This window comes from Prinia subflava, chromosome 1 (genome assembly GCF_021018805.1).
Source record: "Prinia subflava isolate CZ2003 ecotype Zambia chromosome 1, Cam_Psub_1.2, whole genome shotgun sequence".
NCBI classification, from domain to species: Eukaryota; Metazoa; Chordata; class Aves; order Passeriformes; family Cisticolidae; genus Prinia; species Prinia subflava.
Window position 1 is genome coordinate 24,588,952 of NC_086247.1, and position 144,179 is coordinate 24,733,130.

General features: G+C 39.3%; 1 protein-coding gene across 3 annotated transcripts in view; it reads left to right on the forward strand.

Annotated features, from left to right (window-relative positions):
• The first annotated feature begins 137,935 nt into the window (after positions 1-137,935).
• The window catches only part of RUNX1T1 (RUNX1 partner transcriptional co-repressor 1), a 121,647-nt gene continuing 115,403 nt past the window's right edge, over positions 137,936-144,179 (forward strand). Inside the window, exon 1 of one of the 3 annotated variants that reach the window (XM_063391303.1) lies at positions 137,936-138,071. In XM_063391303.1, the coding sequence (XP_063247373.1) occupies positions 138,044-138,071 (28 nt within the window). In that variant the 5' untranslated portion in view covers positions 137,936-138,043. The other 2 variants (XM_063391285.1, XM_063391320.1) reach the window with 2 other exon arrangements.

The window sequence follows — 144,179 nt, forward strand, 5'->3', positions numbered from 1 at the left end:
CTCTGACAATAGAAAATGCCAAATTTTATTATGCTTTGTAATGAGCACATGTATTCTGAAATATCAATTATAATTCAGATTAAATGAAACAATTTTTTTTTTTTGCTCCTCATCAGGTTTTTCTTAAAATGCAATCTCTACTCACTCTCTCAGTGATGAGAAAAGGTGAATTTTTAAAGCAAAGATATAGATTTCATATCAGCCTCTGACCAAAGTAGGAATATCCCTCATCAGTCTCTGAGAAATCATTGACAGGCTTTAGTCTTTTTCTTTTTACTGGTCGAATATAAAACAGTGAAAGCACATAACATCTGTAATTGCCTGGTGGAACTTAACAGTCCCATTAACCCTCAAAATGCAGCACTTGCATGAATTCCACATCTGTTTTCTGAGGCATAAGTTGTGTGGGCCTATGTTTTGCAACAAAATAATCTGTCTTGGACTATTTTTATCGTGAGCCTTTGTGTAATGAGTTTAGCCCGAAGCAGACTGACAGCATTGTTGACATTTCATTGAGTTTCCATCCTCAAGAGAGAGGAAATTTTAGCTAATTAAATAATGTCATAGTGTCTCAGAAACTACAAAGGCAATGGGAAACCACATAGCAGTCATACTGGATTTCTTAAGATCACTTGTGTATTCCTGAGGTTTTATTATGCAGAACTGATTCTTCTAACAGTCTTTCAAGCAAATCATACATTAGATAAACTTCTCATAACTCAACCTTGATAGTAATATTTGTAAACTGGTTAGTGTATATATGAAATGAAGCCAAATGGGGAAAAGAGCTATTAGAGAAATACAGAAACAATTATTACTTTTCATCATCTCAGCACAAATGGACAGAACACGTTGCCCATGTGTACTGGTGGCAGAGAGACTGCAAAGACCTTTTCTCTGTTCCTTTGTGGCTACCCTGCTCCTCTGCTCCAAGGGGATAAGGGAAAGAACAGGGAAAAGCTGGGGGCAGGCTGGCGTATTGAAAGGTTGGTAATACAATGCTGGTCCCTTTGGGATGGCAGGAAGTAATTCTGGGGAAGGGTGGGGAAGGGTGGGGCCGGAGGGTTTCTCTTGCCCCAGCAGCACGTACCCTGGTGCTGAATCCAGCAGGACACGGGAGGGGCTGCCAGTCACCTTCCAGCTCCATAAGCTGTTTCTGTGGGTGGTCAGAGAGCAGCTGCTCCATGATGGACCAAAACAAGGGGCGAGCACTATGAATTTTATTCATAAAATAATGATGGAAGTTTTGCAGGCCAAGCCAGGGTGCCTTTCCCAGCTTCTGCATCCCCTGACTCCAGCTGGCCCCAGAAGCTGGTTGCCATCCCTGATGCCCTTGGGGCTTGGGGCAGTGGCACGCTTTAGGCAGCACCTGCACCAGCTCACTGGCACACCAGGAAGCTCAGGCGTCACTGCAAGCCTGGGCCATGGCTAACTCACTGCTGGAAAACACCTTCCCCCCACAGAGAGCTCCTGATGGTCAGAGGAAGAAGAGAGACAGAACAAAACTGCTGCCATGCTCAGCTTTGGAATAGGATTTATCCAAGTCTGCTGGGACACCACAGTGAGAAAAGGGCAGGAAATTTGACCAGGTCAGCCTAACCAGGCCAGCAGGACAAATCCCTTCCCTCAGCTCTGTCCTGAGTGCAAGGCACAGCAGACAGGTGATGGGAAAGTAATCCAGTTCGCCATTCCTACAGAAAAGAAAATAAATTGATTGCACTCTTCTCCATGTGCAGGAAAACGAGTCCTTTGTTTCCAACACCTTTACTTCTGATGTAGAGGCTTCCCATCTTCACCCCCTTGTCCTGCAGCACCCTCACCATCTGCGATTACCTTGGAAGGTGCACTGAGGGTACTCAAGAAGTGTGTTTCTGTAATAACACTCTCAGGCTGCCTCCAATCAGGAAGAAAAGAATACATTTCTATGTTAAAGATTTAATTCCCTTTTTAAGATGTTAGTGTTTCCCTGATAAGCAATGATTTATATATCTTGTTTCACAACTAAGTGATTCTTAGTATTAAGGACTGAAGTACAATATGAAGGAAATACAGTTGCTGAAGAAATGACTGGGGTTTTTTGCATTTCCCCTTCAGGCACAGGGTGCTATTTGCTCGTAGTTTACACTGATGGCCACTACAAAGTGTCCTTCTAAGTTCTTAGTTCATGATAAGGACGTTCTATATTTGCATAACACCTTTCATCCTGCAAGAGCAAAACACTTAAAAAAATTAATTTAACATTGTAATCTCCCAGTGGTGGTGATTCGCCCATGGTGCTGGGGGCAAAGAAAAGTCGGAAATTGTCCCTGTGCATCAGAGGCATCAGCCAGCACTGAAATACTCTGGAACCCAGAAGGGCTGAGTTCTCTGATGGGGGAAGGTGTGTGTGCTAAGGGGGGATCTCCCCATGGCCAGTTGCCTCTGGATGGACTTTGGGCCTTTTCCTGCATATTGACAGCAAGCTGAGATTTTTGGTTGCACAGAGGCAGAGAAGAGACCTTAGGATTCCTACTGTGAGCCCCCAAAAATCTTTATTCTCCCATTAAGCCTCAGGGAGCCTGAAAGATTTTATTAGCCTTAATTACGTTTTGTCTGGGATCATGAGGTCGGTGGGCTTGGCGAGCTTTTGTTTTTAAAAACCTAACTTGCTTGCCAGGCGAGTTTCCCAAGCTCTCATTTTATTGTGGTTTCCAGCAGGGGATCTTGTTTCAAGGGATATGATCAAAGTAAAGGACATTTCTTCTGGGACTTATTTTACATAGATTAGATCTCATTATGCAACTTGCTCTTTAGTCTATATTCTTTTTATAAGCTTCTGGCTATACGAATGAATTTTACATAGTAAAGTGTGAATTTATTATAATGAATACACTTTCTGAGTGAAAGGGAGGCAAAATACAGCATAGTGTAATACATTTAAGCTTCCTTATCAAAAACAAATTTCGGCATTGCAGCAGTTTAATCTTATCTCAAACAAGGTTGCTGCACACTAATTTCAATGCAAATTTTCAACTGACTTTTATTTTATTTTTAAGTTAAAAAAAAATTTCTGGAATTGTGTCAAATTTTGCATTTTCTTCCTAAATGCATATTTCTATGCCTTCTTTCAAAGGCAGCATGATTTTTTAGGATTTCAAGATCTGTCCTTGATTAAGCCGTTACAACTTGACACCTTGAGAGTTCCACAGAGGTGGGAATTTGTGATGATGTCCAACAGCTACTTCTGAGTACAAAACGCTCTGGATTAGTTCTGTTGGACAATCTCTAACAAGACTGAAAATTGAAGAAATTAAAGGTTAACAAAGAACAGATTTTAGCATACACAGGAATTCTTGTCCAGTACTGTTAAGGTTTAGGGACTGGCAGAAGCAGCAATCTGTTTTAAAAGCTTCGTTTTAATAGCATACAAATAAGAACAGACATTTTCAGTTTTATACTTGTGTACTGTGCATCTACTTGCAGTTCTATTTAATCTGAAGTTTGGGTCAATGCATGTGTGAGCTCATCCAATGTTTATGTAAATTACTTGCTTTTATTTTCTGAATTTCCTCATGTGAATAAGAAGGAGTAGGGTTTTTTTCTCCCTTAATCTAGTTTGATTTAAAACTGAAATTATCAAGTGAACTAGAATTTAATTGCCAAATGGAAGAGTTTTGCGCATTTTTTTGTTGAAGTTTTTATATATATATATATATATATATATATATATATATATATATACACCCTCACTTTTCAAGTAATCTATTCAATGTGAGTGATGATCTTAGAAAGAGATTCAGTCATCTTGACTCTTTCCTTATTATATTATGTAAGTGGGAAAAAAAAGCTTTTTCTTTTTCTGTCAAGGGCAAAATTTAGATGCACTTGTTTCTGTCAAGTCACTAAAACTGGTCATTGAACTAGAAGTGTAAGCAGTCTTAGGATCTGTTCTTGTAACCATGAAAGTTGTCCCAGCTAAAAGACTTTCTTCATTTTAGGCTCAGGGCAAATTAGAATACCTAGAGGACTTGCATTCCCTCTGATGCTGTAGTCAACACATTTCATGAACGGGGAATGGGATTTTCATATAATTCAGCAACTACCTCCCTCTGGACCTACAGAATTTAGTGCACCATGAGCGTCTCTGAAAAACCCAGTTATTTTCACAGGGACTACTGCCCTATAGCAAATATCCACATCTGAGGTCTACTAGACATGTACAGCTTGTACTTACTACTTCTTCCCCAATCTGGTTCAGTCTCAAATGAAACCCATGTAAAACCTTGTGTACAAAGGGGTTAAATTCATACCAATGTGTTGAATTGCAATCTTATTTACAGCCTTTAAGCAGCTATTATATGTATTTCCCAGGTTATGATTCAGGGTTTACACATCTTTAGTTTATCACAACATAAAGCAGTGTCTCAGGAAAGGAATGTTTTTCAGTTAAATGGTTAATTAAGACTTGGAGAATTTTTTTTTTTTTCTGATCAATGCAAGTCAAATTCTCGGTGCAAGTGGTTGAATCATCTTCAGAACTCTGATCATAATTAAACCACAAGGAGCCTGTTATGATTAAATGTGGGAAGCTGAAAATACATGAACCATAACAAAGGATCTGAATTCACTTCAAGCTTTGCATAAAATGCCGTTTCAGATTTTTTTATCTTAGTCTAAAAAACCCTTTCATCTTGTACTTTTTCTTTTCTTTTTTTGTAGAATTTTCTCCAATTCCAACTTAATAATAAATCTTGGACATGTAACTGCTGAGTTCCCTAATTTGTAAAATTCCCTATGTCCTCTGTCCAAACAATAGACTTCTCTTTATTTTTTATTAAAAATACACAATTCTAAAGGATACTCTTAAACAGTTACACTTAATATATTGTTAAATAAATATTTCTCCAAATTGCTTGCTCACAGCTGTATAATCCATACACGGTGTTGGTACTCTACAATAAATTTCTAAAATCTATATTCTTTATTGTGCTCTAATCCTTTATTGCCATAATGATTTTTGTTTCTGTCTTTCTAATTAGACTATATAGCTTTTACAGAATAGCTTTTACACCAGATATTTGTTTTTCTGTTAGTATAATTTAATCTTGAATGCTTGTAATCACAGCACGTGCATATCTAAAAGGGACCAAATTCTGTTGTCTCGCCTTAGTAAAATTCTCATTTTAAAACAATGAGTAGGAAATACGAGAATTTGTGAAGGAATATCAGAAGGAATATCTACTGCTAAATAAACAATAATTCAACACCGTCCCCTGGAAGAAAAAAAAAAAAAAAAGGAGCCAAAAAAGATGGTCAGTATTTAAATTCTCATAGTTAGATCAACCTTTCCAACTTTGTGAAATTCATTATTGGAGACTTGAGTGAGATGAAGGTGTACAAAGTCTAAACAGGGACTACAGCATCTACAAAGCAGGAGTGAATGAACCTGCACAGGATTTTTGGTGTTTGTGTCTCCCTCCACTAACAGCAACACCAAAGAAAGCAGGCTGGAAGATGTCTCCTCTGTGTGCACAGCCAGAGGAGAAAAAATCCTCTTCCATCCCCATTGCCTATCTGGGCTGGAGGGGAATGGGTGTTCATCATCTCTGCTGTGGTAGAGTGTAGCAACCAGTAAAGTCCAGAACCAGGCACTCAGGTACTGGCTAAAGGTCACCAGGCAGCAGCTTCCAGCTGGAGCGGTAGATCCACCAGAAGTAGACAGAGGGGAAGGAATATTTAAAAAAAAAAATGCTTCAGAGAGGGACATCTAAAACACTGTTTACTTTTTTGAGTCATTTCATGCTTTGTTTCAGTCCTTTTTTACATATCTAGTTAAGACCCCCATTAAAGACCTAAAATCCCCTCCAGAAAAACAGTGTCTAGGTCACTCTTTCAAGGCAGGCTGTGGCACAGTTGTGTGCAAATGTTGGCTAAAGGAGGACTGCAAAGGGAGAGCCTGATGCTCAGTATGCCAGCTTGAGGAGCTAGGTGACCGAGGTTTGAGGTCCTATTAGTTGAAGCTAAACTGCTCAATAGAAAGGAAGGAAAATTTCCTCGACTCAAGAATTAGAGAAGAAAATCCATGACTGTAAGAGCATTTACCTGCATTACAGCAGGTGCCCTACTAGCCTGGGAGTTGGGAAACTGTGATGTCTTGCTCATATACTTCCTAAGTTTCATCTTGACACTGCTTTGATGCCTGAATTCTTCCCTCTGATTTGTTTTTTTGTACTTTTATCAGTTATGGTCAAGCCTCTCAATCCCAATTTGCTGAATCCAAGCCCTCTACTTCTCACTTAGTAAAAACCAATACTAATATTAACTGGACTTTTGTCTTTGTGATCCTACGTGTGAAGGGATGGGAGACTCTGTGCCATGAAATCTCCTGAAACAGCATCTCCCATCCACCACCACCACCTCCTTACAGCTGAGGGATGTGCTACTGCAGCACAGCTGGCTTTCCTCACTTCAGGTTCAGGAAGCGACTCTCTACAAGCCAAACTACTGGGTCTTGTTCATTGTATTTTATAGCATAATGGACAACATATCAAGGGGAAAATAATCGTATTTACATTTTTTCTGCTAAGTGGAAGGAAAAGGAAATGGCATTCCAGAGAGTGATAAAATGAGAATGAATTCATTACAGGAATAGAGTGGCTAGGAGAATTTTTTAAACTTTTTAATGAATAAATGACATTTTCATCCACTAAAAATACACAGTACTTATGCATTTACAGTACTTATGTACTGTAGTATTTACCTACAGACTATAGCATAGCAAGAAATTCTTCCTTTGTAAGAATCTTGGCAGAATGATATCCATTTTTCAGGAAATCTTTCATTATGTTCAGGACCGCTTACCTTTAGTAATGAAAGCCAGATCTTTTTCCAGTTAAGCCGGTTGAAAACCTTCTGGTTTTTTCAGCCATCATAAAAATTGTCTAATCCATATCACAAACATGCATCCTCATTTAGCTGGCTCTGGATGCAAAACTGGTTACTGTCACACTGAGTGCTCATGGTCAAGGTTCAAGAAATGGCTAATGCTCTAAGTGAGGCTACACATAAGTGCCTCACTTTAGTTCAAAATGCATTGTCCTAGTTGGTGAACACAAAACAGCTCCCCAGCCATTTAATTATCTGAGATTATAATGATCCTAACTTTGAATAAGATTTTTTGCCACACCTTCTGGTTTCTGACAAGCAGTGCCTTGAAGCAAAACCAGGTTTGTTCTCTTTGATTTTTTTTGGTGTATTTTTTAATATTTCTAATTCAATTCAATTTTTTTACATGTTTATTTTGGTGGTTTACGTCTTATGTGTCTTCACAATGCTAGTTTATAGTTAGTTTCCCTTTTGGAAGCATTAAACATATGAAAATAGGGTGCACACACATGAGGGGATACTTACTCATGCAAATAATCCAATTGAACTCGGTGAACTTCCTGAAGACAGCATTACTCATGCAAGTAAGTGATTACAGGACTGTGTCACACAATGAACGGTGTGGGCCTGATTATCTTCTCACCTACCCTGGTTTTACATCATCACAGTTGCACTGGCTCTAATGGAATTACTCCTCATTTTTCCTAATGCAAGAAAATTGAGATTCGCACACCCACTCAAAAAACTTGATGATAATAATAATAATAATGGCCACGAATGAGTGATGACTCATTTAGGTACAATGCAACAGAAGTAGATCTATAAGTGCATTTCTGTGAAGATCTTGCTATTAGCCAAACTCATTGAGGAGCCTTATCTCTATCTGACGAGGGTTGCAGACAGCTTAGAATTTGACATGCAGTGCTCATTATCAATTCTTTCTGACTCTGGAGAACAAATTTACTTAAAGTCCCAAGAGAAGGTGAGGAAAATATTACTGCATTCGCCTTATACATAGCATAAGACAAGCATAAAGGGGATTAACTTAAAATATTTTCAGATGCTATAAAATACATGTTCTACAAACACAGGTGGTCAAAACCAAAGATCCTTGAGAAACTTTTCAACTCATAGAAAATGTGCAGAAGTAGCACACAAGCCCCCCTTTAGACAATAAAAGTATCCAGAAAAGCAGCAGTGAAGTGTTACAACTCAGAAGAGATCTTACTAGCATCAGTTTTCCTCAGTGGGCATCTCCATGGAAAGACTTTGAACTCCTTCTTCCAGGCAGTTTTGTACACCGACGAGAATGAGCATTTCTTAAAACTCATGTAGGAATGATTCTGATTCTGTATTCAATTCTCAGAATTATCAATTTTGATAACTTAAAAATTCAACTTCATGTATTTGCCAAATTAAAAACTCCCTGGGTCTCCAGCATGATTGCTTTGATGAATTCAATCCTTCTAGTCCATTTAACATGAAATAACAGACTTGTGTTGATGGTGCTTTTGTTCTTGATAGTAGGAGAACTTGTTACTGAAAAATTAGCTACTCACCCTTAAGTAATCACTAACATTCTAGCTCGTAAATATAAAAATGAAGAAAGAACAGATGGAAACAAACAAAAATTGTATTAATAATACATAACAAAGTGATGCCTACAAGTGATATTTCAGCAGGGCAAAAAAATAGGAAAACTACGGTTTTCATTGGGCCTTAATGTATGTGTCCCTCTCTAATGCTTCCATCTTCAAGCAGTTCTGTTTTATTGACACAACAACACAAATTGCAGAAGTAAATTGAATCACAGGCTCAGAATGTAAAAATCAATGAGAAATAATTTTGTAGCACTAAAGTGAACAGTGTAATGCTAGGTATTCATTTAATTAACCATGAGCCTTTCCACATAATGCACAATCATTGCCAGCTTTTCAGCTCACGGTTATTCCAGGAATAATGGGTTTGGGATTCATCTTTAGAAAACCTGCATTAATATTTGAAAGCATTTAAATCCATTAGTGGGTCATCTGAACACTGCAGGTCACTTTTACATTGCTAATTGAAACAATAGTAATGGGTTATAATCTACTATCTAATAATGCCCGGAGTGTTTTACCGCTTTTATATCTGCAGATTCCAGGAAATATGTAAATTTGTTGCTGAAGTGTTATAAAATATGGAAATTTAAATGGCAAACATGAAACTATTTCTTTTTATAAATTTAAAAAGAAAGCCACTCACAGCATTAATAAACTGAAGAGTTACACTATATTTTGATGTCAGGATAAATTCCTTTCTATAGACTTTACAGTGTTCATCTCTTCTGTGCTGTAGGCTTAACATCTGGCATTCACATTTTCAACATTGCCATTAGGAGAAAGTGAATATCATTAAACCAGTGAGTAAACAATCATGTCATTGTTTCCATATGCAAGCTATACATTGACTCAGTCTGTTGTGTTCTGACAGCAATGTGTTTTGTTTTGGTTAGGTTTTTTCCCTCCATGATTTGATGCAAACTTTTCTTTTTTCATAGGATTTTCTGTTTCTCCTGCATGTAGAAGTAGCCATACCATATGGAAGTCTGAATTTAGGGTGGTTTACTTTCAGTTTTGTGCTGCTTTTCTTTTTTTTACTTTTTTTTCCTTTTTTCTTTTTTTTTTTTTTTTAATTAAAAGGTACTGAAAGGTAAAGTTGCTTTACAAATCTTTCAGGTAATTGAATAGAACACAAATTGATACTTAAACCCTCATTTTCGTTTTTAATTAAACAGGCATCTTGCACATTTACCTGCATCTTCATAGGCTTAATTACAGTCTGATTGGGCAAAAAGATCCTGAGAAGAGCATCTCATTACATCTAGGTAGGCTGTACTGGCAGGAATGTGTGGCATGTGTATAAGGGGAGGCATGTGTGTTAGTGAACGTGTTTAAATAATTTACTTGGTTAATAAAATATGGATGGCATGTTTGAGGGAAAATTGTGGATCATTGTATCACCTTTGCACTCACCAATGGGGAAAAAATCAGTCTGTAATGTGGTTGATGGGAGAAAATAAAAAAATATATATTGTGAGTAACATTTTAACACAAACTCATTTAACTAGGAGCAATTCTATATTCAGCAAGGTAAACAAACTTCTTGCTTCCTAGTGACATGTATATTGCCCTAACATGTGCCATCCTGTTTGGAAAATAATGGCTTTTGTGGGTGAATAAACCCCACAGCTTTTATGGCTTTCCAGAGTGGTGTGATATTTGGTCCTCTATGAATACAAAGCACCCAAAGCTCCCTCCTTGCTTTGTTTTACAAGGGGAAAAGGGGCTGCAGACGAGATTTTATTCTGTAGGTTCTTGTTTGAGGAGACAGCATGGTTACAAGAAAGCTACAATTTCATTAGTGTATTTTTTAAACAACAAGTATTGATCAGGGCTGTCAGATGCTGTCAGAGGCAGAATCCTTCCTATGCAGTATCTCTTGGCACGTGAGGAAGAGGAGGAGGAGAGTATATAGTGTTTCTCCCCAGCTGACTGGTATGCTGCTCCCCAGGAGCTGCTCTGGGATGGAGTCTGCAGGTGGGGCTAGCAGAGGCAAGATGGTCTCAGGAGACAGAAAACCTCCTTCTACCCCAGCAAGAAATAATGCATGAGTAGGCATGCCAGCACTGGGGAGTGAGAGCCCTTCTGCTCCCTGGGAGGGCTGCTCTGCCACGGTGACATGGCTACAGTGAGGGGGGCCTAGTTCATCAAGATAAAAAGAATATCACCTCTGGTTTTCATTGCTTTGCAGGGGATGAATTAAAATAATCTCCACCGGGATATGATAAAGATATTTAAAAGGCAGTTTTTAGTTGAATTTCAAAAATATGCAAAGCCAGGAGTAGCAGGAGATGCTCACTGGTAGATAGTCTCAGCTCCAACTGGCCATACTCTAGAGTGGCAAGAGAAGCACCTACTCTGAGCCAAGAGGAATGTTATCCACAGAGATAGATTGCTCTATAAATTACTTAGAGCTATAGAACATGCAAACTTCCCAAGACACAACCTGTCACTCTAACCTTTCTTTAGCATAGGCCAAACCTCTGTAAATCCATGCAGGCCCATGGGGAATTATGGAATCTGTACTCTCTCACTGCCTAGCACATATCTTCCCTAGAACCACCCTTTATCAGCCAAAACCTCCAAACCTGGGATACAGTGATTGTAAATAACATAGGTAGATGCTTTGGCTAGAAACAAGTACATTTCCCCTCCATTTTCAATATATCATGTAAACCAAACTATGCATCTTGCATTCAGGTGGGAAGTGAATGCTGGTGATGCTGATAGAGGCCTTCCAGGTTGCACAGTAAACTATCCTTGAGCTCCAGCCCTGTGTGCTGGAGAATAAACTGCCAGTGAGAGCAGTGTTTTCAGCCCATTCTCACATTTGTGCTTGGTTGAGGTTTTGTTTAATGTTGGAAACCCTGAACAGATGACGGTTCTGGATAATATGGTTTGCGCTGTTGGCGAGCTTGCAAAAGAGCACTTATTAAACAAACAGTTTTTATTGTTTTTAAAAGCTTTAAGAAAGCCTTTCCCCCTTCTTTTCTTGGAAAGGAGAAAGATCTGTAATTCCATGGCATGGAAATATTGCTGCACTTTAACAAGGGCTTTTTCTATTAAAAATAAATACTCTGCATTGAATGGATAACCAGAACCTTCCATATCTTACTTATCACAGGTTCAAACACAGATGCAGCCATGCACCACCATGTCTGAACACCTGGCCTTGAGAAAAAGAAGGGATTTCTCCTCTGGAGAGATGTCTGTATCATAAGGACAGTCAGTGTTGGCAATCTCAGCAAAGGGGCAACAGGCAAAATGCAGAGACAAATCCTGTATTTTAATCCCAGAATACTTTTCCATATGCTGCCATGGCTATATTCAGATAAACAGTGAGTTCAAACACTGTGGTCCTTTCTCCAGCAAATTTCCCCTCTGAACTAAGTTTTGCTTGAGTGATGACAGTGTTTGTCGCATAATAAGGTCTTTAATTTGCTGCAATGTCAATAAGGCACCTTGTCAAGGATATTACACTTAATTAAACAATAAATAAACCAGACCCACCCTGTTCCAATCAGAAAAAACTTGCCTGGCTGCCCAGCTTTGGAGGCTGACAGGGTTCAGGGACTGTTTAGGTGAGTCTGAAACGAGGCAGGGAAGTCAAGGCTTGCCGGGCAGTAACCCCAAGAGGGCGCGGGTGACAGTCTGGGTGAGATGTGTGCCCTGCCTTTGGAGACAGGAGAAACAGATAGCTGAGTCTAAACAGAACTGCACAAGCAGCAGACAGAGTCTCAGGGGAAGTGGGTCCCTGTTGAGACATTTTCCCTTGGTAAAATTAGCAAGTTCAGCTTCAGCTGTGCAATATGTTGGCCAAAATCTCAAGAAACCCTGGAACCAATTTATTCCATCTGGAAATTAGTTTCAGCTTTTATTGCCTTCAATTTTTGTTCCAGAGCAGATTCTGTTTCCAAAGAGAGGTGTCTGGTCCTTTGTCCATCAGGATTTTTTTTCCAAAGCATATTAATTAGAAAGTTTTGGAAAAAAAAAAAAAAAAAAAAAAAAAAAAAGGATGATGAAAAAAAGGAACAGGTTGATTTTTTTTATGGCATTAATTTTCTGTACAATAAGATGTTTCAATGGAAGCTCCTTTGCAGGCACATCTGAAATATCAACATCTGACATGAGATCTTCTTGGAAATATAAATCATTTCTTCTATCAAGCAGTTATTTTTACCTGTTCTTTATATTTGTCATTTAATGAAACTGCAGCTGAGCCTTTTATTTAATCATTTGTCATTAACAGGCAAAAGGAAAAGGGGACAGGCGTGGAGAGGTACCCAGTGTCTGTTAAAAACAATCTGTGTGTATTCATTGCCAAAGTAGTTAAATATTCCTAAGTCATATCTGAACATCTGCTTCTGGTTTAGTGCTTTGATTGAAATTATTTTAAATGTGCTTCTACCTGAAAATGATTTCTTTTAAAAGGTGAAGGCTGGTGGTGATTTTCTCACTAAGAATGACAGCACTTCATCAGTAGAGCATCCCTGGCTCTCAGGAAATCTACCATCTGCTTACTTCTCCACTTTTTTAAGGAATAGAAAATCTGAAAACTAAACAGTAACAGGGAGGGGATAAAAAAAAAAAGCAAAACCTGCAAGTGAACAATCCTAATGGATTTCACATGCAATGTGTTTCTCTGCATAGTTCACCAATTTTCACAGCAACTCGTTCTTCTAAACTGGTAACCCTGGGTTATCTGCTAAAAGTTTTTCACCCAGAGCTGAAACCTGTTCTGACAAATGAAGTAAAAAATTATGAATGAAATCTGCCACCCTGGGCTAACTTGTTCATAACTCAGAAGTAGTGATTAATAAAGATTTTGAATGGAGACAAGATGAAGGGAACATGGACACAGCTCCCAAATCTACATTTGTTCACAAGGATAAGATTGAAAGACATTTCTAAGACTGTGAAATCCAAACTTTTCCTACAGGCAATGATGCAATTACTTGTGTAAGTGATATAAATGTATCAATGTCTGTCTGAAAGCAAACTATGATTTTACTCTTACTACTTTTTGTTCCAGCTCCTCATTCCTTTGCATGCTTTTAACCTCTAATCTTCTTTTAATTTCCAAATCTATTCATTTGTGGACTTTCTATTCAGCATTCAACAGCATCTTCCAGCTGAAAACATTTTTTCTACCTGACTGTCCTTCTCTCACTTCCAGGAGTGCAGAAAACAGTCCTGTTCCCCTGAGGTTTTTGTTTTTTAAATTATAAGGAGAAGCAACTTTTTTTCATCCATACAACAGGCTTTCTGCTTTCACTTATCCTACTAATGCCCTGTCTCTGCACCTGTCCAGTTTGAATTCAAGTCCACTGCACACTGGTGATCACAGGGAGCCAAGGGTCTTGCTGATATCTCATGTGGAGGTAGTTGCTCTTTCCTTATCTTTCCTTAACACAACAGGTCTACGTTCTTCCTATTCACCTTGGCCAAGGTCAGTGATGTCCCTGGGATGACTCACCTCATAGGTTTGTACATTTAAGTGAGGATGGGCCACGAATCTGCATGCGAAAACTCGCATACTCACCCCACCCCAGTGGTTCCAGAACAGGTGAGCTCCAGTTTCTATTTCTGATTCTGCAGGAACACAACCTATGTCTTTTATGCTTCTCTTCACACTGGTTGGGGCTATCCTGCTGTGAAGTAGGTTGCACATCTTTCACCTGCCAAAGTCTGTGACTTCACACTTGCTGTGATAAAAAGAAAATTAATCCTAAATGTTCGCAGAAATCCTCTGCCACAGAAGATGTACCTGAAACTTCTGAATAAGAGGAAGATGTCACTGCACATCTCCTCTATAAACAGCTCCTTCTAATTCCCAGTCAAACCAAATTGGATAAAGTATGTTAAAAATAAGGACATGAAATAGAGAGAAGAAAGAAAATCAAGCTGTTATTCAGCTGAAATCCTCTAATCTGTAATAAACTGGGTATTATAGCAAAATTAAAAAGGAAACATATGATGGCAATATTAAGACCAAAAGCCATTAGTAAAGAGTGTCACTGCCAAAGCTCATATTCAGTGATATCTCTGTGCTAATGGACATAACATTCATTAGCACACCCAGGCTCATTCTGCCTCCTCTTAGCACTACACTGTTTGCTTTATGCCTCTGCAAGTTGTCTTTCCTTTCCTGTTTTCTCCATCACTAAACTGAAAGCTCTTTGACAGTTTCTGGCATCTCTATTAAATTGTGGGAAATGTGGAAATTATTAACTTTTGAACCACAAAACAAAAAACACCCTTGCACATTCTGAAGCTGAAACAGGTCATGACTGAGGTAGCTTTTTCTGATAGGGCTCACAGGGGCAGCAGGAGGGCATGGGGAGAGAGGGAGGCTGACTCAATTGGCTGAAATTTGGGGTTTGCTGTTGTCATTAGAGATCAAAAGACTGTGATCACCTTTCTGATTGCTCCTTCTCTAGTAAACAACCTCGAAGTGAGTTCATTAAACATTAAAAGGCCCTGATATCTATTAATGTTATCGGACACATGAAATATGCCTGATGGATTTATTCTGCTGTAAAGGAACCATATCCCAGTGTCCCTCCTGGGACCATGCTCCAGCTGTTTAAACTATAATTCCATCACTAGGAGGAACGGTTGAGGCTGACCTCCATGAAATGTACTCATTGTTGCTCAGCCTGTGAATTGTAAATGAAACCTTTTGTAATAATGTTAAAATATGCATGCAGAGGAATTAAAGCATTGGAGGTCAGCAGTAGAGCCTCGCAGTGGGGTCGCTGTTGGCTCAGAGCAGCTGGTGGCTGCACTCCAACAAAAATGATACCCAGAGGTTGTTTAGGGGGCTGGCTGTGTGCATGACTGAGCTTGACAGATCTATTGCTGCATCTCAGCGAATCTCAGTCTGGTTTTGATTGTCTTCTGCTTCAGTGTTGGTTGTTTTGAGCACCTTGCTCTTTTGGAGGAGCCAAGTTTCTGGTTACCTTGTCCCCGGTTCAGTGCCAGAGCTCTTTATGGCTCTGTGTTGGATCATTAAGACCTTACACCACATTTTAAACCTCAGCTTTCCACATATTGATGTTGCGCCTGCTTTCTAGTTATTTATGACATGAACACAATCTACATGTCGATGAGAGAAGGAGCATATGCATAAATTCCAACTAATAAAAACAATGGAGCCTGGGACAGCCCTTCAGTCTAGAGTCTGAGGAAGGAAAAACCAGCCAATGCCAAGATGAACCTTTCAGATTTCTGAAGGGGTTAAAAAGCACGTTTGCTGAACCTGGGGCAATGACCAGGAGGTCCCTATGCTCTGGTTTCACACCTTTGGGAAGATACATGTAATTCTGTGCAGTGAGACCCTTGCACTATTCCTGATATTCTGCTTTTGTGACAGATTTTTTTTTCTATGCTTTACATGCTGTGAGTCCTCAAATGCCTGAAGTGTTTTAAAAGCTTTACAAAAATTAAGTGCTCCAAAAAAATCTCTGATAAGGTTTTAATACAGAAAGATAAGTGGCAGCTTCTCTGCTGGGCTTACCAGCAGTCAGTCAATGCCATGTCTTCAGTGTCAGCAGGCAATTGAATTGCATATCCTTAAAGTGGGACAAAGGCTTGGTATTGCCTGTGCAAGGGTTTCACCACTTTAGCTCCCTTGTTGTCATGTTCCTCAAAATCCTCATGTCACCTCAGATATCCAAGTGAAATAACCAGGTCTGCAAGTTTTGAGAAATGATTATCTACACTCAGGGCTAAGGACTGTGTATGGGAGAGAGGCCTTGAAAGATTAGCCCCTGATCTTTTCTTTTTGGAGATCTAAATTTAAATTATGAAAATGAATTTTCCAGTCTCATCTGAGTCATAATTTTCCAGAAAAAAATCTTTATAGTATCTGGCTCAACATGATGTTTCCACTAAGATAAACTGGAGACATTGCTGTCCCAGACCAGTTACTGTTGAAGGATTAGGAGAAGCAGTTTAGGATAACACCAGCTGGTTTCTATTTTAACTCCACACCTGTCCATATACCATAGGAAGAAAAGAAAAAAAAGGAAAGGGAAGGGAAAGGAAAAAAAGAAAAAATAAAAAGGAAGAAGGAAGAAGGAAGAAGGAAGAAGGAAGAAGGAAGAAGGAAGAAGGAAGAAGGAAGAAGGAAGAAGGAAAAGAAAGAAAAAGAAAAAGAAAAAGAAAAAGAAAAAGAAAAAGAAAAAGAAAAAGAAAAAGAAAAAGAAAAAGAAAAAGAAAAAGAAAAAGAAAAAGAAAAAGAAAAAGAAAAAGAAAAAGAAAAAGAAAAAGAAAAAGAAAAAGAAAAAAAGAAAAACTCCACTGTCTGAATAGAATTTACAGATTTCTTTAAATTACTCAAAACTTTCATTGGCTCTAGCTAATCGACTCTTCTGATAGAAATAGAGGAGGGGTTTGTGGTATTATTCATATAAGAAAAATCTGAGAATTTTGTCAGGTCTTAAGCAGGCATTGACCAAAACAGGTATAGAAGAAAAAGTAACCAACCAGCTTATCTTGAAAGCACGGGCTTTGTTCTTCATAAAGATAATACTACTGTACAATATTCCTGTCACAGTTTTAAGATTGGCTTCCAAAGGTCGTGCATTAAAAATGTTGAGAAGACACATGCAGATTATTCACAGCAATGGAGAGGAGCCTGTTCAGACAGAGCACGTTAAGATTTCTTTTGATTTTGGTTACACTGGCTCAGCTCTGAAGCTCTTTGTACTGAAGACAGCGTGTCTGTGCCCATTGTGCAGTTTGCAGCACCCACGGCCTCTGAGCAGCGCCATGAGCACAAGACAAAGGTGTGGGCAACACTGGGACAACACCAGCTGACAGCACACTAATACCTCCTGGGTCTGTCACTGATTTGGCCAGAAAGGAAGAGAGATGAAACACGGCAGAACTCTGCATCTTTGCAGGCTTTAGACTAAAAGAAACAATAGGGGGAGGTGGGGGGGAGAAATGGATTTTCTTTTTGATTTTTGTTTAAGCAAAACATCTGAAAAGGGAAGCTTTAGAAAAGAGAAAGGGATTCTTGATAGCTATTAGCCCTCTGCCTAGCTTTGCCCTTTCCCAGATGTTTTTTTCCCTGGGGAATCCTAGCAGACAGACCACGGATCATCACAGCTGGCATCTGAGCAGCGCTGTGCAGTTAATAATGATTCACAACCACTGCTCCCAATCTAGCCGGCATTTGCCTCCGCCAGGACAGAGCACAAATGTGCTTGCAATTAGAAAGGAAGGAAGAATGTAACAGAAATGCTGTTTCTTTTTAAACAAGTAAGTGTAATTTTTCCTGTAGACTTGGGACTGTGCCCACAAGTAATTTGCTTGTGTCAAGTGGAACATGAAAACCACGCACCCAGTCCTGCAAATGATTACTCACAAGCACAGCCTCTGCTCCCACAAATGCTGGCACCGGAGTCAAGAGCAGCCTGGTGTGGGTAAGGATTACTCGTATGAGGAAGGGCTTTCAGGATTGGTCCCAAGAGAGGTATGTGAATACTCCTTCATGGGACATAAGCTTCAGGGAACTCAAAATAGGTTAATTCCATGCCTGATTCATTCCATGGACCATTTAACGAGAGCCTCTGGAATTGTGCAGTCAGTAATGAACTGCCAAGAACCAAAAGTAATCACTGCTGCAATTATTAAAATTTACACTTGGATTCTGTTACCTTTGCAGCAAGTATGGGTCTTGAATTAAGTGGTCCAGAAATCCAAGGACTTCCCACAAAGAGCAGTCCTTTCAAAGTCCTTTCCCACAATTCTTTTACTTGCTTATTGCCCAAATTGTTGCACAAAAGATGCTGTTATGCTACTTTGTTTTCTTTCGGTTTTTTACGGGGTCTTTGCACACTGGAGATGCATGAAAAGGCTGCTATATCAGTAGTAATTATGGGCTAATAGGTCATGTAGAAGCTTCTTTTTTGTTTTAAGCATAGTGGGTCTGGGCATTCCTCTTGATCCGAAAAGAACTTCACGTTTTCCTTTAGGGAAATACAATGCATTGCTCTATATCCTTTGTGTTCTTACACTGTGCCTGAGCCATGCAAGGTGTGGGTACATCCTTTTTGGGTATTTCTATTGCCAGTCATGAAAACTTAAAGCAGCTTCGGCCTGCAAAGTGCTGAGCTTTCTGGCCCTGATCCAGGAAAGCACTTGAGTACAGGCTTAACTTTGCACATGCATCTCATTGGAGTTGATGAGACTACTCATTAGACGCTTTCAGATAAGCTGAGTCTGATGGGCTTCACACTAGGATACTTAAAAATCTAGAAGAAAAAAACATAAGCTCTGCTTGTAGCTTTAGAAGCAGGGATATTGTCAAAATAGCAGCAAATGGGGGTAGCTGCTGCCTGTTGTTATGTGTAAACCATCATCTCAACTTCAGTTCTCACAAAACACTCTATTCATATTACAAAATGATTTGTTTTGCAGACTACAGAAAAAACAGAAGTACAGGAAAGTGTCGGTGTGGCTTTGTCAGGAACACCTGATTTGCAGTATTTCTGCAGGAAATGCTCTGGGACTGGCACTGGCTTACAAACCATGGGAGTCAACGATGTTCAACTACTGCAGAAAAAGCAAATATATCTTTCTGAGTTTTGCAAATAAGAGTATATGTATGGGGAGACAGCTGAAGTGGTCTGTCCATTCCCCTTGCTAGAGCAGTGTAGCTGATTTTAGGCATCTTGGTGTAGGAGTTAGAAGAAAATTATAAAATTTTAGGAAAAAAATTACTTGGGAGGAAAAGGTGAAAGGATTTGTGTTATTTTTGGTGGGGGTAGTTTGAGGGAAATTCTGGTACTCACATGTGGGACAGAGACTGTTGGGACAAGAGTTGGAATAGTGACACTGGAGGTTCAGATTAGACATCATGAAGAATTTCCTAGTGCTAGAACTAGCAGAGGAGTCTGAGGAGAGCGTGGTGCAGTTTTTTGGGGTGGGTTATGTAAAACACCTGCCAGGGATGCTCTTGGTAGAGCTGCTCCTGCCTTGGGACTTCGTGGGTGACAGAACAAATTCTGAGGTCGGTCCTTTCCAGCCACGTTTGCTTTGGAACTGTGGATTTCTGGCTCTGTGCACTGGCACAACAAAGTGTCTCACCTGCTGTGTCTGTATCATTCTTTGGGTGTCACACGTGCAGCCTTTCACAGGACTGAGGCCCCAGACCAACCAAGTGCTCAAATATAAATCCTATAGAAAAATATCTCCTTTTTGAGTCAAGTATGTGTTGAGGCTTTGCTATAGTGGAGGTTTAGGGGCAAGTTATTAAGAGTTCAAATGTATAAAGATGGTACTACTACACATGCACTTTGAATTGAACATATTTCAATTTCTCTTCAGAGCAGGGGCAAGAATATAGATATGTGCAGCTATATCTGCTTTGAAATACGCTCTCTTTAGCCTGCTTGGCTGCTGGGAGACTCATTCATACACACATTTTGAAGGGGGTGAGCTGGCTGCAGAAAGTGAACATACCAGTGGAATCATGAAGCAGCAAAGAATGGCAGAAAACACCAGGCTGAAGGCTGTTTCAGAACTTCAGGATTTGGGGCTCAACCTGCAATCTCCCCAGTTTCTATGGCAAAGATAGAGGAAAGTGTGGATAAAACATCAGAGAATTCCTTGCCTCTCTTAGGTGCTCTAAGATATGATTGATCCTCTGTGAGGAATTCAAAATTACAAATTTTCCCACAGGTATTTGTTCAGGTGGCAATAGCAACTTTGTTATCCAGCCACAGCTCAATGGATAAAGTACACCATGTATGTACAGTTGAATATTAATTAATAAATGATTTTTGTTTAAAACTGCTATAATTGCACACTTTAAATAGTAAAGATTTGTAATGAGATGTTTAGAAAAAGAGAGAGTTGACTTTTTTGTGTGTTGTTTCATTTACACATTAGACAAAAGATGACCATACTAACAAGTAAGGAAAGTTGATAATGTTGAAAATATTCACCAATACAAAAATCTAATGGTTTTAATATTTCTAGCCCCATGAGCATGTTGTTGATAACATTCTGTTTAAAACAACTTGCATGAAGTATATATATTCTCAAAGTAGATATTACCATGAGATATTCAGCTTTGATTTTCAAACATTCTGATTGAAAGGTATACTTTTAGAAAATAAAGTTCGCTTCATACAATAGTGCACTTCTGGTTCAGTAGTAAGGTTCAGTTCAGAAAAATGAGCAGCTACTGCTACCTGAGCCCCTGTCTGCCTGCTAAGGAACTCCTAGGGCTCTGACCACCACTTCTGCTCTGGCTACAGATGAGAATAACATAAAGCAGAACATGTAGCCAGTGCATTATTCCATTGCCTCTGAAAATTAAGCTGGTGTGTTGTTTTTGTTTTCCCAGGTTTCCAGACTGTGTATCCTTAGGAAAGGAGTACTGGTCTGTTTCCCCAGGTGGTTTTCTTAAGGTTTACTGACTGCATTGGATTTTTGTAGAAGAGGCATACTTTTGCTCAGAATAGATGAAAAACTTAGCACAACTTTGTAAATAGATGCAATAAGAGACTGATAATTTGATGTGAACCAAGCTGTAGAGGGTTGTGGATCTGAACCCGTGTTTCTTCACAGGCCCATTTAGTATTGTTCCCAGGGTAATAAGTTGCTGCATGGATCAAAATGGTTTTCCCCAGGTAGGTGGAAATATGGACAAGTAGACCTGAGTTAATTTAATAATTTTGTTCATTTACAACTGCCTTGTATTAAACCACACAGTGCTGATAACCTGTTGTTTCCTAGCTCTTTCTTCTCCCTTCAGGCTGTCCTCAGCTTTGTGAGAGCTCCCATCTCCCCACACAACCCCACTGTAAAATCTTCCTCTTTGCTCATCTAGGGTACTTCCCTCAGGATCATTAGTGATCCCCCACCACTGAATTGTGAAGAAGTCTTGAAAGCCAAAAAGTCCCTTTGGCATGGATCTGTGCTGGGCTTCTGCCATCAGCTGAGCTGCAACAGTTTGGCATAACCTCCTTCTTTACATAGCTGGGTCCTAGGCTAGCTTTGATCAAGGAAAAAAAAAAGTTGGAAAATCTTTCCCATTCTTTAAAGAAAATATGTTAAAGACTCCAGTATCCACAGCTTTATAAAACTTGAGCTGATTTGTTTGGTGAGCTGGAATTGTTATTTTTGGGGATGGAGGTGTTCCATGCATGTGTCATGTCACTCTGCCCTTGTGCACAGCTATCGCTTCCCTTTGGACCCTGGCTGAAGGAGAGCTCTCTTTGGAAGGGAGACAGTGTTTGTTTTGTTAGTGTCTGGGTTTCCTTCTGGGGAGAGTAAACTTTCAGAACGTTAAGAGAAAACAAGACCTTTTGATATCTCTGAGCACGTGGGCCTTAGATAAAAAGATAGCAAATGATTCACGGGAACGCTGGACCACATTCCATGTGAGGAGCATAAGAGCTTCCCCCTTGGCAAAGGTAGGAAGAGATGAATAATTGTCAGGTGCTTTAGTTAATGCCATATACCTAGCCAGATGATTTTTGTTGTCTTTTTTTTTTTTTTTTTCATTTGTATCCATACCTACTCTATTTTGTACATTCAGTGTGTCTATTGACTGCAGATACAGAACAATTCCCTTATTGCTGTCACAAATCCTTATTTACTGGCTGGGCTTTGTCATGAGAGTGCCCTGCAGTACCTTGCCTGTGAAAACAAATTGTTGGGGGAGTTATGAAAAACTGTTTTGTTCCTAGTTTTCTGCTGCAATACAGGATCAAAACACATTGTGACTTTCTCTTGACTGACATAGTAAATGCAAAATATTTATTACACAGTTTTAATGGAAAAAATTGTTCTTTTCCCTGTTAGAACCTGGGTTCCTGCTTGCTTATTTAGATCAACATATTCTTTTTATAAAAGATTTATTGTGGAGACTGCATTCTGTATGTACATAGGTTGCAAGAGGTATGCATCTTTAGAACATATTTCAGGCAGTGCTTTATTGTTAATATTATAAGAAGCCTATATGTTAGACAGAAATTGCTTCTATTTTGTATTATTAACATGCAGCAGAAAACACAGGGGCATTATGCCTCCATTTACTGTTTACCTACTGAAGCTACCTCCTAACACCTCTATAAACTATTACAACCAAATATTGGATATGAGGCTGCACTTGACACACTGAGAGCATTTTTGTCAATGAGGTTTGTTGTATGCAAGTGAGATGAGCTAGGGGCCAAGTCCAGCTGGGCTGTTGCTGTGCAGGATACAGGCTGGTCTTTATGTGGTTAATCTGCTAACTCAGGGCCCAGGGATGTTTGATTTGGATTTCTGGTGTAGTATTACCTGGTACAAGTGTCACTAAAGAACTAATCATTAAGTTACACGACATGAAATTTCCTATTATGAATATGAAGAACCTGAAGCGTTATTTTTGACTGGGCAAAAAGTGGTTTTTTCACATTGACTCCAAGAAAGATTTTACACATAAAATTCAGTTCAGTGCCTTTTTGTGGAGAAGGTATGTTGACAGTGAAACATATTTTAATTCTTGACATTATGTGTAACAGGGAATTATTTTAATTGTTTCTTCCTTAGAAAATATTCTCAGAAATACATGTCTTTCTCTGAAATAGATTTGATGTTATTGTAGCCCTACAGCTTCCACTTTGTACAAACATTCAGAAGCTTTACTAGCCATGACATGAACTTGGGAAGATGAAATTATACACCACAACTTGTTATTGCTTCAGACAAATTAATTTCTGGATCTTAACACTGAAATATTTGAAATTGGATCTGCCAATTTCAAGAGGAATCAATCAATAAAGAAAGAAAAATAATTGTGAAAGTTAAAAATGAAATCTAAATCTCAAATTAAAATTACTGGATGTTCTCAGATTTTCTAACAGTTTATAAGGAAAAATATTTTATAAAGTAATTTATAAACAATATGAGTAATTAATCCATTTGAGATTTTGTTGATTGACAAATATTTAATAATCACAAGTGGTAGTGCTGTGAAAAATGTATTTTTCTTATATCTCTCATAGATTTCTTATATGTCTATACAATTTAGTTGCCCTACAAGCTGTCCCTTCCTCTTGCCCCTCCCTGCTGGTTTTCATGAATCTGAATTCTGCATTGGTATGATGTTGTTGTTTGAGTTTTGCCCTTGACAGCAAGGTTGTCACTGATCAGCAGGTGAAAATCTGGTCATTAACAAACCAACCTGTGAGATTTATAATTATAGCAAAGATATCATCTTAAACATGTATAAAATAACTTGGGAGATGTTGCCCTCTTAAAAATTCTTCTAAGAAAGCTGGTAATATTTGTATCACTGTAATATTTGGGTCTCTACATGAAACTCCTGAGAGTTAATATTTCCAGTCATTCTTAAAACATCACTCGAAGTTGCTGTCTGTGCATTCATTCCTAAATTAATTAATCTCAAAATTACAGCAAATGTCTGATTTCACATTAACCATCTCCTACTACTGCCTAGGTCAACACCGAATCAGACTCCCTTAGCTCATTGTCAGGCCCTTAATGACTTGCCCTGGGTCCAATTTTGAGCTAAAATAAAAAAAACAAAAAAATGAGCCCAAAACTCGGATCTTCTGGGTGCTGCTGATTCTGATGGAAAAAACAGATAACAAGTCAAATCCTTAGAAGGGTATCAGAGGAGAAGATGAAGACCCCAAGAAGCGAAGAGCTGCAGACACCAGCAGTGTATTTTACCATCAGAGGAGCTGTTGCGAGCGATGTCAGACAAGTGACAAAGGGAGCCTTTGCCCGTGAGGGTACACGATCAGACAAAGGACGGGGACGGATAAGGGATTTTGTTTACAGACTGACTTTTTAGGCAGAATTGGCCATAACATACACACGTAATGTGGTTGGGAATACTCCCTAGCGTTTCCCCCAGAACACAGAGGCTGCCGAGGAGCGGCTGTGCCTCCGGGCGGGCTGCGGCCCCGCCGCTGCGGAGGGGGCGCGCAGGGACCCCCGGTGCGCCCCGCCGGAGCTGCCCGGGGCTGCCAGCGCCGAGCGGGTCCGCCCCTCGCCCTCACCCCGGCCCGGGCAGGCCAGGGGAAAGTCATCCCTTTTCTCCCCGGGTGACAAATGCGCTCGTCTTCCTGGGCAACACGTGACAAGACAGTAGTAACTGTGCCTCAGACCAGGCGAAGGCACCACCATTCATGAGTTTCCATTTTTTGTCACATTAATTTGGGGGGGGGGGGGGGGGAGGGGAAGTAGGGCAGAGAAAAGGCTTTGAATCCAGACAGACATGTGTGTTTTAAATTATGTTTTGTGAATTGAAGCAAGGCAGATGCTTCCAACAAGCACACATTTTGCTACTGTTTGCAAAGCAGACGCACACTGGCACATGGTTGTAGGACATGAATTATACTTCTGTGCTTCTGATTTGTAACCACACCTGTATACCCTTAGAAATGCTAATAGAAAAAATACGAATTTAGGCACAAAGGAGAATCTAATAAGAGGAACATTTGAATGGGTAAGGAAATGTCTATTCCTCCCCATACCCACCCCCTGCCCCCCCCAGTCATTAGGACTGGAGGAACATGCTTCTGATAATTAGGTAAGATTGATTTAGAGGCTGAACACCACCCACAATTTGTGTAGTCTGGGGTCAGGCAGGCAGCTGCAGAAACCGCTCAGCTAATTATGAGAATTCACTGTTCGTTAATAGAATCTCTCTCCACAAACAGCAGCTGTGTGTTTGCTCACGCAGATTATTAATTCTGGCCTTGCCTCAGCTGCAAGTTTCTGCTGCGTCGAAAGGAATCCTCTGATAGAAGTGTCAGTTATCACCCAAGCGATGCCAGGGGAGAAAGGAAAAGCAGAGAGAAAGGAGAATATCTTCTAATCACAGGTGGATAAAGATTTTTTTGCAGATACCTTCTTTTTCTGCCTCTTACTCCCAAACAATTAAATGCCAGTTTTGGAACTCATTAATCTGTAGGCAACCTGGCGAGATCTAATTTATACCTGTCAGGAGCAATGGGCAGCAGCTAATAAGAAAATAATTGCAATGTAAGTCTTTCTCACTTGATAGTATGCTTGTTTTTAATGACAAATCTTTGATATGATGCATCAGAACATTATAAAAGATATTGTCTACATCTGTTCTACAGCTATGTTTATCCTCCTAGTTGTGCCATTTTTTTAAAAAAGGTGTATATTTGTATCTTTTGCAACAATTGAACAGAGACAACCTTAAGATTTGGCACATTATCATGTACAGATATAAATTCTCCCTCATACCAAATGAGAAAATAACATCAGCTTTTTATGTAAGATACCATATCTTGCTACAGAGCTAGATGTAAAATATGCATATAAATTATTTGCTGAAAAATCAAGACTCAAATAAATCTTGGCTCAGTCAAAGTAAAAGCTGAGACTCATACTCATGTCAATAAGCAGCAATGATTCCTAAGTTCCTGCATTTGATAACCATATAGAATATTAGAGCTTTAGGGAGAGCTGAGTTTCTTCTCCGTATTGTATCACTGTCACAGGACATACTATCTGATAATCAGGTAAGATCCCATCCTGCAAAATTCAGAAATATTCTCAGGAATGTTGACACATCTGTGAACAGAAGGCTCCTGTTGTGAAAGATAAAACATCCATATTGTGCTTTTGGATGGAGATGTGTGGGAGGCATGCAGAACATCCCCATCTGCAAAGTAAAGGGGAGCAAAGCCCCACCTTTACATCACATTGCTTTGTGAAATGCAATTTGAGGCATTTGTCAAGCTTGTTTAGACCACTGTCTCAGGCCAAGAGATGAAGATCTTTGCAATGCTGCAGAGCTCAGTTTAATGGTAAGTGAGCATCAGTGTGGGGAAACACAAGTGATGCAGTGATTTAGTAAGAGCTGTATTCTTGTAATAAATGTAGAATACTGTTGACTGCTGGAAAATTAAACTGTTGGGTTTCTAGCAGGCAAACCAGACCCAGCTAATCCCCCAGTGTACCTCTGTTTATTTCAACACTGCTGCAAAGTTGCCCCAAATACAAACGTGGTCCAGAGTGTTTTCCTGCTTTAAATGTTAGCAGAGAACAGCACGGGTCAGTGGACAGTGGTGTGTGATATAAACCCTCCTAATAAATGCTTTTGGAAAAAAAAGATTTTTTTCCTACAAAAATGAAATGGAAAAAATCCTCTGTGTAAACAGAGTGAGGTTTGATTTGGGGATTTTTTTTGGTTTGGGTTTTTTTCACTAAAATAAATATTTTGATATTTGATTTAAGGCTTTTCAAGAATCCCTTACAGTTTTCGTGAAAGCAAACAAAAATGTTCACATTCACTCATCTTTTTTCATGAAGGAAAACATAATTTTGTGGCCAGCCCTTTCTCCCAGAGTCCTAAATCTGTAATTTTTCAAATACAAACACAACCTAAATTGCCAATTAAATTATTCCAAGTTCCACTGAAATCCCTACTATAACAGTTTCATGATAGATCTTGCAGCTACATGCAGGCAATTGCACAAGGAAATGCCAACTCTTTCTAGATACCTTCAACATCTGTATAAATCTGGTCCTTATTAGCAAAGACCTATTAACAGAGAAGGTTACAATAACTTTTTCACTAGAAATTACCTTGTTGTATTATTCAACTTTCACTAGTTTGCACATTTAAACCATTCTTTCTCACCTTCTAAAGTACAAGGTACTGATACCTTACTAATAGGAAAGAGGCATCAATCCTATGAAAGACAAGCTGTAATTAATTTCTGCAGTGCTTATGCACATCACTGTGATTACTGTTGGTAAGTATTCAGGGATCAGTAATGACCACTGTGGACTTGTGAAAGTAATTTGTATGAGGAAAGGAATAGATCTGATAAAGCTACAATAGATTTGAATTTTTCTATTACTGAATACTTGTCATTCATGTTATACTATGAACACTTCCTTAGGAGATTTGCAAGAGTATGAAATGTCTAAATTAATTCTGACTGTGAATTTAAAGTGTGTCAGAACACCTATGCTCTGGGATAAACCATGGGTTTGGACTAACAAACTCATTTAGTTACATTAAGATAGGAAAAGGGAATGTGGGATTTGAACAAGTATGAGCCAACAGAAAAAAAACAGCATTTTTTCTGATTTTTTTCCTTGCATTGAGAAAAAAACCCAAAATTTAATTGTATTTTTGTAATGATTTGCAATTTGATTCTTTTAAAGCAGCAGTTAAGGTGGGGTCCACATGGCATCTAGTTTTGCATACCTAAAGGACTTGGAAAGTGGCATAGTTTAATCCTTACCATGAACTTGCAGACAGAAGAGCATTTAGAAGGACATTTAGAGCTCTTTCTTCCAGGGCTTGTTCTTGCAGTGGTTTGTACTCTACTTTCCCTCCCCAACCTTTTTTCTTTCTCCTTGCATGTCTTTCCAAGCAACTCTCCATAATTCCCTATTAGAATCCAACTTGCTGATGAATTAAACACCTTCCTGTCCTACATTTAGCCAAACTTCTCAATGCATAGCACATATAGCAGTTTTTAAATGATTTCTAAGCAAGAGTTTACAGTTGCTCTGAGATGGAGTCGGAGCTGCTTGAGTTGTTTGGCAGAGGGAGCAGGTAACCAAGGGCTCCTCTTCAACTCACTTCTGTGTGACTTTGCAGTAGGAAGTTTAGAGGCTTCTTCTTTCTACAGCCTTGAAACCTTCCAACAAGGTGTCACTGAGTTTTGTCGTCGTCACTCCCATGTAGATGGTCAGGGACTTGAACTGGCTGCTGTTACGTGGTTTGCAGTTTTTGTGCCAGCTCCTAAGCACTGAAATATCTCTTTGTGCAGTGGTTACTGTATGTCACAAATACAGAGCTTGAAATGTACCTGAGCTGTTTTCCCCAATAGGAACTTATGTAAATAAGTTTATGGGCATATCATACTTTCAGCTGTAGTAAAAAGGAAATAAATCCTGCTGAATTATGATGCTCTGGTTTTCCTGTTATATTAAGATTTTTATCAATTTCTCAAGGCTGAAAAGTTCTCAGAAAACCTAATCCTTTAGGTCATTAACATGTTATGCAATTTCAGCATAATTCATTCCTACTGGAAAAATGTAGAGAAATGCAAACTCTGTCTACCACTTCACCATGAAACCCTTCCCTAATTCTATTGCAGTTCTGTTGCAACTTTGTCAAAGCTACTCCTCCCCTTAGTTTCATTTACTCTTACAGCCACTTTTACTTAGTGTGAGTTTCCTAAAACCAACATTTGTTGTTTGTGCGTTAGGTTGCCAAGCCGTTTATATAATGGGAATAATTTCAAGATTATAATGATATCCCCAATAAATTATTTAATATATTTATTGAAAAAGGGAGTAAAGGAACTCTTCTGGGTAATTGGTGTGCAGTAAGCCACAGTACCAGTTGTATATTCATTTTTCTCCAATGTATGCAATTACCCACTCAGCCTGTATCCATTAATATTATTTTTCTTCCTAAGATGGAAGTATATAAAGCCATTAGAAAATAATCCTAAGAATTCTATTTGCTGAATAAATTTTAATTTGCATGGCACCAGGAATTTTTTATTAATGGGAAATAAATTATTGCAATCTTATGGAAGGCGACAAGTTAATAGCTTTGTGAAAAGTAATGGAGAGAAAATGATCTTGAAAAGGTCAGGTCTCCTGTCACAATGTCTTTATGCACAATTAAAACAAGTCAAGAAAGTGGCTATATAATCAGGACCATGAATATGCATTATATCCTAATGAGAGTATGAAGATAGAGATGGGTTAGTGCTAAAGTCATGGTGAGGTGGTGACATAAAAATGGTAATTTGTGATGTAGTATTTAACTACGTGCTTCTGTTTCCTTTGGGAGAATTAACTCGTTGCTACCTGGCTATTCATTATTTTACCTTCACCAGTATACTAAGTGAAAAGAGATCTCTCTGCAGGAGCACACAGACACATAGAATGTGTTTTAGTCTGCTGTAAAGATGCTCCCCATAGTTATGTAAATCACAGAATACCTCTCCTCTATCACTGCAGGAAGACCTCACAAATATTTGTTACTATTACATTTTTAATTACAGAAGTTGAAAGGCAAATTTCATATGTCATGACTCAACCTCTCTAAAAGTATTTTATTTCTTGAGGTGCTCTTGTGCCAGGGAAGCATCCACTTCAAGGTGGGAGGTGCTGTAATCCTCTGTGCCTCTGGTATCATTCATTCACAGAGGAAGAAGTTCTGCCCTTCCATGTGCATGTTTTGTGCTGCTCCCCTTTACCCCTTCTCAAACAGAAGAGATGGGACTTTTTGAAAGTAGAAGAGGAGGGTCACACACTTGTATGTGAAAATGTTAGTTACTGCTTGGAAAACATTTTTGGCTAGAAATAATCATCTACAGGAAGAAATTAACTTAGCTTCTTAAGCACTGAATTTCGTCCTGGTAACGGAGGTTTCAGTGATCCCAGTACTGCTAATGGGTGCTGTTGAGTCTTGGAAATTATTCTACATTGTAATAGAAAATCAGAAAGTAATAACTTCTGATTCAGTGGTCATTTAATAAAATATAATGGTCACTGAACAATGATTTTGATTAGCTAATGGCAATTTAAAGGTTTACAACACCTCTCGCAGCATTGCTTATTTGGGTATGCTATTACAAGTTACTCCCTAAGAGCTTGGTTTATGCTCAAAAATAGGAATAACTAGGAGAGGAAGCAGATGCAGCTGGCATCCTGCAATGCTCTGTTTGGGTGGCAGAGTCGTATTCAGTCCATGCTGATTAGGTTTCCATAGATGGGCATTCAGCCCATAACTCTTTCCATGTATTGGCTCATTTAGTCTATACTTTTCGTGTTTGCTGCTTGTTTCTTTGCCCATTATACCATAGGTTTCTTAAATGTATTATCATTAGATTTTGTACACAAGAATGCAATTAGGTGCTTTTGTAATGAGATCCTTGTCAGGATTTATTCATGTTTTTGATGTTAAGAGATTAAGCTTGAAAACTTACTCAATGAACAGAAAATAGGCTACATACAAAATTTACACTTTCATGTCTTATCTGGTTACCAGGGGTCTGTGAATCAAGGAGGCCTGAGCAGGCTTTGCCATCTTCCTGTTGCCAGCTGTCCTGTTGGCAAGAAACCAGTCAGGATGTTCCTTATCAGGAACCAACCACATTCAGCCTATTTGTTCCCAGAGAATATGTAATACAGTAGCCACAGTTACCTTCCACCACAACTATGAGAGAGTTACCTCCCTGGGATCAGACCTGGCAGCATTTGTGGATATGTAAAAAGCTGAAGCAGAAGGGGCAAGGGTTGTTAACAAAGTCCCTGTAGTGCTGGTGGTGTCACTATGGGCCCTCAGGCCTTTTGCTGACAACATAGCTGTGTATTTCTGCTCTGTGGTTGGTCATGGTGACTGTGACCTCAGTCCTCAGTCCATGACGTCAGACCCATGTGCAGCATCCAGGCTTTTAGTTCTCCAAGCAGGTACCTGGAGCATGAGCTGCCATTTTACTGTGTGCTTTGAAGACGCAGAGCAGTGCTCCTAATGAAGGAAACAATGAGTCAAGGTAACTGGTAACAGTGAAGTGCACAGACCTGCAGAGTGAACTCTGTTTGCCTGGCTCAGTGCTCTTCTAGAGCTTTGTGCAATTATCCGAGGCTGATCTCCAGCCTCAGAAGGGCTTTCCATAGAGTGCATCCTCATGGTACAAATTAGCTGCAGAGGTCCAAGTCAATTTTCAGGTTATGGATTCTGATCTTTTACCCAGGTCTGTAAACAAGGCTTTCCCAGTCAGAGAAGCAGGTTTCTTTAAGCTGGGGTGGGAGGCAGGTGAAGGGTGTCCTGCAGGTTCTGCCCGGCTGCTGTGGATGCAGGCACACGGTGCGCTCTGCGTGCCTCGGTACCCCGGCCCTGCCAGCACTCTGCTCACAGACTGTCTCGGGCAGCAGGGCAGAAGTGCCTCCCTTCTCTCTGTCTTCAACACTCCTTGTCTGTGACTCAGATTACAGACATGCTCCTGGAGGTGGAGAGGATGGAATGGCAACTCATCCTGCCTGCCCCCTCCTCCTTTGAGCAGAGCAGGACAGAGCACAGCCTGGGTCACTGTCCCAGCTGGAAAACCAAGGTGGAGCACTAAGATATGATGACAGAGTTTCTGAACATCAACCATTCACTTCAGCAGTGAACCCAAACTTGCTTGGCGATGTCTCTATTTGAAATGGTATATAAATATGCTGATGAAGCTCAGCTGCATTTCTCATTTTCTAATGGCCCTCTACTTTTGGTTTATGTGCTGTTGAAATACTTGGATGGTATTTCCAGGTACCTCAGTTTTACTGCAGGGAAACAGAATTCTCATCAAGTGATGCTGATGGGAAGAAATCATCTACCTCGTTCACAATGCTGGTTTTGAAATTAACTGTGGTGATTCAGAAGGGGCAAAAAGTTTAAATGAACAGTTCAAGGAAAACTTTCTGATTTATTACAGTTATAGTAGAAAAAAAATGAGGAGAATGTGCATATAGAATGCCACAAAATAGGGGTTTTTTTCTTTGCAGTTATGATAGCTTACCCTCGTATTAAATCTCATTTTGAACTTTTGCCATTCTAAGTGGAAGAAGTGATAGAAAGAATCCAGAACTCGGTGAATATCACTAGGAGGGTGGAGAGTCTTCTGCAAATACCAGGTTTGTTGTTGCTGCTGTGAGTGGTAGAAACAGCAGATGCAAGGCTTGAACAGCATTGCACACACACTCAGGTCTGAGGAGACGTACAAAAAGGGTTATGAGCTACGTACAGAAAATGAGCAGATTAAAAAAGACAAGTAAAATGCTCTGAGGAGTGAATTAAAAAGTGAAATATAAATTAAAATACTATTGTAACAAAAATTAGGAAAGAGCTAAAAAAGTTGTAGAGAAAAAGCATTTTGTCTAAACCAAAAAGAAATGATTTATGCAATATATGTGTTGACCTTGTGCAACTTGTTGCCTCAGGATATTGTTTATTTTAAGAGTTTAAGAGAGTTTTTAAAAATGAAGATTCAACCTCTATATAGGTAAAAGGGAATGTGTGTCCTATACATGGGTAAAAGAGACTCATAAAAGAGCTTTCCCTTAGAGAATCTTCCACAAAATCTTGGAGTATCTTCCATAAAATGATGCCAGCAACTGATGCCAGAAGGAACAAAACTGTGTCCTATTTCACGACATCAGCACCTATATTTCTGTACAAAAGAGCTTTCCTCATTCCCTGCTCTCTCTTTTCATTTGCCAACTGTCCCTCCTCAGTTTTGCTAATACCTAATCCTCTGCATTTTTTGAATGTGCATGAGGGGTATGAGGTGACCTGATAATACAGAGGGGCTGGAAACCAGAACAAGGCTGATGGCCAGTTATGTTGATAAAACAGCTTGCCCGATCTCTATTTCAGTTAACATTGAAATTCTTCTTTTTTTCTCTCCATGTGCTAGAATAGAACAACTGTCCTTAAGTCATGCTTTTTCCCTTTAGATGAATGCCTTTCCTGTTGTTTCTAAAACTCCTCACTCTCAAGGTGAATGTGTGACAGTTAGGCAGAGTCAGAGTTAACACCACTATAGAGAAATTCTTTTCAGGGATTTCAGCTGTCAAGAATGACTACAACCCTCTGTCACACACAAACATGGAATTCTTCTTTGTTTAAAACAAAGTGCAGATTTATCCAGACTAATCAATATTTCAAACTTTTAGAGATTGCTAAAATTTTCATAATATGCTTAACTATGTTCCTGTATTGAAGTAATGAGAAATTCCAACAAAATGCACTTTACAAAAATAGTATGCACAAGATAAGAAGGAAAGTGTGTGTGTATATCATGTATATATACATGTATGTATATATATACTCATGTATGTATATATGTATATGTTTGAGAGTAAGAGAGTGTATCTGAATATATATAAAAATTTTCAGTTCCTGGTTCTTTGTGAGGAACTAATTTGGTCTAATAGATGAAGTGTTTGAAATCTGAAAACAATGTTTTGATGGTCAGAGCAGCAAAAGGGGAAGGTGTTAAATATGGCTTATTAGCATTTTATGGAGAAAAAGAAATTCAGAATCCTCATGAGACCAATAGAGAGAGGGGAAAAATACAGTACACATGTAAATTAACAGCCAGCAATCCTCGTACCTAAGGAAATATCCGCAGGACATCTTAAATCATCTAGAATTTGGGTATACTCATTAACCCATGGGAGTTAACCATCTGGCAAGTAGAATACAATGCCCTAACTAGTGTTGTTGTGTTGTTGTTTTATAAATCAGGCTGGATCCAAGTGTAGTGCTTGCCTAATGGAAAGTATATTGTCATTAACATCATGTCCATTGCCAGATAACAATGCATAAAAATTATATATAGCACAAACAAAGAAGTCATCCTAAAAGCAGTATTAGTGTCCATAGCTTTGATTGAAGATGTGATACAATAACTCTGTTTAAGTACACTCCTGTAAAGATATCCCCTTTTAAAAAGTAATGACAGTGTTTACCAGCACATATACACAGATCTATATCTGATGTCAAATACTCCAAATATAAAATAAATGCAAATGAGAGCCATACAATGTCTTCTTTCTGTAGATTGTTTTTCTGACTGAAAATAAATCATATTGTAAACACACTTAAATCAACTCATTGAAGTATTATACTGATATTGACACAGAAATATGTGTTTATTAAACTTTATTGTCATTAGAATCAATGGCATTATTTAGACTTTGATAGACAAACAACAAAGATTTTGCGTTTATGTACATGAGACATAGAGGCATGCTTTTGAACAAGCTTTACTGGCACTTTTGAGCAGCTGAAAATCAAGCTGGGGGTGCCCACTCTCCTTCTCCATGAGCCATTACAGACTTGGAGGAAGCCAATATCGTAGCATGTCTGACACCTACTTCAAGCAAGCAAGCAAGCAAGAAATAACTTAAATCGTGTTCGATTGTTTCCAAATACTTTTTCAAAGAATTCAGAGGATTGAGGTGTAATTTGAGTTTGTGTGTGCATGCACACATGGATGTGTTCAAAGACACAGCAGAGTGAGACAACCCTAAAGAGGGGGAAAGGCCCCCACGCCTCACTGTCCCCTTCTCTCCTGCTTCAGCAGTAGGGACTGGAAGGCTGTGAGGGTTTTTCAGCAGGAGGTGGAACAAGCCCATGGAGCAGAGTCTGCCCTAAGCACCGATGAGCATTGCTGTGGCTTTGCTTGTCGTGCCTCTCTTGTACACATGTGTTTCCTTGGTGCCACACAAGCACAGGACTCAGTGAGCTCCCTGGGCCCCTGGCCCAGGCTCTAAGAGGGGATGCAAATCAATCCAGATGGATAGACAAAAGAATGCATGAAAATAATGGGAAAGAATTTACCTGAATCGTGCACTGTAAGCATAATACAGCAACTGCTAGAAACAAAGGGGAAAGCTGAATACGGAAAGTGCTACTGTGAAAAATTAACTTCAGCTCAGGGTGAGTGCATGCAGTAACTGCTTGACCAGAATTTCATTTCTGACACTGTCTGTAGTCTTGATTGGATTAAATTTATTTTTAAAGATTTATCCAATATCCCTTTTCCCCATTTCCTTTCTCTTGTGATGTTCCCTCTCTATTAATAACCTCCCTAGTGGGATCCTAGGGCAAGACGTGAAGAAAAGTATTGAGCCAGATCCTCATTGGTATAAATTAATATAATTCCAACTGACTTCAAGTTATTCCACTGGAGTATCCCAGTATATCTAATTATAAAGACAGGTTAACTTTAACTAAGAAACAAATATATTACCCAAATTGGAATTTATCTAGGATGTGGTTTTGGATAGTTAAGTCATTACTAAATCTACATGATATCTTCTGTTAAAATTTATTTTTTAAAATAAGAATTTTATCAACAAAGTAGCCCATTCAGTAGGATATTTGTTAGAGCACAATGCAAGGACACATGTTTACTCTTAACTGAGGTAATAGATGCACATTGGAAAATCCTGAAAACTTTCTGTTCAAGCATTGTTGTAGCATTTCCTAATTTACACAGTTAATGCAGAGATTGCAGGCTCCTCACAAACTGATTAAAAGCAAACAAGTGAAAACTCTGATTTAGTGAAGTGTGACTTTTCATACCATACAACTTAGTTGTTATAAAGCTATGGGCTTGCTAATAGGATCATCACTCCTAACAGCACTTACCAGAAATCTCACTTTACATATGTCAAAGCTGCAGTGCCTTTATCTCACAAAGAACTCACTTACATACTTGTTTTGTAAATGTAGTTTTATGGACTCTCTTTAGTATCTGACACTAAGATCTCCCAACTCTGAAACACTCAAGATGAAGTACATTAGAGTTCATTTTTCAGAAGTATTTATCATAAGCTATTAGGAGGAGAATTAAAATTGCTAGTAGAGTTGACTGAGCTTTTAAGATTTGTCCCTAATCTATTTGTGTAAAGAGGGATCTTTTAATATTCCCTGCCTGCATGAATATCAGTCTCCTGTTCTTATTTTAATCTGTAAAACATATGATTGAGAAGACAAATAGAAGCTGTAAAATGTGAAATCACTTTTCCAGTGAGTCTGTAAAATTAAAATCATTACAACATAAAACTGTTCTTAGGAAAATAGATCCTAGGATTTAAATATTATAAAATATCAAGTGCATTTTTGCTTGCACAAAATGAAAGATCTAAGGTTTCTCTCAGACTTTGGACATACCAAAGTCCTCATCCAATTCCCAAAGTACTACAAACTGCATCGTTTTTGGTGGCATCATTCTTCTTACACTACTGCATAATTGTTTGTAGTTGAACTGACATACCTCTCTTTGAAGAGAAGATAATACACCTACTCATCTCAGCCCTGAGAAGGCAATGTTCCTACCAGCTGTGGTTCCAACAGCAAACATCGAGCTCAGAATCACAAAATCACAGAATCCATTTGGTTGGAAAAGACCTCTGAGATCGTCGAGTCTGACCTCTGACTGATGTCCACTTTGTCAACTAAACCACAGTGCTAAGAGCCCCTTCCAGTCATTTCTTGAACCCCTCCAGGAATGGTGACTCCACCACCTCCCTGGACAATCCATTCCAATGTTTCACAACCCATTTCATTAAGAAATTCCTCCTAATGCCCAATCTGAATCTCCCCCTGAGCAGCTTGAGTCCTGTAATCTTCTCTCTTGTTGCCTGGAAGAAGAGGCAGAACTTCACTTTGCTGCATCCTCCTTTCAGGTAGCTGTAGAGGGTGATGCAGTTTTCCCCAAGCCTCCTTTTCTCCAGCTCAAACCACTGCTGGCTCTGATAGATGCAATAGGGCATCCACCAGCTGGGAATGCAGTGCTCAGCACAGCTAATTGTGAAAATCAACTCTCGCTCAAGATCATGACTTCTTAGCTGATGTGGTATCGACCAAGCTTGAACTTCTTTACAGGTTTGTTATGGTCATGGATGAATAAAATCAGTTTACAGGAGATGTAATTTCTGTAATCTGCACAATTAAGTGTGTGCACTAGGAGTGGCAGAAGTGAATGCACCTGAATCCCTCAAGGAAAAGATCATGTCAAGTCAATGTATGAGGAAGGCTATGAAAAGGGTTTTATATAAATCTTATTTAAACCCACCAGGGCCAAGAACCTTCCCTTGGGGTAGATTTTAAATTAGTTCATCTTTTCTCTTTTTCTTTCATAACTTCAGGGAGATTCAAGAAACCTTTTGTCTCCCATGCAGATCACAGAGAGGAGTTGAAAGAATAGAGAAATATCTGTTCATCTGTGCATGATGCCAGGCTCTAATTTTTCATATAACTGCTCACAGCATTTCTGAAATATGAAGTTTAGTAAGGTCTCGTGGGTCTGTATATGTGTGAATGTTTTACCCCACAGAGCTCCTCTAACTGCTCTTAGGGCTGTGCACTTATAGCGAGAAATCAGCAACCAACTCGTAATCTCATTTTATCCCAGCTATTGGTACAGAAACTACCTAGTAAAAGTGATGGATATCTGCATTTTATAGATTATGAGTGAGTTTGCAATGGTCTGTAAAGTGACTGCTTGAGGCAAAGTGGCTTCTTGAGGCAAAGAGAGGGGTTAGCTAAGTCTGTTGCCTGTTTTCTTAATATTCCAACTTTGCTCTCAAGATCAATCCGTTGTATTAGCTCTCATTCCTCCTAAGAATGATAAAAAGATAGAGCCCCAAATCTTTTCAGAAGATTGTCAAAAGCTGAGACAAGAGAAGAGAGAAAATTCTTGGAACGTGCTAGTTTCCACATATAATGTATGTGAAATTCAATGTACTAAACAGATACTTGATCTTCAGTTTCTAACTTTTACTGTTAAAATTTAGTTGTAAAGGTTATAAAAAGACAAGATCTACAAAGTCCTGTGAATTGACTTAACAAAATATAATACAAATACTACTAAATTTAGTAAGAATTATGGCAGAGCTGTCTGGTAATTTTTTGTATGAATGCTTTTCCAGCATAAAATAAAATATTCAAAGGACTGTTTCCTAAAAAAAGAAAAGAGTTCTAACAAAACATTTCAGATTTTAAATTTAGAAAAAGCAAACTGTTTCACTGTAGATTGAATCAACTTATATCAAAACACCTGCTTCTGAGCACAACCAGACAGTTCATGTGAGACTAGTTCAAAATTAATTTTCAGCCTTTCTTTCTCTCCTGTTAAGGCAGCAGGCTGCTGCTGCTTTCCTTTTAAGCCCAATATTTGTCTGATTATAGGAAGTACAAACTCTATTCTATGAGAGAAAATGTGTATAATTCCAAATAAAATAAATGTCTACTAATTGTCTTGCATGTTTGTTGATTACAACACTGAAGATTAGTCTGTTCAGTCACATCAAGACAGAACTGGAAAAGATGCCAGGGGGCAAACCTCCAGTAGGAAAATACCTGTTTTTTTCCAGATAGCCTTGAGAAAAAGAGTGGTCTTAAGTCTCTGATGAGAAAGTACCTATACTCTTTTTGAGGGTTCAAAAGATAATGTGATGGAAGTTTAATTCAAGCTAGGAGTTCATACCAGTGATTTCTCAGCTTTGGTTGCACCTGAACATGGGAAATATTAATGTCTGTTATGTCATTGCTGCAATCCTCATGTCCAGCTGAATCCATCTGTATGTTCTGCTCCAGCCACTTTCAGAATTCCCACTAACATTAACCTCTGCTTTGCTTTCCAACATAATGTAATTCCAGCCAAATCTCCAAAGTTCCTTATTCCTCTTTTTTTTTTTTTTTTTGGCTCCGTCTTGTTTGTGTATTCATTTAGACGCATACCTAGACCATTCCTACTCTGAAACATGTCGTTTTCTTATTAGTTTGCACAGCATGAAGAACAACATAACCCTGTTCCTTTAATACTCCTCTGGGAGTTATGTAAAAGAAGTATAAATATGCCCATTTCACAGGTTTGAAAATTTATCAAAATACTCCCAGATCTTTGTACATTGTAAAAAGTGTGTTTGCATAAAGTATGAGAAAACTACTTTTCATCAGCCCCATAATTTCACATATGAAATCCATATTAGAGAGTAATCTCTAACTGTCTCTAATGCCAAAATATTTTGAAGTATCATTTCCCACTTTTTTCCTCTCTGTTCAAGAAGGTTTCCTATTTTTTAGTCATCAGATCCACCTACACACTTGCCAATCAAGCATTAGATCTCTTAATTTCATTTACTGAAGAAATTAAAACTCTCCTTCCCATTGCATTAACTGTTCAACATCTGAACTGCATCTGATTTCAGAGAAAATTTGAGCTCATTTATGCATTTCAGTGATGGGAGCATTTATGCTTATCTTCATGGTTTATGAACTGTGACTTTAATAACAACCCGTGCACTAACTGCCTCGCAGGACAGGCTCCACTGAAAAGCAAAAGCAAATCAAGACTTCCTTGTGACTGAAACTCCACTCTACTTAAGGGCTTTTAGTCAATTTACTGAAAAAAATGCATAAAATATAGCAGTCCACAATGTTCATTCAGGCTTCAATAAAAAAGATCCACCATGGATTCTATTTTCTTACAGATATCTGTTTGAACTCATTTTAACATGATTTATGACTTATTTTTCTGTTAATCCTATCAATTTTTTACTCCACCAACAAAAATACCAGCTGAGAGAGAGCATCTATGTATATCTTAGTTGCAGTTTGAAATATATTTTATTGATTCACTTCTTCCCTGTAGCTAAAAAATGCATTACCAGTTTCCCTAAGCGGTTTGATCACATCCAGCGAGATTTACTTCCACTATCATGTGAGTGGAAATGAATATTCCTTCAATACCTGTTTTCAGGTGTGGAGCCACAAGCATTCTTATAAATGAGGCTTACTTCACTGTTTTCAAAGGCGTCAGTTGTTTTTGAAAGACTCAAATGCAAAATGCTTTGAATGAATTGTTACCCCAGGTAACAATTCATTCGTGTGTATTCAACACGCTGTATTCGTGTTTTAATTACAATCAACCCTGAATGAAGCACATAGTTTCAAATACTTAAGATGTCGTAAAATGTAGTCCAGATTTCACTCCTACAAGAGATTTCTGTTTAGAGAAGGAAACCAAAACTGTCTGAATTGAGTTCTTACTTTCTTTCCCAACCTGTAAAGTACACTATTCAAAAACCTTGTTGGAATCACGACTTGAGCCCAAGCTTCTTGGGCAATTAATTCTTTGTATAATTTTATTAACTTCATTTCAAGATACTTGAAACTGACACTTTGCACAGAGTATAAACTGTAACGTCCCATACCCAGAGCGAATTAGTGACACTGCAGCCTGGGTACTGTTCTCATTTTCCAGTATCACAACAGCTAACTAACCAAACAGAAGTCAAGAGACGTACAAGTAAAAAAGCATAATAAAGTTAAATCAGCATGTTTTTGGAAAGTCAGGTGTTCGAGATGCATTATTTCTTAAAAAACCAAAACAACAAAATAAATTAAATGAAAGTGTTAATATATCCATCAAACCTGCCACCCTAGTGATTGCTGAATCATTCTCTATCTCCATTCTAATCCACAGACACGGGGGAAGAAGAAAAAGAACAACCCCCCACTCATTCCTCTTACAAAGGCAAATTAGCCAGATTGAAGTCAGCCACTGAAGGAGAGGGAATATGCTTTTGCCACGTCTTCCTTGCTCCTAGGTATGGGTCCTGGCAAAGATCACACCAACAAGATCGGTCCTCCTGGGGCGCTGGGTTTTTGAGTGGCAACACAGAGGAGCTGGTATAAGGAGGGCAGTGGTCACATATGCCTAGCTAGCTAGCAGGAGGAAGCATATGGCTACCATTTGTTCCACCAACAGTGGTGCGCACACACCGCAAGCCCACAGAAGGAATGCGACTCCGCTCAGCCAGACTTCCTCGCGGCTCCTCCAACACACCCGCTCCTGCACGCTTCCCGGGAAAACAGGCACAAGTTGGCCAAAACACTCCTCAGAAGAAAGGTTTCTTAACAGTTCTAAAGCCATTCTCTCTTGTCCTTTACTAAGTCAAGTAAGCGCTTTGTGCTACATTGCACAGATGGCTCGATGCTGCATGTGCACAAGTACAGCTGTTAGGTTTGGGGTGGGTTACATGGAGCTGGCAACTCTGCCTTCAGTTGATATCTATGAAATTAACCAGCAGGCAGATTTTTAGGGAAAGGACGGGAATTGCTCTGCAATATTTAAAAAATAAGATATACACTCACATCTTTGGCACTGGATGCAAAACAATAATCTGCCCCTCTAACAGTGCTTGAGGCAAAGACCCTATTTTTTCTCTTTGGTTTATTTTCCTGACTCTGTCACTCACACACTGCAACTGGGTGTCAGATTGTTTAGTCTAGTATTGAGACAGCACAAGTGCTCTCATGTAGAGGCTTTATTTCTGGTTGGCTGTAGATCAAATGGTCTTTTTAGGAGTTGTGTGAATGAGATTGGGCTGCAAAGCGCACAAAGGTCAGCAGAAAGTGGGCTGTGCTGGCTGGTGTGTGCCAATTAACCCAGAGAGGTATTTGCATCCTGCCCCCAATCCTCTTGTCTGCACACCTGGGTTTGCCACCTCAGCTTAGCACTGATTTCATTTCAGGCAATACAGGCACCTGGAGCTGTAAGTGAGATTGTCTTGAGTGAATGAACTGTGAATATTAGGGAGAATATATACACTAAGCCACTAGTCCTCACTGCCATCTCCACAGAACGGCTTCATGACAAGGATGAAGTTCTCCCCACCTTACTGAGAAAGAACCAGAAAACTGTTTTACACATCTGAGCCCTCAAATTTTAAGGCCTTCAGATGTTTTAATGTGCCAGTTCTCTGTCTGTCAGATACTGAATTTGCACTGCTCTCAGGTGGCCTTGAGTAACCCCAGGAGTCAATATTCACATTAACTCTGTAGTGAAAGAATATAACTGTTAGAACATTTTATCCCACTGATATTTAAACACTAGGTTTCACTACAGCAACTTTGTAACTGATCACAATAGCTTTTTCTAAGTATTGATGTTTTAAATTATCTTTATCATTGTGTTTGAAAAAATCTGTTTTCCCTTTGTACCTGTACACTGATTGAATTGAAATTAGATACTTTTTACTATATTTTTGGTTACCTATTCACTTGATGCAGTTAACACATTCTTTATAGTTTCTCTTGCATTCATGATCCTCACCCTGATCATTCAAGTAAGGGCATTTTCTGCTTTGAGTAACTGGCAAGATGTTACTTGGGTAAAATTACTTCACACAAGTCTACTCTCAGAAAAAGCAGCACTGAAACAGTTAATTCAAACATAAATATGGCCAAGGTTACAATAATGCTTCTGAACTTCAGAATATGGCTCCCAAATCTCAGTAAAAAGAAAAATCTGAAGGAGCATACCCGCAGGGCTGAATATCAGTAAGCAGACATAGAGAGAAGATTGGCATCTACAGAATACAAAACAAGACTTAGTACATAAGGTGAAAGAGGTATCTAAAGTTCTCAGGGGACAGACTATTTCAGTCTTTTGAAATAGGTGGTTTAAGTCTTCAGCTCAGCTCCCTTTGAAATATAAAGACTATGTGTCCTCTTTGAGTTAGACCATGCAGTATTACAATTCAAGTACATCTATTTCATATGGCTTTGCCACTGTACACGAATGTAGTTATATTTTTATATTTCTTGTATGTTTTTATTCTTAGAACAAAAATATTTCAAACTGTGCATATTTTAATGGTGTAATTGAAATTACATAATCATGGGGAAATCAATAGACAAATAAAAACTAAAGGAATATAATTAAAATTATAATTGAAATAAATTCTTTAATTTGGCAGACAGCAATGAAGTCACAGATATTGCTTACAGATATTGTACCTTGACTATGCATCATCATACAAAGCTGTATGGCCCTGCCTTTCTGGCTTGACTTTGCAGAGGCAAAGGTGCAAAGTGACTGTTCCCCACTAACACTGAAAAACATAAAGTCATTGGTTTTGTCTGGCATTGGTCCATACCTTTGGTGTCACAGTTCCAATGGTGACTCAGCCAAAATCACTATGTAGAGGGCACAGAATATGTGATTAGGTGGATTCATGACTACTATATTTTAGGTTTTAAGCAACTTAACACCTCATGCAGGGGCTGGAAGTTTTAGATTTGATGTATAAGTGAAAATTTTAGATTTTCTTGTATCTAAAAAGGGAAAAAATAATAAAATGGACAATGAAATCTGCAAGAACTATACCTTTTACCAGATTATTTAAGAAGGCCAGAAAAAAACACTGTTTCTCTGCTCTTGAAGAAGGAAAGGAAAATATATCTGAATTTCTACAGTAGTCATGTTGGTGTGCTGAAAGTCAAGCATTATACACTGCCTTAGAAACCCAGCCACCACAAGGATCAAACATGGTCCTGAATCAATAAAGATGACAGGACTGTTCAGAGAATGAGTGAGTTCAGGATGACACCCTTCCAGCAGAGACTGAAGAGGAGACATTTGTTTTAGCTGACAGGAAGCCCCAATTAAAAAAGCTTCTGTCTTCCTAACAGTTGGCTGTGGGAAGTCATTAGTCATCCCCAACTTTAAATCTGACAGCCAGATAGCACCAGCTTTATCCAGGAGCAGGTAACATAGGGTGAACTAATAAATACAGTGGAAGTACCTGTACTATTGGCATCCACACAAAACCCAGCACGGATACAAAAATAACAGCAATTTTCAGTGGCACCAAGATCAAAAGAAATACATTCTGTTGGTGAAATCTCTGTTATCCCCAGACATGAACATAAAGGACACTGATGGATGGCTGTTTACCACTACATGTTAACCTTTCTGGGGGCAGGTTGCTTTCAGATCTTGTGTAGGTTACTCACAGTAACCGATGCGAAGGGTAGCTCTTGACACAAATTGTCAAACCACCATAGTTTCCAGCAAAATGGATCATGATGAATTACATCTATCACAAATTCAAAGGTGTGACAATGTTTTTGATAACGTGTGTCAAAGCTCTCTCAGTTTTGCTGAATTGTCCCATCCATCTGAACCCCTCTGGATGTGTGGTAGCCAGCTCAGAGACATCAACACCATGTCTGAAGTCTTTGTTTTGCATTGGAGATTCTTCAGGTGCTGAGGAAGAAGAAGACTGTCAGTCCTCAAGCAGGCTTCTGGGATGTGGAAAAAATGGGACTGGGCTTTGGTTTTGTTTACAAACTGAGGAAAAGAGCATTGCTGAGGGAATCCTTGATACTTTTCCAGAAATTTTAATCTAAACATGTAAAAAGGGATATTTTGCTGCAAGGTCTGTGGCACACAGAAATTGAAAGCAGAATGATCTGCTGTGATCCAAGCAAGTGACATCACAGTTTGTATCTGTTACACAGAAGGAAGGCTACCCTACTAAATTTTGAGTCTGAGGGTCATTCTACAACAATAAAGAGAAAAGAAGAAACTGGCTTTCTTCTCTGCATAGTAGCAATTCATTTCTGCTGTCTATCTTGAATTTAGACAGCAGTTTGTGTCTCAAAAGTACCTCAGAGACACTCCTTAGCTAGGCATTCTTATTTTCAGTATGTTTCCTCCTTCATTTCTTCCATTTGTTGCAAAAATGTTCTTGTATAGCCAGTCTGTTTCTGTGGGGATTTAGCTACAACTATAGAAATTATTTACCTGGTGCTGTAGTTTTAGTCTACAAAGTGTATATATGATTTATAAACTTAGGATATTTAAAAATAAAATGTTGAGAGTTTATTTTATTATAGACTTTTTCAAATACTCCCTTTCTCATGACAGCACAACCTTTTATGGAAATAAATGTGACAACACAACTGTATTTTGTAATAACTGGAAATCACGCAAAACGAGCTGACTGATTCTGAAGATTTTGAGACATTATTTTCACAGCATTAACCAAGAAAGAATTTGGACTAAAGCAGAAGTAAAATCATAAAATATTTAAATGGTATCTAAATCAAATATTGTCTCTCCCACTTTATCCCTTAGTGATGGTGGTTTTTCAGGGTCAGTACATCCCTTCATAGGTCAACTTGCCTACATGCAGGTATCTGGTAAAGGTTCACCAAGATGTGTCCCATTCCTTTATCCAGGCCTGAAAGTCACCAAAGAGATTTTTTTCATAGCAGAAAAAAACCAAAACTCCCACAAGAAAACTCTGTCTGTGACTCTCTGGGGGAGTATGGTAAAGTCAAATGGGCATTGAGTTTGATGTCTTTAGCTGGCTTTTTTGCTCAAGACAGAGGCTGAACTCCTTTCTGATATATTACTTTCTTCTCTAACACATATCTATTTATTTCAAAGACTTTTGTGAGGGTTCAGTGGCATTTTTGCTTCTACTTATGCAGCAGCATGTCAGATGTGTTAAGAATGGAGAAGAAGGCATAAGCAGTGCAAAATACCCCAAACTAATTAATTCCAAGTATCAATGAACAGAAATAGCATTCAGATTGCATAAATTGTTGTGATTAGTTATTAAGTTCCAATTAATGTTGAGATCCTCTTGACAGTGCTTAAAAGTCACAAAAGGCACGCTTCTTTTGTCTTTAATTTTTAGAAGATTACAACAAATAAAACAACAACTAACTGCCTTGGACACACAAAGAGCTACTGCATCTTCATGATTTAGCAAGTTTTACAAGGTACCTGACTCCACTGGTAGCTCCCAGCCTATGTGACACCACGCCTGGAGTGTGAGCACCATGGCATGGGCCAGCACATGTATGGGATCTTGGGAGCACCTTCCAGCCTTGGCAACTCATTTCTGAATCGTAATTACACAGCTGCTATTTTAAGCACTGTGACATGGTGAAGTTTTGAAAGGAAAAAATAAAAAAAAAAAAATGCAGATATAGTGTTCTATGAGTGAGTTGGACAAGGGACAATGAAATTCAGTTTCAGAGGGAGAAGGTGACAGACTGACAGACTAAGCCGGCAGGAGAAGTGAAAAACTGAATATTAAGGTGTACATGATGAAAGAGAAAAATGGCAGGTAGGAAGTCCTGGAGCTGGTGAGGCCTTAAAGGCTGGATAGATTTTCCCTGACATCCATTCAATATGAAAGCCAAATAATGGTTTGTTTTCAGTCTCACTCAGGCAAGAATTGCACAGTCACATATCTGTATCATGTATTTTACACATATTTTACATGGACTAAATGCCTGCGGGTCAGCAGTGTTTGACATCTGTGGCCATTCAAGTTACTTTTCTTTTACAAACTCACTACTTGAAGGGTAAGTTTTACCTCAGACATGCATAAAGTCAAGCCTGTGTTTAAGTTTTTATGGGATTAGGTCTTTCTGAAATCTTTATTATTTAAAAAGCAGAAGTCTCACAGCCAAGTAAATTCACTTTGCATTCTCCACATATTTTAATGCAGAAATATTGTAGAATTGAAGCTTCAAAAATACTCTCAGATTTGGAGGAAATATTTTCTATCTAGATCAATGTTGACCTAACAGTTTTATTAATTTATCAAGAGAAGAGCTATAACTCTATTGCAACTTGCCTGACAATAAATACTATGGTAATTTCCAAGGACAATTTTTTTTTTGTTGATCATGAAATACTAAATTTTTAGTCACTTCTCCCTCTGGATTAAATAAATATTATTAGTTTTTTCAGTTGTGTACAGTAAATATGGATTTCAAGGCTTGTTTTTCTGCATTTCTTAAAACATTTATGAACTTTGAACAGATGAATTTGTTTTAAGCATATTTTTTCATTTGAACACTTTTCCCTCTGGTTTTTAATATGGAATACCGTTCATCACATATTGAATAAAGCAACTTTTACTTTATTTAATGCCTTGACCCAAATCATATTGTCTCCATAAATATTTTACAGTCTGTGTGCAACAAAAGCATGATTACTAAACTCAGGTCTGCACTTGTAGGTAACATACTCTAAAAAAGACCCCAAGAATTTTCTCCTGTTTTGAGAGAATTGATGTTACTAAATGTCCAACTGATTAGAAGAGATTTCATGTGCATATATATATGTATACACATATATATATATATACACATATATGGCAGTCTATGTATCTCAGTATGTATAAATGTATGCCTGTGAGTGTATACACATATATTTTAACACTTAGTCTACAGGGATAGGCTGTTGGAAATGTGTAGCAGGTTCTTTTGCCAAGTTTCTGTCTATATTAAATCCATACATACACAAAACAGAAAATATTACTCATTGTATGTCTCTCCAGTAGATTTTTAGTGAGTCTGGAAATGAATTTCCAGACTTGAATCACGGCTGCAAGTACAGCTGCATGTCTGGCAGAGGCAGAGCCTTTGCTGGTGGTTGAATTGAATGGGCAGATGTAGCTTAACAGCTACTTTAGAATTTGAAGAAATTATCTTCCTTTTTTAATTTGTCCTGAATTTTGCTAAGCAAGCACAATAATGCCAGATGGAGGTTCAGAAAGAAGTAAACTGAACAACAAGGAGCAAAATGGGAGAAGTGGTGAATCTCAGCCTGTTATCTCAGGGATGACAAGAGGTGGAGAGTTTTACTGGCACACGTCTCAGGTCATCGCTCGCATGCATTCAAGCTCCCACTTTGCAGAGATATGACTGACTGAATTAAGTGAAATAACAGACTTTTTCTCATTCTGAATACAAGGAATAAGATTAGAACAAAGCTGGACTGCATACATGCAAATCCAAATTTGATTTCCTTTACTAAGCATTTCATTTTGGATTATAAAGGCACAAAAGGAGGCAGTTCAAAAAAACAAGCTGAAAAAGGGATCATTTCAGCTTAATCCTGCTGCCAGTCATGAGAGGTGGAGCATCATGGTTCAGGGTGCAGCCTTCCACCACAAGTCCTGCCTTCACACCTCAGTCCTCTCTGGTATTTCTTAATTTAAAAAAATATTTACTGTAAGCCATTGATGTCAATGACAGACTTTTTTTTTTTTTACACATGGAAAGTACATCAAACAATCAATTTTACATCTGATTGCTTAGTATTTCTGGCTTTCTTCTAACAGCCTATCTTTGGGAAATTGGCTTCACCAATTCAAAGTGATTAACACTCCCTGCAAGCCCATGTGGATATGGCAGCTTGGTGTAAAGCCATTTTGATATAAAACGATGTATTGGCATTTTAGTCTAGCTATAACCCTGGCTTGGTAAGACATTCTCTGAAGCCAATAGAAGTTTTTAATTGACTTATTTGAGGTAAAATCAGGATGGAGCTGAACCTATACAGTTTGTTAAGGACTCCTATTTTGACTTCAAATCTTCCTGCTATTTGCCACCAAAACCACATAGGTACTTGCCCAAATGTGGCCTTAGTGCAGCCTGGAAGTGTTCCTATTGGGAGCTACTTCTCTGAAACCACTGTGGCTGTCTCCTTTAGTGCTACACAGGTAACTGCTTGAGTCTATAAGGAACTATGCAGTCCATTTACCATGGCTGAGACTGCTGTGAGTGTTATCACACAGGCATCTGTGTCCTCTATAGCGAGTTTGGCATTTGAGGAAATTTTTTGTCCTTTCTTTTCTTTAACAATAAATTATTAATAAAAATTAGTTTCACTACTAAGTGTTTTGTACCTAACTAAAACCAAAACAACAACAAAAAGAGGGAAAGGGGGGGGGAAGGGGGAAAAAATCCCTAAACTACATTAATTCCATTATACACAGTAGCACTAATGTTAATGTTTTCTTATGAATCCAGACTTCTCTCCACTCTTCTTGCTGTGTTCCAGATCACAACAACAGGCAGCCTTCATCTGCTTCTAATAAAATGTAAAAGGCTTTCTTCTCTCACCAGACAGCACTGCAAGGTCCACCAGCAGTTTTTCTGCAGGGGAAGACATGTAATCTCTCCTTCTTCACTTCCCTGCCTCAGCCACTTCTAGTAACATGGCAAGCCAAATCTCTTTTCATAACCTAAGTCTCACAGGAAAACATCACAAGGGAAAGCACAGCTTGAGCCTCTGGAACACACAAAAGCAAATCCCATCAGCAATTGCCTGGTTTAGGTTCATCCCAGTTCAGATACAAACCATGCAGAGAAAATATTACAAAAAGTATTCAGCTACCTCAGATAAATAAAACTCTGCTCCTGTGATGGATGTGAGCTGAATAATCAGGCTGCTTACAGCAATGCATCTTACAGTCATCTCTGTCAATAAAACCAAAGTGAATGTGAATAGCAAACTGCAGATCAGCTGCAGTAAGCACTTCCCAAACAGTGAGTAAAAGCACTTAATTCCCTTGCAAAACTTGAAAACCTTCCTTTGAGTTAACTTCTATAGTCATTGAAATAAAAAAAATTGAATTTAACCTAATTAGATAAACATGGCTTAAAATTCTTAGATATCCCAAAATGAGGATAATTTTGTAATGTAGTACAGAGTATAATGATATTTATTACACTGGACACTGCACAATAAATAATTACACCATATGTACTATAGTTTAAATACAAGAAGACTGGTGTGTCTGTATGTTATTCCTGAGATTTCAGCAATTTGTAGTCATACCAGTTGCGCTTTAAAACATGATTAAAACTTTAAAACATGATTAGAATTTTGCATTGGATTTGGGTGAAAAGTACTGGTAATTCTTAGCTACTTCTCTACAAAGCTCTGCCATATAAAAGACAACTTTTATTAGTTGAGGTGGTGTGATTAAGGAAACTGGGGGGAGGAAGGAGTCCCTACAAACGGGTCTCATGTTGTTGTATGGTTTGTCTATCTTCTCTCACCTCCACTTTGAGCTGTGGGTTTGGAGTGGGGGCTGGCAGCTGGCAGCTCATCATTGCAGGCACACACTGTCCCATCTGCACCGCTTATGGTGGCGAGGTCGCATGGGGTTTTACCCAAACAGGCTCTCAGGGGTACAATAACATACCTCTTGATTTGGCTGTGAAGTTATACTTATTATTAATAGACAAGATAAGAGGCTGGGGCTCTACTCATCCACTTTAGTGCTAATTATTCAGTTTGATCTGAGCCGATTATGATAGTGATAGATAACCACACCACATTTACAGCTATAGCAAGCACTGGCCAAGAACTTTGGCTCATGCTGCTGTTTGGTTTATCTGATAGGAAGGGAGGAGAAAAAAAAAGAAGCTGCTCTGCTTGATTAGCAATGTGTTGCATGGGACCATTTATAATGAAGCATATAATTTAAATTTTCCTTTACAAATGAGTCCAACTCTCTTTGCAGGCTGCAGGCTCTGTTAATTGTCACAAACATTGCTTCCTTTTTTTTTTTAAACATTATTAGCTCTTTGGCAGGATCTTCATTGTTGACTAAAAACTTGGCATGATCAGGGCTTGCTGAATAATTTAGGTTGTTGGCAGCTGGAGTAGAACACACACACATCCAGGCAGGCAGACGTGCTGCTTGAGCTCTTTATATAATAGCATTGTATACAAAGCAGAGTACAGTCAGAAATGACTTCTGGGTCTGTTTATAGGTAAACACTGATGTTAGTTTTACAGAAAAAAATTGAGGGATACTTCAAACTGTATATTATATGTGAGACAGATGCACTGCTGATTGTTCAGATGACTCCCCTAATCTCTGACTTTCACAGAATGTGATTACTGCAGATTCGGAGGAGTAGCACTTCAAGTATGTTTCTGTGCACTTTGGCACTTTGAGTCTTACGTATAAACACCACTGAACATAATAATGAATCTGTGAGCTTAGCCAGAAAGAGAACTCCTCACACTTTCCTTTGTGCAGTAAATGTGTCCCAATTGTACTGTCAGTCACAGAGAAAATGTGCAGCTTGAGAGGTGCCCATTTTGGAATTACATTTGTGTGCTGCGTGAACTCCCACTTTTAGCACAGTGTCTAGAAGAGAAGTAAAACACATAAAACCTGCTGCCTGCACCTCGGTGCAGGGCACCCAAAGCATTAATGATGAGCACTGGGTAGGTTCTTCAAAAACAGTCATGTCCCACAGAAGTTCCTCCTATAAATTTTATGTAAGGGACGTGTCAACATGCACTTCTTGTCTCTCTCTCATACCTTTATGCTGTACTCAGCCGCCACTATCGCGACACCTTATGAAAAGATGTTTTGTTCATGTCAAAGTTTCAGCAGTATTGAACAATCAGGAGAGGAATCCAAGAAAAATAAAGCATGAGGGCCCAATTCTGAGTGTTTATTATCCTTTTGTTTCATAAGCCAAATTATGCACTGCCTCTCTATTTTTCCAAGTTGCCGCTCTCTTCCCAGGAAAGTCTTTTCCCTTCCATGCTCCTCACTCCTTAATTCCACTTTAAATCCTTTGAGGGCCTCTGCTTCCCAGGCCTTTTTCTTTCTGCCCTCAAGCCTTGGTCCCTGGAGAGGGAGGACTCCACTAGAAAAGGTCTCATGGATTTCTGTGACAGCCACTTGACAGATATGATAGAATATAATGAGAAATGAATAAAACACTCTCACAGCAGTCTCAACAGAGGGAGCGTAACTGAGTTAGGCTGGGGATGAACAGGCTCTCCTCCCTCACACACATCTTAGTCCTGTAATCAGTGCTGGGACACAAGGTGGGAAGGTGGCTGCAAGGACACAGTGTGCTCTCTTGACAATTTTCATGGTTATTAGCTAAGAAAGACTGAGCATTGTTAAATCTGGAATGTCTCCCAATTACGCTGTGACACTTTTACACTAAACACGAAGGGGTATCAGGGTGAATATTACCTAAGCACTATAACACAGACTCCATTTGGAGATGCACAGACCTACCTGTTTCCCAGAAGAAGCATCAGATAACTGTCAGAGTGGTCTTCCTGCAACATGACAACCTTTGCAATCATGTGGGAAGCATTTCTGAATTATACCTAGTGAATGGCATTCCAGTTATTATTTACTGTATAGGTTTTGCTACCTAATAATAGCCAGCACAAATCCATTTATAAATGTCCTATGCAGCTTGGAAGACTGCTGATGAGCCCATCCATCATTATAAAGAATCTATCTTGTGAGACTCTGTCACAATTACATACTTAAAACATTATAAATAATTGAGCACAACAACAACTTTCCTTTTTTTCCTAGAAAACTGCATAAACATCCACATCATTTGTTAAGAGATTTCTAGGAATTTATTCTATTCCAATTAATTTTGGGTTTGTGCAGGAACTGAGTGCTTATGTGTACTGAGAGCACTGGCATATTAAGGCATATATCAGCAATACCTATGCGTGGGTATGAAGGAAAATGTGTGAAAGGCTCGATCCACGTTGACACTAACATGTGAACTTCAGGTACATGGAAAGTCTCCGTGACTTTAATCTGAGTACTCACCCTGCCAAAGCTGAGCACATGCCAAAGCAGTTTGCTGTATTGAGACCATATTTAGCAGCTGGTTTTAGTTAGCTGTGTTGCAGCTTAGGAAGTCAGTGGGCTCAGCAGCTGATAGACTGTTAGCAACTGATAGCAACTGATAGACTCCCTGCACAAACAGATTAAGGGTCTCCCTTCATGAGAACAAACTGAGGAAAATTTTCTTACAGAAGTTCAGAATTTTTACAGGGAAAAAACTGTGTGCCCACTGTTTGATTTTTTCAGCACATGAAATTTGAATTTGCAGTTAAAAATGTTTGAGTTTCATTCCTCAATTTTTTTGGAAGTACTGAGGTACACAAGATTTGGACTGGAAGCTGAAAGATCAGGGAATCAGAGAGTGTTAAAAATGTGCACCACTATGTTTTATAAAAAACATAGCCGTAATATTTTCAAAACCAAATGAATGATAAGTACCAAATTCAAAAACTTTAGTGGTAAAATTATAGATATGGTTTTGTGCAAACTAATCTCCAGGGAAGATAAGAGAAAGAAAATCATGGAAGGCCAATGACTGATGCACTTTCCCTGCTTGCTTTGTCACAGTGAAAAGCATATTTCTTCTAACAGAACAGTGGCAGCTCTTATCTGTACGAGCACGAGAGCCTCTAGAGCATGAGAACCTTTTAATAAAGAAGTCTATTCTTTTGTTATAAATCATTCATTGGGCAAGAAGAGACTCTTACATTAGCAGTGTTACTTAGTTTGATGAATCTCATAATGTTAGAGTTTTAACAACAGACCCATAAAAAGGTTGCTGCTCGTACTTCAGCCCAAAGCACAGCAGTTACATAGAGGCACACGGCTACAAAATGTCCAGGATAAAGAATTAAAAGGCTGGGATTGATTAGCATTTACAAGAAACTTAACAACCAATGGCTCTGTAATCTGTACTGGAGTAACACAATGTTGAGCTGATTTTCTATTTTTTAATGAGTACTCAGCTATGATCCTAGTGTCACTGTGACAGAGATGCTTGATGTTGGGGTGGAATAAACTGAAAGCATCATTGACTGTGTCTGATCTTTCATGTGTGTCTGCCACAGGAATGGTAAATAGAATTCCTGAAAATGAACTCTGAGGTGAGTGCTGGGCAATAGAGGATCACTCCCCAGATGAATTTCACTGGGGTACAAATGAAAGACTTGTCTACATTACTGTGAAAATTTTATTGCCAAAAATTATAAACGGGTTGCACAAATAAATCTGTTTGGTTTGTATTGGTCACTGTTGGGGATTTTTTGCCTAATGACTATGTATATTTAGCCACTCCAGCATAAATATCCACATTTGACATTCACTCAAGGTGGCTATAGATACATGTTAGTGGACCAGACCTGGTAAAAGAAGTATAATCTTGCAGAATCTTTGACTTGACACCAAAAATGTGAGGACAGATGCTTTCAATACACTATTTTATACAAAGACAAAAATAAAATTTCCTATTAGCAAAAAAGTGTAACCACAAATGGCTTGAACATGTACTTCAGATCCATTCTGAGCCAAGCAGCACAGGTACAAAATATGTAATCCTTTTTTTTTTTTTTTTTTTTTTTTTTTTTTTTTTTTTTTTAATAAGTGTCAGACTGCAAGTGTTGCTATAAGTTTCACTGCTAATATTTTAATTAATGGACTAGAGAAAGACATTTGCTTGTCCATAACAGACTCCAGGTTATGAAGGTGAGTAATAAAGATAGAGGTCACTGGAGAATAAGGTTAAATTCTCTCTCATCTACCAATCTCTAAGGGTCTAAAGTCCCATTAAACTCCACAGGTATCTAGTCAGCATCACCAAGGAGACCTAGAGAGCTGTTCAGGTAACCAGCCAGAAACTCAGCTGAGGTGAAATACCACTCCAGATTCTACTGACTGCACAGGAGGGATCTCCACTGACTGTGATGGGAGACTGGACACCCTGTGGGAGCTCAGGGCCTATGTATCTAAGCCAGACATCCTTAATGTCAGGGGCTGAACACTATCTCCAGATTTAGCTGTTTAAGAATTGCCTGAGATGAATCACTCTTTGCAATCTTTTACCCAGTATTTAAGATGGGTACTGAAGCCACTGAAGTGCAGAGTCTTAAAGACTTCTCTGCTTCAAGCAAGAAATAGGAACATGAATGGCCACCTCAAATGCACCAAGGCTAATTATACACCTGGATTATAAAATGGTAGAACGACTGCACAGCATATAAATATATAATTATACAATTTGGGGGCATAAGAAAGGGAATAACTTTGTATCCTACCCAGAGGTGGATCTCCTCAGGGGTAAGAGGATATGATGAAAACTGCCATTCTGCAAAGTAGCTCAGAGTCTCTTCAGGCTTTTATGGTCTTGTCTTGCCATCACACTCCTTAATAGCACTTTGGAAATGGTGAAGACAAAAAATGTCAGCATGACCAAACTTTTTCAACAGAAACCATTTGATAAGTTAGCGAATAATTCTGGTACTGCATTTGTAGTGAACAGAACTTTCTCCGTCTTCAAAGGCAGCTGTCTTCATGGTTGTTTCTCTTCCTACTTTGCCTTCTACTTCTCCCCTCTCATGGTGGCTTCTTACTTGACCTTCTTACATGTCAGATTTTACTGTTTAATTTCAGAGTTTAATGCAAGGCTAGTTCAACCTCAGTGCCAGACTATGTAAGAAAATTCTTACTCTTCTAAAACTGTTGGTTCTTCTTGAGACAAATTTCAAAGTCTGCAAATTTTTGCTACAACATAGCACCATCATTTTACTCTCTTTAGCTTATCTAAGTTGAACAGTTTATGTAGTGAAACCTTTCATACACAGGCCACAGTAGCACTTCAGGAAACAACTGCAGATCTGGCCAGCAAGTGGAGTTCCCCACTCACAGGAATAGATTAGAGGCTGGTCCTGTTTGTGTAGGAAGCTAAGGGCAGGACAGGGGGTAACTACTATTTTATTGTGGTCTGGATTGGACAGAAACTTGAATATTTTGAATTTTTTAATGAACAGGAAATCACAGAGGTGTGAAGAATATGACGTGTATCATGTGCAGTAGTGCTTTCCAGAAGTGGTAATTAGGTCTAGAGCCAGAGCTAGAAGCATGTAATAAAATCAAGTCTAATAAAAGACACTAGTAATTGCAACCAAACAGAAAAACCAAATAAAACAAAACAAAAAGACAGAAATAATCTCCCTGTTTTCATTATGCTGGATAGAGTCCAGTATTGCAAATCAGCAGGCTGATCTGGGAGGCTGGTATGCAGCAGGAAAGCTGCAAACTGTGCTCTTCATGCCTTCCTAAGGGAAAGAAAATAAATAAGGTATTTCTAGCAGTTTTAAAGGCTACTTTTTGTTTGTTTGGGTTTTTTTTGCCTTTTACTTCCCTTCATGAAGGACCTCAACACACTTAACTCAGGCTGAAATTAATGTAAGGGTGAGGATTCTGGGCAGCTCACAAGTTCAAGAACTAGCTAAACAGATCACGGTTTTGATATTCTTCCTCTGTCCCTTGAATAATCCTTCTTAAATAGACAATCTGTCATGACACAAAAGTAACCAATAACAAAGTCACACTACACCAGCACATACCACACAGTTAATACAGTTATTTAACTCTCCCTACTCTAGAAACTGTAGCTCTAGAAACTTTGGTTCAAAGTGAAGGTAGAAAACACACTTCCAAGAAACCAGCCTTCCTCACACCTACCTGTTTTCCAGTAATAAAGAGCAGCTACAAAGGCTGAGATAAGAATAGATTTTGTGCAGAAGCAGTATGCCTGCTAAACATTGCTAAAATCTTGGCAAAAATATGACAACTCTCCAGCTGAAGCTGGCAATCAAGCATTTAGCTCATGTTAATCTCAGCTGCCACATCACTGAATTCTCTCTTGTCCCCATATTATTAAAATGTAGTGTCTTTGTTGGGCTGAAGTGTTTGGGAGCTGAAAATAGGTTCTACCAGCAACCTTAGGCCTGTATTTATCTGCATACCAACTTTACCTAATGTAGACAATTGTAACTCAGATTTCCAGTTTTCTTGGGCATAAAATAGGGGATGATTCCCTGTATGTCAAAGCATCAGTCAAAATATGAACAATGCATTATTTTGGTGCTGTGGGTGTGAGCTGAAGATTGTATCAAGTATCTGAAAAATAACCTGTGTTTTTGTCAAATAAACATGCCATTTTTAAGAAGGCAATTCATATATTAATAAGAAGAATGGTCACACTGAACACCCAGAGAAGAAAGTCTCCTGGCACGTTAGTTTCTGCGTCTTCTCTTCCTTTTATTCACTAGCTCCTTTTTGCCATCTCTGGCCATGACAGTTTTGCCAGGTATGTAGCAGGCAGACCTTTCTTTAAACAAAAGGCTGCAATGACTCCAAATGAGCGTGCTGGTTAGATTAATTAGGAAAGGAACAAAACTCATCCACTCCAGGTCCTGTGCTCCATTTTGTCCTGTCTTTGAAATGAAGATTGTCTTTCCTCTCTGTTATTCTCCACCAGATACCAGACAGAGGAAGGGAGAATAAAGAAGTGAGTGGGGATCGGGGGAGGACAGCCCCTTCCCCTCACGTTCTGTGTGCAATGTTATTATCTCGCCACTTTGAAAGCTCTCTCCCCTGTGTGCCTACATGCTTTAGTCTCCCCTCTCTTTACTCAGAACTAAACCAGTAGGCTACCTACAGCATATGCTGATGATGGGTAGTCTTTCAGCTGGTCCCGGGCACTGGTTTCAGAGCAGAGCAAACTGCTGGCAGCAAAATGCTTGAACTCCTGGGTTTTGAAGTTTCAGGTTCCCTATCAAAGTAACAGATATTAATCATCTGCTACGAGACTTTCAGCAGAAGGCATACAGTTTTCCCAGTGGTATCTTCCTTTTAAAGGGAGTGTAAGAAAAACAAAAATCCATTTCAAAAGACTTAGGATAGAAGAAAATAGCTGGATCCCAGTGGATAAAGAAAACTAGAAAAGTAAAAAGTTTTTCAAAGGATTAAAAGAAAGCTATTCTTTAAGTCTTGCAAGATTCTTGCTTTATTTTATTAAAAGGGGTAAGTAGCCAGAGACCTAGAGCTCCACACACTTGGCATTTGTAGATATTTCTCCCATAGTTATCATGTTTTATAAATCTTGATCCTTTCTTTTTTTCACTGCTGATCATATCTTCACCTGGATAAAGTGGGTTTCAAGATATGAGATTAAAAAAGCTAAGGTGGGCATAATTAAAAAAATGTTAGGTGGATGCTATGAACAGCAGAGAGATTCTAAAATTATTATTGAGCAAAATTTGATTTGATGGAGATATTGCTACTGTTATGGCAATTGGCATCTCCTTTGGCAATTCTCATCATGATCTGTCCTATTCACATATATCCTTTAACTAAATAGAGGATGCTGTATAATCCTTTAAACACCTTTCAGCTGATACAAGCACCACTTTATGTACAATTCAAAATACTGTCTTCAGGGGGGCAGTGATACGTATTCACTGAACAAAAACTTAATGAAATGTAGAAACTTCCTTCACAGCAGAACACAATACTGGATAAAGTTAAAAACATGAATCTGACTTATTGTCTTCCTCTATTCTATAATAAATCAGAAGTAACTTTGAAAGTCCTTGGACTATTACTAATTCAAATATTTATAATGGTAATCAGTTCTGGATCAATTAATTTTTTCGGAATTTAAACTATAGACTACTTCTCTGCAAGAGTCAGAAAAAGATATCTCTGCTCTACAACATCTCTAGCAGAACTAATTAGAGACAGATTTTTACTTGTTTGTCACAAATCTATTATTTGCTACCAATCTGCAAAAATTACTACAGTACATGAAAAATAGTGAGCCTTGTCTCTAGTTTGGCTCAAAAAGGTTGGAAAAATCTCTCCTGTGTAATTGTTCAGTTTTATCTTGAAACACCAGAAGGTATCAGGCTAATATCCCTGGTTTTATCACAGAAAAAATGCTGTATTGTGAGCTTATCAGTATGCTTTTTGAAGAACCCAGGTGTTATGGTGTTTTGCCCAATTAACCCACAATAACACCACAGTCAATTCAAAATTCTGGCTTTTTTCTTGTGTTATTAACTAAAGTCTTGAGTGTTTGTGTCTTTGGAAAGTTTTTGTTGCCCTTTTATACATTTCTATGAATAATAATGGAGTCCTTTCACAACACTTAAAACGACAAACCAAGTTTAGTTTCTTACCATCTTTATTGCAAGACACCTCAGGAGAACTCCTATCAATTAGTAGATCATCAGCTAAATGCCTGAATCCAGACCTTTATTACTTTAAAGGAAAATATGGAAAACTTGGCTGAAGTGCCAAGTGTGTAAATGGTCCTACACTGTCACTGCTCCAGTTTTAGTTTCTGGCTTTCAAGTGAAGCAGGAAGTCAAAAGTTCATGGAACAATTTGCCATGTTCACAGAAAACCAGCATAGGGTGAAACCCAGCAAGTCACAGCAGTAAACATGTCCACTAAAGGAAAATAAACTGTAAAAAGTTATTTAAAATCAGCATTTAAACCTTTCTAAATTCAATATGCGTTGAGCGAGCAAAGCAAGTGCACCAGGCCATAGAGTACTAATAAAGTTCTGATTCCCCTGCCTAAGCCTGAGTCACTCTGGCCTTTTGCATTTGAATGCATCATGTTGATGATGCTGCTGTAAACCTTGGACCTCAATTACTACATGATAACAGGTTTTTATTGCATTACCCTTTCCAGACCTGAGAGCTTGGATTTCCCTGCACTTAGGCACTGAGACACAGCTGGGAGATGGTCTGCATAACCAATTAGCAGATTACTTCTGAAAATATATATTCTGCACCACAGAGGCCTAAAAATGATCCATCAGCTCTAGATACCTGCTGCTGCCACTTGAGAGGAGGGAAAGAGGGAGAGAAAAAAGATTTGGCTACATCTCTATAATTGCATAAACAATGCATCATTCACTTGACAAACTATATTAATAGCACCCTAGAGGACATGCCCTGAACATGCAAAATGCTGCAAAGCACTTGTATTTTATGGCAAATCTTTTTAATTTTTCAGTTAAAATGATAATAAATATTGATTTTCCATGTACCATTACTGTATCTAGAACACTTCCTGGCAGTGTCTGTGAAATTTATTTAAGCCATTTGGTTTGAGTTTTTAGGCATCAACTGTATCACATCAAAACAGAGAGGTTGCTTTCCCAGAATCCTCTCTTGTGTGTTGTATCCAGAATTTCTAAGAAAATGCTTTATGTTTCCCTCTGATGTTCCTTGCATTTACAAAGAAGCTCTGATTTTAGGGTTAGCTGTGGAAGAGACACTGCCAGGGATCTGTCAGCAGAGATTTCCTACACAAAAGGATAAAGGGCCCTCCCTCAGAAAAATGGTTTTGGAGCAGAGGAAGCACGAGAAACAGTAAGAGTGTGGTCAAATATATGGCACTTTGGATGGTATTATGGAGGCTTTGTCCAGCTATGTGATACCTGTGAAAGAATTACATCTGAACTACTCCTCTTCCCCAAAGTCTGAATTGTGGATAAAGCCTACCTCACTTGTAAGGCCATTGGAGACCAGGGATCATAAACACTAAAGCCAAGAGCCCATATTTCTTGTAGGTATTTAATGCTCAGTTGGTTTCAATATCACCTAAAATCCTTCTGGCACCAAGACCTAGGAGTTATTACTAATAATGATTATCATATGAGACACACCAATTCTGAGAGGAATCAAGGGATTCCAGATATCAGTCAACACCATGCCTCTCCCCAGGTTTGAAGGGCTGTGGCAGAAGTCTCTGAGCTCTTGCCTTCCCACAACAAATTAATTTTGTCCATTCCAAGAGTATCAAAAAGAGACAGGATTCCCCAATTACCTGTCTTCCCAGGCAGAAAGGGGTGGGAGATATGAGTAAAGGGCAGAGCACTGAGAAGCCCAGAAATTTACTGAATGGAAGAAAGTAGGTTGTTTGTGCAATAGCCTGCTTTGTTTGGGATGGGCAGCTCTGCATATGTTCATGAAATCAGCCCTGTGGCTGGGACACAGCAGCACCAGTGCACATTCACTGCCCAGCAGACTCACTGTGGCTCCAGCCTTCTCAGACAGGCTGGAATTCCCATTCTCCTCAAGACCACCTGTGTAGCACACACTCTGCAGTGCTCCTGGGATCTGTGCAAAAGCCTCCACATGTGCTGGAGGCATCATCTGCATGTGGGCAGAGACACGTTAAAAATTTCCCATCCTGTTTCAAATGGATTGCCAGATGTCCAGAAATCCCTGACAATTGTCCAAAATTTCTGAACTCCACCCAGACAGGATTGCCAGGTGGAAAAAGTAGATGTAGCCAAGAAAACTCAGATGGTAGCCTAGGAAAAAAAAAAAGAACCATCTGGCAGCAAAGCAGGGAAGAAGAAAATGAGAAATATGGAGATGAGAAGGGAATGGGTGGAATGAGAAATACAAAGTTTTAGAAAAGAATGAATGTAGTTTGGATAAGTCAAATACTTTGGCTCTAACTCAAACCTTAAATTTAAACATAAAGAACTCATACCGGTAGCATGAAGACACAAATAAAACAGCTCAGAAAGTAATGAAAACAGCAAGATAAGAAAGCAGTCAATATCTATGTGGGGTTTAGAACCAGATTAATGTACAAAAGTTTCAGATGGTCAATATTATATCACCACAGTCAAAGCAATATTCCTTCCTTCCTTCCTTCCTTCCTTCCTTCCTTCCTTCCTTCCTTCCTTCCTTCCTTCCTTCCTTCCTTCCTTCCTTCCTTCCTTCCTTCCTTCCTTCCTTCCTTCCTTCCTTCCTTCCTTCCTTCCTTCCTTCCTTCCTTCCTTCCTTCCTTCCTTCCTTCCTTCCTTCCTTCTGCGCCTTCCTGCCTTCCGCGCCTTCCTTCCTTCCAACCAGAGCTTCACCTCTCACGTCTTAACATGTAAACTTTACTACCAGAGGTGCTGGCTGAACAAGCAGAATCCAAGGATTTCCACAAATAATTAAAGCATTAAAAATAAATAATAAATGATAGCTGCCAGAGAATATTCTCTCTACTGCAGATATGGAAGGAAGGTACACAGGAGACATAAGATAATCAAACATGCTCTTTTTTTTCAAGTCACAGACTCATTTTGCTTTCTCCATTCCCACTACCATATATTCATCATATGTTTGACTGATTCTATAACTACACAGAACTGGACCCCAGGAGGGTCCAACTCTGCCCTCCTTTTGCTAAGCAACGCTTATTTGAGCAATCACAGTGTCTACAGTGGGATGATTCTCATGTGTAAATTACCAGCCAGTGTCAGAAAACACTGCAGAATCCTGTGACATGTGCATTGTTTCTGTTGAAAAAAAATAAGGCACACAAATACTAATCTAGGAAGAACTTGAAATTGTCACATTTTTATTATTACGGGAATGTGCAAGTAAGGCAGAATAATCTCTCAGTTACTCCTTTCTATTATTTTGTTGTGTTTGGTTTTTTTAAGTTCAGTACAAATCTACAAGGTGAAAAAGACCAAGAGAGAAGTCACTTACAGACCTTTATAAATATTTAGAAGGGAAAAAAATCAATCTCCAGGACTGAATTTTCCTTAGGAAAAATACTGGGAGACTTCCTTCTTTTTATAGTGTATTTTCAATTCTTGATTTAAAGCATGCCTGCACTTGAATGTGATACAGTCCTACATGATATGTTCTTAGTGTAATTCTTTTTCTGCTGAATCCTTGCCTTATTCAGCACTCCTGATAGACAATGTGCTGGAGAGATATAAGCTGTGATGTTCATTATTTTTAATAGTTTCCCTGACTCATCAGGAGCAAAAATAAGATGATTAGCGAATAACCAGAAGGCTTCAAAAGGATGGCTTGAAGTTTATGTGCAACTTTCATTTTTTTAGATCGATTTGAATACATGTTTTGTAATTGCTGAGGTTTGTAACAAAGCACATTGAAAGTTACAGCTCCCATTTCTGACATGCTGCCTACCATCCTCTGCTCTGCTGCATTCCAGGACTGGGAATATCTCCAAGCTCTAGACCAAGGGAGTGGCTTACAGTCACAACAGGTCTCTCAGAAACAGTGCTGCTGGGTGGGTACCCTTGGCCAGGGGGTTTCACTGATACTGGTGGCAGAAAAATAGTGAGAGTCAGAACTCTTGTCTTCTGTTTGGGGCTTTGGAAAGGTGTCTGCTCAAAAATACAGAGACCCTATACCAACATTCCCAAGTACCCTTTATTCTCCAGACTCCTTCACACCCAGCCAAAACCTCCAGTTTATCCCTGGCTCCACTTAGCTCCTTTACCCCCTCCTGGCTCTTTTTCCACTTCCACTTTCATCACTTGTTTCCCAGGTTCTCTCTGCAGACATTTGAGTCAAATGTGTCTCCCTGTGAGCTCTAGTTTTACCCATCAGATCTTTCTCATGTCAGCTCCTTATATTCCCATAATCCACTCAGCCAATTGAATTTTCATTGGATTTTCGTTCTACTTAGCACCTTTCTTTAGCTGGGTTTCAGGTGCTCTTTCTGCTCCAAAACCTTAGCCTCAATAACTCTCAGCCCCCATATGCCTTCTTTTTTTTCTGCAACTAGACTCAGCTTTCCTCTCCTACCCCATTCCATGTTCTCCACTTGCCTGCTAGGTGTATTTCTTCTCAGCCTGCTCTTTGCTGCCCCAGCCCACTCTCCATTTCAGTTTCTTTAAATACACTCCTCATCTTCAGATCTTGCTGCCCCACTTCAACATCACCCATCATGTCCTAATCTGCATCTCTTCACACATCAAGACAAGATGTAGTTTGTCTTTTTCAATTTGTGTGAGGCAGTAATACTGCTCTCCAGTTGGCACCAGAAAGGAGGACCACAACGAAAGGGCAATCTGCTTGTCATTGTTACCTCTGCAGGGTCAAACTCAACATGACACAGCCCAGAGCTGAGATGCAGAAAAGGGTGTTTTCACCCTGGCACAGGAGCAATTAGACCGACATTTCAGCTGTTGGAATATCAGCTGTGAAATATCTGCTGATAATGAGGAAACCTGCCTCTTTTCAAAAGTTTGTGCAGTCGGAGGGGCCTCGGCAAATATTAATTAGGAACAATGAGAGGTATTGTCAAAAGTGCATTTCCTTGCCCAGTTGCTAAGTTCTTAGTATGAGCATCCTAGTACATGTTAAAGAAAAGGCTGAAACAATTATTCGACATTTTCAACATTTTCAACATTTCAGCATTTTCAACAAATGTTACATCTATTTAGCTTCCAGTTTTAAGGGCTGGATTATTCCACAATAGTTATAGGAGAACAGTTATTTAGAGCTACCTAGGATACCAGCCAACCCCATTTTTTAACCAGGCCTCTCCAGAAGTGTCTATGTAGAAATCATATACTCACAGAATCATTAAGGCTGGAAAAGTTTTCTACAACTATCAAGTTCAACAATTAACCTAACACTGCCACATACACTACTACATTAGATGTTCCCCTAGCTCCACACCTACATGGTTTTTGAACACTTTCAGTGATGGTGAGTCTCCCACTTCTCTGGGCAGCCTGTTCCAGTGCCTGACCACCCTTTCAAGGAAGATTTTTTTTCCTAATATCCAATCTAAACCTTTCCTGGCATAACTTCAGGCTATTTCCTTTTGTCCTATCACTTGTTACCTTGGAAGAAAGACTGACCTCCTCCTGGCTTACAACCTCCTTTCAGAATGTTGTAGAGAGCAATAACATCCCCATTCAGACTCCTTTTCTCCAGGCTAAACACCCCCAGCTCCCTCAGCTGCTCCTCACAGGACTTGTTCTCCAGACCCTTCAGCAGCTCCATTGCCCTTCTCTGGACACGCTCCAGCCCCTCAATGTCCTTCCTGAACTGAGGGGCCAGAACTGGACACAGCACTCGAGGTGTGGCCTCAGCAGTGCCCAGCACAGGGGGACAGTCCCTGCCCTGCTCCTGCTGTCCACACTACTGCTGATCCAGGCCAGGATGCCATTGGCCTTCTTGGGCACCTGGGCACACACTGACTCTTGTTCAGACACTGTTGACCAGCACACCCAGGTCCTTTTGTGCTGGGCCACTTTCCAGCCACTCTTCTCCCAGCCTGCAGTGCTGCCTGGGGTTGTTATGACCCAAGTACAGGACTCAGCACTTTGTCCTCTTGAACTTCGCACAGCTGGCTTTGGTCTTGGCCCATTGATGCCTCAATGGCATCACTGTGTAAGACAGTGATCTATATTTTATCTACAGTTCAAGGGATAGAGAGGTGGGGATTGCTCCAGGAGCAATTTATCCTTTTTGAAGATAGGCGCCCAAGGGCCACTACAATTGCTGGGACTGTCACTGCTAGCAGACATTTGCATTGATGTTGCTTTGGGTGATCATGAAACTGAAATAAAAGCACCAGGAAAGCAGTGGGGTGACAAAGGGCTAGATGGGAAACGTGGACAGAGCCAGACTTTTGACAGATGAAGCTCACCTAGCACCACATTACAGAAAGTGGTCAGAAGTCTAAACATACCTCCTTACCCCCTGCCTCATACCTGGACACCTTGAAAAATGAGGTATTGAGGCACAAATCCAAGAGCCCATGAAATCATTGTTAAAAACTCCTCTAGCTTTAAATGGACTCTGGTCTTCCATCCTCAAAGGAAACATTTTTACCAGGGGTAAAAAACCTGTATCTTTTATATCAGAATTTTTCCTGGTTTTTTTTTTTTTTTCATAGTTCCATAGTCCCCGATGTTTAATTAATGGGAGGGGAAGGAAAAAAAAGGGGAAAAAAATAGTCTTCATAACTTTTTCTCTCCTTTCTTCCAGGAGGCACAGTTTAAAGTACAGTTTAAAGACTGTAGAAATTAAAAAAACTTAATTAAAATTTGTCTCAAACTGGCTCAACTATTAGCTGCTTGTTGTGAGTGAAGTGCTTTTGTTTTCCTACCTTTTGTGAGCTGCTTGGTCTACCTGAACTATTCAAGCAGCGATTAAATTACCTGGGTGCTTCAGCGATCACCTCCTTACTGAAAGTCCATCCTGAAATCCCTTCCTCATTTCCATTCCAAGGAAGTCTGAGTCAGTTGACCTTCAGGGCACATTGTAAAGCTTAGTAAGTAGAGGAACTTCAGATGGCCTCTGGAGAAAGCAGTTTTGCAGTGATGGGTTATGCCAGTCTGAGATGGCCCAAGGCACTAGCAGGAAAGAATTGCAGACTAAATTGCCAGCCCGGAGGGCTGTGGAGGGCTTGTGGCCAGGGGAGTGACACTGTCTGTCTCTATCAGCACAGACCCTGTGCAGTCCTGGACACAGGTACTGCCTGGCTCCTACAGGATTTCTGTATAAGCCCTGGGATTCTACTAATTATTTTGCATGTTACATTGATCCCAAGGCAAAGACTCTGGTCTTCCCACTTGCACTTGACCCTCATTTGCAATGCTGAACAAACATTTATACTTAGAGAGGAAATTCTCCATTTTGTCCACCTACCTGTTAATCAGCATCTTGTCCTTTGCTAGCTATGCTCTGTCTGGCTTTTTACATATGACTACTAAGACTACTCCCTTCTTAGGTATTCATCTTTACTAGGGCTATTTAAGAGAAGTTGAAGTGCACAGTAAAGTCTCAGCTTTATAATTCAATCTCCCTGTTTAGGCAACTGGTTACTTATTTCACCCAGAGGCATCTGCAGAAGTTTAGAAATTACTCACCAGAGAAACACTCACCCATCCAGTTTCTCAGTAGTTCAATGCCTTAAAGTACCCCCTTATGACAGAAATTTACTGTACAGAAGGAATTCCCAGGAGGTGCCAAACTTGTGAACCTCCTTTCTGGTGCTTATATTCAGGGTATTTCTAGTTCTTGTGTTCACATGGCATTTATTATGACACACAAAACAGTATAAGATTCTCCCCAGTTTTACAAAATCCCCATGTAAATTCTTTGATGTTGTGTACAGGTGGGTTCACTATCCAAGTTTTCCCCTAGCAGTGATGCTGATATGCCCTTTTTCTTCAATCTGATTACTTATGGAAGTTTATATTTGAATTATATACATACATAAAAATTTTAATGAAACTTGTAAATTCTTACTGTACTTGAGACCTCTAGCCATTTATCAAATTTGTCTGAAATTGAGTCAGTGGAGCCAGCAGTTAGAAAGGCAGACACGCACAGAGTATGACTCCATAAATGACATTTGTTAGGAAATCCATCTGAGAATGGATTAACGGCAATGTCTGGCATGATACCAAATGCCTCTTCTCTAGTGCTGTCTCTTTCTTCCTCCACTGGGATGAACACATACCCTATAAAGGAAAATCTTTCCCCCTCTTCCATAAATCTGCATGTTATACTGAGGCCATCTTTACTGGGAACTCCAAATCCTATAATGTCCCAGTTTGTTTCAGTGGGATGCTTCTTAAGAACCACAGTCTTGTTCACGTCTGTTTTTCCTAGAGTTTAATGTCCACACACATTAGATAGAAGTAACGAGCACTGATGATACTGTTCTAATACCACATGAAAGAAAATACCTTTATAGTCTTCCTTTTACTGTGGGCAGTGTTCTAGTTTCATCATATGATATGCCACACTCATAAAAAAGTAAGCAAAATTACTCTCAGACTTTTTTTTCTTACAGAAAACATAAAAAGTCACAGAATGGCTTTTTTTTTTACACTTCTGCTGATGTTTGTGTGGCAAGCTAACAATGGGTGGACTCTCTAACCCAAATACTGAAAGCCTTTATGGGTCTCTCATCTTCCTTCCAGGTTCTGAATTTACCTTCTGATCAGGATGTGAATGGTAGGCTGCCATGGGCAAAACAGGCAAAGGAAGCGGGTGCTCTCATCTTTCCCACAGTTGAGCCTCTTTCCTTATGCTGTCTTCAGTGTGCAGAGAATGGAGATTCATTCAGCTGAGATGTAATTTTTTCCCACCCTAGGTAGTCTTTATTTGGATGAGCTCCTTGATCCCTGTACCTGAGTGCACACAGGAGGGGAGACCCAGAGGCCCTAGCAAAGGGTGTGGGTGAGGTCCCAGGTAAGGCTGCAAAGACAACAGGCAATTAAGAACTGTTAACGCTCTGAACACCTGAGAGTAGCATTTACATTTTTGTTTAAATCACAAGTTTAACCGGTGCTGTTTTTCCTGTGCAGTATCATTAGTTAATTATGGCATATGTAATGCTGCCTCTGTCATCCTCAGTAGGAAGATATGGGAGTCATGGTCACTGGAGGGGCATGGAGTCAGGTCCCCATCTTTGCGGAGGGCCAGGTGGACACGTGTCGTGAGACCCTTCAGTAAAATGACATGACATCAGGGGTCTGATCTGGAAAAGCCTGCCAGGAAGGATGACTTTCTGCCACAAGCACAAAGGTGACCACCTGGAGGTTGTGAGTGAATAGCCGGGGTTTTTTTTCTCTTTCAAAGAAACAGGTGTAGTAATGATTGTCAGGACAAGAGCTGACAAGCATCAGAAAAGTCTCTGCATGCATTAAACAGGAGACAACACAACATGTTTACTGATGGTGTGGTGAGCAAGTATCACTCCAGTCACTGGATTCAGACATTCCCCCTGTAAGGCACAGAAACTTGCTGGAGCGGCATACTCAGGCAAAGTGACCTTTTTTATATATTATTTTTTACTGCATAGCTTGCACTTTGTTGACTTAGCTGGGCACCTGCTGTATACTGCAAATATGTTCCTGTCATCCTGGCTGAAAATAAAAACATCGAATTGTGTAGTTCTTTGGTGGGCTGGTGCTAGCAAAGAGCAAAAGTACCTGTGCAAAATGCTGAGGTAAATCTTCCTGTCCTATAACCTTTCCCAGCTTTGACCGTGGGCGGTGAGCAATTTCCAGTCGTCTAGATGGGGCTAATGTTGTTTTTTCTTTTGAACACCAATTGTTCCCAAATACACAGAGCAGATTTCTCCGTCAGCTGATCCCTCAGCATTTTGCCCTGTGTGGTACCAAATTCACGTGCTCTTTGAGGAGCCAGAGTAACTGTGCATAGGCTCATTTATACTCTATGCTTCACTTTCTGTGTTTGTGACATTCTCTAAAACCATTAACCATAATTTAAAAGTGTTGCCACAGTGTTTTCAGTGCAATTGTATACTCTGTGTCAGCCACTGCAGCTACAGCTGGTTGTCTTTACAGTAAATTCTTTGTCTTTTTACCCCTAAGTAATGGAATAAAATAGCTTTCTTGTCTGTCAGTTAAATGTTTATCTCCTCTGGTAGATATGTAAGTAAGGCTGAAATACCTTTTGCTATTGCCTACATAGTTTAGCAGAGGTAGAACCCCCCATACAACATAATTATATCTTTGGGTTTGCATTACTTATCTCTGGAGTAATTTTTGAAGGAAAAATAATGACCTTTGTTCCTGACACTGGTGTCTTCCATCTTTCAGTAAAGTACGTGCTGGGAATATACTTAACCTGAAGGGGAAAAACTCTGCTTTAGCAGAATTATTGTAAGAGGACCCTTACAAACTGAGAGCACAGTTCTCTGCTGCTGGTGTTTTTTGTATTCTGGAATCAGAATTTGAGGCTGGCTTTGTATTTACAGGGGAGAAAGTCTGTACTTCAAACAAGTTCCTCATATCATGGTGCCACTGAGATGCTTCAGTGCTCAGGATACCTCAAAATTTCCACTGTAGCTCTCTTATAGAGCACATGTACATTCAGCTTCAGGATTCAAGGACTACAGAAAATCAATTCAAGATACTGAAAATTTAAGAATTTACTAAAAGTATAAAGAATTAAACACATCTGAATTTCTCAAAGAAATGGAGACAATAAATCCATTTTGATAACATTCTTCAGTGCTTTCAAAAATGTGTAGCTAGTGTTTTTAAAAATTAATCCCAGTTTTCAGAAGGAAGGCATTGGCATTTTGGATCTTGAGTGAAACCACACATGCAATTCACATCTCAGTTCAAGGAAGGCACCTCCATTGCAGAAAGCATCTCTTAGTAAGCCATGTAAATTCTTAAAACCAGATGATGTTCTTAACTGGGTATTGTCCCAAATCAGATCCCTACTTCATAAACAGTGATTAAATTTAGTATGTTTTAAGTTCAAACTGGCTAAAGACGTCTGACTTACTTTAATACTGATAAATGTTCAAAATTCAACTCTGTATTGGCATTTTATTATTATCTTCAAAAATTATCAGGCTCTCATTTGGGTTCTACAAGGTGTTTTCTGTGATTCCAGAAGTCCCAACAACAGATCAGAGCACTGCCTTGTGGCACACAGCAAAATCTCATAAAAAAGGTTTGATTTCTGCCCATTCCAGCTTACATTCCATTCAAAAAATACTATCTAGTTCACTAATTTGATGAGAAAATTTAATGAGTCCTTGCTCATTCATTGCCCTTGCATAGATCAGCAGTGAGACAACACAAAATTTTGACAGAAAAAGCTCAACTGGACTATGCCTAGAAATGGTCTCTCCAAAATTTAGCAACATTTGGGTCAGTATCATCTCAAGATGACTTTGTAGACAGCGCTGCACCAGGGGTATGTGTCGGAAGTACGAAATCATGTAATTTCACAAAGAAGCAAGAAGTTAAAAATAAACAGATGAAAGGGTTCATTTTTAATTTCAGTATAAGGTTATGCAATCCCAGACTGATTAGTTTTCCTGCTACAATCCTGAGTTCATCAGTTGAAACAAACAGGGATGAATAAGATGAACTCCCTTTCTGAGCCAGAAAGATGCTACAGTTAGGGGAAAAGGCAAATGAGATCCTATATGTGTCAGGTGAAGTATTTCCACTGGCAACAGGAAAGTATTTGTGCCCTTGAGCAAGGCACCAGCAAGACCTCATCTGAAACACAGCACACCCATAGTGGCCATCCGTGTACAAGATTGATGTGTTCTGGCTGGAACTGCTTCAGAAAACTGTTACAGGGGGAGTGGGGAGAAAGAAAAGCCTATCTCAAAGAAGATAAATTAAAATATTTTGTTTGTCATCTTATCAAAGCACAGCCTGAAAGGATATGTAAGTGCTATTTACTATGGAATAAATATCAGGGAGTGATAAGAACTATTTAAAGAAAGGACAGTATTAGGCCAAGGATAAATTTAGACTGCAAATTGGAAAAATTCAAACCGTAAAACCAGAGAGCTTCTGGAACGGTTTTTCATGGGAAATAAGATCAGAAAAATACAGATAAATTTAAGATGCAGTTGTTCAGTTTATGCAAGTTTGGCAGAACTGTCTATTCTCACAAACTAGGAGGAGAGCTCTACTGAAATCTTGGCCTGAAATTTAAATCCTAATCTTGTTGGTAGTGTGGAACCTGTTAGCAGGAAGATCATGTTTGCATCACACTGTCTTTACAGTAAACTCTCCAAAGGGAGGGCAGAGAATAGCCCAAGCAAAAAACAATGCTAAAAGGCACTGAACAGGTTGAAAGGTACTGAACAGGTTAAAAGGAAGAACAAAAATAGCACTAGGGGATTCTTTATTAAATCTCTCCCAGTCTTGAGAAAAAGCCAGAGAAGCTGAAAGCTGAAGAAAGATATCTGGCAGGAGTTTCAACAAGCATTAAAGATTGACTTCCATGTTCCCCAGCAGAGGTCAAGCATAAACCACTCACCATCTCTTGACTCTGCACACTCATACTTCACTTAACTGGGGAAAATCACAGCCCTGCTCTGTGTTTGGGGTTATCTGCCTCTGCCAAGGTACAATTTCTCCATGGTACCATCCACAGACGTGACATTAGCAGTCCTTTGGCCACCAAGACCTTTGGGTGACCTGCTGGAGGCTCCTTTAGTCTCAATAGTCTTTCTCAGAGATCCAGCCATGGGTGCCTGGTGAGCCAAACTCAGGTGAGGAGCTCAGTCCGGTCATTGCAGCCCGATGGCTCCCTGGACACTGCTGACAGCCCAGCTGTGCTGGACCTCCTCCCCCTGGGGCTCTGACACTCCTTACTGGAGGCTGGTGACCAGCCGACGTGGTGTCCCAGGAGACCCCAACATCGCCAAGGTCTAGCAGCTCCACCGCTCACTTGAAATTTCACTCCAGTAGCAATGCAACTCTCAGGGCACAGGGAAGCCCCTGTTTAAGAAGGGAAGACAACCTGAAGATATCCACAGCACTGCAGTGTGAAAAAATGGCTGTAAACTGCACAGAGTAAGGGTCTAACTGGTCACAGGGACCTTCAAAACTACAAGAAGACAGGAAATGAATGAGGCAAACTGAAGGTCTCTATTTCAGGCCTTTCTTTGCTTTAAGAGTGGGGCTGACTGCTTGGCAGGTTTCTCAGAGTTCTCACACAGCTATATTTAGGACTGGAGAGAAGCCAATTCTCCATTGTTCAAGTTCACATTTCATCTGACTTGATGGAAATTCATACTTTATGAACAAGGTTGTTCTATCAACTGAACCTTGCCAAGGGACTTAGGCAAAAAAGGCTGTAAAGCAGAGTGTTTAGAAACAAGAAAGTACTTACAGCAAACAAACATTTAATCAAATAGATTCATTTATTTAGTCAAATAGATTCAAGTTGTTTTTAAGAGTCTTTGGTTTGAAATTTTCTATTTTTATGGATAAATGATAAATCTCAATTTGCTATGTGCTTCTACTGCTGCTTCTCACTGAGGAATACAGGCTGCAAGGATGCTCATCAATAAAAAATAATGTCTACAAAATAAAATAACTGTATTCAAGGTTTTTTAAGTCTCTGGAAAGGATCTGTAGGAACAAAGGGACTTTCTCACAAAGCATATGATCCAGCCTTCAGGCACATACATGGCTCTGAGCAGTTTTGTCTGGGTTTACATTGGTTTATGCAGCACCAGAAGCAGGGAAGGGGAGAGAAGACAGTGGTCAGGAGAGCAAGAAGATGTATTTTATTCCAAGCAGGAGCAGTGATGGCTCCTCCTACAAGCAACTTCCTCCAGGTCCAGCTCAACGAACAACCAGCTGCAATCACAAAACAAGGAGGGAAGATGGGATTTCTCAGCACTTTTCCCCCCTCCCAAGCATCTTAGCCAAAGGATCAAACAAATGAGGCCCATGTGTAATATGAAACCCCAGAAATTTCCAATATTTGGATCTGAGTTCATTTCAAACGATTATTCTCATACTGGTTCACTAATTTATTATTGTTTTGCGCATTTATTCCAAGCTGCATGAGGCCTTTTATGGAGGTATTGGATATGTTCTCCCAAGCCCCTATTAACACTAATGGGCATTATGCAGGTGCTTTAGCACTGCCTTCACCTTACAGGGTTTTTGTTACCTTAACTATTGGAAAGTGCATTGCTGTGTACACTGGGTGCCAATTGTGTTTGCAAGAGGTAGGAAATTACCAAGTACAGAATTAGCCCCCACCTGAGCTGCATGTATGAGTTATTTGGAAAATATTTGTTTAGTTGCCTTGGAAATAAATAGCTCAAACTTCAGAAAGGATTTTTAAGAGAATTCGATAACATGCTCCTAGATGTCTCCTGTGGAAGCCTAGTAAGAGCAAAATGTTTTTCCCCCGATCCGCTCTCTGATATGATTTGAAGTGAATGTGTAAAACTTCCCAGCACATCATTTTGTGGAGAATATTTTTGCTAAAGCTCATTAGATTTTTAAATATATTTTCTTGCTCTAATTTTCCTGTAGCAAGCTGAACTATGAGTCAGTCCAAATGAGATTTAAAATAGGTCTCAATTTTCTATGCATGTAACTGCTCTTAATTGCACAGAACAAGTTTAGACTGGCTCTGTCCAATTAAGACAAAAGGAGAAAAGGATAATTAAAAATAAATCATAACAATCAAAAGTTGCATTTGCAATTTTGCTTTAGATGCTCCCTACGCCCACATTTTTGAAGTAATGCTCAAAAGAAATGGCACAATATCTTAAAAATGCATTGTCCTAGTTCTGGCAAAGCAAATGTACCCATCTTTGTCAGGCTAAAGGTACCTATTTCCCTGTTCAGATCAAACTTCATTGTGTGTAGAATTTAAATAGTTCTTAATTATAACTTTGTTCTCAATTTCTTTTTCGTATGACCTTGCATTTGCTTTTGTTATTTAAAAATGTTTTACAGAGACTGTCTTCAGGAGTACCTCACAGATACCTGCTTGGTATTTTTAAGTTTGGGGGGGCACAAAGGAGCAATTTCTGAAATAGTTATGGTTTGCTTTCAAAAGGCAATGTTTTGCATTATTATTTCTTCAGGAGAATTATTCCTGTGATCTCACCACGGTGATAAGAAGTATTTTGGAATAATGTGTAAGTATATGTGTGAATACTGTGTCCAAACCACTCATAGAACAAATCAAAAGCTATTGACCAATGTGCAAGGTACTGAGCTGATTTTAAAAGAGCAATTTACAATTCAGAACTATTCTGTCCTAGTGAGATTTGTTACGAAATATTCATCAGGTTGAAGTACAACAGTACAGACTTAGGAATGAATTTTACAGAGGGAAACCACTTGTTCTTCATTATCAATGTGTCATTGATATTGAGAGAGCCAGAATAAATCAGTTTGATTTCTTTCTGACTATAATATTTGGTATACTTGAGAGACGTGAAAGCAGGTGGCATCAAATACATGGAGTTAAGAACTGTTCCATTTTGTTTCCAGGAGAAGGCTCCATCTTGCCTGAGAATAATCACCAGGAAATGACATATCTGTTTTAATTTCATTGACTTCTCTGTCTGAAAGGAGAGAGAGGTCTCGTTCTGGAGGCAGTATCTAAAATAAGTGATAAAGTGATAATAACTGATAAAGCAATAGATCACTGAGGTTAGATAAATCCTGCTTTTTGACTTCATAAACCAGAAAATGCTTAAAGTGTGATTTCTGCAAACAAATGCTAGGATGTCTGAAATGAGTCAATTTATCTTTTATGCTTCCTTCCAACTTCTGCTAAAACTTTGAATGCAAGGAAGACCCATCAGAGAACGCAGTCCTGATAATTAATCATGTGTAGGTTAGAAAGGGACTTATAAGATCTCTATTTGTAGCATTTGTTTTCTTATAACTATCATTCTAGCTCCCAAATTTTGCTGCTCATCTCAGTCCACTTCCTGTAGAAGTACTAATGCAATAAATATTTGGAAGAAAACAAAATTTGTTTTGAAGATTAATATTTGCAGTACAGATGTATCTTGTATCAGTCCTGCAGAAAACCATGAGAAAACATGATGTTCTTACTTCACTGAGAAAGCACAACTTGCATGAGGTCTATATTTTTGTCTATTTATTCCTGTGGGATGCATTTTCTCCTGTTTTGTTTATTGTTTTCCTTTCTTCTTGCTGTTCTCAGAGAAATGCACAGCTCTATCCCTTGCCTGGGCAGCATTATCCAATGCTGAAGATAACAGCATCACCTCTGTGACAGTCCCAAGCTCTGTTGGCCCAAGCTTGCTCCTGAGCTCGGGTCTACCATGTGGTGGGGTGTTACACTATGATACCAGCTGAGCCATTGAGCCAGAATAAACAGAATGCATTTTAACATAAAGGGATATAGTACAAGAAATATATTCTCAAGTCTTGGAACTGTAACCATGTGTTACCATATTGTCTTCCTTCTGCTCCTTCTGTTTCTTATTTTCACACATTGCTCCATTCTTTTGCAAATCTTTCCTCACAGAATGTTAAGAAACTGAGATCTACCTTAACTAAAAGCTGTTCTGCTTTACATGATATTCATGTTGTTGGACTGGCTGCTACCTTTCATCTTGCACTTTTCTCATGGCTCTCGACATTTTAAATCTATCTCAGCTTAGCTTCATTTACTATTCCTTATACGTTCTTTTTGCCTGCTGTGACAGTTTCCTAATTATTTCTTTGTGCTTGACCATATATTCTGACTTAGACTGGCATTGCAATTGATAGAGCTATCATATATCTCTGCAATTTTGAGACAGAAAAAGATCAGGCTAGATTCCATTTCCTTGCCAATATATTATTTCCTTGACTTTGTTTCTTACAGTGTTTTCCACACTTCATTTTAGACAGGTTCAGTGAGTGGTTCTCAAAGCATGGTCCACAAATAACTGCTTGACAGCAATGCCTTGGTATGTGGTCAATGAGCCTTTAACAGTGTTTTCAGTTAATATTTTGATGATATACATGCACAGAGGTACTTGGGAAATTCAAAGATGACCAGTCTGGAGCACAGAACTTTACTGAGCTGCCAGGTTGAGCAGTATGAGCCCATTGTCTACCGCAGATTGATTTCAGCCTAGCATATTCTGCTGGTGGAGTATATACTGATGTGGGTGGCATTTTAAAATTGGAACAGAGACTACCTCCTCTGCCACTACAGATGTGCACACTGGAAGTTCATTTTGCATCTGGGAGACATAAGGAGAGATTCCTGGTGGTGTGATCACATCAGCTCACTCAAAAGCCATTATAAACCCGATTCTTTGTGTTGAAGTCTGACCCGTGCTCCCAGAGAAACAAACGTATTACATGCACTTCTGTAAAATCCTACCATATTCAAAGAATTTCTTTGTCTTTCCAAAGACATTATAATTTCTTGGCTAAGGAGCTGTCATTAGTTCCTATTTCCTTTTCATTCTTTAGGGCAACACAGCAGGAATGAGGCTCCAGGTGATGGGATGGGGTAGATGCCACGTGGTTGTTCCCCAGCCATCCCCACAGGGACGTGCAGCTCCCCAGGCAAGGTCCTGTTGTAGGACAGAGAGCAGCCTCAGGCCAGAGCACACCCCTGGGTATCCTCACTGCCTCTGCAGCCTCCAAACCCTTCCAGAACAAGGAAGAAACACACAATTCCATGGGACTGTGAAACATAGATACGCCTTTTGTCAAGCTGTTGGGAATGAAAAATAGCTCAAGAATAAGAGCCCAGAATCTCCCAAGAGCATCCTTGCTGGCTTAATTTATCTAAGAGAAAGCTAAAATGGCTTCTGATTACCTTCTCCCCACCTCCCCTTTTTTCATAAAGGAAAGGTCTGCTTATAAAAAGAAAAAAAAAAAAGAAAAAAAAAAAGATCAGCACATCAGCACCAGGCAACTTGGAATCTGATTTCATGTGGAAAAAGTTATCAGTATCCCTAAAAACTGTTGTGAAATTTCTGTGAGTGTTCAGGAAGGGCATAGGAGGAGGCTGCAGTGTTTCAGTGTAATTCATACTTCAAAGAAACATTGTTCACTAAGTGCTCTTTACAAAATTAAGGTGAAATAAGAAAAAAACTTGAGAGGGGAATTCTAAATATTTTTTTCTTTCTCTTCATATCTATTGTTGATATTGATTTTTTCCCATGGTCATAAATTATATGCTGTATTTCTAAGCTGTTTTCGTTCTTGTCCTGACTTATGTTAATCAATGTTTTTGTTACTACACATCTTGAATATTGCATTTCTCTGGTGGCTGGCTTATCATCATCTATAATTATTCCAACTTCCAATTAGGTCTGAACTCTTCTGTAGCATTATTTACTTGCTTCTAGCAATGAGGCAACATGCTATATCTTTTTTTTTTCTTTAATTTTTTTATTTATGGTTTTTATGGTGCTCAGAAAAAAATTCATTTAAAATTCTCCTGTTGCTAGTAGAGTCATTGTCCAGGTCATTGTACCTGAAGCTTTCTTGACCTTTTATTCTCCATTATATCTTTTATATCGATATCAATTATACAGTTATCTCTATACCCAATTCAAAGTTATCTAATACTTGAAATAACCCCTGTGCATACAGTGAGTGCCCTATTTGACACAATAGCCCCACAAATAATGTCATATAACTGCATAGCCCATCAAATCATGGGTTTAGAAACCTTCCAGGAGATTTCTTTTGTGAATGTTTTTTTGAATCATATTGCCTGAAATCCTGATTACCCAGGAGTATACTTGCACTTTCTAACATCCCAATACCAAATATGGAAGTAATGTAGAAAAATCTAACAGAATAGAAGCTAGAGAGAGACACAAATGGTTGAAAATGATTAAACAAGCCCTGTTGGTGGCCTGCGGATGTTTATGATTAATGTAGATTTAATCATCAGCATGTAATAAAAATTCATCTCTTCTAATTGGCTTTTTTTATTGATGCTTCTGTTGCTGAGAAAAAACCTCATGTATTTCTTTGTATTAAAGTTCAGAATTCTGAAAATACAGTACAGCTAGGATGCATGCAAGGTAACACATGCAATCACTGGTTTAAAATGCTGCTCTGACAAAAACAGTCATCATTTTGTGGTCAAAAGATCTAAGGCAACGAAAGAACCTGCAACACCTTTCTTGTCTCTCTAATTATTTTGTACTGCATTGATTTTAAATGAATCTGAATACAGGCTACAAATCCCGGCTTTGGGGACTGTTGAGGAAATGAAAGCCTTCACTGATCTGAATGAGAACAAACGTGATAAAGGCATGAGGCAGGCTGATAAAAGACAGCACTACTCAGAAAGAAGCAAGCCTTTTAAGAAATGTCAGGTGATTATTTATTATTTCAATTGCAGTATCCTAAGCACTCCAGTCATGGTGCCATCTCACCAAGTATTGTAAAAGTAATTAACAGAGTAGAAAAACCTTACTGAGAATTCAAAAATAACAGTATAGTTTCTGAATGCTCCTGCTTTCTGGGTTTGAGGGGTTTTTTTGTTTTTTCTTGTCACAGAAAAGCTTCAAAGATTTGAAGTTTCAGACTTACTCTCCTCTATATAAGCTCTGTGCTCTTTTCTCTGCAAATGTATGTGAGCTGCTTTTGTGACTCCATAACACATCATGTTTTTCCTTCTACTCTAAAAGATAATTTGCAATAATACTAAAAAGTAAGAAAGGAACAATAAATGTATAACGACTCTAATCAGTAAACATTATATAATATGCAACAATCAGTGCAATATATGATTGATGTACAAATCGATGTGTACATCTCCTTTCAATTACCAATTGATTCTGTAAGGCTTTCCACCCTAACTGAGCTTATTTGTTAATAGAGTGAAATGTGAGCAAGTGTTTGAAAATCTCTCTGTGGGTAGTGAAACATAAAAGATCTCAGAATGGTTAGAGACAACGGTGCAGGCTTAGGGGCCTCTTTTTTCCTACTGCATAAGCTTGTTTTTAAGGACAGAAACAAGAGCAAATTGTTTCCAAGCAAAGATCTCTGCTAAAGGACAGGATTTGAAAGCAGGTATTCAGTATCACCAGGTTCCTCAGCATCTGACGGGTTTTGGCACATGTACGTTTTTATAAGTGTCACTGCCGGTTTATTTTATTTTATTTTCCTCCCCAGCCCGGGTGTCCCCGGGGCAGCCAGCCCAGCGTGGCTCGCTGTGGCCGGGCTGGGCTGGCCGTGCCGGCGCTGCTCGCTCGGTGCCCTGCGGAACCCCCGGGCGGATGGAGGGCGGGATGGCTGTGACACACACTGAGCACTGCAGCAGCAGCACTCCCTCCGAGTTAAGGAATAGCTTTGGCATATGGTATGCGCTTGGGGAAGGGGGGGCACGAACGCTTTTTTAATTTTACAGATTGCTTTACGTTTCAAAATGCTGGCGTTTTCTTTTCCTTGGCTTTATTTAGAAAATATCAACAACAGGCATCTGAAGGGAAAAATTAACAAATATTGTTACAGCTAAATGAATTCAAAGCAACATATATCACAGCTGTTAGGATTCGCCATACAATCGCAAATTAGCCATGGTTGTTATTGCGGGAAATGCAGCATTTCACCTCCTAAACTTTCAGCTAAATGTTCCCTATTGGTAAAGTACAATTGGAGCCAAATTTCCACTTGAACCTGGAACTACTCTTAAAAACTAAGGTCTGTGGGTCTGTGTGGCCTAATTCAGGGGATTTTTTGCACGGAAATGCCACTTACACTGTGTTACATGCCTGGTCCTTACTCACAAAAAGAGCTTCTGATCCAGGTGGGGGTAGATGGGCACCTGTTGGTACAGGAAAACACAACCATACAACTGCCTAAACCTTTTTTTTTTTTTTTTTTAATTCCACCATGCCTAGATGCACAGGATGAGATTTTGCCCAAATTAACCCTTCACATGAACTATTACAATTAAAAAAAGGCTTGATTAATAGCCATCATCTCCTTCAGAAACAATGTTGAATATAGTGAGTTATCAGTCTCACTGCACTGCTGTATATTTTAGATCACTTTTGGTTAGGAAGAGAAACACCAACAGGCCTCTTTCTTTCTCTTTTTTAATACCTAGAGATTAACTGTTCTGTGCTGAGTACAGATATGACCCTCTTCTATCTCTACTCAGATCAAAATATGCATAGACCTGAAATAGAAAGGAAAGAGGCTTGTATTTTTGTGGTTTATATACCACTGTATGAAATAATATATTTTAAGGCAAATTTTTGCTCACCCCTTATCATGTAATAGTAAATGAATATTCTGGAGGTCCTTTATTGAGACTTCCTTTGAGATGCAATATAAGCGAGATAACTCAAAAACACTTTCACCTTCCAATAAAAGGATATTTTCTAAACATAAAAATGTTCAAAAATCTAATTTCAATAAGACAAGATAATATATAAAGGAATAAAAATAGAGTAGTAGTGTCACAGTCTGGGAGGAGTAAAATAAAATGAAGGAAAAGTATATCTGAAAGACATGGGGGTTTTTTGCCTTTTTGTTTCTCATGTGATTGTTTTACTCTTCTCAGCCTCTTTGGATAAAGTTTTATACCATCATTTTGCAAGCACTCTGAAATTTATTCCTTGAGAAAAGTAGCATGTTAAAAAATTCATGTGAGGTTGCATGTTTTTAAGTCCATTTCCAGCCTGCTTTTTTTTCATTCACAGACAGTGTTGTGAAACAGTTAAAAGTAGAAATAAAGCAATTTCTATTGTAGATCATTAACTTTTATTAAATTAGACTTGAATTATTTATGATCTGAACTGTTTGATCTATACTATATCTGTCACGGATGAAAAAATCTGGATGGCTGAAACGTTATCACTGCTTTAAAAAAATCAGAACTCTCTCCAAAACGTAACAAGCCCTCATGCTGTTTGAGTGTTAAGACTTCTGTGCTAAATACCGAGACGAGTCTGTGTTGTTTCTCAGATCTGGGTTCTGTGTTTGGATTGCCGAATTAGGTGCAAAATATTTGGCATGAAATAAAATTGAGTGTACATCTGAAGAGCCTCCTGCTCACATTTTATAAGATTGGTTAGAATATCTGGAAAAATACATGAAACTAGGGGGGTTTTTGCATGTCTGGTAAATACTATTTCATGGAAAAAAAGAAAAAAACACCTTCTTGTGATTCATAAAATCAGCTATGTAATTGTACACCTGTGATAGGTCAAGTGCAGGCCAGAATATACACTTAATAAAATTCAAATATCATTACATCAAAGTTAATTATATACATTAGAAATTAGTCTAATTTTACTATGCAATTTCAAGATGTGGTGAAAGAAAATAATATAGTCAAAATCACTTATACAATGGTATAAAAACTTGAGCAAGTCCATGTATCATTAAATACAATGTGAAATAAATATGATTACCCATGAGATATGATCTGTACATTTTATTACTTTGAGATTAAAAAAAATAATAAATGGTGTGACAAATTAAAGAGCTTAAATTTCTTGTTTTCATTCTATAACGCCGTCCTGGGCAGATCTCACGTTCACCCCCCCTGATGGTGCTCGGGGTGAACTCTGCTCTCAGGGATCCCTGTCTGCTCTGGAGCTCATCTCCGCTGTCCCCCAAAGCCCCAGCGCCGCAGCCTGCGCCCATCCACGGCCCTCAGATCACAGCCACTCCAAGGACAGCTTTCAAAGCCCAGTGCCACCCCCAGCACACGGGGAAAGTTCAGAACCCTGATGTAAGCCCGCGGAAAATAGCTCCAGTTTGCAGAGGAGCCGGGTGTGCAGCCCCAAAGCTCCTTCTGCACCCGACAGCGCCGAGCCCGCAGCGCACCCGGCTCTGCCAGGGCCCAAAAGCTGTGACATGGCAATACTGAGACACCGAGAGAGACCGTGGGAGGCCAGCGGCTGTAAAGCCGCAAATCTTCTGCGGAAAAACCTCTTCTTGGGGGAAACTGCCTCTCCCACAGATTATCCCATACTTAGAAGAAAGGAATATTAAAGTGTATTAATTGCAAAACAGTCTTTTGGGGGTGGCGTGAAGTGTGTTCTAATTTAGCGAAGGTTCGAGTTAAAAGTCACATCAGATTGTTGAAAGTTAATTCCCCTTTATCTGGCTCACTAGATTTTTTTTTTTTTGTTCCAGTTACCTATTTAATAACGCATCTATGCATATATCACCTCTGTTATTAATAGTAAATGTGCATTTCAACATGTCAAGTTTTTCTAGCCCCACTTTTGCAAAATTTTTTTCCAGTATAAAAAAGCAAAGGCATTTCCTAGGGCACATGCTGCCAGACACCCAGCATTTATCTTATCTTAGTTGATGACTTTCCTTTTATCCTGAAATGATTTGACAATGACTCTATGATTTCCTGTACAAATTACCCTTTGAAAGTGGCAGTGGCGCTTGGCAGCGATCTTCACTTAATTACTGAGTGGATTATTAGCATACGGCTTTTTTTCACCCCTTCATTTCTTTATATCTTCTAGATTGCGCTGACAGTTCCCTTTCATTGCGTGCTTTAACTCGCTGAATACTAAACATTATGCAGATTGCAGCTGAGAAGTACCCTGTCTACTCCAGCCCTCTTCCCCCACTGTCTGTGCTCCACATCAGCCCTCCTTGAAGGAGAGTAATTTGTAGGTCAGAAATCAATAGTGTGTCTGGGAAGCGCATTTGTGGGTTCTCTGCTTTGAACGGAGCAGAAATTAATGCTTTAAATAAGTGCTTATCCTATACGGTAGCAAGCTGCATTCGTTCTTTTTGTTTAATATCTCTCGAAATTGTCTTCCTTAGTAGGTGCTTTTTAAATTTTGTTTCTTATGTAAATCATCATGCTAACTGTCCATCAGGTAGCAGTGATTCTACAGCTAAAATCACAGTCATTTTTCCTCCCAGCCAACAAGTCCGCAGAAGGTTGCTGTTAAACTGAACTCCTTTGTCAGACATACATGGTTATTTATTATTTGTCAGTACAAGATAAATGTGAATGATAAATCACAAAGATTTCCCCCTCACTTTCTCCCTGCAAAGATTCTTTGGAGGCACGAACACTAGGTAAGCACACAAGTGCATACATGTGCAGACACGCCGAGATTTCTGCAGCCACCTCTGCTTTGTGCTGCTCATCTGCTGGCTGTAGGGTAGTCCATGCCATACTCCTTTGCTGGAAAAGGTCCTGGATGCCTTCCTCGGTCTTAGTTATGTACCAATGAAGATAAATCACTTTTTCTGGTTTTTCTGGTACCTTGGATGTGAGGGCAGGTGCAGCTGAAGGCACACAGGTCAGCATTCAGGTGATCTATTACGACAAATCTGCCTTTATTTCACTTTTGTGAAAAGTCTTGGGAATTGGAAAAATTGGTCATCCTGAAATAAGATGAAAAGCTAGTTTCCTCTCAAATGGAAATTCCATCTATTAAACATTTAAATTCAATATAGTAGAATACTAATTCATCTGAAAGCTATGAGACTGACAACTCTGTACTCCCTAAGAACCTCCACAAATCGAGCTGGCAAAACCCCAGGGAAGCCATGGAAGCAAGTAGCCAATAAAACCCCCAAATTAAGAAATCACATAGAATGTTTTGTTTATAATTTTTCTTCACTCCATGGAAAGCTTTGTGAAAACAGGAATATACCTATTTCCATTTCAGTAAATTTATATTTTCAAAGGCAAAGACTGCTACTGGAAATGCTCTTTTAAGTCTGATCTTCACACTCATTGTCTTGAAAGCCGTGTCCAGTCAGTAGGTCAGACTCTGCAGCTAGCCAGGCCTGTCTCTCTGCTTGTCCTCACTACACAGCTCACATGTGCCACTTGTCCTGTCCTTGATCTCTGCACCACTGTCTGTGTTTGCTTACTCCAGCAGTCTGGCTTGGTACGACACCTTCTAAATGATGTTGTACCCACCAGACTTAGAAATACAGACATGGTGGCTGCTCCCTGCTGGCCCACATGATTGGGTTTGCCCTCACCTGGACCAATGCTTCTGGGGCTTCCCAACTCCTTTGTAGGTCTCTACTCCTATGTAGGGATGGGGAAGCAAAAATACAAATATGGTGGGCAGAACCTTTTCATCAGTCTCTTTCTAATGCTACAGGTACCCTGATGAGTAGAAATAACCAAGCTACTCGGTCCAGTCACAGGCATGGCTACATTTCGGTCACTTGGAATATTTTCTTGCTTCAGAAGATACATCCATGCATCTGGAGAATGAGACTGACTTTGGCCACATGTGAGCACTCACCCAGGCCTTGCTCCAAGTCCTGCCTGCCTGGAGAGCCCTCAGGGCGGGTGCGGTGGTGCTGTACCTTGTGTAACACAGCAGAGCTTCGTGCAGGAGCCAGGGGCTCCGGCTGCTTCCAGCTGCATTCAAACCCAGAGTGAAGAGCTCCTTAGCCACGAACAAAGGAACCCATCCACTGCAAGGGGGGTGCAAGGCAAGTGCTACAGTTCACAAGCACTGGGATTGTGCAGCGAGAGCTGAGGGGTGGGTGCTGGTGCCCTCATTTTGGGCGCTGGCCAGGCAGAGCTGCAGCCCCGGACCCTGCGGGGAAGTAGGGCCAGCACCGCGGCTAAACCCAAACCATGGCACATTCTCCACCGTGCCCCAGCGCTAACCAGCCTGGAGGCTCATCTCTAGAGCTTCGTCTCAGAGGTGCCTCTGTGGGTTCTCAGGAACGGGAATGGTTTTGGCCTCTCTGTCTCCGGGAGGAGGAAAGGTGCCGATGGCGGCACGGCGGGGCACGGGCTGCTCGGCACAGCCGCTGCCCTGCTGCGTGCGGGCCCAGGGAGGAGCTTGGAAACGCCACTGCAGTGAACTCCGCAGTAAAATCACACCTTTGCAACAGGGACTGGCAAACCGTTTGGACCCTTAGAGTTTCCTAATGGCCGGCACGTTCTTCAAACATCATTTGGCGGGTTTATCTTCCACCTTTTAGTTGAATATGCTGTGAGGGCAACGTGAAAACTACAATGTGAAACCATGCAGCACTTTACCATCATCTGATGGGTGACCAACATTTTGGGAGCCACTACCTTAGTGTGTATTTCACAGTGATTTTAAACTCCGGTTAAAAGCCAGACCTTGGAGGTCTCTTAGCTCAATTCTCATTATAAAGTATCAGAGTTGCCAACATACTGTGCAAAAACCACCAGGAAAAATCACAAGATATTAGAAAGCAGTTCGTGTATGATTATCTTTTAATTCTGTTTTTGTGAGTCTTTTGTGAATATTTTTCAAGCTTTCTCTTTTTTTTTGCTTTTTGCTTTTTGCCTTTTCTTGTTTTTTTCCTTTTTTTTTTTTTTTTTTTGTATGTATGTATGAAGACTAGAATTTTTTTAAAAGAAAGCTGATATTCTAGTGTATGGAACTGAGCACTTTAAGAAAAGCACGTTTTTTTCTTGAGATTTACACTATAATTATGACACTTGGCAGGACTGAGTGCTAGTGGACTGTAGTCTGCCAAAAGGCTGGAACCAGTAAGACCGTGTCAAAGGTTATGAGCCTTCTGTATTCCTGCCAAACATTTTATCTTTCTTTGCTCACACCTGATCTCTATATCCAGAGGCTGTTTGTTTTTGGTTTTGTTTTTTTTTTCCTACAGGCTACCACACATGGGTGTAAACAAAGCAATATCTCAGGCAAAGGTTCTCATTTCTAGCATTTGCTGAAACAGTTGTACCTTCAAAACACCATGCATTTCCAGCACTGGAATAGTCATCAAGAGATGCTGTCGTTAAAAACACTCCTGCTCTTTAAACCAAAGATACAAAGAGTTTGCTCTAAGCAGCTTAAACTAGCCTTTGGAGGACATGCTAAAATAAACTGGCTCCCAAACCACCCTTTACCTCTCTGGTAAAGGTTCTTTTCTCTTACAAGGCAAACCCATTTCAGTCTTTCCCATCTTAAAACAAAACCAAACTGACACACACATCCCTAGCCTTATATATTTCTTCAGTTGTGCACCCAGATTCTTTTCTGTTCAGCATTTGAGTTTGCCATGCCCCTGATCCAGGACCTCTGACACCTCCCACCTCCTTCACCCAGTGCTTCCATGTGCCAGTTCCTCCTGTTCCCCTGAAAGTTTGAGATAATGATAATGGCATCCCTTAAATCCACTTTTCTTCTCAGTTGTCCTCACGTGCAGTCAGTGGAGGCTTTATGTCAGTGGAGATTTTTTTCTTCTGAAAGCACAGGAGATTTCCCTCTGGATGACCATGAAGACATCAAGATCTAGACTCAGTTCTCTTTTCTTTTCTTCTTTACTCCACACGGCTTCAGTAATTTCACGTCAAGCTCACACTGAACCCTTGCTTTATGGAGATCACTGACAAATCTTCTGCTCCAGACCCTGACACATGGATAGAGTCATCTTTCTACCTTAGGCCTATCCCAAATCAAAACCTTGGCCTGTTTCTTAGAAACCTTTTCACAAATCTCTGGCTATCACTTCCAGCCTAGGCTATTTAAACCAGAGATTTCCATACATTTACCAAGCCCACCTTGCCTGTAACTCAGGTCTTCAGTTCAGCTTGTATTATTTTCTGGACCCTACAGCTTGGGCTAGGCATATATTTCACTCACAGTATCTGAAGGATATTCCCCAAACCATGGCTTCTCTAATCTCTCAGTGAGAGAGAAATCCTTTTGGTCTCATAATTTTACATCCCCATTTCTTTTTTTTCTTATTTTTTCCCCTGTGGTAAATGAAACACAGTCCCAAGAGGAGTCAGTTGCTCAGAAAATTTTCCCAATTCATGATATGGATTTCATCAACTCTCCTAGAAATCTCTCCAATGCCATCCTATTCTCACCACAAAATCACCACAGCTCAGCTCTGCCTATAATTTCTCATGGTGTGATTGTGACGATGTCAGCTTCCACCCACATTCAGCTCATTTTTATTTCTGTCACTTCTCCACTTGCATGTAAACAAGCATTGTCATCCATTTTCCCATATTGTCACTCACATCAAAAAGGGCACTGTACATATCTAGCCAGTGCCTTCCTTCAGATCCTTGCCTTGTAACAGTCTTTTGTCATACTCACAACACCCAGTAATGGTCAAATACTGCTATGCAGCTCATGTTGCCACTATTGTCTCATTTTCTTCTCAAGGAGGACGAGAAACAGTCATCCTTCCACTCCACTTCTCAATTTCCTTCTCAGTCCACTCACCCTATTTCACTCTGAAACGTGAGTACTTAAAGAATGAGGGTTTGGATTGCCCTTACACAGGGGTTTTCCTCTGAGGAATTCTGGTGAGGCAGCCTCTGTGGCTCTCTGTGCCCATTCATGTGCCTCTCTTGCTCTGTGTGTGTCTGCCTGCATTACAAGTGCTCTACAATGAACCAGAGCTACTGTATAGGCAAACCCACTTCAGAAGCAGCAAAAAGTGCCGAGCCTGGCTGGTTTACCCTGCTGGGTGTCACTCAGAGTTAGTGCTAGGATCCCTGTGCAACGCTGGTCTATGCAGAGCAAGCATGCCTTTAAACATCACTTTCCTGTAGGTTTTTGCTCAGCTTAAGTCCTGAAGAATCTCATTCATTTTCTTCGTGGAAGAAGAACTCTTCTTTTGATGAATTTGAAAAATAGTATCTTCTGGTGGCTGGCACACATCTGCCAGTTCCCTGATACCTGATTGCTGCTTATTTTCAGAGTAGAAGTCAAATTGTTAGAATATCTATTAAAATGACCTATTAAAAGGCAACTGCAATTATCCCTATTTCTTTAGCAGACATAAATTAGGAATACTTTCAGTGTCACATCCTATTGTGTAAATTAACAAGTGAGCTTGGATTTCACCATTCTCCATTAAAATCTCACTGTGGTTCATAATGTGGTGAAGCACTCCTTCCCCCAGGTCTTTCTGTGGGCTAATCAGAGAATCACGCAGAGCTGAGTGCTTGCTGAGTGCTTGTGATTTTTCCTTTCTCTTCCTTATGCAACAGACAAACAAGTCAACCTGTGACAGTGTGTTGTGTTACAGAGAGAGCAAACTGCTGAACGGAGTCTTTTCTGTGAAACACCAGGCATGCAACTTCATCAGAATGGAAAAGACATGTTATGCTTCTTTGTCTCCAGTTCAGCTGAAAGAAGTGCTGCTGTAACATAAAACCAGAGGGGTTCTTGAGAGGTTAAAGGTGTGAAGTGCAGATTTCATCTCCAACAGATTTACCCCAAAAATCAGGTGCAGTTCTATCAGGAGTTTTAAACAATTTCCTTTTAATGCCACAGAGTCAGGTTTTAAACAGCCTAGCAGGTACCATATGCATCAATTACAGTTTTATTGAGTGTTGCTTGCTAGCACTGCTGAATTTGGATTGGCTACCATCTGTTTGGAAGCCTGGAAAAAATGGCTATTGCCTGAGATACCATTGCAGGATAGCAGTTTCTGTGATATTCTTCAAAACCTGCCTTAAAATATCCTGGAAATGATGGCTGAAATAGCAGTACTGTACCTGAAAATGTATTCTTAACATGAAAGGATCTTATTGCAGGGCTGAAGAAATAATGTAATCTGGGATAAATATTGTAGATATAAACATATTTATTATTATAATTATTATTTCTATTATTATTAGCACAAAATATACAACATGATAGTGGAAGTTTATTGTGTCTTTAGGAAAATGTCAGTATAAGATATCAAACACAAATTCCAAGCTAAAAGGGAAAGGATTCCAACGTGGGGAGGAGGAAGGATGAAGCTGACTGCCAGGACAAGGAGTAGGTAAATGAATATGAATAAGAAGAGACCTTTCAGAAGAGTGCATATGGTTCATAAACCAAAATTTCAGCAGAAAAGAGCTGCTGAAATGAAGAACTTTTTGGGTTCCCCATTCTCCTCTGTGGATCTTATGACTCTTTTCTGCTTCCTAGTCGTTTGGCATACACAAAGTTGTTTGGGGTATTATATTATCTCTATGGCTGCAAACAGAAGACATGACAATATATGTTAAAGCACAAATTAATTAGTGAGACAGAACATTTTACTCATGAAATCAGATTGTGATGTTGAGCAAATGGTTCTGAAGCAGCCAGTGATGCAGTGTACCATCCTTCCTTTTAGACTTACATGTGAAAGGACTGAAACTATCTTCACTTGATTGAAGCAATAAACTATTTATTACTTTTTTTTGAAGCATTATCTTCTATTATCTGAAAGAACTGCAAATCCTTGCCTACTTTGCATACACTAAATCTGAGGTATGCTGACCTAGATAAGTTCCCTGCAATTTTGATTTTCTTGTCTATATGACAAATGCAGAGGGTTCCTAGAATTTGCCATGAATGGTGATATAGTTTCCTTTTTTGAGGTAGACACACCTTTCCCAAAAATCACTTTCAGTAAAAATCTGGGCAAAGTGAGGGATTCAAATGTGATCCTCCCTTGGCAGTTTGGGCAGCTGAATGAAGGATTCCCATGACAATGTTATCCATCTCATGTATTTTATTCCAACAAAGAATTTCGGCAAGCTCTGAGTTCTCCATCCCAGATAAACTCTTCCAAAGGTATCATCAAATTTCCTGCTGTGCAATTTTCCAGCTCTGGCATCGCAGAAGCCAGATGGATTGAAGTGCTTGCCCTGACCTGCATTCAAAGCCCACAGCCAAGTATTTCTTGGGCTGGTTTTGTCCTTTCTCTGCCTATGTAGTGACACGTGGTGGGAGGGAACACTGTCAGCTGGTGGTTCCAGAGGTGTGATATCCTACTACAAGAATTCCAGTGTAAATATTTGCATATACAAAGATCAAAATCACAGGTCTTCAGTATTTACATAAGTAAATGTTGACAGTCACTCATGTAAAGCACACATGTAAAGGTGTAAGCATAACCAAAGCAAATTTATTTGTAAATGCAATTGAATTTACATGTGCATTCTGGGGAAGGAGAGGGAGGGTGTTTGTTTTTCCTTTTCTGACTGTTTGCTTTGGCAGAACTTGTGTCCTCTCCAGCCTTTCTTCATATTATTTTGCCTGCTCTTATTAGTGTTTCCCTGGGGTATTTTAGGAATGGCTAAGATTATTTTAAGGCCTTTGTGGTAGCAGCCTTCTTTGAAATAATCTGTTTTGTTTTCTGGGAAAAAAACCCTCAAAAATCAACAGAACAATAAAACAACAAACAGCTAAACATTTTGTTATGTAAAACATTACTAGAAAAAAGATAAATAGAAAGAAAGGGATAATAAAAGAGAAAGTGCTTCTATGTCCTTCAGAGCTACACCCTCTTCATAATAATATTCCCACATAGTGCCAAACTGGTGAAATAAATAGACCTTAAATAGACCTTGAAAAGGTAAAATTGTTACAAAGCCCTAACTCAGAATGACTGGGGTTTGAACAGTTTGATCTCTGGAATTTAGCAGACAGCAACTTCAAATATTTGAGGCTTTACTCTTCTGCACATGCAGAAAAATCAACCTTGTTTCAATTGGCACATCATGGTTTTACAGAAATGGAGGCATACCACATCCCCAAAATACTTGTGAACCGTTTTGGACAACTAATGGCTGTGCTTACTGTTGCAGATAGATGGTCCCCATCAATTTGGGATGACAGCAGTGGCAGTGTTGCACCGTTATAATAGCAATATTCTATCCCAAGTGTGTCCTATATTTTATAGATTGTCATTTATTCTTTCAGTACCTCCAGATCTTGAAGTTATTACACACTGTTCAAACTGAGATAACAAGAATCAGTTATGTGGTTTAATATGTTTATGAAATATGTTTGGTACTCTGTGAGGTTTGTTTTCTTCTGGAAGACGCTAGACTTTCAATGAGAAGAAATTTAACTAAAGATTTCTCTCTTCTTCCCTCCACGTTGTACCAGCAGCACCGCAATAGAAATAGGATTAGGCATATTAAAAAAAAGAACCCAACTCTCTCAAACATTTAAATAGGAACAAACAGGCTGAATTCACCATGAACAAAGAAGAAATATTAATATAAATAATATAAATAAGAAATGAGTGTCATAAAAAGGTTGTGGTGTTAGACCTTCTGCTGAGTACAGCCAAAACTCCTCAACTAGAGCACAGTATTGCCAGATAGGAAACACAAAGCAAAGGAATTGCAGGCAGAATCTCCACAGTTCTGCACACGCCTGACTCCAAGCACCCATGGCCACCCGGCAGGATTTTTCTCGTTGTGCAAGAAGGTTTGGAAAGCACCTCTCAGCCTTGGACTTGACCAGTGTCTTGGTGTAAAGCTGAAGATTTCCCTCTAACTGTGTTATCTCATATTTTCTCCAGGTCAGCTCCTGTGAAAGGGGAGTAGTTTTCCACTTGGTGCCGAGAAATCAGGAACTGTTTTTCTGAGGTCAGTGTTAGCAGCAGGATTCAGCACAAGGCAGCATCGTTAGCACAGCCCTGCACACCTTGGTGGGTGCTGATGTGTGAGGAAGGTAGGCACATCCCCCACACCAGCTCCTAAATGCTGACAAATAAGAGGTGGGGATTGCACAGAGGGAAGGAAGCACATTTGTTATGCAGTTATGCATTTCCACAGCCTTAGGCAAGGTCAGCTGTAGTTTAAAGCAGCTCCTACAATGGTTTAAATTGATGGAGAGTGGGGCAGTCACAGGTAGTAGTTTCAAGAACTACACTTTGGCCAGTAAGTTAATCACTATAAAATTTAATTCTATAACTGTGGCACTGAGGTTGCTGAAAATGCAATAATTTCATGTGGTTGCAAACTTCTGAGACCAGTTAAGCTGTTGTCTTCTTTATACTAAAGTGTGAGTATTAATTGATAGGGGCAAAGAGCTGGGCATCAGACCCGAGGAGAAGACCCCTGCCCACTACAGCCCCTTGGCTCAACTCCTGTGCAGAAATTTCCCCCCTGACTCTGTTAAGCAAAGCACCTGGTCATTGGGCTTCAGGTTTCATCTACATGTTAGATGGGTATCATCACTGTCCAATTCACAAAGAAGCTTTGCAATTGAATAGTTTGATTCTGCGTTGGTATCACCAGATGACAGTCCATACCAGTGACAGGAAATTGTTCAGAGGGGAGGGTGACACGAGAAAATGTTCAGAATCTGCTTTAATAAGGCACTAACACTAATTATAAGCACAGGGGGGATATACAATTAAATCCTGAATGAAATATCAGCTGAAAGTGCAACTACAAATGAACCACTGATTCCTCAGACAGTGCTTCAGATCTCCTAAATGCTCTGCCTGGTATTAGATTTTAGGGTACTTTATTACTAGATTTGGTTCAGTTTTTTTCCTTGAATCTTTTGTGGAGCTGGCTTGCTTTAATGCTCTTTTGTGCCCTATCCCCAGCTTATTCAGAAGTCCCAGGTTACACAAAGCAGACAAACCAAATCCATTAAGCCATTACTAACATTATAATGATTAAAAAAATGGAATGTAAGACAAAAATATTTATAAAGCAAATCAAAATGAGATAATGACCTTTAAAAAAGGGTCAAAATTAAAAGATTTTTTTTAATTATCTCATGGAAATCAGCATAACGAGAAATTGCAGAGGTCAAGATCTACAAGCAGCAGCCAAGACTGCACAAAATTCTTTTTACAGTGCTAGGCTTTTCAATCCAAGCGTCAGCACCAAAGACTCTTTGCTGCTTTTCCCCGGTGCTCATCATTCAGGGACTCCTGCTGAGATAAACCCTGCAGGCACCAGCTGAGCAGTCCCTCCTGGCTCTCCAGTCACACCTACACTGTGGAGCTGTGGGACCACTGGCATCACACACGAGTTCAGGGCCTCTCAAGGGCTTTTGTTACACAGTCTGTCAATTCTGGAATTTATTACACTTTTATTGTTCTCACTCTTTCGTATAATGCATTGGCCCAAGTGGACAAAATTGATTTTACCAGACCAACTTTGAACTGCTCATGTTCCTCACTCCAGCCAAATATGTTATCAGGAGGCCAGAACAAAATAAATTCTAAGAGTAGAGAGGACAAGCTTCCTGAAGGGTATACCTACTTCACTGTTGTATCCTGCTGCCTACATTTTTAAGAAACTTTACTAAAGTCAAAGTAAAAGCATGTTCAGTTTTTCTTCAAAAGATTATAGTAAGAATGAGTAAAAGCTGTATTTTAATTGACATTAACACTGACATAAAACTATCATTTACTTATAGATAGGTTAAGAGTGAAGATGATTTAGAATCTGAGCATGTACAGTTAATAATGCACACACCAGACTATATATTTTATTGTAGAAAGACAGAAGTTTGATATACAGCATAAATCTTCCTCACCACTGTTAGCTGCCACTTCCTTGGCCAGTCAAACAAAACCATTCTGTCTGCATCAGTGAGAGGGAATTGGGGAGAATTAAGGTGAGCAAAATGGGGGCTGTTTACTTCTATTCTCAAGGGGGAAGACTTAAGTCTTCCTCATCCAAAAAAAAAAAAAAAAAAGACCAAGAGATGGGAGTAGTAGGAGCTTTTCTTTCAGCTTTCACAGAGGATTCAAAGAAATGAGCCCATTTAGGGTGTGTTGACAACACTCATGCTGTCCTATAACCAGCTGGGAAAAGGAAATGGAATCAGCAAAAATGACATTTTTAAAGAAGATAAAATGACACAGAAGAAGTGAGGAGGAATGCTCATCCCTTGGATGTGTGGAAAAGAGAGGAAGAGTAGGAGAGAACCAGCTAGGAAGAACTGACAGGTATTAAAAAACATATATGTCTTTTGGGACAGCATTTTCCTCCTGTGAGTATTCTGGATTTCATAAACAAAACTTTTCCTCTGCACTTAAGAGGTGCACACACAATCCTCTCCTACTGGGAGATAGCAACAGCTCTAGAACATTCCCTGTGATTTTGACCATAGTTTTATCAGAGCAACAAGCCACTCATTGTAAAGTGAGCAGTGTTTTAGAGCAGTGTTTGCCAAAGATTTTCTGCCTAATGTTTGCAATAAATGTAGTATAGATGACACAGCAACTGCATATCATGGACACTTTATTGAATGGTACTGATGAATTTCAGAGTAACAAAGAAAGTGTTCTGTGTTGAAGAAAACAGGGAAATAATGCCAACAGCTGTTTGAATTGTTTATGTTCTTTGAAATGAATTAGGTTTGTATGTGTTTTTCTTAATCTTGTATAAATAGATATATAAAATATAAGTATATATGTAGATATACACCTATACATACTGTCTTGGATTGGAAAATGTAACCAAAATATGTATTCTATTTTAATCTGTTGAAACCTGTTGGGAGATATTGTTCTTTTCTCTTCCTCCACCCATCCTCCTCCGAGGGACATCACCTGTGAATGGGCCATTTAAGGCCTCTCACATGACTGATAACATCACCTCATTCCACTGTGAGATGCTCCACCCAGCGGGAGCAGCCAAAGCCTTTCCACCGGGATAAAACCTGCAATCCCAAACACCAATTTAGCTGGTTTTCCACTGAATCCTTGGGGGGAGACTGGATCTATCTTGCCAGCACTGAACCCTTTGTTCTAAAGGATCATCTCTACTCCACAGAACAATATCTGTCACTCCAGGAAGACTTATTTGGACTGCTTCCAACACCCTGAAAACAGGGTGTCAGGTCGTATCTCTGTCAGGGTTTTCTAGGACTTTTGTTTGTTTGCTTGTTTGTTTTTTTGTACTACTGCATTTGTATTCTTTTTTTAATATTTCTAGTAAAGAACTGTTATTCCTATTCCCATATTTTTGCCTGAAAGCTCCCAATTGCAAAATTGTAATAATTTGGAGGGAGGGTTTTTTTACATTCTCCATTCCAAGGGAAGCTTCAGTTTTCCCTGACAGATACCTGTCTTTCCAACCCAAGACAACATATACATGCATGCATAATGTAGTACACATGTATCTATAAACACTTTTTTGTTTATTAAAGATAGGAGTTTTATAGCAAGATCTCAGGATGATGATTTGACTAAATGAGAGTTCCACCTAGCAACATGTTCCTTGTATTAAGCAAATTTCTGATAAATAAATCCATTTGAGTTTTGAATCTTAGAAACTAAGGCAAAAAAATAAAATTAGATTCTAACCACAGATATAAGAACACAAAATTTTAGTGTTAGGTCTGTATTTGTTATAAAAAGACAAAAACACATTTTATATTTTAAAGATCAATCATAAAATATCTGTTTTGACACTTTCATTTTGCATCTGTGCTCCTAACCATTCTTTAATAACGAACTTCCTAAATAAAACAGAAAATATTTTATTGTAGAAATAGAAAAATTCAACCCAAGGAAAACTTGCTCAGATTTATCTTTGGTCTGAGTGACTTCACAAATAAAACAGCTTTGTTTTTCTTCAACAATTATATGGATATGAGTTTTTATGACCTCTTTCACTACCCATAAAGGTCAATTAATATCTGCCAGTGGTTCTAGTGCATTTGAGCTTGACAAATGTGCAAGTAAAAGGCAAACCAAAGTTATTATTTATTTTACATTGTGGGTGCCAAAGAGTCACTCCAAACCTATTTCTTCTCAGTCCTAAATACAAGACATAGATAGCAAATATCTGTGGATTAAATGGTCTTTTATGCAAGAAACTGTGACAACCAAGGCAGTCTATGTTCCTAAACATAGTAAATATCTAATAATTCACTGCAATTTTTTCTTACTAGGGAGTTTTACTGGGAGGAGTTAACAAGTCTGGTAATTCTAACAGTAGATCACGGCTATAGCCATAACAACATCTTGTTGTCCTGGTAAGACTAATGTTGGGGTGATGGCTACTAGAAACAAATGGCTGTAAAGTCTGCCTCTACTTAGAGTAGGGTTAGGGGCTCAATTAGAACAGTTTTCTCCAGTTAAAAACCAAACATGATATGCACTGAATATTTACACTGGAAGGTACTCAGTGGTAGGGACCACCAGTTTCTCACTCCCTCATCTGGGTAAAACCTGAGGAGAGGAGGAAGATGCCCTGGTGGTGCTGGGGAGGGCTGCAGTGGGCAGCAGATACCAAAGGCACCTCACTCTTGAGGATTTCCAGCCAGCCTCAAAGAGGCATGCTTCCATTCACAAGCCTCTTTGTGAACTGAGCTCTGCAGGGTTCAGACAGCCTTGTAATGTACTCCAAGGTATGAGCTGGAGAGTAGCCAAGGCCGTAATCAAAGGCAATATTATTATCCCACTGCCAGGTATGGAAAAGGCTAGAAAAGTATCCCAGAAAGGAGCTGTGGCCCTTGAGCAAAACCACAAAAGCCAGGCAGTCAATGAAAAGTTGGCAAAGTGGTGATTCAACACGGTCACTAAGCCCAAGTTTATTGCAGAGAGAGCATTGCAAATCCTCAGCAGGCTCCTGGCCCTGGGGCTGGCAGGTTTCCCTGCCGAGGATGCTGGCTGCCACAGCAAAGCCTTCATATCAGGCCAGGCAACACGACCCTGGATCAGCTGGGACAGGCACTTCTCTGCCAGCCAGGGTGGGGCAGCTCTGCCAGCGAGACACACCAGAGAAATACCCAGCTGTATGTAAAGGAGTCAAAGTTTGGCTATTGAAAGCTTCGGAAGCTTTGGAAAACACCTACATGTTCACAATTGCTTGTCTTTATGATTGTGTACATACCTTACTCCAGGAGTAGGAGTAAAACTATTACTTGAGGCACAGATTTTAAACCCTCTTAGTTGACAAAAACACAGGAAACACTCAGGCTCGATTCTAAAGGAAGTGATCCATGTTTTTATCTAGGAAGGGATTTCTCTACTTTCCCTGAAAATGCAACAGTTATCAAGAGGCCTAACCACAAACATTCAATCTTTTCTTTGTAGACTCCTGCTCTTCTGAAAGACAACTGAGTTGATAGTCAGAGGCTGAGGTTGGTCTCTCAGGTAACAAGCAATAGAACAAGAGGAAATGCCCTCATGTTGTGCCAAGGGAGGTTAGATTGGCTAATGGGATTTTTTTTTTTTTCACTGAAAGGGTGGTCAAATATTGGAACAGGCTGCCCAGGGAAGTGGTGGAATCACAATCCCTGGAAATGTTAAAAAAACATGTGGTTATGGCACGTGGGGATATGGTGTAGTGGTGGACTTGGTGGTTCTGGTTGATGGTTGGATTCAATGATCACAGAGGTCTTCATGATCCTATGACCCTATACTCACACACAGAGCACACAGTGCTATCACTGGTCCCTCGTTGCTTTTGACAAAACAGCAGGGCCTATGGGGTTTCTGCAGAACTGTGTTCTTCACAAAATGCTCTAAAAAGCCTTAGAAAGCTCCGAAGATAAATAGAACAAAATACTCTTTAAAAAAAGGATTGTGGAAAATAAACATTTTCAATGGGTAGCTGTGTTTCTTTGACACTTCTCAGGTTTTACTGGAAAAGCTAAAGCAAATCAGTCCCTTTTTCAATAGCTGAGCACCAAAAAATCTACTTCTTAACAAAAATGTTCATTATTTCTTCAAACACCCAGAAAAACAGTTTCTCCAAATGGTCTGCTAAAAACTGAATATCCTCGTGATCAGTGTTGCTTCTGTCTTGCTTTATCACCCATCAGCTGGGTAATAGCTCCAGCCATTACCTTTGCATTGTGTTTGTTTTCCTAAATCAAGCTATTTCTTCTTCCCACCAGCTGATTGACTGGTTCAGGGCTGCTATTACTCTTATCTCTTCCTTCTCTGCAAGAGAAATTTTAAAAGGGAGGTAATCATTACTTGCTTACTTACATACTCAGGTCCACTACAAAACCATTGCAATTTAGAATGAACACCTCTAAGACTGCTTCTTACTTCTTTGTATGTTTTATTCAACAGCATGAAAAAAATCACCCCATGCTACAACCCTAATCTTAATTCGAGTCTGTTCATTTGTTATTAAAATTGTCACTATGAAAACGTACATATGAGTTTTAGATGTGAGGTTTTAAAATTAAATAGAAATTAGGCTCAGGGTTTTTTAATTTAAATTCTTAATTAATTGTTTCTCCTTTGTCTATTTGAGTTGTGATAATATATACATGTTCAGGTTGTAATTCATAGATAAGAATGGAGCGACCGGTTTGCAAATAGCATTGCAAAGTTAGAACAAAGTTTTTGCAGAGAGACCTGATTCCCAGTTCTTGGAAATGAGCAAATATTGAATCTTATATGGGTAAAATTACCCTATAGCTATGTTGACAAAGTGAAGTTTCAAAAAACTAGAAAACTACACTTTGGGAACCAGGTGCAGCTATCATCTTAGTTTATTAGATTTTTTTGTTTTATATTTATTTCCATTCTTCTGAGTGGTACACTTAGGCTTTTTGAGCTTCAAGAAATCTTCAGGGTGGACACAGCAAAGGTAAAATGAAAAAGTTACATTCTAAACAAGTGCTAAAACAGTTGATAAATACCCCACTTTGACTGGAAATGTATTATGTATTATACTAGAATTTCTCTACCTTTGCTACTTGCCCTGAAACAGAATGGACTGTTCCCAAGAACAATAAAGAACACTGAAGACTACAGGAAGTTAAGGTCCAAAATCAAAACTAGAAAATAGCACTTTATGCAAACATTATTTTGATGCTTTCTAACCCAAAGAAATATTTTATATAAGGGTTAGAAAAGCAGTAGAAGTACTTGAAAAGGTTTCAAAATTTAAGATAAATTATACTAAATCAGTTGCATAGAAATATAGCTATCAACCTGCCATAGGAAGAACAAAAGCAATTACCACTTCTCTATATATCAGATCATGCTCATTATTCATTCAAACAACCAATCCAGACTAGTTGCCTGAGTTAATTATTCTCACATAAAAGCAATTTTTAAAAGGTGGAGCAATGTTAGCATCTCTTGGATATGAAGAGTTCATATTAGTGAGGAAGTGAAGAAGAGTTTATAGTTGTGAGGAAGTGTTGTTTGAGACTCAAGATGCAAATCTTCTATTTCAAAGTCTGTCCTGAACTCTGAAAATACTGATTTTGGTATTACAATTATAAAATCATGAACAAGTGCCCATTATTTTGTACTATATGCAGATGGCTATAACTCTTGGAAAAGTTAATTCGGGTTTTAAGTTCATTCGGGTTTAAATCTAAAGACACCTGAACCAGATTTTTACACTGCCCAGGTATTTATCTTTGTATATGTAGGTCTTAAACGTTTGCTAAGCACTCTAGTCACAAAGACACTCAATTGCCTAAATTTAATATATCTTTTAAATACTAAGTAAAAGCCAGTAACGGTGTGTATATTGTGTGTGTAGGTATGTTTGGGGCAATATATATTTGCATACACAAATTTATTTCTTATTATACATGAAGCAAAATCTCATTTTGGCAGCAGAGGGAGAAGATAAACTGGTATCACAGGTCAAGAGGAACAGAGGCTAAGTCTGCAGCAGACTAAGCAGAAATCCTGCAAATAGATAGCCATTTTCTCCCTGATGAGCCATATCTACCCAACAACCCAACTTCCATCTCCATTATCAGTTATCGAACAGATGGCTGTTCACAGGCCTGGGTGAATAATGCAAACCAGTGTTTGCGAACATTGGTTCAAAGTCTGAACGGCTGCTTGATTCACGCTTGTTCACCCACTTGTTATTCAGTGTTCACAAACATTCATGCTGAATGGGTTTCCCTTCACATGGATGTTTGGCGAATGGGTCTTTTTCATACAAACCCCCATATTCATGTGCAAACAAGGGCATTTGTGTGTGAACAAGAATGTTCCTTATTCACTATTAGTTATTTGTGCTTTTCTACCATTATTCTCCTTATTGAAGTGTTTGTTGGCCACTCAAGGTGCATGACCTAGGTGATCAAATACAAATCAAAAATAAGAGTAACAAGCAGTCAGATTAGGCAGTTCATCACGGTCTAAAAATAGTTAACCATCTATTAAATGTAACCTTTTCACAGTAAAGACAACTTGTAGATAGCCGAGGGGGGGAAAAGGACAATGCATGAATGAGTATTTCCCCAAATCTATCTGCAATCAGGGAGCAGCGCATTTAGTGCCACTAAAAAGGAGGAATCCCGAGTCCAGTGTAAGGTCAGGGGTCAGAAACAGCAGAGCCATGGCCTGCCTCCTTCTGCTGGGGACGAGCTGCAGAATGAGCTGCCTGAGCCTGCCTGCCCGACGTGAGCACTCATCCAGTCAGGCCAGCTCAGATCCAGCTGGGATCCAGCTGGGATCCAGCTGGGATCCAGCTGTGACCCCAGACCAGGTGGCTCCGTGGCCAGAGCCCCTGGCAGGCAGGTCCCTGCTCGGCTGGCTCAGCTCGGCGCCCACCATGCACTTGGATGATAACTTCTGACAGACTGGGCTCATAAGGAGTTTTCTGATTCTCGCTATTTTAATCCCTAAAATAAAGGGGATGTCTAGAATATCTAGATTAATGTGTTTATCTAGAAGTGAATACAGGATTGGCTTCTTCCAGTAACACAATTCTAGAGGTGCAAGACTTCAGTCAAAGAAAACAACATAAGCAAAATCATCGCTACCTAAAACCAATAAATTAAGTAATTAATTTGGCTATTCTTACCTTTTGGAGTTTTATCTATATTAATATTCTGAAATTAAGATTCCTTCTGTTAGTGAACTCGTTTGTAGAATATAGATGAAGCTGTGTGTTACTGTACCTTTTTATTTTTCGCCCCCCCAGTGTTTGAGACACAAATGTTTTCTTGGGATGAGTTCTTTGACCCTTATCTGAGAAAATATGCTAGTTGTGAAAAGCCTGCTCTCACACCCTGTTACTACAAGACCACTAAGCTGCTGCCCTTATTATGTGGCTGTCAGTTAAATGAGATAATTATGAATTGTTAAACTGTAGAACTAAAGCTTCAGCAGGTAGCAGTGGGCTATGAAATCCCTTCTGTGACCAGGACTTGGTAACTGTTTGTTGTGTCTACTGCATGAAAACTTTGTGGGCGTCTGTCAGAAATTTAGTATTGCCCTGAACTATGACCTTTGCACGGTGCCATCCATAACCAAGTGACCTGCTGCAGCTCATTAAAGTTAATGTAATGGATCATTTGTTTCTAATTATATTCATCAGCAAATTAGACTCACTTTTCAGCTGTTATCAGAGAGAAGAATACAGTTAAGTAGATGGAGTGAATAAAATATGTTCCTCTGTTCAAACTCATATCTTACATGAGCAGAACTAGGATGAGATGACTATTATAGGAGAAAGTTGGGGTTTTTTTTACACATGTGGGTTGAAGAAGTTTAACACTTGACAATTCTTCTTTCTAAAGCAAATGCAAGAAAAATGTTGTTTAGCTTGTATTGCCTGAATTGGTTCCCAGGAAATACCTATATATCCCCAAACACTGTTCTGCTGTGAGAAATTAGTCTCAAACAAGTCACATTTATTGTTAGAGTACATGCTGCACAGTATTAATAGTACTTGCCTCCTAAAATTACTTTATCATCTAAAAATAAGTATGTAGTAGTTATTGTTTTCCAACATATATCAAGATGATAGAAAGTAGCATGTGTTACTTAAAAAATACATTTCAGAGAAGAAAACATTCTCCTGATCCAAGCAGCCTACATAGCTCTAAAATCTTGGTGGGGGTAACAAGGAACAATACTTTTGGTGGGAAACCCACATCCTCTTTATTCAGGGTTTGGCTTTTTTTCAAACCCTTGTATTAAATATAATGTCTTGAAATTATGTGTAGTCAGAATCGTTCTCCATGCTACCTTTTGGAAAAGGGGAAATATTTATGTATGCATTTTTAATATTTATGATTAGTATTTATTTTTACAAAATTAGTCACTTTATCAGCTTTTGATCTTACTGCTGACATACCTATTCTCTCCTCTGTATTCTCTCAACACGGTTTCAACTTCTGGGGCACAGCATCCAATATCATGGGACCTGTTTTTGTAATAACAGCCACCAAAAATCATGTAATAAGAGGTTATCCTTGATCTTAATGCCTCACTGGCCCCAGTAATTTGTGTTGGTATTAAATTACTGATGGACTCAGGAGGCCATCTCAATGTACCCAACTTCAAAAATAAGTTTTAACATCACCGATTAACTAAGTTACAATATAAAGTGTTTAGCAAGTAGTTTAAAGAGGAAATTGTAAAATCCACTCTTTGTATATATATATTCTTTTTCTCCCACTTTCACACATTGTTTTAGCCTGCTTCCTTTTATCTGGCTCTCAATAGTGCTGAGATTCATGTGCAGATCCAAACACCAGAAAGGAATATTTCTTTCTGGGCATACGGCATGAGCAGGTTTGGCTGTTGTTTATGCAGACCTGTGTCTGTGGGCTGAGTCCTGAGAGGCTGTAGAAGAAAAAGGAATTAAAAGAGAGCTGAAATGCTGCAAACTGGCCGTGGTTCTCACACCATCCTGCCATCCTTGATGGACATCATCCAACATAGCAGAGTACTGGGTGGGGCTGCCCCAGGTAAGCGCCCCACAGTGGGTTCTCCCCTGAAAAACAAAACTGAAGCCGATAAGAGATAACATTGTAGAGGTGGTCTCTGGCAGAAAGATACTCTAGAGCAATGTTGGTTAAAATAGGTTATTCCACTTTTCTAACCACTAAGTGGTTAAAATAGGGCATTTCCTTTTCCATACCTCTGTTGGAAGGGAGGAATCGAGTCCCAGGAATTTACAGAGGTATGTGCTTCGGTATTAACATGCTCCGAAAGTGAATCCTAGATGCAAAGATTCCAAGCCAAGGCTTCTCAGGTTCAAAAATTTTAATTTATAAATGTGTTATATATAAACTGACATATTTATCAAGTTAAAATTTGGAGTTACAGCAAGGGTCAAAATGGATGATCAAACAGGGACTCAGCTGAATATTTTCTTAATTACTGAGGAGTGTGACTTATCAATAAGTGAAGTACACTTATTAAATGTTAATACTATTTAGCATTTCTTGCCAAAAGCTGAGAAAATCAAGAAGCTAATCTCAGGTATTTCTGACTAGCCAACACTAAATTTTAGCAGAGACCCGATAAAAACCTATCCTGAGGAGATTTGCTATCCCGATTTTGATAAAAGTCAGAATGTTTATCCCAACAGAATCTTGAGTGCTGATAAAACTGCTTCTGTCCACCAGCAGAGCAGCCCACACAAGCAGGCAGAGCAGGAACCAGGCACCCTATCCCTCACAGGACACCTATGACATTGTCTGATATTCTTATTTTGTTGACTCTTTCACTCTTCCTGCAGTATGCCTGCCTAAGGGTGGAGTCCTCCCTTAGCAAGCACTGATACAAATCTTTTAAAGATCAAAATCTGCTCTCTTTTTCCCACTACACCAGATTCAGTGGTGGGATCCAGAACTTGGATCTGTATTATCTGAGAGAAGTGAGCAGACAATAGAGAGTGCAATGTTTTTGTGAGGTATATCAGACCCTATTTGCAAGGTGTTAGATGGCAAGTTAAGGCTAATATCCCTTTCTTGTAGTAGCTGAAGAGTGGGATGACTGGAGAATTTTCCATTAAGTGTTTTGCCTTTCTGTTAAAACGTTTGTCTTGTATTGAATGCTTCAATACTGGAAGTTAAGCATCTGCTCCAGTAGTTTCCTGTATCAGGGCCTGTATTTCCAGCTCCTGGAGTTACTTGGTTTGTGGTCAAGTCACTTAACACCCTTACGTTTCACTTTCTCCATCTGTGAAATACAGAAAATTAAACTTAACTGTCTTATGTAGAGTAACTAAAAAATGTTTGTCAAGCACTTTGAGATTAAAATAAGTACTATTGTACATAAATGTAATATTGAGCAGATTGATTCTATCGCATTACAGAATACGGTGTTATCAGAGAGATCCTTGCGTGTCTGTGACCAGGTACACCTCCTCTCAGAAACGGGCTGCTGCATGAGATACACAGAAATGGGGAAGCTTGCATGCAGCTGGAAGACCAGCAAGAAAGTTTCGCCTGATTTCCCTTCTTATCAAAGACACTGAGGTCTGATTTCCCTCCTTACCAAAGATCCTTACCTAATGAAGGGAGATGAAGGCCAGCAGCATTCTGTGTGCGGTGTGACTGCAGCAGGCCGCGGCAGTGGAGGAAGCGCTGCCGTGGGTGGGCACAGCAGGAGCTGCCCCGGCGCTGGGTGAGAGGCACCAGCTTTGGGCAGGCGGGCAGGGTGAGCCCTGGCACCCCCAGCTGCTTAGCAGCCCCTTGAGCTCAGTAACCTCCATCCTCCTTCAAAAGTCCACCATCCTTCTGTTTCTATTACAGGTCGAGAATACCCAGAATAACCACCCAGAATAACAGAGTGATTACTGACTTCCTATTATGTAGCAAATACTGAATATTGTATTGAATTCCCCCTTTTCTAAGAAACATAAATAAAACCTATTTTCATTAACATTTAAGAATCTGAGGTACCTGATGCAGTAGTTTCGTTTCGCGCTTCTTTTTTTTTTTCTTTTCTTTTCTTTTTTTTTTTTTTTTCTTCTCTTAGTCAAGAGTTCATTGTCATTCTGAGTGAAGAATCTGAGTCTCCAAGGTTGTTTTAGAATAAATTTATGATGCTTTGCTGAGATATGCTTGGAGAACTGAACAGTCTACAGCAAGCTCCTTACTTGAATCTTTGCCTGGATCTCTGCTTCATCCTTGGGAAACTAAAAACCTACATCTATCTGGGGAAAAGAATTGGTTATTTAATGAAAATGAAAAATAAATGTTTACACTTCCTGCAAGAAAACGATTTCTTATTTTTCCATTGGCTGTTCATGTGAAAGCAATTTCCTCAACAAACAACCACAATTTCTAGGAAGACTTGGTGACTGTTTTGTTTGTTGGTGTTTTTTTTTAATTATCAGTTTATCAAATTATTTTAAACTTTAAATACCCTATTATCAATTAAATCTGTTTTGCTGCAAGACTTCCAGTGAACTCTGCCACATCAACATCCTACCTATATGAAAGGAAAAATTATTTTTCCTTTTTTTTATTAGAAAGGATTAACATTTATTGAGCAAATAAAGATTACTTTTAATTTATATATCTAAGAGTATTGGTATATACACTGGACTAAAAGATATATTGTCACTAATACAACCACTTAACCTATTGTACAATAGTTTGTAACTATAAATAATAATTACTTAATTAAGAAACCACACTTGTCACTAATGTTGTATCTAACATAATTCAAGGTGGTATGAAATTATGACTTAGTAAAATCATTTGAGAAAGAAAAAAACCATCACAGATATCAGCCTTCAACTTGTGAATAAATTATTTTTCTTTCCCATGCCCTTTTTTTTCTTAATATTCTTTTCTTTTTGTGTCTTCTGGTTCAGTGGGATAAAATCTTCAAAACAAAACACCAGGGCATAAAAATGCCATTAACATGAATAAAAATAGCACGGGTAACTCCTTAGTGACAACTGACTTCACAGTGTCAAAATCACACGATTTTATTGACCTAGTTGAATTTCTTCCCCTCAGAATCAGAAACTTACCCAATTTCCTGCAGGAATGTCTGTACAGTTTTAGTTTAGTTTACTCATTAATGTTTCAAGCCTTTCTACCACAAAGGAGCAGACACATGAAAGTGAAAATGTACCTTTTTTTCACAGCAGGGAGCCTTCATAATGAAAACTTGGCATGCACACCTGAGGAGAACAGTAAAGCTTATAGAATTTACATATGAGGATTGTAATGTGCTTTTTTTTTTTTTTTTTTTTTTTTTTCAACTGCAAAAGAAAGGAGAATAAAAAGAGAATGTGACATTCTGGCACCAAGGTTATCAGCAAGACATGAATTTCATTTCTGTGTTAAAGATGCAGAGAAGACATGTAAATATGTAATTTTAAGTATTCAGGGTGTCTTCTACAAATTTTTCTGTACATCCATGACAACTGGTATTATTATTATTGGATTTTATTATTATATTTTCTCCATGGTGCTCTATAGAAAGAACTCAGTTGAGCTTCAGGATTCAGGAGAAAAAAATAATTTATTTCAGTGGGAGGTGGTTGAAGATTTGAAAGATGTGAGAAATGGATTTGAAAACCTGGGATGTCTTGTGTTTAGAGACATCTAGTTACAAGCTTGTATGTTTTTCCTGTTTTGTCTGCTTCTTAAATTTGGATTTTCATTTCAATACCTGACAGTTTTGGGGGGTGGGGTTTTTTTTATTTATCAACAACAAATTAAAATAAAGAAGACTGAAATTAAATTAATTCAGCTATTTGCTCCTAAATAAATGTAACACCATACTTAGGTAATTAAGGCATCTAAAGATGCCCATACATTAAATTAAAAAAACTAAGATGATGCTCTTTTAAATACTTGTACAAATTTAGACGGAAAATAACCCTCTATCACCATCTACCACTTTCTGTTATCTCTGTCTTATTTTCTGATTTGTACTTTCTTCACAAATCATCTGTACACCTGTGTGTATTATTTAATAGCTCTATTAAAAGTGAAGGAGAAAAACACCAAAACCAAAACTTTCTTACAGCTTAAAACCAAACCTACATTCTGACCATCACTTAATTCTCACAGGGATATAAAATCACTTCATCTGTCTCAGCTTCTCCATTTTTATGCTGGGAATAAAGTCATGATTCCTCTTATAAAATAACCTTGTTATTGTTTGAAGTTCCTAATTATTATTCTATAGATAGATAAAAGCAGTTGTCAATAGAAACAGATTTAAAGGTATATTGCCAGTATAAAACCTTCTGTTTCATCACTAAAATATCATGAATCATTTGTGCTAATGAGTCATGGAGCATTTTTTTTCATTAATTCATTCTCAGGTTTGTGCTGAACTTTTCTGCTGTCTCTGTTGGAAGGAAGGAAGGATTTTTTTTATGTCTGCAGATATCTGACTAGTTCTCAAAATTTATGTTATTTCCTATGATCCTTTCATGAGTTTTAACCTTTTTAATGCTGTATCTCTATATACAATTTTTGCATGTTTTCTAAGCTTTCCTCATATCTGAGATTAGTCCCCTACTACCAGTCTTGCAAAAAACACATTGAAATTAAAAAAAGAAGCAGAATTTATCCAAGAGAAAATGAGGATAGAGTATATACATATAAAAAATTAAGGTAAGACAAAAGAAGGTGTATTATAAACAAATGACAATCTTTAAACTTGCCTTTCAGCAAACACCTTACAGCTTATTCTATTTAACTCAAACATATATTATTGTATCTGTGATGCTTTTAAGTGTTTGCAGCTGGTAATGAATTTTTGACAAAACAGTGTCCTCTTCCCACAAAAGAACTTATTTCACACTGCAATTAATTCCCATGAGGAGATGAAACCTTTTAAGAAGTGAAGTGGGAATGTCTCCTTTGGCTACGTCTGGAAAAAAACTAACAAACAAACAACCCCCCCCCAACCCCCCAAAACACAAACAAAAAAACCACATCCCAAACCTTAAACTTCTAATTAGTTTAATTCACATAATTGTAACAAAGCCTAAAATGAAATTACAAAAAGAAAAGGGAACAATTCAACACAAAAACTGATTCAAGTGCATGTGTCTTAATAGCTGATAAGAACTGAGAGAAATAAATCTTCACACACAAGCAGGTCTTTCACTGGCAACGATTTTCAGGAAGGAAAAGGCACAGTCAAGGGAAGAATTTTGCATAAGCAATTGTTTTTGAGAGAAAATATATATATACACTGATAATACACATCTTGCATCCTGTCCTTGACCATATGTATCCTCCAGAGGGGTGGGTTCCCTTATTTCCATCCTGAAATAACCAACAGCAGAACTGACACCTCAAGCAGGTTGATGAGTTGCTGTTCCATGGATGGAGCAGCACTGGATCCTGAAGACCAAGGGGCACTCAGTGCTTCCAAAGACATTTGTCCTTGGACCATTAGGGGAAGGACGTGGTTTCCCTATTGTTGTAATTTGAGGCGCATGGAGAGGGACCTGCCTTGGAGCAGGGGAGCCCAATTCAGCCCACAGCTTGCTGCAGGGTGTGCCAATCCCTTCACCAAGAGGTTGTCCTCCAAAATGCTGTTTCTGGTCCTGCACACCCCACAGAGCCGTGGTGCAGCTGCGAGATCAGGCTGTGAGGAGGAGGAGGAGTGCATAGGCATCTGCTCTGAGGAGAAGAAATGCCCCAGGAGGTGTGCACCAGAATGGGATCAACTGATAGACACTTTGCAAAGAAAGTTGTGAGGCAGTGGAACAGGTTACCCAGAGAAGCTGTGGAAGTCCCATCCCTGGAAGTGTTCAAGACCAAGTTGGATGAGGCTCTGAGCAACCTGATGGATAGTGACCCTGCCTATGGCAGGGGGGTTGAAACTAGATGATCTTTAAAGTCCCTTCCTACCCATCCTATGATTCTATTATTCTACAGTTCTGTGAAAGAAATCATGTTGTTGTGATGCCCCCAGGGAGGCTGGTGAATATTCTGCTTGGGCAGAAAACCAGATTGCTTTCTGGAAGTTACCTTTACATATTAAAGCCATTTACTGTACCTGGTAACATTGCAGCAGAGAAACTACCCCAGAGTGATTCTCCCGGGAGGGATTTGCCCAAGATCAAAGCCAAGGTACCTGATGTCAGAGAAAAGAGTTGCAGTACTGCTCCAGAGACACTAAAAGACAGACCCTCAGAGCCATTTAGGCACCTAACTCCTTTGAAATCAGGAAGATCTGAGCATTTCAGCAGCTGGGGGAATTTGAACAACGGGATTGGCTTTCAGTAAGCATCATCATATTTTGAATTTATAGTACTTCCTCTCTATCTTGTCAGACTGTTGTCTTGATGAGAAAAACTAATAGGATCTGTGGTCAGTTTGTAGAAATACACTTTTTTTTTTTTTTTTTTTTTTTTTTTTTAAGAAGCTTCCTGGTTTAAAAAGTCCTTTGAAAAAGAAAGTAGAAAAAGGCTGTATTTCCAAATATCTGCTCTTTCTTCTGCATTAGAAAACAAAAGGCAAATTACAATATTGCCAAGTATCCCTTCAAAACCGTGTAGGAAAATGAAGATGTGTCAACATATGCAAGAACCTATATTCTCTGTATTACATCATGGATGGCCTTAAATTCGTCTGGCTCAAGGTTGTCCTTTGATTGGTATTCAAGTGGAGTGGTAAGTGTGTGCTCTCTAATCCCTGCAACACATGGTAATTTTTTCATTCTCTCTCCGTCTCCACCTGTTCCATGGTCCAGTGGAGGGCTGCAAATCCTATCAGGGGAGTACAGCACTGCTAAGCCTGCTTCCCTGGCTCCAGTCCATCACATGTGCACTCAGGCTGCAGAGCACCGAGCCAGCTGCAGCCCAGCGATCATGTTATCAGATGACGGATGGCTTCATATCAGGTGTTTAAACTGACGAGCTGCCCCATCTGGTAAATGATTTGGGAAGTCTGGCCTTGCTTGATGAATGGGGAAAGTGACAATGCCAATCAGTGTGACCCCTGCAGCTTCCCTGCTGCCGGCCCAACAGCCACAATCAAGTCTATCCCACTGGTTTACTTTTTCAATCCTATTGTCACTCTACTGAGACCTACTGCCACTAAATTGCCACTAAATTATATCATTAATCCAAATATTTTCCTTGTAAAAAGCTTCACAAAATGCATACCACACCTTCTGCAGTGTTAGAAACCAGATTAAGTTGACAGAAGATGATGCAGTTATAGATGCTGGGCAGGTCTGTTACAGATGACTCTGGTGAGCAGGCCAGTGACACAATTATTGAGGCACTTTTTCTTTCTCCCTTGAAATTCAAAAATCATGAGGCTGAGCACCAGACTTCAGGGGGAGATATAATGTCTAGATTCTCTCCTGGCTCTCATTCAGAAAATCACATACACTTAAAGCATGTGACAAATTCCCTCTAACTTCAGCAAAGCTGTATTAATTGCCATCAGCTTGAAACCCAAACCTCAGTATTTTATTAAAATACTCATTACAGAATATATGATTGAAAACTAACACTGTTTAAAATTACTACTGAAGTACCATTTCATAATGTGGTATTTAATGTCTATTCAAAAAAATACATCCTGTCTTTGTTTCAAATATTATTATTTTATTACTTAAGTATGTGAAATATAAATTACATAAACACAGCAGCTTGTACTTTAATTCACTGTTAATTTTTCATCCAGGTACTATATGTGTTTGCCTTAGTTGCACAGTGCATTGAAAACTGGCTACTTATCATAATAGAGATCAAATAATTGAGACAGGGCAGAATACACAGGGAGGACAAAAACAACATGTAAGTATTTTAACAACAAGGCAAACATCAGCAGCTACCTGAAGTATTTATCAGCCTGTGCATATTTAAATTTACTGTGGATCACTCCTGGTCATTCCTTTGTGTGCCATAGTATGCTTTTGTGAATTTGAATGCTCCTGGATGTATAGAGAGACTGTACAGCATGAATTATGTTTTGCTAAGTTATGCAACACAGTATTATCACTGGATTCAGTGGCTAGCATTTCAGTTTTATTGGTTATCTTTGTATACATCTGCCCCAGGTAAAGTTCTGTCATACTCATGACATAAGGAATGTATTTGGGTTTTATTCAGTTGTTAACCACACAACTTAGGAGGCAGAAGGAGATAACTTTCATTTGTCACAGAACAGTGACATGCACTGTTCCTGTTGGCATACACACATATTATGGGGTTTATTGTACTTACCTTAACCATGTAATATGTCATAATCCTATGAGAAGACAGACTTTGCATTAAGAATATCACTAGGATTTAGAATTTTCTACTAAATGAGACAGATGGCAAAGTTCACTTGTTATGCAGCAATCAGGTATGGTTCTTGCACCTCTCCTGAGACCAAAGCAGAAGTTTTGGTGCTCTTTGATGTCTTTTCTTATTGTAGTGTGTCTGTCCTTTTCTTCCCTGTAGCGACATTGCAGTGCATAATGACAAGCCTAACACTTGCCTCTCCCCAAAGACGGCACAGAGTGAGGACTTACATGAATTAACAATGGGAATCTCTATTTACTGGGAAACACTCAACATATTTTCAGAAAGAAGTTCAAAGCTAAATGAGAAGGAAAAGAGAATGCTCTTTTACCTCATTCCCCTCTCACCCTCCTTCCCTTTTACAACTTCATCAGACTTTATGAGATTTTAACAGCCATAGGATCTGGTCTAGGATTGCTGGGTCCTGAAAAAAGGTAGCAATTTCATTTTGAGTTTTGGCTACAAAAGGAACACAGAAGCCTCTGTGAAATCATATTTTGTAAACAAATGCTACGTAAGAGTAAAAAAAGTATATATGGTTGTTTTAAAACTGATTTGTATGCACAACACAAAAGTATAAATGACTTCAGCAAGATTTATTGATTCGTGTCAAGGCATCATTACTTTTCAAAGTGTGAAAAATGATCATATATTTATGACCTGCCGACTGAAGCTGTTTTGTGAATTAGCAAAAGCTCTGGAGAGGAGCAGCCTAATTGCATTATCATAGAATCAGAGATGGTTGTCAATTTTCCCCCATTTAGCTTTTCTCCTTTAGTTTGTTAAAATGAAGGTGCCATACGTTGGTTGAATTCACTAATACCCTGATGAATGAGGTATTTTCCCAATAGGCTCACTACGAGTATAAACAGTGAATTAGGGATGATAGGTCATCAATCATATCTCCTTCAAACAGATCTTTGCCCTGAGATTATTTGTTATATATTAAGAGCACTTACAAAGTTATCATAGAAAACACTCTGATGAAAAGACACTAAGTTGACCTTAATTCCCACTTATGGGGTTTGTAAGGCTGTTTGTTTGTTCAGATTGATATCCCTCTGTGATGGCATACTAATATCTAGTTTTGATTTTCTCAGTTAACAGTCTTTGTTTTTTTATCTTTTCAAATATGTATCATTTTCATAGTATTCCCTTTTAATGTTATCTATACTCCATGGCTGAAATTCAATATCTGCCCTGAATATAAAGTGAATATTTTCATGAATTTGAGAGTGTTTCTGGATTTCAAGAGCTATGCTGGTTACCATTTTTATAGGAAACTGTCATTTATACAGGAAACTGCTGCTCTTTGGAAAGGTGTTTAATCGTCATCGGGGTGATGTCTACGCACACACCGTACTGTAAGCAAGCTCTTCATCTCCATTGATGAGCACCAGCCCCTGGTGGAAGTGAAGCATATGTTTAGGCACTGTCCTGGCTGGAGGCACTTTCCTGGATGATATCCTTAATTTAAACCAAAAAAAGGTCAAAGGCAATCTATAATTCAGAGCACCTTTCACCTCCTGCAATGTGACTATGGCTAGCTCCAGCTGTGCTGCTGAGTCAGTGGGGGAGGCAGGGCAGGAATTCATCTGTAATTGCGTCCTGCACTGGGGCTGCCTCACGTAACAAGCTGTGCTAATAATGTGCTAACAGATGCGGGAGGGCTTCCACTCCTACTCCCAGCAAATCTATGACTTATCTTGCTTATTAAGCTGGAGGTAAATGTGCCCTTCAAAAATGCGCATCCAACACCTCCTGAAATCAGCGGGAGCACGGTGCAGCAGGGCTGGTGCCGGCTCAGCCCGCTCCTTTCCCCGGCTGATTGTGAAGCTCCCCTGCCATGTCCCTTTGGTTTCCAGCCAGGAGGGTGGTACGCTGGGCAAGCGTGGTGGAGCAGAGTGTCAAGGGATGCCTCCTTCCCCACGCACCAGGTGCTCCCACAAAGGGCTGCTGCTGGGAGATGCCGGGCCAAAAGCTGTGCTACATGTCCTGCAGCCCTCGAGGACCAGCTTTCCTAACATTTGTTTGGATCCTCATCCACTAAAATGCAATGTATCAGGCACAGCAGCATGACAGTGAGGGCACAGCGGGTAGACTAGAGCAATTGTAACAATCTGAGTGCTGGATTTGTGGGGTATTTACATCCAAAGGTTGGGAACCTTGCACAGTCATTGTCTTTGCCGTGGAGCAATGCAGCCAATACCTCCAACAGCGAGCTGCCTGTACTCTGGAAACTGGGCCAGAAGGAAAAGGATCCTTCATTTACTTCCTTGATGTGCAGTAACTTTTCTATCACATTGATAGAAAAGTTTAAAGCCCTGACACTTATTTAAGAGCTGAAATTGTATTTCAAATTATTTTTTTCCATCACAGGCTTTCAAACATGGCTGTCGCCTGCACACCAACAGTTATTCCAGTCTTATCTGGAATTGTATGGCCCAATTATATTGCCCTATTTAATTTCCTGTGCACAGACTCTGGCTGGAATATTTTAAGAACTTAAGTACAAGAGAGTCACTTATAAGTTAGTTACATTTAAGTGTATTTATGAAAATCTTTTAACTTGAATTTAGGAACACAGCTTCCACTACTCCTCCTAATTGCAACACTATGGGCATCTCTCTGAGAAGTCCCAAGGATGTTGTGAAGACCATCAAATTACAAACATGCATTTGGAATCCTATTAATATTTGTATAATAAAAACTTTCATTCACACACATTTTAAGGAAACCCAAAGGAATGCTAACGGTGTGTGCAAGTTCTGACTCATCTCGATGCTTATGGTTAATTTTCCCCACTAGACAACAGCTAACACCTTCAACACATGAACCTGTGTTCTACCTACCAAAATCATAAAAGTTGGAGAGAGAAAAAGAAATTATTCCTGGACTGAAGCAAAAACCCCAAGGAAACCAAAATGTTTGTGAAATTTTAAAGGAAAATTTGTCTAAAGAAGGGTGGACTCTTGCATAAATGAGATTTTCTGTAGACAAATTTTATCACAGAACACATGTGTGTAACTCCCTGATCATGGGGGTTCTTTTTGGAAACAAATTCTTAAGAGACTTTGCTGTATTCGTATCTCCACCACCGGTCCCACAGGTGTTCCAGGGCTGGGACTGTGAACGGGGTTGAGATTTGCTGTTCAGCAGCTGGAATTCATTGTTCTTATTTCAGCAGGCTAAAGGATGAGTCAAGGAGATATGATAAGGTCTAGAAGATTAGAGTAAATACTCAAGCTGGGGGAGGAGATGGCACAGTGCTGGCTGCCCCTTTCCACGCTGTACCTTTTGTCGGCTCTTAAGAGCCTTCAACATTCACGGTGAAACTTTAAAGACAGAGAACAGCCTTAAGAAAGGGAAGAATTGTAGGTCTTTCACGAGGTTAGCATTTCCTTCGAGAAAAAGCAAGGAGATTGAGAATAATGGGGAAGGGGTTATTGTAATAGCAACATAAACTACAGTGGGCGATTTCTAATTGAACAACGGGTGGTCCTGTTTTTATCAGTTTATGGTACCGCCTGTTTTTGTCTCCATGAGCACTCTTCTTTTCTCATTCAGCTATATAATCACCACCTTTTGTAAGATAATCACAGGTAATTAACTTTGTAACTGTTCTTGTCCTGTAGACTAGTAATTGCCAGTCTCTGAATCACAGATCTAGGAGGCTTCCCAGATAAAGGAAGATATGATCTAGCTGTAATTTCAAGTTTTTGACAGCTGATTGAGGGCCAATTGTTTTATACATGGTGATGTCTTTATGGCAATTCTCGCTTTGATAGTGGGTCTGAAAGGTTAGACTGCAAATGAACCACCTTTCTAAAAATGAATTGCTCAGAGTATTGAGATCTGTGCAAGTTTACCAGGCAGAACATTTACATTCTTCTACTTTTTTGTTCTTCATAACTTTGATTTACTCTTCGATGTACTGCACTGTGGGTCAAGTGGAACAATTCAGGTCTGAATAAGAAAATAACAATTGCTTTTCCAGTTCAGAACAAAACTACATCTTACCCAACCATCTCCTGAGAGTAAGCTAAGCACCAGCAGTTGCTTGAAGAAGTGAAAAAATCTCCATGGCAAATGCAGTGATATCTTCTTTAGATGTGTTCCTGGCCTCCAAATAGCTGTATCTCAAGGGCATTTTGAGATGCAGGTAAAGTACTTTAATTAAATACTTTATGATCAGTTTCAATGCATCAGACATGGACGAATGTGATGTTTTCACATGTGATCTGGAATTCTACAATTAGGATATAGACTGTATGCAAGACCATGTTAATTTGTTTGCTTTTAACTTGCTGATTAATGTGATGCCTCAATTACTGTTCCTCACAATATAACCTATCTGAATCAGGGCATATTTGAAACCAGTGTCTAGGAGTTAGGGAAAATAAAACAATAACAGGCTATTTATAGTGCTTGTAAACTGCCACAGCACTTATCAAGATATAAAGCTCTTTGTTCACAAATAAAAAAAAATGTTAGCAACATGGCAGAAGAAACATGGCATATTAAAGCACTTTATATTCAATAACTGTGGTTTAGTATAGGTAAATAAAGGTTTCTCTAAGGATCAGTCATTTGTATTCAAACTTTTTATTATTATAGACAGAGGTAATTTTTGTTAGAGTCCATAATGCTGAAAGTAATAATCAGGAATACCTATATATCATGTTAGAAATTATCACTTTGCTTGAGTTCAACTTCACTTGATTTTAATGGAATATTGGCAGAAATTGCTCAGGTATGTGGCAAGTCTTCACCACATGGAACCTGGTCTGCAGGTCTTAAAAGAAATAATATAGTCTGGCCCAAAATCAAGTTACTGAACTGTATATGCAGCAATTATTTTGTGAAGTTCTGGTATGTGCGTCATGCAAGAAACTAGATTTGATTATCATGATGGCCTTTTCTGGCCTTAAAATAAATGGGATCTATAATATAAAACTGTCTTCATTCTGGTTAAACATCATCAGCTGAATTTTGCCATTCTGCAAGTGGTGAGAGTCATGTGTTTCAGGGGAATTGTTCACCATTCTGTGCACTGGGAAAGATTCAGACCCATGTTGATGAATGTAGTGCAAAAGGGGTTAGAATAATGAGAGAACACACTATTTGAAACAACTTGATGACTTACTTATACATAGTATATCAAATATATGAAGTACCAAGGTAAAAAAGACTTTTCTACCCTCTTTGGCCAGTATCCATAAAGCTCAAAACACTCTTGTGAGGAGAGCAGCAGGTCCAGGAGGGCAGGAATGGAAAATGTCTGCCCCCTCCCCAGCACATATCCTTGCCCACAGCATCCTTCCCCATCCTCCTCAGGGACGGCACAGTGGCAACCAGTGGAAGAATTAAAATCACACCCACATTGCTTCTGTGCCTCCAAATCCCTGTGCTCTTCAGGCTGTGATTAAATGTCCCAAGACAGAATTCAACACCTGGCTGAAAAGTTTTGCACCTGGCTTCAGTGCTCTATTCTCATATGAAGAGGAGCTGAGGGAACACAGCTTGGACTTGTTCCAGCACTGCCTTTCAGTGTGTGCAAACAGAAACAAGAGGTCAGCAACTGAAGAAAGCATCATTGCCACAACAGACACTGCCAGGTGGGGTGATGCTGCCTGCATCTGTCAGTGGGGCTGTCACTTCATCACTGCTGACTTTGGAGGCAATGCTAATGGCTGGAGGCTTTTGTGTCCCTGCTGGACCCATTTCCCCATGCCACAGAGGGCTACACTGGCTGTTGTGCTAAGACAGTATTTTGGGAAGAAGGCAGACCTAGAAATTTGCAACAGGAAATTATTTTTCTTAAAACACCCCATATTTAGGATGGAGGCACTTTTTAATACAGATAGATGCACTGATCACCAACTGACTGCCTAGAAAGGAGTGTACATCGCAGCTGGAGAGAGATCACACGGCTGCAATGGGAGGGGTGGAGGGAAACCTTTCAAGCTTGTCCCCGAAGAAACATCTCTGAATCTGTGGTTCTGCCACACTTCAGGATAAACAAGTCCTCTGTGTAGCACAACATTGTCACAGGATCAGAATTTCCTATTTCAAAAGTAACCATCAGCTTAGCCCCACATTTATTTTAAGTACCTCTGCTTTGCCCTGGTGTTCATGTAGCAGCAGCAGCAGTTAATTTTCTTGTGACAATGTTCTATTCTGCTGACATTATCTCTTAAATATAAGACTATTCTATTAAGGTGGATGAATTGAATTTCATTTCCTCTCACTTCAAATAATGGCATTCTATTCACATCACTTTCAGTACATCATTGCAGAGTATGGACTTTTGTTAGAGGCTGGTACCTGCTAATGCTGTTACAGTGAGGGTAGAGATTTCCATTACAAATCCTCTTTTACGGTGTTTTAAATCAACTAGAAAAGTTCCCTCCAGGATGAAACCTGGCACCAAGAAAAAAAAAAAATGAAGTTAAGAATGATTTGGCTTGGTTGTTTTAAATATCTTTCAATTCTATAAACAAATGGAAAGTTTATCAGTTCAAGACATACTTAAAATTTCTGTGAATCAGCATCTCTTCAGCTCAAGGATATAGTTTGACATTAGTTCATAATGTTTCTAATTGCATTTTGTATTATGAAAAATAACAAGTCCTTAAACTTTGGAGAGTGTGTCTTCTACATGTCAAATAACTACTTTACATAAGGGGTTTTGCTGCATATATTCCAAATATATTTTTATCCCAAAGAAATGTTAAAAATAACATATTCATAAATCTGCCTTAATTCATGCTTTTATGGTAAACTTTTAACACTTATGAAACATCTGTTGCAGTCAATATTTTTTTGTTTTGTTTTATAACAACTCCTTGGTTAAAAATCATGTAACCCAATTCAGAAAAACACATAAAGCAGAACAGGGAGCAAACAAGACAACAGAGCAAAGCAGTCTGTTCTCCCAGGCAAAGTTTCTGGGCTGGGTGACCACAGGGTCTGGAAAACATGGCAGCTGTTGTCTCTCTCATCTCTGGCCCTCCTGTCATCTGCATGTCCCCTTCAGGCTTTTATCTCTGAAGCACATGCATTCTTTAAAACACAATTTGCTGCATCACCCCTAAAGAAATCCCTTTGTAAGGAAGCTGTGTCACAAAACAAGAAAGAAAATTCTGGGTGCAGCAAATTCTCCTCAATTCTAATATTAGCAAAAGGTACACCATTTTACCTGCAGCCACAGTACAGAGAATATAGGCATGTTTTTAACTTTCACAGTTCTGTTTTTCAGAAAAGCAAGTCTGTTTTTCTGATACTTCAGAATTTTCTGAATTATGTGTGCACTCATTATTTATTGGATATTCTTTGATCGGTAGAAATACCCACCTACTCTGCTCATATTTTCACAAACCCTTTCAGTAAACACACAGTTTTCCCTGGACCTCAGAAAACATAGAATTAAAGTTCAAACATACACTCTTTGAATGCTCACATGTTACATCACACCAAAACTCACACAAGAGGAATTAATAGGTACATGGATTATAACAATTGCATATTATTTTAATGTGCTGCAATCATGAGAAAAACATTAAAACACATAGTCCTCAGAGATTTCACTGGCTTCCAGTCTGAAGGCTGGCAAATGCTTTACTCCATGTTTCTAAGTGGTAACTGACTTGAGCAGGCATCTTCTTTCAGGCTAGGAAATTCAGGTTAAAAGTCAGTCTGTATCCACCAGTCCTCTAAGTGTATTTTACAGATATTTCAGGGGTTTTGTGTCCCATTGAGGTGACCAGGAAAATCATCTCTAAGGAAAACACATCTTCCACAAAAGTTGAATGAAAAGCAATACACATTGGACCAGGGGAAAAAAGTTCTCATTCCTTATTGCAGAAAATATCCAGTAAATTAAAAGTGGTGAACTTTAAAGCAGCTCCTATCAATATAGTTGGTCTCAAAGCAATCATTATCCTGGCTTTCAAACAGTGTGAAGAAGGAATTATTTCCATTTATGAATTCATAAATGTGATGTGAAGAGCAAAACGAGACATAGATAACTCATCAGTTGTCACTGAACATTTTAAGATACCAAATCATGAAATGTTATTCAAAGCCTTCTGCGTGGTTTCCTGTCTTTTGGTTCAGCATTGTCTTGCTGAATCCTGTACACCAGTGTCACAAACTGTTCTACCTGCATTGAAATCCTCCCCTACACACTGAGCTGTGAGAAATATCAAGCTCTCAGATAGCTGCAGCAATGTGAATAGTTTCCATGTGAGACATTTGCTGCTCCAGGAACCTGTTAGGAAAGAACGTTTCAGCACTCAATGCTTCTGTCACCAGAGGTACAACACCAGCCACATCAACCCCCTGCCACTGACTGATGTGCAAGTACAAGCCACTTCAAAACTATTTCTGTGTGTGATTTTTGACACTGGCCTCCAGTTTTCAAGATCCTGCCTGGCATCCTCAATCCCTTTTACAACTTTTTGATATCCTTGCAGGATCCTCTTTTTGCTAATCATGAGAAGAATAACATACTTGTCTACGTGGCTACACAGTACCTGAAGGGAATGAAAGTATGAGAGAAAAACAATAATCATTTAATTTGATTCCAAATATATGGCATCTATAATTGGAATCCAGAGTATATCCATTAAAATATCTGCACAGTAAGCAGCTGTCATATGGCAGGGAGGACAATACCAATGTTGTGTGTACTATACCAGAGTAGTTCAGTGTAACATTCCACATATTTAAGAAATATCAGAAAATCACACAGAAAATTGAACTGCAGCCATGTCCAAAAGTCTTAACGACCAGAATGGGGGACTGCACACGTGGATAAGAGATTCCTAGATGCAATTCCAACACCTAAGTAATTACATGAAAATTATTCCCTCTTTAAGCAAAAAGCTTGTCTACATAGGAAAGCAGACTGGAAGAGGTGTCACAATAGGGTCACACTGCAGACCAACCCATAGAATGTTCCCAGGTTTGTAGAAATTTTCTGATCTGAGAATGAACACAAAGGTCCCCAGGGTAGGTTTTAGAAGAGTGAGCAGTGTGGGCTGAAGTGCTTGAGAACTTTTGCAGAGGAGAATGAGCATGGCTATGCCTGTTGGGATAATAAAGAGAATAGAAAAGAACATGAACCACCCGCAGTGATGCTGCAGTTCATGTGTTGCAAGAAGGATCAAAATCAAAGGCTTTAGGTCTCATTCATACAACACTATTAAAGACATGGGAACCTTTAGTCCCTTTTCCAGGAAGGCAAATAATGTAACAAGTAACAGGTGAATATCTATCTCTATCTCTATCTCTATCTCTATCTCTATCTCTATCTCTATCTCTATCTCTATCTCTATCTCTATCTCTATCTCTATCTCTATCTCTATCTCTATCTCTATCTCTATCTATCTCTATCTCTATCTCTATCTCTATCTCTATCTCTATCTCTATCTCTATCTCTATCTCTATCTCTATCTCTATCTCTATCTCTGTCTCTGTCTCTATCTCTAATATCACTGACTTCAAGGACAGTGTGTATCATCTTGGTTTGAGAAGTGTGTAAAGGCAACAATTTCTTGATCTAAGAAAATGTGCTGGTGAAAGCAGTGGAGTTAGTAGAAGAACACATGCTGCTGGTAAAATAAGATGTTCATGGGCATTGGGGGTCAGATGTACTGACACTTCTGAGATAAGTTGATTGTGAAATTGCTGCATTAAAATTTTAGAAGAAGATGTGTAAAGTTAAAAAAAGATAAATCCATCTTCATTTTCCTAGCTTGAGCAGTTTAAGGGATGCTCAGCTGTGACTAGAGAGGAAAGGATGCCAACTTTCCAGCGTGTGTGTGCACATTTCTTTTGCTCATAATTAATAGCCCCTGTGCTTGCTAAGTTTTTGGAAAGCAGCTCGCAGCCTACCTAGGTAATGCCTTCTGACAACGTTTTGAAGATCAGTTATGTCATATGGCTGCCTTTTAGAAAAAAAATTGTAATGCATAGCAGTGCCATATGGCATCTCTGAAGAATCAGCCGGATTGGACAGACATTCATTGGATAAAGTCCCACAGCACTTGGAAAAGAATGTAGTCCTGTTGCCAAAATGTGGCCTTTGTTAATCTCCTAACTATTATTGTGCAGAAACCAATTCATCTGTATTAATTATAAACAAATTTTAATTACTTCAGTAAAAGCTCATTATACAAATATCTAATGCCAAACAAGCTGCCTTAACCCTTTGTGAGGCTCCAAAGAAATCTTTAGATGTTTGATGGTGGGTGTTCTGTGAAAAGCTGAAATTTCAGAAAGAGTGCACAGTACAATTGTGTGACATTATGTTTTTCTCTCTTCATATTTCATATAGTATGTGCATTTTACAGACTCTATCAAAATAGCGTCTGTGGCTATAAAAGGCCATTTACAACTCACATCTGAGAGCCCATAACTGAACCTGACATTTTCTATTGTTTAAGATTTCAAAGTAATATATACTCCATTTTAAAATTGCAATGACTCTCAGTGGCATGAATAATGTGACAAACTGTGACCTGTTCATAGTAAAGCATTCAGCACTGTCCAAGCTCACTTGCAGATTTTCTGTCTGGCTTGTAGCCCTACCATCAACCAATCCACCTGAGAAGCAGGGGAATGGTGTTTGGGGGTAGCTCAGGCACTGCTGTTGATCCTGTAGTCTACACCCACGAAGAAGCTTTTGAGTGTTTCCTCTCACAGAAATATGTGTTTTACAGTAAAGTTAAACAAAACATTGCAATTGGTTATACTCACCAAGTCCTTGAGTAAAATTTTAATTTGTTATTCATGCATACAGATTTGTCTTCTTTAGCATGGATCCTTCCATTTATTGGAGTAATTTTTTTGTGCAGTGTTCCCAAATACAACATTGCCTGTCCCAGGCATTGGCCACCAAAAAGGGCTTCTCTAATCTCACTTTGGGATGGGTGGGTGGTAATGCTCTTCATTGTAATTTGGCTACCATCAAGAAATGATGTAACCTGAGAGGTTAAGCCATTCAGACTGCTCTGTCACATGACATATTAACACAACAGGCCCAAGGTCAAGAAAACACAAAGCGGGACCCTGGAGTTTTGCCATGAGTTTCAGCTGTGAATGAAATCCAAAACTCAGCGAAAAAAAAGAACAGCTTTCTTAGTTTGAGGTCAAAACCATCCAACCTGTCTTAACTATCCATCTTACTTGAATTATTAGAACATACATAACCTTACAGTATGAAACTCATGCAGTCTTAAATCTCTCCAGACTTGCTGAAAAAATGGCCCACCTTAATGAAACCTACAGGAGTTTGACATACTGAGGGTTACAAATGACATTTGGCAAATATATACAAATTTTCTTATTTCACAGGACTTTTCCTATCAGACTTCATAATTTAAAAAATTATATTTGTGCAGGAATTTTTGAATAATATGTGAACTTGGTTTTATTTCACCACATCAACCACTTGATCTTAACAAACATTCCCAGCAATATTCAGATTTGGACCTCAACAGCTTAAAACCAATAGAACCAATTCATGCGTCCTTCCTACCTCAAACTTTGGAATTCACACTTAATTAAATCTGTCTCCCTCTAATTTTCCTGCTTTTGCTGTATTAGCACAAGTATTGTCATGAAAGCTAATTCCAGGATAATTAATATGTGGTTTATCTCTTCGTTTGAAACTTTTGGTAATGTTATCTCTAATCATCAAGGTTAAGTACACCTCCTCTATATTAAATTGACAAAATCAGGCTCACAGCACTGTATGTAATGGCCTTATGACCACTGAGTGGCCTTATGACCAAAAAACCGTCTTATACTCAAAGAACAGTCTTTAACATTAAGGACCATAAATTCCAATGGCCCGTGCAAACTGTTGAGCAAAGATGTTCTCTGGCATAACATTCTGTTTTCCTGGAAATCACTGACTGAAATGTTGTGTAGAGAGCTAATTTCTTCTTAAAAGACAGAGGGAAATCACAGAAGAAGAAATACAAAGTGGACAGTTTTTGCTAAAAGCTTGCTAATCCACTACACTTCTAGGAAACCATTTCTCATTTTACATCCAAACACACTGACACCTTACAGTAAAAACAACTGAGTAATAAATGCTGAAATCCAAGGACTTTCAAATATTAAATTGCCATAGATAACTTCTTGGTTTTCTCTGGGAATTTATGGGAATTTTTAAAGAAAATTAAAAGTTAACATTGATATGTCAAAACTACAGGCCTAAAATTAGATACTTATGACATACTGTGATACCTCATTAATATCTGGGTAGTCAGATATCCTAAGTATGGAGTCCCCTCTGAATATTAATATTGTGTATAAATTTTATACATACAGCAAGCAAGCTGTTAATTTTTTTGGAATACAGATTTATGTACCTTTAAAACTATTTTATGTAGTTTTAAACAAATGTGATGATCCTACTGAATAAAACACTTTAGAAGGGGGAAGATGTGGAACAGAAGATTATTTTCCAGTTCCCTTACCAGAGGTTCTTCCTTACTAGATAGTTCATTTTATTTCAACTAAGTTATGTAAAGAACATGTTTTCATTACATCCAGAATAAAAAGCAAGGAACCAGAAATTCTTATTACTGAAAAATCAAATATGCTGTAGATAATGTATACTTGAAAGTCTTAAATTACATTTTATGTTTTGCCTACTTGGTCTTTTTTCCCATTATCTCTTACAATTAGGCCTTAGTAAATTGAGGGTTACAGTCAAAAACAGCAAGGAAGAATCATGAATCTGGCAGGGCTGACTGTGCAAGTAGCCAGAGCATCTGTTTCAAAACAGTGCCATGAAATGAAACTGCAGGGAAGAAAATGCATCATGGAAAGAGATGCATTATCAGGAAACCAGTGGCAGTCAAGAGGAAAAAGCCAGAGAAACCTAAACCGAAAGTGATACAAAATTTGGTGCCACAAAAATAAGTGACAGGTTATGCACTGACTGGCAAGGTTAGACTGGCCTGGACTTGCTTGGAGAATGTCAGAAGTGAAAAGCACACCACTATCACAGCAGGCATGTGCTGAAGCAGCCAAAAAATCCCTTATTGGTAAGCTCTGCCTGTTTTTTGAGCCTGCCAGACCTGACCAGAACAACTCATAGGACTTGTATGGAATGTTGTTTGGCTAACTTTTTTTTGTGTTTGTCTTTGTACTATATTAACTGTGTAATAGGCAAAAAAAAAACCCCAAAAAACCCCCCCCCAAAAAAAAACCCAAACCAAACCAAAAAACAAAAAACAAAACAAAACAAAAACAAAAACAAAAAAAAAAAACAAAAACAAAAAAACAAACAAACAAACAAAACCAAAACCCAAACCCAAAACAACCAAAAAAAAAACCACAGGAGGAAATAAGGGCAGGCCATCAATAGCTGGAGATCAACTCAAATCTCATCAAATGTAGCAGGAAAAGCTAATCTGGCAAAGTAGAAAGGTACTTACTATTTTGCATGTCAGGACCAGACTATCCTTCTGTGCTTGTGTAGTATTGCTGAGAACAAAATACCAAGCGAAAAATCAAACCAGTAGTAGGAGGCTGTGCTGCTATGTTGCATGTGTATAATGGAGCCTGGGTCCAGGCTGGGATAACACCCTTCTAAGGAATACTGCTGTTTCCCTAATGAGCCAAAGGAGCTGGGGCTTCTAATGGCAACAAGTTTCAGTATTTGTGTCAGACCACATGCAACATGCTTTTATGCTAACAGCTATAGAGCACTCTACGATGCACCTTTGTGTCCTAGGTTAATAAAAACTTCAAAAGGAAGTTGATAAAAATAGAAGATGTCATAGTGTTTTTCTTGGGGGAAAAAAACCAAACAAACCTAGCAATGTGAACCACTGTACTTTTCTTGGCTTTTAATATCAAGCAATTAGCATTACTCTAAAATTTACCACAGCCCAAATTAATAAGAGGTTCATTTTAAAATTCTTTAAGGCTGACTGATTAATACCCTGGAAAGAAACCATTTCTGCCTAGTGCGTGAGACTATTTTATTTTCTGTGATGCTGGAGTTGCTAAGCTCAAGAAGAGGTTTGGAGAGGTTTCCCAATGTTGATCATTTTGCAGTAAGAAAGGCTCAATCTAAAGGAAAATGTGCTTCCACCTAGCAGCCAGTGATCCCTTTCAGTCTATGGCTCTGTGTTGATGCCCTTTCCTTACAATGATGAACTTGCACACATGTTGCAGAGTAGGTTTTGGTTTACTGGAAGTTCCAGAAGGTATGCAACTTTGCTGAGATCTTCTTTCATTGGGAAGAAGAGCTGGTAGCTTGTGACTATTCGAGCCTGTCACTGAGAGAAGAACTGGATTCCTCCTCTGTGATTCTTCCTTGGGAGCTATCATTAGACTGCATTTGTTGGGTGGGGATGGGGTGGGAGGCCAGCTATGCTGCCCAGGGCTGAGAGCACTGCACGGGTCCCAGGCACCTTCTGGTGTTGTGGCTCCTGTTCACACTGTGCTGCTCTTTTCTCACTTGGATCTTTTTATTTAATAGGAAGAACACTGGTGAAAATCACTAGGTAAGAGCAGAGAACTATGATAATCACTAGAGAATCTGAGAAAATATTTGTAGGGTTAAATACTATGATCATGCACTTTATGACATGGTACCACCAGAAACACTTTGCTCTTACCTGAAAGCCTGTGTGAATAATTTCCCCTCATTTTCTTTCTTACCAAAAACTACAGTTGCCACAAAACTGGATCTATTCTTGATTCCTTTTTAAAGAAACTAAGCTTGCCAATTCTGCTGAGTGGTTGAAAAAAGCACACGACTCAAAAATAGTGTATTTGATAGTGTGAGAAACCTTTGAAATGATCTGTGGTATTTTTGCTACAGATAAACATCATATATTGTTTCATAATGATAACCAAATAGTGAAACCATTTTTCCAAGAAAGACATTGAGTTAGTCTGTAACAATGACCCACCCTGCGTAGGAAGCAAATATGTACAGAAATAAAAGAGGCGACGGAGTTTTTCTTCTCTCTTGTTGTAATTTTAAGTTCCATACTTACACAACATGAGCAGAAGAAATGATGGAGGGAAATGAAGGGAACTCCCAACTCCCTCTACAGGGAAGAACCAGAAGACCCACTCTGGACGTTGCTCCTTGTATTTTCGTACATTCATTTACTGTTGCTTTCTCTGAAGAATTTTTTGCTGTTGGTGGTGGTTGTTTTTTGGTTTTGTGGGGTTTTTTTGTTTGTTTGTGGTTTTTGTTTGTTTGTTTGTTTTGTTTTGTGGTGGTTTTTTTGGGGGGGATTTTTGGGGTTTTTTTGTGTTTTGGGTTTTTTTTTTGGTTTTTTGGTTTTTTGTAGTTGGGTCATATTTCAACATGCACAACTGATCCTGTGTTGCTATCAGCATCTTATTTCTGTGTGACTGCAGGTGCTGCTGCATGGTGAGTGCCATGGGTGGTGTAAATCTGGCTGTGACAAGTTGGCTTTGCAGGGGTGCTGAAATCAGGCTCTCAGCGGAGAACCAAGGTTACCTGAGGATGAACTGAAGGTACCATTTTGGCCTTATCAAAATTGGTGCAGTGAGGGTCCTCAAAGCCAAGAGTACCTCCAGGGCAGAGCAGAGGTGGCAATGGTCCTTTTGAGCCTCTGTAAAGGTGTTAATCCTGTCAAGGAGCAGGATCCCCCAGCCAGCAGTGGTAGCAGTGGCTCTGGGCTCCATGCCACCCGACTGTGGATGTGAGCTGAAAAGCCCCACTGCTCTGAGTGGATTCACACTGGAGCATGCCTTGGAAGGACACTTCTGTGAAAGCAGTGGGGTCACTCCTGAGTATTCCTGGCTGTAATAGGAAATTAAGGGTTTTGGCACGTAGGTTTGTTCTGAAATTCCTATGACTTTGACGCTGAGAATCTAGAACAGCCTCTAACCAATCTGTTGGCATATAAACTGGATTTCATATTTCTTCTTAAAATACAACTATGGCTTTGATGACTGACAAGAGACACTTCTCTTTCCCCAAATCTGGTAATCTGTTACTGTGATTCTCATGGGAAATATAAGTGCTTGGTAATATGGAGAAGCACTTGCAAGTACAATGAAGCAAGTTTAATTTCCTAATTCACAAGGCCAGAAGTATGAATATGATTACAGGAAGAGATGTAAACCACATGATAGATTTTTAAAGAAATACTACCATAGTACACTGAACATTGTCCCTGTCATAGCCACTGGCCTCTAGAAGTTACACCTGTGGATCAGAGTGGCACTCTCTTCTTTTTTGTACTGTTTTATGACATCATGTCAGAAACTTATTATTTAACAAAATGCAATGCTCTTTGAATTTCCAGACATGAATGTAATCAAATGGCACATGTGAAATTAGTACTAGAGAAAACTTAGCACAAGGAGTGATGAAGTACACTTTAACTTGAAGAGTGGTTATGCACATAGCACATCAATGTATCCAATGTAAAGTCAAGCAGAAATTATTTATAAATCATTTGTCTTTTTAAAGGAAGGTGATGCTAAGATGTTGCCCTTAACATGTTTGATAAGCACATTCTGATGTGATTTAAGTATTTAGATAGACTCAAAATGAATACAGAGAGCCTTGTGGCTTTGATATGAACAAGAACAAACACATCAGAGAGTGCCTGATATGTAGAATTGTAAAGAACTGACAAATACAACTCACAGAAATCTTACAGTTAAAAGCCAAGGTAAATTTTAATAAATGTAGTATAAGTGTCACAGCAATAATAAGTTACGATAAATGAAAGCTTCTGTGAGAGAAAGAGAGGCAGGCGGGAAGGAAGGAAGGAAGGAAGGAAGGTTGGCTTGATCACCCCTTATCAAGGAAATGGGACAGAACCAGCACATGCACAAACCAGAGATCTACGCAGCATCTACACAGCTCTCATCTGCAAGTGTGCAGAAGGATTGAATGCTCTCAGGAACCTCCTTATTTTAAGTTGAGCTTTATCTTTACTGTGGATTAAGAAATTCAGTCACCAATACGAAGTAACTGAGGACAGCTAAGCAGATGAAATATAAAGAAGCCAGAGCTGCCAAGCCCAGTTTTGGTTTCCTTGTCCTGACTTCCCTGAGGACAGTGACTGTAGTTTCCACTTTGCTTTGGTGACGAGGGATCAGGCTGGTCCTGAGAGCTTTAGCTGTACTCTTTGGCTTTAAGCAGCAAAAAGGTGAGACAGGTCTGGGATATGAGCAATTTGAAATTAGTTACAGTGTAGCCCAGGAGAAATGTGGAAGCAATCTGGAAAGTATTCCTTATGTCTTCATTAAGAACAATGAAAAATAAATCCTCCCTCTTAGCTTTTCTGTTTGATTTTTCTTTCTACATAAGTCTAACTATCTAAGGCTACACTGAAGGACTCCACAGTAGTGGTCAAAACCCCAGCTGAAAGGAGACATACGACAGTGAATTAACACCTGCTGCAGTTATCCAGGCAAAGATCCTATTCGGATGATTTTCCCCCTCTAATAATGTCACTATAGGTAAATCTTTCAAGGAGGTTTTGCACAGTGAACACAGGAGATAAAGCCAGTTTGGTGATATCTGTCATATTCAGGAAAAAGTTGTTTAACCCAATTGAAGTGGTATGTGTTTCTCTCAAGCCAAGTATTGCATGAAGTTGTATTTTCCACATTTTAAAAGAAATTGTTTTAGGATGAGCTACGGATTAGAGCTCAGACCTGAACTGTCCCTTTTTTGACATCAATTGTGGTGAAAATACCACACAAGTAGACTTAAAAGGTCTTTTATTACTCCTTTCTTGTCAGCAGGAAGATCTGATTCACAATCAGTCATATGCCAAAAATCTTACAAGATGCAGGCAGAAACTCAGACAAGGTCTACTTCATCAAGACAGTGCTGAAACAGTGACATCATTCAGAAACACTGCTTTGATCATCAGACTGGCATCATAGATACCTCAGAATTATTCCAAAGGACTTCCTATGAGCCCTAAAGGGAATATATAATTATAGTAATAGGTTATGGGGAGTTTGAGAAACATTGCAACATTAAAGAAAACACAAGTTGTGAAGGTCATGTGAGCTGCTGGACTAAACCAGCAGGATATACAGGCTATGGCAGCCAGGATATGTGACAGACATGAAGTAAAATGGAAGTAGAAAAGAAATTAAGACTATATTGAAATGCAACCACATAAAAACATATCAGAACTAGTGTGGTTCATCAGCATGATAAAATTTGAAGCTAATTCACACTTAAACTTTCATCAAAAAGGCCAATCCTTTTTATTAACTGCGTTGGACAGACACTGAAAACAAACAGGATAAAGAACAGGAGTGTGCTTTTCAGAGTTTAAAGGCTCTATTGACTACATTCCCAGTTCTGGCATTTTATGATCTTTCTCAGTCTACAGCTGTTTCAGCAGATGCCAGCAGCTATGGTCTTGGTATGGTGCTACTCCAATTACATGGACATGATTGGAAACCTGTAGCTTATTGTTCCAGATAGCTTTCAGATGCTAAAACCAAGCACAATCCAATAGAGAGAGAATATTGGGCAACCATATGGGCACAAAAAGAATGATATAGCATGTTCTTGGTCTTGATAATGTCTAATGACAGCCCCATGATTCCCACTTTATTAATAGGGTACTCTTTAGACTGTAGAGATTATTCACGCATTTGAAATATAGACAAATTCCCCTACTGTAAAATCTGTTGACATTAAGCTCATTTGGAAACTTTTGGCGATCAGCCTTGTGAGTAGAAGTGGTCATCAAAGCCAAAGTGTAAGTTGGTGTCCTTTTGATGCACTGGCATCACTGCAGAAACCAGATGTGTTAAACTAATCACATGTGGCTTTTGCACTATTGCTAAACAGGTTTCAGTGATCTAACCCTGCTAGCTCAGGTATTTATCAGTGACCATCCATGGCTCCAGCAGGCAGAGACAGGCAAAGTCCAAGACTGCTTGCCTGTAATTAACAACTCTCCCTGTATCTCTTTTCCAAGAATTGTATTTTGCCGTTTAGAAGTGAAGTTATTACAAAAGAAACATTAGCAACCCTGATTTCTCAGTTGAAAAGCAGTATATAGGTACAAGAGCTCCAAGTAAGTAGCACCAAAATCTTGGGGATAAAATCAAGTGTCTTGTGATACCTAGGGAAAAAAAGAAAAAAAAAAAGAGGGAGAAATCTCATACATAACATTTAATGGAAGACTTTAGGAAAGAATAGTGAAAGCAGCATCTGAAGTACATAAATGTCTACTTGGTTGTTTGAGGTTGATTGTTTTTCTTTTGCTTCTGTTTTCTTGATTTTAAAATGTATGGCTATCCTTCTCACTTATTCCACACAAGTAAAACACAGAAAAGTATATATATGTGTGTGTATATATATATATATATATATATGATCATATATGTCGTGCATATATATGTGTGTGTGTGTGTGTGTGTCTGGATACTCTGTGAGATATACAAAGCCTGTGAGGCCTAATTCAATAGCTGTTGAGATGTGGAATAACCCCCAATACACAATGACCAACCTGCTGAAAACCTCCCATTTTATATGGTTCTCATCTTAAAGACCTTCAGATGAACAGATGTTAACTGTAGGAATCCTCAACATTTCTCCTTTAACTATTGGGACACACCCCAAAGTTTATGCAAACTCATTAGGAAACCTTGTTCTGATATATCTGTCTGAATGGGTAAGTAAATTAGACTCCCTCAATTTTTTTCACTGCCTCTTACTGACTTCTGAAATGCTGATCAAGAGAGAGTCATACCACTAAGGAGATAATTTTGTTGAAGAATGCTAAATTTAATAAACAGAAATCTCTAGCTTTGAAACTGGAAATACGAAGGAATCAATTTCACAGAAGTCATAGAAAAGATAGAAACTGACTCCATGTTGAAATCACTGAAGCTTACAATTCATCAGGAACTGCAATTTGCTGTCATGTAGCAAATTTCACTGGAAGATTGTTTAAGGATCAAGAAGGTGAAGGGAGGGCTTGGGGAGATGTACACTGCTTCCTCAAAATTATACAAGAAAAGAAACAAACAAAACTGGAAAGCTTCCAGGCAAAAAATGTTATGAAGAGAAATAGGCCTTTATTAAGTAAAGTTTGAATAATTACTCACTGTGAGAAGAGGAAAATACTTATTCACCTTTTCTCAGTGATCTAGTCAGTATAAAACCCTTTTCATTATACAAACCACGGAAATTTTAAAAGGACTAAATGGAAGCTCATGCCACGTCATCAGATGAGAAATACAAATGATTCATCAATTCTAATTTAAAATCTGAAACATTTTCTTTAAATTTTCCTTTCAGATTTGCTACATCAGAGCAGAACAGAACCAACTGTAAATTAATCCTTTGGCTAACCCAGGGAAGATGCTACAGCCTTGAAACTGAGAGCAAGCCACCACTTAGCTCTGTACAGCACAGATATCAATACCCTTCCCCCAAATCACAGACACCATAGGATATCAGAAATGAAGATATTTAATCAGAAGTGCTCATGTCTAACATGAGACTTCTCAAAAAGCTTATTTTCTTGTTCAGACACTTGGAAAGTGGCTGAGGCTGCTGTAAACTGGACCTTTTGCAGCACCACATCCTGTAGGTGGTGAAAGTGGCTCCGAAGTCACAGTTTCTTGGGTGTCTTGGATGATTTACAGACACAGTTTATAACCTGTGTCACTTCTGGCAGAGAAAAAAAAACCAAGTCAAACCAGGGAAAGTACTCCTTTCTATATTTTATCATGTTTGTGTATTGCCGACTAAAGATAGTTTCTAGTTTTGAAATTTTTCAAGATGCCTTCTAAATTTGACTTTCCTGGTTTCTGTAATGTAGGACACAACTATCAAATACAATACTTTTTTTTTTTTTCCCATGGTTAAAAGGAAAGTAATTATGTAAGAAGAAAAGAAGTTTGAGCTAAAAAAAATGACTTGAAAAGAAGAACATTTTTAGTAATAAGGTTTGTGAGTGTTCTAGTTCTGCTCCTTTCCTAAGAAATCAGTGGCCAAACATGTCAGTCATTTCAGTGAGACAGAATCAGGTTGTTTCTGCAGACACGCAATAAATTATTATGGCATGTCACATGAGGTTTTGACACATGCAGCAGCACCTAATTTCAAGAAAAGTTCCAGCAAACTGATGGAGCATACACCAGAATTACACCACTAAAAGTGGCTGAGTTTAGATCTTTAACCATACAACTTGTGAATTTTCTTAAAGTTTCTCATTGCTACTTTCCCTTTAAAATGCAATTCTGAGCATTGCACTGTGTAGTGCTAAAAGTGTTATGTTTATTTCCTCATTTTTCTATAAATAACATGTCACACTGTGCTTTGTTCTTTCTGGATATTTCTGAATTACGGTTTATTTACTTCCTATGTCCTCTTAACTTGCATCTTTAAAAGTTTTCAAAAAGAAAGCTTTTGCCAGTGAGAAGGGAAAAAGTACTTCTCTCTTCTGTAAGACAACATTTTTTTGTTACTTCTACTTTTCCTGTTTGTCTAGAAGGAGAAATAAGAAGTGACTGATGTATCAAAGCATCTTCCCTGTGATGATGTGCATATGAGACAACATTTTAAGTTGCTATTGATCTACAAATAACAATTCCTGAGAAAACCAGATTTCATCAGTTTCTTTCTAAAAATAAACCAGATAAATAGAGTCCAACAAATGGAGTAATATCAGACTCAATTATCCAGCTGAGCTTTTTCATAACAGTTTGAAACATTGAAATACCATCTTTGTTCGCTGATATTTGATTGTTAAGGTTTTTTTTTTTAATAAAACATCTACTTTATGTTCAGATGTATTTTGCAGCTTAAGCCGTGAACTACATCCTCGTGAGTACCTGAATTTTTAATTGTTGTCTTGTGAATATTAACATAGCCATGGAAGGACGAAGCTTTTGAGCAAGCTTTTGATTCACATATGAACAGTTAAAACATATGTGTAGAAACAAAATACAATGTAAAGACAATGTAAAGGGAACTAGAATACCAACACATCTAGGTGGCTTGTAGAGTATTTCTGGACTTCTGTGAGGAGTATCTCAGGTTATGGAGATGTGGATTTTAAAGCAATCACTACAATAAAAGTTGTCTTCAACTGGAGAATTTTTCTTTTTTGTTTCAAGACAGCAGCTTTAAATCCTACCTTTGTTTAACTTAGTTTGACGCAAATATAAACAGTGGTTAGGGGGATGTGGAAAATGCGGTTTCAGTTACATCATACTGAGGTCATGGTATTAATAGAGTTCCCAGCTTAGACCAGTTTGTTTTTATTTACAGCTGGAGACATGGAGATTTGATACACCAAGAGAGGACTTCACCTCTCTTTATGAAATCTGAACGAGACAGATTCTCAATCCAGGAGCACAACTGGTATACTGGTTAGTTACAGCCAGCAGGGAAATGCAGTTTTATTCCCAATTTAGCATGTAAGTGGAATAATGTACTGTCAACATGTCAGTGAAAAAGATAAGAGAGTTATGTCATTAGCCTTCCATATACAAAATGTCACTGTACTTTTTAGGAGACGTAGCACTGAGAGACTCTGTATACACAAAAAGAAACCTGGAACAGATCATGCACCTTGGATGCATTACCTCATAGTAGCTGTGCACCATTATGTACATTACAGATGGTCGCTGTCTCTAGTTAAACAGTAGGTATATTTAAAAAGGGATTGTGCTGGCCTTGAGAGGTTGTCCTAAGAAAAGTCTCCCCTCCACCTTGGAGGAAAGGGTCCCTCAGCCAGCAGCCCAGCTTTTGAGGGACTTCTAGTGGTGTTTAGGTAAGCGGCTTCATGGCTGCTTATTTTATTGCTGTCTGCTATTAGAGCACTCCTGTTTATTGCAGGTGGCTGCCCGGCAGGTGGGAGCTGAAGGAACTGTGTGTGTGTGTTAGGGCAACGGTTTCCCCTCGCTGGGCGAGGTACCCCGTGTGTGGCAGTTAATGCAGCACTCATGGCTTCCAGGAACCTCAACAGCAAAATGCTTCCTGCACTTTGACACCGATGAAAAACAAATTTATTATTTCCATTTCGGTGTTTTTTGTGTTTGTTATAGAAGAAGCACTAAGCCTGTGTTATTTCAGCACCATCTATTCTCTTGGTTTCAGCACAGACAAAAATATTGCAGCACTAAAAATAAATATTTTATATTTAAAGATACACTTAAATGTTAATTTGATGAATATTCAATATCTATTTGCTTGCATAACTAAAACATAGACAATGGATCCAGATGAGATAAACTGTTTGCTTCTGTAAAACAGAAACTTTTCAAATAATTTTTTCCTCTTTTTGCTTGGTGTGCTTTATTTAACCAGTAGGTTTTTTTTTCCTTGAAAAGATCTGGTTTTTAATAAGAAGCCATATTTCACTAAAAATGAGTGACAAAGCTGGCATTCCCACAAATGACTGCCAATATATTATTTTTGTTTATGTGATCTTTCCAAAATAACCCAGCTCCCCTTTTTCTGTCACTGTGCATATATTCTTCAGCAAAGTGCTTCAGAATGCTGCAAAATTAAAGCAGTTTTAGGACTCCTGACGATGCCAAAAGGCAAACAAGAACGCAAAAAGTATCCTTAGCACATAATTTAATTAAGGAATATCCTGAATAAATATACATGAAGCAGAGCTAAAATCTATCCTATTAGAAAAGGAGAAGATGTCAAAATGTACATCAGTGGAGTTTATCACCTTCTGAAAGCAGATAGCCTGTCTTTTTTTTTTTAATTTGGAAAGAACTTAATACATTTTCCTCACTACCAAAGGGTAAACAATAGTGTGCACAGAAAGAAAGGCAGGTAATATGTCAGCTCTTGCAGCATGTACATCACCTAGTGGACATGCTTTGCATACTAAAGGGTGGGGATCTATCCTGCTATTGCATATTTTCTGCTCACATTATCAAGTGTTAGTCCTGGCTCATGTTTTCCACATACACGGAGCTGAAAAGCCCATGCAGCAACTTGAGGCTCACCTGTTCCAGCCCTGGCCAAGCCCCGGAGAGGGGGCAGCACTTCTGCAATACAGTCTTTGCTGCTTTTCTGTGTAGGGGTCACAGCAGGATTTAGCCTGCACTCCCAGCTGAACTGGAAACGATTTTCTGGAGAAAGTGTATGCAACATTGGTGTAATCCTGCAGCAGACTCCATCCCGCTGCAATCCTCTGCACTGCACAACCTACAAAATGTGTGCAAACAGACTGAGGGGAGAATGAAGTGTGGCCCACACAAATATGTAAAATATACTTGCAAATTGGAGGGAAAGTTGGAAAGATATGATTAAGGCAAAGGTTTGTGGGTTAAAGCTATCAATGATCCAGCTTAGCATTCTATCTGACTGTTGAGTTTTACACGAATATTTACTGCATCACTCCATCCAAATGAGAGCTTCTTAAGTGAATGCTGTAGTAGCTACCTACAGCCCTGATCCAGATGCCATGGTTCAATCCAGCTTCAGAAGAAGCAAACAGTGAGATCCTTCTGCACTTCACGGATTGTGAAAGCAAGCTTTTGGAAGTGGAAGACACATTTATAGAGAAACATCCCCAAAAAACAAGGACGGACCTAAAGTCTGCAGTTTGACTGGAAAAGTGTTTGAGGAGCATGAGCTCTGGATGGGAACATGTGACAATATGTAACACTCTGAGCTGCAAGGCAGTGACAATTAAGAGGGACATACTTGTCTCTATTTTTAAACAGCAATGAGGTGAGTTGATATTTAAGTTCTCTTCCAAGAATTTCAGTGCAGATGACTGCCCATAGTATAATTATTCACAGTAAAGACTGAGCCATGTTTCAGCTCTGAACATTTGATCCGTCTCTGTACAATCAAAATATAGTCAAATTTGGACAGCCTAGCAGGATATTTCTGACTTCCATGTGCAACTATACTTTTACCAGCCTTTCTCTCACACAATGTCACACAGTGATACACAGTGTAAATCTTTCATATGTCAAATCAGACATGGCATCTACAATCTGCAGAAAAAATCTGTAGGGTGTAAAGTTACCAAGTATTTGTGAGGTCTACTGTGAGGCTGCATTTTTTTTTCCTTTCTGAAACATGAATTCATCTTCTGAATAACGTGTTTATTTTTCCTTTTTCACACAAAAAACATATCTATTTTCTCTGGGAAATAAATAGAGAAAAGAAAAAGGTATGGATAAGAGAAGTTTGCAATAAGCCAGGCTTCAATCATCAGCTTTGCAATATAATGATAAGACTTGATGGTTACAATCTTTTATTATTTAGGAATCATGTCAATTCCCCCAGCATGTCTAAGAAAAATATAGTTACCATGAAGTAGTTGGCATTTAACGCTCTCTGCTACACTCCATTATCTGAGAAGGTTTTGTCCTCACTGGGAACAGTGGGAAATACGATGAGCCAGGGCTGGGAGTTTTATAGGTGATTTCTGTACTTTTCTCGTTATGAAATGAGACCACAGAAGTCTATAAACTTCATGGATATTAAATTGCTAATAGTTCAGATTCGATTTTCCAGAGTTTCTAAATCTAAGCTGATGCTCCTCCAGTAATTTGAACAGTAATGCCTAGAAAGTTGATTGATCTTCTGGAGTGAACGTACACACTAAAGAAGAAGCATTGTAGGATTTTTTTTAAAGCTGTACACTGAGAATTAGGAGCCAGTGTTCAGTCCCTGACACTTCACCAAAACATGGTCTGAGACCACTGGCAAACCTCTTCTCTATTTTTCACCTTACACATAGAACAATTGGAATGAAAGTATCACATCACAAAGATTTTCAAACTAAAGTTTCTAAATCTGCTGAAGACAAAAGAAGCTTTGTAAAATTTGCTATCTTTAGATTATTTTTAAATATTTGAAGATACTTTTTAAAAGATTCTCCCATAATTTTGGCCTTGAAATAGACCTCTGCAAAACAGATAGTTTTTAAATTAGAAATCAATGCCAGACTTGTGGCTGCTCACCATCTTTGTAAATTGAAATCACAGTAGACCAAAACACGTCCTGATTTATGATCTGTGGAGCTGAATTTACCCCAACATAAATTGGACCACATATTACAAGATACTGACCGGTTCATTAAAGCTCCATATCTTGAAATGTCTGCAGAAAAGTTAGCTTTATCCAGATAATAAAATATATTTAAAACATATTTTCAAAATCAACCAATATTTCAAAGCCACCAACGGAGGCAAATACTGTTATAAATATACATATAAATGATTCCCCCATATTTGGAAATGTGTATGCCTTTATAATAAACACACAGAATGCTACTTTGCATTCAATAGGTCTATTTAGGTGTTTAAAATTAAGTATTTGTAAATTTGCAAGATCAGGCCTATAGTGTATGTGTGTGTGTGCGTGCGTGTGTGTACGTGTATGTACAGGAATAAAGAAGGCAGCTTGATTAGAAGTTCTATTCCACGCTCACTCTTTTACTTAACATCTGACATTGGAAAAAAAATGAAGCTAAATGTCCCAGCATTTCTGATAATTCCAATCCATTATCTGTAATCTGAAAAAAAATGCACTTTTTTACTCTGAAGCAAATGTAAGAAGGTTTTTTTTTTCTTGTTTTTTCTTGTTTTTTCTTGTTTTTTCTTTTTCTTTTTTTTTTTTTGTGGAGACGCCTTCTTTCTATAGTGACAACATGATAGCAGAGATACCAGTTTGCTGTAGATTGTGAGTGACAATAATATTCTCTGCAATACGTAGAAGGGAATAACTGATGAATCGGAAAATATATGGATGCCTACTGAAATGATTATGTAATGAAACACGAAGTCAAACGGTGGCACGCTTCTATTAATTGTAGATGATAGTAATTAATTTTCACTGCAGTTGTGATCATGTCGCTGCTTTCAGAAGAATCCAGAATCCCCTTCCAGGAAAGTGTGAAATTGCATCTGGGTTCTTCAAGCCATGAAAAACTATAAATTTCTTTTAAAATAAGAGAGGGAGGCCTTCCTCAATACTGTACTTTAGAAAGAGGAAAAAACAAAGGGAAAAAGAAAATGATAATTGTTTTCTCTAAGGCTATTATCTAATGCAAAAGCAAACAGTCTGACTGGAAATCAGCTAACAGAAGGGGATTAGAGAGTAGATCTGAGAGTGGCTTGATTTCTAGCACTGCTGTCTTTTCACACAGTGATGAGACACAGGCAGAGCAGCCAGGAGCTCTCCAGATGGCTAGAGAAAGTGTTTGTCTTGGGTTACTGCAGGGCAGTCTGGACTCTTAAAGCCGGGGAGGCATCATTAGGGAGCAAGTTAGATGTCCACCCAGTAAAAGCGAGCGAAAGAAAGAAAGAGTAGGCAGGCTGCCCGAGAGGGACCAGGCTCTCCTATTGTTAACATATACTTGACCCCCACTAACCTCTTCACGACACAGATGTCTCCTACCTCTATCACCTCCCACTGCTTTAAGCCCTCCCCCCCTGCACCTGGGTAGCGGGGCCGGCCCGGCTGCCGGCAGTATGCTGCCTGCCTGCTAGCGGAGCCGGGCGCGGCGGAGCGGCGGCGGCGCAGCCTGGGCGGGCGGCGGGCTCGGCTCGGCTCGGCTCGGCACGGCACGGCACGGCTCGGCTCGGCTCGGCACCGCACCCCGGCTCGGCTCGGCTTCGCCGCGGGCTCAGCTATGCGCCGGCTGCTCGGGGACAGGCACAGACCCCGCCACTGACAGCGGCCGCTTCCTGCGCTCCACATCACGTTTGTCTGAGGCGGCGGCGGCGGCAGCAGCAGCAAGGAGAAGGACCTGGGCATTAACTATCTCGACTTGGAGACTTTGCTTTATTTTTGGTTCTTGTCCTTTCCTGTGGAACCAGTAGTCTCTCTCGAGCTGATCCTCCTTTAAAAAAAAAAAAAAAAAAAGAGAGAGAGAGAGAGCGAGAGAGGGTGGTGGGGGGGAGAGCAGCTGGAGTTTCTCCTCAGCTCGTTTTGACTTTTGTGGACGTGGATCATCTGGACTGGAAGGGAAGCCGCGCGGCGCTGCTCTCCCCTTTCCCACCCCCTCGCCCCTCCAGCAGCCTGGGCTGCCGTCTCTCCCCCGAGCAGGACGGGAACTTTTATTTGCAGCTCGCAGCCCGTGGCGAATGGTGGGCATCTCCGGTCCTCTGCAGTGTGAGTACGGGCGCGGGCAGGGCTGGGCAGGGCGCGCCGGGGCGGGGGGAGCCCGAGCCCCTTTTCTTTCCCTTTCTCCTCTCCCGGAGGGCTCCCCGGGCTCGGAGGGGCTCCCGTGGCTGTAACTAACCCAGGCGGACCGGGGCTGCTGCTGTGCCCGGGCCGGCTTGGCGCTGCATGCAGCCTTACACGCTCTGTCTCCGGCTTACAAACTAGCACCCCGGATACTGCTCAAGAGCTCGGAAACCAAATAACCCAGTTTTTCAGAAAACAACCCTCCCAGGCATATATTATAACAAAGCGTCAGGTTTCTGTCTGGATTTAGGACTTGCCTTTTTCTTTCCTGCCTCCCCTCTCTCCAGGCTCTAGCGCTGGCCAGTGTGAGTTGGAGTGGCTGAAATATTTCTGATGAGATTGTTTTGTTTCGCTTGTTTGTTTACTGCAATCATAGCTTTGTGCAGCACTGGCAACATCTTTTCGGACTATTTTGAAGGAAATATTTTAGGGGGTGGACGTCGCCTTTAGCTGCACCGCGGTCTATCAAATAGCTTGTTTCTTAAAACGACAAGATAACGTTAGGGATTGCATTTCCAAAACTGCCATACAATACAACCGTGTCATCTCTGGCTGTGCTGAAGGGTTCGAGTCCATAAATTCTCAACAGACCGTTTATAAAGGAGATTGGAAAGATGAAGAGCACATTCCCGGCCATTTAGACAAGCCTTTGACTTTTGCCGAGTTCGAGTCCTTTTGTTAGTGCTAAAGTTGAGAAATTTGGTTTAGTGCAGGGAAGGATTTGCCACCCTAGCAGGAGCACCCATTACTCCGTTTCAGAGTTAATTTATAGCGAACTAGCTGTCCTTCCTATACTCTGCTCTCCTAGATATTAGAGAGAAACCGAAAGTAACTAATCGGACGCACCTCTTAAACCGTTCATGCTCCAGCCAGGAGCTAAAATGTTACTTCCTTCAGTTCACGGATAAGTTTAAAGGAAGGAGGGCCGAGGGTATGGGGAGCAGAAGCAGCCTCCCCCTCCTGCCCCCCAGGTTGCGGAGCCGGGCGCGACGGGACCGCCCTGTCCGACCGCAGCCGGGGGCTCTCCGGCATCGCCGAGGTGGGGAACAGACGCCTCGAAGCCACTCGGGTTTCTCCGGGCAAGCAGCCCTCCATCTTCCGAGCCGCAGCCGGCTCTGCCCGTTACCCCTCCTAACCTCTGCCGTGCCCTAAATCACGGCGCGGAGAGGATCCGTCTCTCGCAGCCGCCCGGCCGTGACGCCCGGGAGCCGGCAGCTCCCGCCCCGCAGACAGCTCGGGAGCGAGCTGCGATCTGCTGAGTCCGCCGGCAGCAAGTCTGCCCCAAAGAGCTGCCCAAGTTTTCCACGGACAATCGCAGCCGGGAGGGAAGCGCCTGCCTTCCCTTGCCAGTGGGGCCCCAGGGTGCGCAGGGCACGGCTGCGGGCCCGCCTGTGCGGGCACCGCTGAACGCGGTGAGGGCACGGCGCGGCAAGGGCTGGGCAAGAATGGGTATATGCCTCCCAAGATCATCCTGCGGGAGCTGCCGTGCCGTCTCTGGGAAAGCAGCAAGCCCCAAACCCCTGGCTATTGGCGTAGCCCTGGCTAACTAGAAGAATGTCTTGTGAGCCCTGGTATGTACAGCCAAGCGTTTGCTCCAGCAAGTACTCCTGTGCTTAATGTAACGCCGACCCCTTTAACTTTTAACATCGCTTCTCCTAATTAATCTGTTCAGGCCCCAGACTTAAATGGCTGTCCACAGCTGCTGCAAATTGATTTATCCCCTGATGGTGGTCCGAGTTGCTGACCAAAGCAGGATTTTTTTTCCCCCTCCCCATTTTTGGTCTACTAATCTGTTTTGACTTATTTCCTACTTACAGTAACGCTTGCAAGCTTTTTGAAGGACTTAAAAAATATTTTCCATTGACATGTAACTAGAAACATAATTATTGTATTTGTAAACACAATATGTTAGGGCTAAGGGCGAGAATAATTTATTTAACTACACCCTTGAAGTCTTACATTTCCGTCTCAATTTCTGGATCTTGACAGATGCAATGGAAAGTTTAAATAAGCAATTTTGTTAACTGCAGTTCAAGGCAAGATGTGAAAGACGTTTTTAGAGTTGAATTCTATTGTCCAGGTTTTCTGTTAACGGCTTAGTGAATCTGGATAGCCGAGAAGATTTAAACTGGTTTCCAATGGTTGTTAAAGTTGATGCTTGACCTTTCCATGGGAAGTCTGAAAACCTCATTCAGTTTATTCTGGGCTGATTTCCTTAGGAAATCCAAAATGATCAGGGAATTTCCTTCAGTTCAGCTGAATGGTAAAAAAGTTACTCCATCTTGTTTATGCGTTCTGGTTTTAGCACTAGGTGTTTCTGTGGCTGCCCATCAACAGGAAGATAATAGGAAAAGATGGCTCATTCATAACTGTACAGTCTGTGAAAATATGAAGTTGGCAAAGACTTTGTTAGGTGTGAGATTCACTGCAGATTTGCTGTGAAGGTTTTCAATTAGGAACTTACAATAACTATGTTTGATAATTGATAGCTGTCTTAAGGTCAGTTTCACCATAGCTGAACCTTCAGTATAATTGCTCCTATTTTCAGATAATGAGCCATTTTCCTACGCTGTCATGGGAAGCTCAGCCATGCACCAGTGCAAGAAAACACCAAACTCCACCAAAAGTCCAACAGACTCTTTAAATCCATTCATGCCTCTGGCAAGCTGGAGCCAGGCGAGAGGTACAAGGGATGATAGCAGGACTTCTTGCTGTCCTGTGCTTGCAGAAGGGTGAGCGGCTGGGTTCTTGAGCCATGAGCATGCTGTAGGGAGACAAGAACCATTCTGTTTGTAATGGAATGCAGACAGCAGTGTTAGGTCACTGCTTCCTGGCAACTGCTGCACAAGTTGTTTTTCTTCAAAGGCTTTGAGCTTTTAAATAGTTTCCAAAATCTTTTTAAATAAAACACTGCCTTCAACCTTTTTTGACCACCTTAACGTTAACTTGTTTCGTGCCTAAATAATGGACTAATAAAACATCACACGGTATCTCTCATCTGTGTATGCTTAACACTATGTATGCCTGTGTGCACATGGAGTTTTATACCAGGAGTATTGTTTCTGGAATAATGGGGGAGAAAAATAGCTCCACCTGGAGTGCTGGTCAGTGGATAGTCAGTTCAGGACATTCTTCCCTGTCAAATCCTGTTTCTCACTTCTCTGAAACGAACTTCAGACGACAGGCGTTGAATGCGAAGCTCGCCTCGCTGAGGTACTGAGCAGACTGCAAACTCCTCATTGCCAGACGCTCTGGGTGAAATAGGCATCTGCAGTGTTTGCATAGGGGGTGATGGGAGAAAGGGCTTGCAATTGTCATTTTCAACTTTCAAATCCACTTGCCACAGTCCATTACTGTTAAATCTTTAACTAATTGAATAAGGATATCAGTAGTTGCTATTGCAGGAGCTTCAGACTTTTTATACTGGGGGGTAGAGGAGAAGGTCTTGTTCTTTGTTCTGTAGAAACTTAAGTTGTCATGCAGAGATCAGGAAGACTTAATAGCTGAAATAAAACATGAATTTGGTGCTCTGAAGGGGCTGTTTCTCGTGGCTTGGCTAAAGAAATGCGAAAAGACAATTATTTTAATCTGAATACATTAAAAAACCTTGATCCATGTACTTAGTAGCAGCTTGCTCTTTTTCATACAGCCTTTAAAAAAACAACGTATAACATTTAAAAAGTTGAAACTGACACTGAATTTAGTATAAGTAATGAGAGTGTAAATTCTTAAAACACCGGCTTCCAGGTTATATTGTCTCCATGTTGTTTCACATCAGAGATCTAAAACACTTGGTTTAAAAACTGAACTTTTAAGGCAATGGGTCTTGGTTTTCCACAGAGATGTTCCTTTTTAAAGAACAGCTTTTAAAATGCAGTTATCTTGTTCTTGCTATAAACTTTTTTAGCTTAATATATGGTAGCACAAATACACCAGGAAATAGCAAACTATGTGGTTTTGTGGATAAAGAAAAGTGAACACCAGACATAAAATCAAAGTCAAAATATCCTGTTCTTTAAAAGCTTTTTTTATTTCCTCCCCTCCAAATTTTCATTTTTTTTCTGCCATCGATATGAAAGTTTCCAAATAACATTTAGACAACAGTGGACATTTTATTAAAGTAAACATTAGTTCAGTATAATGGAGGTAATTGTAAGTGATAAGAGCAGAGCAGGTTATCTGTGTGTTGTTTAAACAGAAGGAGCTATTTTGCACTGTTTCCAGTAGCCATCTGTAGAGAAGAAGGGTTTGCACCTGTCTGTCCACACTAATTATAGATTAGGTCCAAAGAAATGAAATTCGAGTAGCCTTTCTCTTAATGAAATCCATAGTGATTTTATTGTAAATGTGTTTTGTGTACAGACGGTGATGGTTTGTCTGTAAGTAAAATAAATTGCTGTATGGCTGTTATGTACTTGTAGTCGTAAAGCAGGATACTGCTGCATTAACAAAGGTCCTGAATAAAAATGCAGTGCTCCATTTAAGTCCTAGGCTTCAGTGATGGCTCCAGCTATGCTTAATCAAAAAGGTTCACTGTAGGCACAGTTATTTAGGGGTATGTTTCAGGGTAGACTTTTCAGTTATCATCACTTTCATGTCAATGTACTGGCATGTAGGTGGTCCTTTGCCTGAAATATGAGGCAGAAATGGTTTCATGTTAAATATGTACACATATACATGCAGAGTATGTCAGAAATGTTTTCCTCTGGTTCAACCTATATATTATTAAAATAAAGTGGAAAGAGTGAGAAATGCATTCTGATATAAAAGGTCACATGAATTTCTACCACATCTGTTTATAGTAATTATGAACATAATTAACATAAGAATTACAAGTGAGGTAATGACAAGCTAAGCTATGAGATATTATGCCATAACAGTCATATGTTGGAATTCTCACATTATAGCACACTAGAATTCACAAATTCAATGCAAGAAAGAAAATGTTAGATTTTTATCTATTTTAATGCTTCAAAACTTATCTGCCTGGGGCAGATGGACTTTCCGCTTTAGAGGAAGGTAACCCATTATTACAAGAGAGTCAGTTGAAATTAAGATTTCTAGCCTGCAGCTTGGACTCTGAGACAGCTGTGCTTATGGAACGCCACTTCTGTTACACATTTGTATTCTGATTGTATTTATTTTATTAATACACATTGTGTTATTTTTAAGTGTGTTTTCACAGCAAACTGCTTACATTTGGAAGGATACTGGATTAGTTTTTCTTTAGAGTTTTGTGATTTGAGTTACAAAAGTATGGTCAATTTAGACATAAGATGTACATGGTGCCCCTGCAAGATGAGAATCTGGCAGATCCTACATTAGTTCATGGCATGATTTGTATGTATTTCAAGGAAAAGCACTGTAACAGAAATACCAAAAAAGAGCAGTCTCTAATTTTTGTGTAATAGTTTGAAATAACATATGCAGAAATAAATCTCTGTATTACCTTGCAGGTTGAATTAATTAGTGAGTCACTTTTCTTTAGAAATGCGTAGAACATACCCATAAGTTTAGGAGCTAAGGTTTCAAACATGTTGACTAACTTTTGTAATATGACCTGTCTGATTACCTCTAAATATGGTTGTCACACAACTGACAGCTGGAGGAAGTTGAGGGAGAAGTGGCCCTTCTTCAGGGTAAAAATACTGGCTGAGGAATGCATAGTAAATTTGACATGTGAAAATCAGTTTGCCTTCATTGAAAAATCAAGGTCTTGGTTTTGCAATAGGAACATTTGGTCAATTGCTGTCTTTCCAAGGCTCAACATATAGAGTCGTTTATGAAAAAATAATAAAAAAAAATACCTTGTGCTATGTCTCAGTGATACGAAGAGGTTTTCACATTATTGGATTAGTGGAGGATTTGTGACAGACCCCTTTTTATCTGACATTCATTGCGGTGACACGATTTTCACACACATGCCCTTCCCCCATCTAGGTTCTGGTTTTCACTTTGTATTATGTGTCAAATTCCCTTTATTCCTTTTCTTGTGGAATAAACTGCTATCTTGGACGAAAGAGTTTTGCACGG